The following is a 144,179-nucleotide window of genomic DNA, read 5'->3' as shown; positions in this document are numbered from 1 at the left end:
CCAAGACAGGTTCTGTCATAACAGATGAGCAGAAAGGGATATTGCTACAACAGCAGCTCTTGTTTTCCTAAGTAACCCTAACTGCATACATGGAAAAATCCAAATATTTCTAAGCAAAGAATAGGAAGTAATACAAGTTCAAGTTCTTTCTTCAATACTTTAAATGTAGCTCATCTGTGCCCTAATGAGTTGTCTAGACTCCCGATTCATGTCATTATACAGGAGCAATGTGGAGTAGGATACAATTTAGCTAGTAGCCCCAGGTCCAAAAATGACTGAATTCAAAGCATATGTTTTTGGACTCCCCAGGCATCCCTCAAATTAAACATTATAGCATGCAAAAATGTATCTTTTCTGTATAGAATAGCATTAACTGGAAGAGGAATATGGCCACAGGTGTCACAGTCATTAATCCCACAGCTATAATTGCCACCTGCTTACTGCAGTCAATGGTTGTATTCAGGACAGATGGTGTCCATGATGAATCTATTGCTTGTTTTGGAGATGTGGTACCCTGTAGTGTAGCCCATGACAACTTTAACATCAAACTAGTGTAATGTCTCTAAGGGTGTACAGAACACTGCAATCCCTCTTTCCAGTTTTCATTCAGTCCTTCAGAGATAAGTCTTACAGTGAAATCTCCTTCTAACATCAGCACCATTTTCAATTAACGAGCCTATAAATATTGTCTTCCAGAATCTGAGAATTATTTGAAGGCAATTTAAGCCTGAAAATGTGTTTATTTTCTCTTTAGTGTCTTTTGCAGATGCCTCCAGGATAATCCAGGAACAAAACTGCTGATTTATAGAGCAATACTGCATGTCACTGGTCTGATTTATTGGGTAGCCACTGTTTTGTTAGTTCAGCGAAACAAGAATGGTATTTTAGGGACCAGAAGTGCCAAAAAATATTGTTAATCATTAAAAATCTAACTTTAGGAGCAAGTTGAATTACTGAGCTGCCAGAGAAGCAGAGTTATGTCATGTCCTTTTTTGTTATGGGCAGCTGTTAGATTAGAGAACCACAGAGCTCCAAGGTTAGAGTTGGATCACATGTGCCTGTCTCTATGCCTGTCTCAAGCAGGCTTGAAGGTCCAGCTGTAGGTTTGCCATTGTTGTGACATGTTCTGGCATTCTGTCACACTCCATTTTATGCATCCTCTGTTCCAGCTATGAATAAGTTGCAAAATGTGATACTCTTCATAAGCAAATCCCTTTTCTATGGATTATATCTGAGAGAGTAGATGTGATTATGTATGAATTCTCTATTTGCTAAAGAGGTTTGATTTGATTCAATTTTTTTCCAGACTATTTTATTTTTCTGAATCTCAGCCTTTAAATAACAATCCTCTTTCATGTCTTTATTGGTCATGATATCTAACATTCTCTAAATGTACAAACCAGAAGCTTAACTTTTTTAATGATTAGCATTATAGCTGTCAATCTTGCACTTGAATTTGGTACAAGTATCACAGTAGTATAATTTCTCAGAGAGATATAAAAACCCCACCCACAGTTATTATGTTAAACTTTTTAACTCATTCTATAAGCTTTCTTCATACAGCTCTAGAAATATTTTCACACTTATCTTAATTTCCCTGTCTCACATTTTTAGTACTTTCAGTTTTCTAAGAACACTGATTTCTTAACAATTATACACATTTATTTTAAACAGTAACCACTTGGGGAGGTAGCTTATTTAAGTGCATATATATCTCTCCATACCCATAAAGTGATATATCTGGTCATCAATATCTCTCTATATAATAACTGTATGTATATATCTCTCTCTGTAATGTCTGTTGAGGGTTTTCATCTCTATGTAATTGATTCAGTATTTTCTCCCATTTGCTTATTTACTACTGTTTCTAACATTACTCTGTGTAAGCCAGTTTATCGGCAATTTTGCTTTTTCCTGCTTGAGTAAGAACAGTAGGTGACTGCAAGACTGATTTCATTGTCAGTCAAAACAACAGTAGCTATAATTATTTTCTAAGCATATATTTACTGTTTGTTTCCATGAGTCTCATTCTTGAGCATGTAAACATGTGTTATTGAATTTCATGGGTAGATTAATTCATGTCTTTACTTCCCTGTGTATTGTGGTGTGATCAGAAATTACAAAACTCCACGCATGTTTAATTTTTGAAAGATACCCTAAAGCAATTTGGAGGAGTTCAGTCTTTTTATCCCCATTTGACACTTAGTGGTACAATATGTTTCTGTCATGAAGAGAATAGAAATTATACAAAAGAAATTTTTCTACATAGCATTTTCTGTATTTTGATGGGATTTTTTTCACTGTATTGTTTTAGTTGGTCAAATCTCCACCATATGCAGAATAATTATTACCTGCATGAGTTATTTCTGAGACTCTCAACTTGAGATTTGGAGATATGTTTTGGTGCATAGGGTTAGTTGTCTCTGAGGGACTCTAATCAGTAATTCCTAGAAGGATGTATGGTTTCTTGACGGGGTGTTTTCGGCATTAAGATACCTGTCACCTTCTTACACATTGCTCCTTTTTCTGGTGGTATCTAAAAACAGTTCAGATATTCTTGGGGGTGACATAGGACCAGCAATGAAGTGATTTGCTCAAGTGCATCACCAAGTCAAGTCCATAAGAGAGGTAAACAGTTGCCAGGATACCTGTGCATAGAGTCCCAATGAAGGGATTGCACAGCCTGCTTTAAATTTGCATGGGTTACTATAAATATTTTAAACCCTGAAACTAACCAATTCTTTTTTCAAGAATAATTGCCATGGATGTACATTTTCAGGTAGGTGCAGTAGATCCAGCATTATGCATTTATATTTAATTTCTTCCCATTTAAAGGATTGTTCTGTAAAATTAACAACCCTCACACTCAAGATGCCAAAGCAGTTTTTCCTGCATAATTGAAGTGGTTGCCAGAGAAATGGCAAAAGAGACTTATAATTTTGTATAGCACACTAAAATGCAGGCTCACAGCTGTCTATACTAAATGTCTGATGCTGTCTCACCCTAAGTGTCCTAGGAGAGAAAGTGAATAATCACCTCATACACACATGAGCCCTGTTTCAGGGTTTCACTCTGGTACCAAGCATCAGCAACCATGGTGCCTATGCCTCATTGCACTAGGCTGACAATGCCCTGCTGCAGAGTGAAGAGCTCATTTTTCAGACACTGCTTGCCCAGTGTTGCCATCCATGTGTGTGAGCTACCTGCACTGCTCTGAGCTGCTCATTGCCAGTGTTGGGCACACCTGGGGCACATTTTCCTCTGTGGTCTCTGGACAGTAGTACTTCTTAAATGGCAAGTCCTGATGCTCTGAGGCTCCTGGAGGGACTGACAGATAATTCTGAAGTTTAAAAAGGTTACAAAAAGACAGATATGTAATTTTAAGAAATTGTGGTCAGTGTTTAGGGGTCTCACAAGGGCAGAGGATCAATAAAAATTTTAATTATTATCTGAAAAAGCTAGAATAACTCGGCAGAGCATTGTTTCCTCTTGTCCTTTTTCACCCCGCATTTTGGGGAGCTTTGCACTCTGCTCTAAGCCACATCCTTTATGCAATACTGACACTAAAACAATTGCCATTTTGAACACAGGCACAAGATGCACTGAGATGGCATTTCAGCAGTTATGTGCCTTCAGCAGCCAGCAATCCCCCCTGATCAGGCTTTACCACCCAAACCATGGTCATGCATGATACAGCCAAGGGACACACAGGGCAGCTCAGTCTTGATCCAGAGGCAGTGGTGGCCAAGGGGTGCAAATGCTGACCAGGAGGGTGGGACTGCAGGCTTTGGCAAGTGAGGCTGCCCTGCATGAAATTGGTTTCACCTCAGGAGATGCAATGGAAAGAGGAGACCACCTCACAGGGCAGACCACCTCTTGACTTAAGATTGATTGTTGCACTACAATAACATCATATCTGCACCTAAATGTTCAAGTATTTCAGATGTTCTTCCAGTTGATTGCAGCATCTGCACAGTCAAGGTCTGTGAAAGTCATCCTGCCAATTAGTCTTCCAGAGCTACTCAGGTGGCTCAGCTACCTGCCTATGGCATGGCAAAATAATGCAGGAGGATGTAGGAGAGGGCTGAGCTGCTTGTGATTCTTTTCTGTTCTTCTGCCACTCTATTGACATTTAGCAATAAACCAGCTTTCTGTGCCTTGTAGCAGCATGTGTGAGTTCTCCACAAAGATTATGTGTGTGGTTTTTGAAACATGCTCTTTCTGTGTCATATTGAGGCCACAGCATATGATCATTCCCTTTCTGCTAAAGGGAAGGTAAGTAAACAACCACAGAAATACGAGAAGTGAAATGCTGAGAAATCCACCCATGGCACACAAGGATAATAAAAGCAGAAATATTGTCCCAAGAGTGATTATTATTCAGACAATTTACAAGAAATCTGCTATAAAGTTAAGTGTGTAAGTTATTTTCATTTACAGGAATAGCAGGCTGAGCCTTTAGAAAATAGCTCTGAATTAGGCTGCATCATTGTCTGTAGTAAAACCAGCTGGTGGATCTCAAATTTGGTATTTTTGTTTCCCACAGCTTCAACATTTATGACTCTTCCTGATACTAATATATGCAATTCAGGTTTCATTTCTGTGCTGAAAATAGATATTAAAATGACATCCAGGAGGCATTGGTTCATTGCCTTGAGACTTGCAAGAAAATAGTTTAAAAAGCAGTCTAACAAGGGATCTAGCTTTCACTAGCTTTCCCTCCCATTATCTGAACAAAATTCCCCTTAGTTAATGAAATATTTGAATTAAACACAATATTGACAAGGCTCATTGTAATTCATAAATTTTGGCTGTCAAACAGGATCCACAAGAGGAGGAATATTAGGCCAAAAATTTTGGTGTTTTTTTCAGAATAAAATTGCACTACAACCACTACAACAATATCTTATCATTGAGTTTTCTAGCCAAATCCACCCACAGTCCTATGAAAAGACAGGGATTAGATTTCAAAGGCTATAGAGGCACCCTGACTAGTCTGGACTTGAAAACAGGATGTAAGTCATGTAAAAGGAAAGACGCACATTGTACTAATAAATTCTACTATTCTGAAGTGATTTAGGTCAGACAGAGATTATCTTTCACTGTTCAGTAGCATGTTAATCTCACTATTTGTGTTTTGTGAATTCATAGGTATAACTGTGAACTAGAATACTGTCCTTGAATAAATTGAAATCCTGGACAATTTTACAGCATTTTTGCTGAGTGTTGCAGTGTAACAAGTCCGCTGAGTGTTGTAGATTCCAGAAGAGTTGGGGCATTATAGAAAAAGAATTAGGCTAACAGCCATGCCCAAGAAAAAAGGACAAATTTATCCTGGATAACTCTGAAAAATCAGTTCATGTAAGCATTTAACCTTATGTGAAATGATTTTCACATAAAAATTTTGATCATTCACAAAAATTTTGATCATTACTGCCTTGTAAATGGTGCTGTTTTAAGAAATGGCTAATCAAGAGCTGTCCAGAAGGCAGAACTAGAATGGGTTCCAGATGGGCTGAGGGTAGGTCCCAGTTTGGAGGAACTGGTCTTGTTTGTCAACTGCATTAAATACTGAAAATGTTTATTTATTGGTAAAGAATGATGTAGAAAGATTTGATTTGATGGCATTTCTCCAAGCAAGTTTTACAGAAATGAAGAACATTTATTTTAATTCTTGTCAAAGCTCAGAATGAAATGGACCCATTTAGCTTTCTGTTTTCCATTAAGGTTAAAATGGCACCTCTGCTAAGTTATTGAATTATTTCTATACAAAATCTCCATTTCATCAAAGTTCAAATGTGCCAACAAGGGAAGGAATTCAGTATTTATCAAATGAAAAACTAAACTGACACATTCATGAAGGACTTAACCTATAAAACATGAAGGTTTTATAGGTGTTACTCTAACTTCTACCTTGACTTTGCCCTCTTTTGATAGAAGAAATTGATATTTAGGTATAGATATTAGCCAGAAATGCCCATCCAAGTTTTTAACTTGCCATCTTTATTAAAGCTGGTAATTATTTGGCAACAAAGGAGATGGCTGCTGTTTCCAGCTGGCATTTTAATAAAGCATTATTAGAGTAACTGAAGGACAGCTATTGCATCTGAAAATCTTTGCTGCTATTTTAGCAGGCTCCAGAACAGCTGTTAATGCATCACATCCTGCTGCTGCCAGGACAAGGCCATTTCCTGCCAGAAGTAACAAAGAAGTAGCTCAGGCATGATATAAATCTTATAAATGTTAGAATAATCTAATATCAGCCTCTACAATTTACATTTTATAATCACTATAAACATCATTCAGTGTCTTAAAAGTTGTGTTGCTTTGTCAGGAACTCTTACCAATATGAAGTATCTGCAAGTCTCTGGGCAAAGGAACAACCTCCCTTCAGTGTGACATCTGTGGCCTCCACAGACCTACTGATCTCTGCTACAGCTGCCACTTGAGTTGTGATGCTTAACTGGATCTTCTGGACCACCTCCCCAAATGCTGTGTTCTGTTTCTGCTTCGTTTGGCATTACTTTTAGATTTGTTTTGCACTGTTTCAATCATCTGTAATTAACTGCAAATTTTGCCTCATGCTTGAGCCATGTTTGGTGGAGTTGGGGAGTAAACAAATGACTTGTTATACTGACTTCTCATTCCAGTTTCCTCTTAGAGGAAGTAACTGAAATCACTGTTTTACTTCCCACACCTCAATCAGTGACTTAAATTGAGGTAACTTTCCGCAGCTGTGTCCTGACTGCAAATGTACATTAATTTGACATTTTGTCCTCATCAAGAAGGTTTTCAGTACTCAATCTTTATTTAATAGCAATCCTAAATTCTTTTTCAAGTGCACTGCAGCTTCAGTTTAATCACTTGGACAGAACTATGGCTAAGGTTTGGTTCCCTTCCAAATAAAATAGATTCCTCAGGCTCTATTCTTGCACTGGTCTGACACGTTGAATGCAACTGGTTGTTATTTACAGCTGGCTGACAGCTGCAATACATTTGTAGCCTTCACTATTGCAGTGTATTGCTGGCAGGAAACTTTTAGCAAGGAGCACAGCTGGAGCCATAACAAAATGGTTCAGTGATTCTGTTAACACTCAGTGCACTGCATCTCACCTCTCAGTGTTCAGCCCTGCCCTGGGAGCTGATGGAGTAGGGCTGGGCAGCATCACCAGAGCAGCAGGAAAACCAGGAAAATAGGAGAAGACAGACAACAAAAAGTATGGGTTCAGACTGCCACTGTCCTCCAAACTGCCTGGAGTGGAAGGAGGACACAGGTAGAGGTGCAGGCATGGAGCATCCTCCTGGCCCACTACCACTCTGCACCATTTCTCCTGCTGTTTTTCAAATTATAATATTTGTGTAATTTTATTTATGCTATTCAAAATACAAGGTAAAACCCAGGGGGATTTGGCTGTGTATTGACTGGATATAACCTTCATCCTTTCAAATATTTTTCCTATGATTAGCATGCAGTTTATAAAGTATTACTGTATTCTTCTTATGAACTACTGGAACTTTGGTGCTGTTTCTTCAATATAAAGCATTTGATGGATTTTGTCCTATTTAACTGTCTCTTTTCAAGAAGTCATTTCTCTCATCTACACAAAAAAGGCTAAACATGATAAGAGCACCTGAACAATAATGTTTCTTAGATTTTGTTTCTGTTCTGAAGTAGTTCATTCAACATTAAGAAATGTGAGACAACTGTCATTTCAATTTAACACAGTTCTTTTCTCTTTTCTTTTGTCCATTATCTTTCTTTTATATACCCCTGTTTGAGGCATATGCTCTGTTTTTTAGGTTATATGCTTAGTTCAGTTTTTAGTTCCAGCTCAAATAAGATGCAATGGGAAGTTTTATCTTGGTTATATACCATATATCTTGATATATTTTTGTATGCCTTTAGTGTAACTTGAGCTGTAAGAACTGTTCCTTAATTAGAACAAGTTTTTTGCCTTCATTCCAATTTCCTATTTTGCTTTTTGTTGTGTTTTAACATTGTGAGCTTAGAGAGTAGTATAATTCCATTAGATGTCTGAATTCCATTTCCAATGCTGTTACTAAGTAGCTGTATTATTTAATTCTTATATGCACTTCTTTTAAACAGGTGACAGGAAAAGTATTAAAATCATGACTGCCTAGTGCAATTAACTTGGTAATGACTGTAATAATGATTACTGGATAGAAAGCATGAGAGGAATTCCTAATGCTTTCTAACAATTAATGAAAAAAGTGTGCCAAGCTGTATGAAGAAGTGACAATTGCTTAAAATACCCTGGGGACTGCTGGGTGTCAGGCACAGTCCTCAGTGTGTTACATCTTTCTTGACTCATATGATTCTAGATCTCAAACTGATTTGAGCAGCTTTTGTGGAAAAACATATTACCAGCTGAATATCCCAAAACAACTTGCTGGGACAAAATGTCCTCATTGAAAATTTCACTTTCCTACTTTTAAGGGCAAAAGTTGTGTAATATTATCCAAAGGCTGATATCCTGTTTCACTTAATTTAGATTAACATAAGTGGTGTGGAAAGTATTTCTTTACAACTTCACAAACACCTAGGACAGCTACACAGTTATGAGTAGTCTTATAAATGACATCAGTGAAAAAAATAAATTGTTCTTTTATATTTTCATACCAAAAAAGTAAAAACAAAAAAACCCCATGAAGTCTCTAAGCTGGCCCACACAATCAGGAACCCCTCTCTTCATCTGGTTTTATGTCAGAGGTTACATTTATGAGAAAAAAAATATTTATTGGTCCCTTTCTGGAAGTTCTCCATCTCTGACATCCTTGGAGATTGGTGTGACACTTCTCCCCTAAACTAAGGACTTTCTCACCCTTTTCAACAGAGCCCATTTATTCAGATACATCCTGCACTTTATTGTTCTATTATGTTGGTTATTAATAAAAAGTAAACATTCCTCAGCCTGTACCTGGTGAGCTATGAAATTTGTGTATTTGACAGGCATCCTTAATACAAAGATGCAAATGAGATTCACACAGGCAGGGCATCACTGGCCTGAGAACAAACAATGTAGGAGGCCCCTACTTTGAGGTGATATTTGCATTGTGATGACTGAACTCCAGATCCTATCTTTCAAAGGTGAGGCAATAACAATATAATTTCAAATGCAGCAAGCTCCAAGGTGTAAATCAGGCAGAGTGCCTGATGAAGAAGGTAACTAGAGAAATTATGATGGCAGCTGCAAAGGAGGGATGAATTTCTGTGACTTTAGCTACTAAAGCTCTTGAGCTGCGTCATGGTTCAAAAAGTGAACGTTTTGCTCTAATGTCAGAATAGCCATACAGGAGGAAATAAGATTTACTTTACTCCATCTGGAAGACTTTTCCTGAAACATATGAAGCCTTTTAGTGGACAAAATCTAGTCCACTTAGCAATGGGATGTCCTATTCCATCTATGAAGGGATAAAGAGACAGTTCTGCAGGTCAGCAGTCATTGCTAAGTAATGTACATTAAATAGGCAGAATTCAGTTATCTACTCTGGAAATAACTTTTTGTGTGTGTTCAAGTGTAATTTTTTAAACACTATGGAAAAACTAGTGACATTAATTGAGCCATTGGTTCTTAGTTTCTCTCATATAACAGGTATCTTCACAGTTCACTTTGCCATCTCATAATTTTAATATCACTTTTAAACTGTTAAACATTTCCAAGGTATGCACATCATCACAACTCTTGCACCCAATTTCACATAGGTTTGATAATAAATCACTGGGGTAATAAATCACACTGTCCTGTGGGAAAGTAGAAGCAGAAAACAGAGATTTTCAAACTGCTCTTCAATGTACTAATTTACTTAACCTGAGGATTTGATAAAGGAAAAATCTTTACATTGAACTGCTGGATCATGGGAGCAAAAGGAAGGGGGGGGTGGCAAATCAGAAAGTGTTCCTTCATTACAGAAGGTGAGGGAGATGGTAGCAATGATGGAGCAGTGACATTGCTCAGACTTTACTCCTCTTTAACTGGAAGAAAGGGTGCTGGAGCAATTTCTGCTCTTCCTTTGTCCCCCAGTAGGGACTGTGTCTGTTATCTACACTTGCCTGTTATCTTGTGTTTTCACTATGTACAGGATGGTTTACATACATAAATGACATCTCTGCTCTCTTTGCAATTCCCTGCTCCCCCAGCCAGCCCTGCCTAGCTCCTCAAACCAGCTCTTCCCAGCTCCCAAGGCTGCATTCCTGCACCCATGAGTCATTGACCTTCTGTGGTTTGTGTTTCCAGCCAAGCTGGAGCCTCTGCTCTTGGCCCCTCTGGCACTCTCAGGGGCTTTGTGATGTTACTGGGAAATCCAACAGCTTCTGGCACGCAGTGACAGATCTTCAAAGGGCAAGGGTGTCCCAAAGCTCAATATTAGCATAGCAAGCCCAGTGCCCCAGCTCCCTGCACAGTCAGTGCAGAGAGATAAGCACTCCAGAGAGAAATTCAAAGTGGTGAAATTAGAAATTCATCCTGAACCTCTTTCTAGAGGACCCCAGCTCTGACTGTTAATATTAGAAGAAGCCCAAGATGTTGAGTCTCAGTAGGTTATATCAGCCTTTGAATATATACAGCCCACATCCATCATGCCCCAGCTACTGCCCCCACAGCCCTGCAAAGGCAGTGTAATTGTCCTATCACTGCAGGATTGCTGAGCAGCACTGACAGGCTCTATGAGCAGTAAATTCCTAAACTAGTTCAGCTAAGAAACTGAATGCAATTATTGAAGATACAGAGAAACACTAATACTTGAAGGACACACTTTAATCCCAGTAAAAGCAAAGGAGTGAGTTTTCTGGGCTGGTCATGTTGCAGTATCACTAGTCTTGGTAGGGGTTCTTGAAGCACCTTTAAAGGACAGAGAGGTTTGGATTAACTGTTTTCAGTCATTGGTCATTCTGCTGCTACTTCTGAAAGATTTTTTTGGACAGACCTCACTGAGCTTTTCTCACTTTATTCATAGCTTACTTTCCTAGAGTACTTACAGTGCTGCTCATTTCTGTGCTTAGTTAATGAACTTGTCTCCAAGCTTCTACCTTGTCGAACCTTAAAAGTGTCCCAAGCTTTTGATCAGTTCTCATGGATTATAAATTGGTATTAAAAGGGATAATATAAAAAAAGATATGCTAAATATTCATATTATGTTACATTTATAAAGTAGTTATGCTGTTTTCTGAAATCTGAGCCAAGTATCAATGGGTAACTTAAATTCCCATATGCTAAAGCACCACAAATGCCTTTGGATTTCTAAGTTGCAATCTTGTTATATCACTTTTTAATATTCCTTCTGCTTGTGTGGCAACAAATCTGCCTTTATGTAGGAAATGCTTATTGCTGTTTTTGATGGTAAAATCATGATCATTAACTTATTATTTAATTCTAGTTTACAGATCCCTAGCAACAGCTCTCTGATGCTCCTGTCCTTTTCGACAGGTGGAAGATAATTTGCATTGTGTATCAATCTAATGCACAATACAAATAAAATTTATTAAGAAAGAAGAACAAAACTACAGCAACTTAAGAGTATAATAATGACATATTAAGCCAATGGTCCTTCTAACCCACCAATCTGTAGCAAACAACAGCAGATGTTTGGTGCACAATACAAAACCCAGTGGTCATGTAGTGGTATTTCAGAGAGTGATGCCCTTAACTTAGTTACCTGTGGATATTTCTTGTTGCATTTGCCCAACCACTTATTGAATCCCAATACACTTTTGCATTGAACAACCCTATCTTGAGAGTTTTTATATCTTATTTGCTCATTGTGTGGAAGGTCACCTCCTGTTATTTCTTCTGCACCTGCTGCCTGCTTGCTTTATTTGAGAGTAATACTGCTGTCTCTTGAACTGTAAAACACAATTGGTCTCCCTTTATTCTCTGTGTTGCTAATGGCTGCAGAGGCCTCCTCTGTATTCCCTTCTCAACAGTTCCTTTCTCATGCTGGCACTTACTCCTCACAGAGCTGGTCCAGACTTTTATCATCCCTGCTGTCCTTCTCTGAACCCATTCTAGCTCCCAGATTACATCTCAGAATAGCCAAGGTGCAGGCACATGGGGTTCATATAGTGAAAAGAAAAGTTTCCTGTTGTGTCCTCTATTCCCTTCTTTGTCATTTCTAGCATTTGATTTGTTTTTCTGACCTGAGCACTTGACCACCTAGTTGATATTGTAATAAAGTTTTCAATTCCAGTAGCAGTCAGAGAAGCTGTTATTTTACATAGAAGTTTTTCCTATGTGATTTAATATTTTTCTCACTCTTGGTTTTGTTCCCAATACTCATGGCCTTTGTTCCAAATAATTCAGCGATGATTTTGAAAATCTTGTTTTGGTTCAGATAATTTTCAGTTGCTGCCTGCTTTACATGTTGGAAATACATATATATTGATGTAAACAAAGCTTCCAGGCTACTACTCCATTTAAATTCTTCTTCAAAGGCCTAATTTGAATAGGAAAGGTTAATATCCCCTCTTTTTATGCAGAGACATATTTTAATTCAACCAAGTTTTCATCACACAAGACAGTCCTAAGATTTCTACCTTAGACAATATGCAGTTCTTTTTTAAGAATAAAATGTCCTTATACTTTTTTCCTTAAAGAGATTTCCATCAGTATCTTTTTCTTTTTTTTTTTTGTAAATTTAGATCTATCATCATTTATTCTGTTTCCACTTTGCTTTCATCATTGAAAATGCTTCATAACTACTTTTCCTTCAGTAGCATGCATATTCCATGTGGAATCTACTAGGTATGAAATTTCCATATTTTCTAGAGTCTTGTTTTTTACAAAACTTTTGTTGTCATCTGACAACCTGCACTTGGTCATGCTGCAATATTTTTTTTAGATTCAGGAATCTGGGGCAATGCAGGGTTCACAGACCTGTATAACATGCTATATTGACACTAATTCTGCTGTCATTGCCTATCTTCTGCATTAACACCTTAAGCATATGGATGTGCAAAAACTCTTCTGTCAGTGCCACAGAGCTTAAAACTGCAACAAGGCTTTTTCCCTTTTTGCCCTGTCTTCTTCCATGAAGAACAACTTCTGTTCTGACCAAAAATTCACCATTAACTCCTTGGTGATAGAACTAAACATTCATTAAAGAAACTGCTCTGGGGAAAAAGGCTATCAACAATTTTGAAGGCACAACACATGGTATTTCAACAGGGAGAAGAGAAGAAAATGGCAGACATTTCCTGTCCTGAGGTTGTGGATAAGAATCACAGACTGATTCAGATTGTCTGTGCAATTATATGCTAAAGAGGTAGCAAAAAGGCTTTTGAACTGATTTAATTTTTTGATGACCATATATAATTTCTCTACTTGCAGGACTCCAGTGGAGGTGCACAGTACTATTAAACAAGTATATTTTTTCCATTTAACTGTTTTCAGGCTTTCAGGCCACTTAGAATTCTGATTCAGACTATCACAAGAGAATTAGTATTGTTTAATATTGTCAAATATTCTATTTGAGTTTGTTTTTCTTCTTTGTGTTCTTGCAGTAGCATGGAGGAAAATATTGTAATGTTGTGGGTGTTCTGTAGAGGCTTATTCATCTGCTTCAGTGAGTCTGCTCATTTTGCATCCAAGCACTCAGTTGCTAAAATCAGCAGACCCTATCTTGTATATGTCTAGACCCTATCTGGTATAACAGCTGATGACAGCAAATAGAAATTTAAGCAGTTTGTATAGATTCTTAGGAAAATCATTAGAATAAATTACTCTGAATTCTAAACACATTTGGTAACTGACACTGACAAGAATAGTTTCTTCTTTTGTGCTGACAGGTATTTTTGCAATAGAAGAATTTGTGTGTGTGTGTGCTGCCAAGAGGGACAAGAGGCCTTGGGAACTTTTGGTCTTTTCCTCATGAAAGAGAGTGTTAATTGAAGATTATGCTGGGATTGTGAATATGCCACTAAACATACCTTCTTCTATTTGAAAACGTTATAATAACTTTCCTGGAGATGAATGTCAACTAGAACCACATGAGGCTTCTATGATGACCCATAGTACAGAAACAAATTCCTCAGAGGAATTGACTCTCCCAAGTTTTGGGTTACCTTCCTGGACTGAGAGCTGATGTAAATGGCCACTGATTTAGAGACAAGAAAGCTGCACTGGTTTCTCACAGGAGGTCTCTCACCTGAAGTCCCATCATGTTTGTGAACTTGTGAGAATTATGGTTTCTCTTAGAAATGGTGCACAAAGGTAAGAGCTTGACTTTTCATCCTTTGTTATTCCACATTTCAGAACTGGTGTGCCTGCCATGCAATGCCTGTTCCATATTGTCAGCTGTGCTTATCCTGCAGTTTGGGGTCTCCTCCTCTGTGCATGGAGGCTCAGACTCACCCTCTGAACAGATTCATTAACGATGATTGACAGATGTGGCCGCTAGCAGAGTCAACACTGGTGGTGTCTTTTAAAAGTCACCTAGTTTTACACAACCTATGCAATAATCCACCTGACTATGCACTTTTAAGAAAGATATGTACATGTTGGGGTAATAAGAAAAAGTGGAGACAGTTCAATTGCTGCTGATTTCAAACCTAGAAGGATGTCCATGAGAGGAAAGGGCAACACAAAAACATTGGGCTTTTGGGCAGAGGGAAAGAGCTGGAGTCAAGGATTTCCCTGGGTGGTCTGACAGGGCCACATAGTCTCACCCATGGGGTAAAACTCTCTTCAAGCTCCCCACTGCTCTCTACAACATCATGTACATTCAGCCATTATGCCAACATCAAAGGTAATTGAAAACAAAGACAGGGAGCAGAAATTGCCTCATGTTTATTCTGAAATGTTCAGTCTGTAGCAGGTTGTATCAAGAGGAATTAAGATCAGAGAACTAAGGTAATTAAATGGCACTTGCACAGCAGGTTGTTTCAGGTCTGTCTCTTGAAAAATCTGCCTTTTGCTAGTGTGCTCTTTCATCAGTGGCCTATCCCCCACAGTGAGATTAAATGAGGATTTTGACCTGCTTCATCACTTCTGTAAACAAGGAGGTTCTGTGAATTTCAGCTTGTTCATTGACATCTGGGGCTTGACCAAAGCCTTGCAAAAATCAGTGGAAATACCTCGATCAACTGTAGTGGATTTTGAATTCTGCCTTTGAAACTTGGAATAAAGATGACAGTGAGAAACGAATACACCTCTGAGTATAAAAAGAATGGAGCATACATCCATATTTTGTTTTGGCCAGTTGATGACTGACTTTTAAACACAGAATTGAACACAGACCTCATGATATTTCTAATTGTGTTATGAAGTCTCTTGATAAACATTTGTTACAAAAAATTAGGAATATGAATTAAGTAAATTTAATATTGGTAAAATTGCATTACAGTGGAAAAGTGGAACCATTTGCACTTCTTAATTTTAGTTTTGCCAAATATAGTTAAGGACACTAGCAATCCATGCAGATTTCTGTGTTACTAAATAGGTCAGTGGTGTAGGTTGGGCAAGTTTTTAAGTTCTTTTGAAGAGGTAGATGGGGTCTTGGGGCCATTTTCTTAAGCAGGACTCTCAGAAGCTCTCATTAATAACATGAAAACAGAATATTAATTTGCTTCTAGAACAAAATGGCTGTTTAAAGCTACAAGTCTAAACTCAAGATTTTATGCAGAAAAATAGTTAATTTTAAGGACTTCATAAATTCAATAATTTTTAACTCCAGGCCATATTTTAGCAATAATAATGCAAATTAAAATGCACTACAGTAAAGTAACAGCCTAAGGAGTGTCTCCATTGGAATTCTACTGTGCTGGTTCCCTTTACATGGAATAGTTTCCAGAAATGGAGATGAAGACTGTACTCTCTTTAAAAAAATGCCAATCTGCAGTTGCTAAGAAATGTATTCTAGTCTTGAATTCTAGCTGGACTAAATTCCCTCTTGAAAACATCATTATTTTATGAAATTATTTACTGCAACTACAAATATCACTAAGGATGCCTGTTGAGACACAAAATTGACTTCAAAAAGCCAAATAATCTCATTAGGTGTATTCAAAAGATTACCTACATCCATTATCTGTTCAAAGTAAATTAACTGACTTTTATTTAAAAATAGAAATCCTTTCTACAACAGTGCACATTTTTTCAGTGGTGATTACAAGACTGAACATGTGTATATTAAAAAAAATAAATAAATTCAGGATACATGTATATGTAAGTTTTCCCCCACCATAAGCTGTTTGTATCTACTTCCTCCCAATGTGGCCTGTAAAAGCTGCAGAAGAAATGAGATGTATCAGTCCTCAAAGAGAAGCCCCCAGGTGTCTAATATTCAGCCAGCACAGTTCTTCCAACACAGTTCTTCTCCAGAGCTGTTCTCTGAACTGTCCAGACTGATGCCATCAAACCAGGCACAGGCAGCTGAATGGTGAAGCCTGGGACCTCCCCAATTACTTGTGTAAGCTCCCACAGACCACCAGGTATCTCTGGCCTTTTGGGATTGTGTACAGAACTAAAGTGGTGTAAAGATCCCAAGAGAAGAGGCTAGAGGTATGTGGGGTTGAAAGTGGTTATAATAAAGAGGCTTATTTTTAAGCCTCACCTCAAGTTATTTATTACCATCTTTCTCTTCTGAGTACATCTAAAATAGAAATATCTACAGATGTAGTGTATAGGGAGCAAGTGTGACTTTTTATTAGATCTTTTTTCTGATAAACAACAGAGATTATAATCCTGAGTTTATAGTATTCAGTGTGCTGTACCTGATGCTTACAAAGTTGTTTTTCAGATATGTGAGCACCCAAGGTTTTTGAGGGTCTGTTTTGGGGCTGCTTGGTAATGTGATGCAATGTTTCCTCTCACTATGCTTATGACTGTGTCAGAAGATCAAGGAATTTGGTAAGATTTCTTTTGTGATTGTACAAATGTGAAACATTACCTCTTTCTTCCTTAATATTAGATTGGAGAAAGAATGATTGATGTAAAAAAAGCAACGGAACTCTTTGAATGGAAATGAATTGGTAGTTCACCACAAAGAGAGTTCAATAGACACTTGTGACTCATCAAAGGGATATTTAAAATGCATTTATTGCTAAGGCTGCCGTAGCATCAGGAATCTTAAAAACCTGATGTCTTAAGTATGGAAAATTTATGACTCTGCAGCATTTTCAAAAATTTAGGTTCTTTTGCTTCAAATGATAAACTGGGAAATAACTTTCATAGTAATAGGCTTGCTGGAAGACTGTCCAAAAAACTCCATTGTTCTCTTAAATTGCACAGGTACACCATTGGCACCCTTAACTATCAGATGTCAGAAACATTTCACAGTATCTACAGGTGCAAGAAAAAATGTAAACCAGAAGCTAATAAAAACTGTTAATCTTCTCATCTCTTTTTAAGACAAATTGAAGAAAATGAATTAAAAAATTAAAAGATGCCCCTTAAATGTGATTTTGATCCAAAACGAGGCAGTTTTGATACCACATCATGACACAGGGTTGTATTGAAGGCTGATATTTCATAAAGCAGGTCTCATGCTATTCATGGTCTTTGTGCTGGCAGAGCAGCTCCAGTGCTTTGGGATCTTGAGCAGCCAAAAGCAGATACTGTTCTCAGGCTTGACGGAAACATATATTTACTAATTTTAGAACTTTGACAAAGAAAACCATTTCCTTCTACTAATTCTTCACCTTTACTTCTTCAGGAATTAAAATCCATAGATACAAAAGTAAACCACAAGTGATAATGATGTCTTGGATTTCTGAGTTATTGGAGAAAAACAAAACCAAAACTGGCCCCCAAATCATATTTTTCTCTTCCTCATTATTCTAAAGAAAACGTCACTCATTGAGCAGTCTGGATTTGCATCGTTACCGTTTTTTCTTTTTTTAAAATCAAACTAAGATCCTTTTAGAAAAAGTCCCATAATAAAATTCTTTTAAATAAAGGAATGTCCTTGAAGACCTCTATATCTTTAACAGGGTTTAATTATGTAGATATTTAAGAGGGAAAATCTTCTGCCTGTCTCCAATTTTGTCATAGATGGCAAAACAAAATTTCACAGAATGGGTAGTTATCTGAAAATACTCTTATAATAGTTGCAATACCTAGAGGAATCTAAGGCAATGAAATTTGAAATCTGAAAGGTCTGAAAAGAGTATTATGACTTTTTAATGGTATTTGGCTAAGCACTATTTTTCTAATTTCTGTGTAAAATGCAAGACTCAATTTCAGATTTCTCCTGCTGTATTGGTTTACAGGACACATCATACCATGAACACATTTTGAAATGTGAAACAGCTGAAAACTGTTATTCTATCCCTAGGTAGCTTCAAATACTTTTTAAGGAACAAAATAAATGATGAGGGAGAACTGTTGACTTGTAACTGGGTGTGTTTTTAATCTAACTGATTGAATATTAACTTTTGCTTTTGCTCACTCTATATTTCCTCCCCATTCTCTTTTAGGCAGCTGTAAGGAATGGTCACCACTGCCCATTGTCTTCCTTCCTGGGGGCTGCCACTGGAGATGCGCTGGCTGATGGCTGCAGTCCCCAGGCCCTTACCCAAGGGCTTTTCTTAGCTCAGCCACCAGCAGGGAACTTGGTGCCAGGAGGGTCTCTAGCTCACCTTGGGTCTCAAAAGGTGTCCTTCAAAAAAGTGTCCAAGCTACCCCCAAATTAAAGACTGCTCACAGACTCCTGTCTGCTGAAAAGCCACTGCGGAAGTTCCAGTCTCCAGTAGTTCAGAACCTTGTTCCAGTTTCTGCCCTGACCACACTCTGAGCTGGCTCTTCTCTTCTTCAGCTTGACTTTCATCTGCTGAGTTCCCAAAGGATCAAGAATGTCACTGTTACCTACACACGTGATCAGGGTCCAAGAAGAAAAAAGTTTTTTATTCTGCATGTTCTCCAGCTTATATACTCTTAACAAAGCATGATCTTAAGTAATTAACTACATCACAATAATTTATTCTATTCATTGGTGCAAAGCAATTAACGTCAATATAACTGGCAAAAGTTTTACAGAAATTAAATAAGGCACGTATACATATCTACTTATGTGTGTAGTCTAGCTTACAAAAATTTTCATGTATCTTTTCTAATGTATCTATCTATTTCCATGCTGAATCAATCATCAATTGTTATTTCTTCTATTAACTCAGCCTTGCTTGCAGGCCAGCTGTCAAGCCCCTCCTCTAGGCTTATATGATTGCACAGCCCACAGCCTTCACCCCTTAAATCTATTTCCCAAATCAAACAATTTGGTAAACGATCTGAGGTCTACATGAGAGTGTTTCCTGTAAGCCTCTAAAACCAGGCTACTTGCTGGAGCGGCCACTGGCTCAGTCCAAGCAGCCTCCCCGCAGAACTGGCTAGCGATCCATGCCATGCCATGCCATGCCATGCCACGCCACGCCATGCCACACCATTCCATGCCACACCATTCCATGCCACGCCATTCCATGCCGTGCCATGCCATGCCATGCCGTGCCATGCCGTGCCATGCCATGCCATGCCGTGCCATGCCATGCCATGCCATGCCGTGCCACGCTATGCCATGCCATGCTATGCCATCCCAGCGTGTTGTGCCTGGCGAGAGGCAGCAGCGGCGCTGCCACGTAGCTGCAACACGGGGGCGAGGCTGTGCCGGCGTGAGCGCTCGGAGGGGAGAGGAGATCCCGTCTGTGCGGTGGTGAGGTCACCACAAACGGGGACGTAGGTGGAAACAGCAGGGATGTGGCGGCGAAAGAGGACCGAACAGCGCCAGGGACGCGCGTTCCCTGCCCCTCCAAGCGGGATTGATTCCCTCGGGCAGGCCGGGCCCCGGGTGCGGAGCGGGGCGGCGGCCGCTGGAGGGCAGCAGAGCCCCGCGAGCCGAGCCCGCGGACGGCAGCGCCGTGCGGAACCCGAAACGCGAAACCCGAAACCCGAACCCTGCCCCGGAGCCTCCGGCACGGCCCTAACGCCCAGCACAGCGGCAGGAGGGAGAGATCTGCTCACCCTCAGGCAGCGACCTGTGCCTGAAGAAACGTCTAGAATGCATCATGTGTTCTACGCACTTTGAAGAGGGAACGTAGCAAGCAGCACCAAGAACAGCCCCAGAAACGCAAAGCAACAACTCTGCTGATTCCTTCAAAGTCCAAGCCTGCAGTATGCGGGGCTGGGAATTGCAAGAACTGAAACTTCTGCTCTTGCTGTTTGAAATCCTGAGTGCTGTCATTGTGTCTGGGAAAACAAAGATTGTATTTCTCTTTTTTAAGTGCTCTGGATTCTTAGTAGTATATTTTTACCCTGGAAGCCAAAATATTCACTCAACAAAGTTTAGCCGTACAAACTGCATTCCCTGAGTTTAGTAGACTACACTATTTCATTATTGCAGCCTATAGAGTGAAAAAAACCCCATATCCACTTGGCTACAGTTTTATCAGTGTCCTGAAATGGGACAGGAGAAGCTGTTATGCACTGTTATGGTACTACAGTGGCTCAGGCAGAAATTCTGTTTGTCTGAAAAAAATGCCCTTCTTCATTTTCAACTTGAGTTATCACTGCTGGTTTTCCAGCGCATTGTTTTTTTTTACTTTTCTGGGGGGAGTGTTGGAAATTATATAACTTTCCTAAAACTTTTCCAATTGTTTTAACTCATTTTTATAATTAATTGTTTCAATGAATCATAAGAAGTCTAATTTTCCACTCTGTCATATGCCACTGTAGCCAGCATTTAGCAACTGCTGGGAGGAAGGGGTTAAAATTGGAAGATTTGGTGAGGAGGGAATAGTTCTGCTCAGGATGTCAGTGTGGGAAAACTCCATTTATTATGCCTAGTGTTGTTTACCTGTTTTGAGTAAGAAGGAGTGCTGTGTAGGGATAACACACTCTCATACACATACTTGAGCCTCCTGCTGGGAGAGGGAGATCATGGAAGCACAGCCTTGGGATAAACTGAGCATGTGTAAAGCCCTTTGATACACGGGGCAGGCAGTGAGCCCCTGCCCATCCTCATGGCCTGCTAGGCTGAACTGAAGCTGACAGAGCCCCTGTCCCCATGTGCCTCTTTCCTAGGATGAACTGAGGCTGACAGAGTCCCTGTCCTCATGTGCCTCTTTCCTAGGATGAACTGAGGCTGACAGAGCCCCTGTCCCCATGTGCCTCTCTTTCCTAGGATGAACTGAGGCTGACAGAGCCCCTGTCCCCATGTGCCTCTTTCCTAGGATGAACTGAGGCTGACAGAGTCCCTGTCCCCATGTGCCTCTTTCCTAGGATGAACTGAGGCTGACAGAGCCCCTGTCCCCATGTGCCTCTCTTTCCTAGGATGAACTGAGGCTGACAGAGCCTGTGTCCTCATGTACCTCTTTCCTAGGCTGAACTGAGGCTGACAGAGCCCCTGTCCCCATGTGCCTCTTTCCTAGGATGAGCTAAGCTTGGCATAGCCTGTGTCTCTGCCCCCCAGTGTTGTTAGCAAGGTACTGAAATAAATCCACTCTTTGCACTTCAGCTTAGTGATCACTGTGGTTACCTCTATGCATTGATTCACACAACAAGGTTTGCCACTAGCTGCTCTGGTGGGAACATGGTTGGGGAAAATTACTGAAACCTAAAGTTTCACTAAAACAGCTGTAATCAACCTTGATATGGTTCAGTGATCTCAGACCTGGGCAAGAGATACATTGCTGGAACTGGACACTAGGAATGCAGAATTGATGGACCACAAGGACATTTTGCAGAACCCTGAGACAGAGACGAAACTAACAAAGACAATTCAGCAATTGTACTGAAACCTTCTTTACCTGGAAAAAAGATAATAAAAAACCTGAAAATATGGGCGAATTATCATGAGAAGAAACAAATCAATCAGCAACCAATAGAAGACAGAATAATAATGAAGAGAACTATACAAATTACAGCCAATGAACATTAATTTCTTTGTTTGCTAAAATGTATAAATAGTGAAAAGTCTTGATAGTGCTTATGCATGTTCAGGGAAAGAACTGGCATGCATCCAGTGCTGCAATAAAGTAATGCCTTCAATCTAGTATTAATAATATTGTTAGAGAGTTTGATTTATGCCAACATTTTCAGTGAGAGAAGGGCTTGTGAATTTAGTAACACACAAAGCAAAACTGTTCCAAGAGAAGTACCTAGAGCACCTGATTCATCTTGTAGCTCATTTACTCATCCTCTTTATTTTCTTTTTTTAGTGAACCTTCTCTAAACACAGCTGTTTTATAGTTTTGTTGTTGAGCTTCAAAGCTGAAGGAGCTGGGCTTGTTCAGTCTCAAGAAGAGACAACTGAGATCTCACCAATATCTGTAAGTATCTGAAGAGAGGCTTCATGAAGAGGATGGAACCAGGCTCTTCCCAGTGGTGCCAAGCAACAGGACAAGAGGCAATGGAGAGAAATTAATGCACAGGAATATTGAGGAAGAACTTTACTGTGCAGGACTGAGCAGTGGAACAGATTCTGGAACACAGAGGTTGTGAAGCCTCCCTCATTGGAGATCTTCAAGAACCATCTGGACATGACTCTGTGTCGTGCTCTGGGATGGCCCTGCCTGAGCACAGAGATTGGACCAGATGACCCAGTGTGGTTCCTCCCATTCTATGATTATGTGATTCTGTCTACCTGTGGTTCTTATGGATCCACAAGCAACAATCAGCACTTCATATCAGATAATTTTGTTAGGGGATGGAAAGGAATGCAGGATGGCAACAGGACAAGCAGAGTCAACTGAGGAGCTGTGGTGAATTCCTGGTGACAGGACCAATTTCATGGACAGCAATGCTGCAAAGGATGCAGAAAGTTAAGAAGCCTTCTTATTGCTTGGATGCTGCTTCTGTTTGCCAATTAGCAGCACTGCCATCAGCATTTTCTATTTGGGTAACAATTCTTGGCCTTACCAAGTGCTGGCCCTCCCTTTGGAGCCTCAGCAGGATGGCCCAGGAACACCTAACTAGCACTGTGGGTGGCTGAATCACAGGACAAATTGAGGAGGAACAAAAGACCAGGCAAGAGCCGGGAATTCAGAGGTCACCAAAGATGACTTGCACATGGCAAACCAAAGGGTTCAGATAAGGCAGAAACTGCAGGGAATTACTCCCTGCTTGGTGTTCTAAGTCGACTCAGGGCTGGAGCCTAAATGAGAAAGAAGAACTATGATCTGATCTGATCTGATCGGGTCCAACTCGTGTCTGCAAAGAAGAGAGCATTCAGCATAGACAGGAAATTGAGTGGCTTTGAACAATTAGAGGTTAGAAAACACAGGAGAGGGACTGAATTTATGTAGCTGTAAAACACTGAGGAAGATGCAAATTGTCTCTGGAGCATTCTATAACAAGGCTTTTTCTGGATGACATTGTTTGGCCTTATTTAGATACTGAATACTCTATTTGCATTTGTTAGAGGAAATTGTCATTCTAACCTCAGAGCTGGGTAGCTACACATATCTAAGAAAGAGAGGTACAAGTGCTTAATTAATGTTGAGTATCAGATAACTGATTCCATTTTACTGATATGAAGTATATTTATTGCAGTCTGGACTTTCTCAGATACAGACAGACGAGGTGGGAAAACCTGTTGGCTAGCAAACTACTTCTTGAATTATTGTATAAAATATTATAATCTTGTATTTTAGGAATGTTCCTAATTTTTCTGGTTTTGAAAAAACCGATCTGCTATGTGTAGTTAGTTCACTTTTATGAAAATTTGCAACAATTGGTGCTGACCAAGAGAGGCCAGGAAACAAAGTATAGAATTACAAGAGTAAATATTTGTTCATGTGCATGAGGTGTCCCAGCCAAAGTGGGTCACCCTGAACGTGGTTTTACACATGGTTCCTGTACCCTTCAACCACTCCAGTAGAACATGATTTGACTAATGACTAGGACCCACACTACTGATTTCTAATTGTAAAATTTTGCCAGGCAACTGTGTTTTTGCAGCATTCTGGCTGCTTGTCTATTGGTCCAGATGTCCCTGGGGTCAGTTTTGCCAGATGACACTGGAAGGGTTTCAAAGACATATTAGAGTGACTAGAATTCTGGCTTTATCTGGGTTGTCCATGGGTGTCCTTTATCTTTCATGGACAGTTCTATGCTTCCAAGAAGCAAAGTCCTCATTTCCAGGGCTGGGCTGTCCTTTAGTTTGTTTTACTTGAGTATGAACAAGCTCGAAGTCTCCAGTAAAATTCCACTATCTCATTCCATTTCACTGTATTATGTGAACTAATACATGGTAACAAAGTGAATACATGTTCATATTACAAAGACTGATTGATTTAACAGTTAGGGAAGTAAACTTTCATAACAGTGCATAATCACCTTTGCAGAATAGCTGACACCAGTCAATAATTGCAAATTGTCCCTGGTGGCTTTCATGGGATCCACACACATAAATTGCAACTGTAACTCTGTAACTGCTCAAACTTTCAGTGATCACTCATGATTTTTAGCCCTTTGTTTTATCAGTTTTCTTTTTTTTTTTTTTTTTGATAGAAGCTTCCTTAGCTTCCTTTCTTTTGTGAAGTTGAGAGTAAAGTACTTTTGATCATCCTTTTTACCTTTCACTGAATCTTTTCCACTACTATTCTGTCTTTCCTGAGCTGAGGCAACTTAAAAACTCAAAGAGCTTTTAAAATGTGTTTAACTGTGAATTTACACAGCAGCATTAATCTGCTTTGTTCTCTGCTTTCTTTCAAATCTCAGCATAAGGCTTATTTTTATCAACTTGATTAAATACTGAAGTGAGATTTTCACAAAAACCTTTTCTAAGGCCAAGATTTTGCTCCTGTACAGTACTAGTCAGCTTAGAGTTGATTTTTTTATTTGAAGTCAGGATGTTTTTCTTCACTATGCATCACCTTTATCTATCCAAAATCTAATCTGCCATTTGATGTCTAGTTATTCAGCTGCACAATGTCCTTCCCAGATCTTTAGTTGTGTCCTCAGGTCCCTCAATAGCTTGGTATGATCAGAAGGCTGTCACCTGAGTGCCCAGCTCCCTTTTCAAGTCACTTGTATGTTGAGCAGGTCCATTGTATGTTGGATTGATCCAGCAGTGCACCCATCATCTCTATGCTACAGGGACCACACACACTCCACCAGCTATTCATGCCAAGACACTTGGTCTTAGGCCATTAGTTTTCTAGAAATCCCAACAGGCTCTATTAGCCAGAAAACTTTCTTCACAAGTTTAAAGATACTCAGTAAATGACAGTGTTTCAAACCGGCATTGAGAATGCTTTCTTACACGGCTAATCAAAAGATGTAACACTTTTGAAGGCAAGATCTCATTTTGTAACTAAAGCAATTACAATTGAGAGGATTCTTTCTCCCCACACTTCCCGGTATATAGCTTTCCCTTTTCTTTTTTTGTGATCTGAAGAGCCTATCCCAAAATCCAAGATCCCTGAGGATGTATGTCCATGCCTAGACAAGATCAAGCACTCTCAAATCATTCCAGTAGAGAACAGATTGGAAAATGTGTCACAGCAACAGGGTTCAACACTGAAGACATGTTCGAAAAAGCTTCATTCCAAAGACCTCATCTGGCAAGACTGTGTTAGACACGGTTTGTTTTTAAAGTGCAGTGATTTGATAATGCAGTGACATCAAAGGTACTTTATAGGGCAATACGCAGTCAATTAAACCCTCTTTTTCTCCCTTCAAATTTTGCTAAGAACACTTAATTTCAAAAGACACCTGGATTCCATAGGAAGGATATGAAAATACACAACCACGTCATTGCAGTACTTTACTGAGTGATGCCCATGAAATGTGTGCCCACACCGTACCCTAGCGAAACCCAACGGGATCGAAGGGAGGTAGAGAGGTTTTATTGGGAACAACGGCGCATCCTTTGGCCTGTTGTGTCAGCGTGGCCAGCGGGCGCCAACCCGACCGGGCATCCCCTCACGGGCGCAGCGCGGGCTCCCGGGCTGTGCCCTCGGCGGGGCAGCGCCGGTGCCGCAGGGCCGGGCGGCGGGCAGGTGCCGGGCTCGGTAGAGCTCTACGCGCGGCGGGCGGGGCGCGCTGAGGTCAGTTCCGCCGCCGCGCGGGCGGGGGCCGGGCCGGGCCGGCGGCGGGGGGCTCGCTCGCCCTCCCTGCCGGAATGAGCGCCGCAGGGCGGGGCGGCAGCGGCCGCGCAGGACGCGGGGCGGCGCTGCGCTCCTCCTGTGTCCGGAGACAACGGCAGCGGCGGCGGCGGCTGGCGGGGTCAGCGCCCAGGGACGCTGCCCTTCCTCCATCCCCCTCGTCCCGCTCCGAGCCAGGTAAGGCCCCGGGCCCGCGGCTCCCGCCGCCCTCCCTGCGCGGGGCCTCGGGGCCGGAGCGGGCGCGGCGCGCGGTGCTGCCCCCTGCGGGCCGGCGGCGGCAGTGCGCGGCGGCGGCGGCGGGCGGAGGTTGCGCTCGGGCCCGCGCAGCGCCCGCCCCGCTCCGCATCCCCCGCGGCGCCGCGCTCCTCGGGCCGCCTCGGACAGGCAGCGGCCGGGGGAGGCCGCCCTTCCGCGGAGAGCCGGCAGCGCTGGTGCGTGGGTGGGCTGGATGCCCAAGAAAAGGAGGTTTTTGGTGCTTGCTGTCTCGTGGACGCCATCAGGCCGCTTTGGACTCGTCTGGACTAAAGCTGTTGTCCAGGTTTGTCGTCTTGGTCATCCTGAAGAAAAGGAGCTCTCGGGTTAGTAAGTGTATTCATGAGCAAAATAGAACGTCCTGTGTTTTGTGTGCAGATAAGGTTCTTTTGAGTGTTTGGGCATAAGATTGGCTTAATTGAATCCCATGTTGAATTTTGTTGCAAGACAGTCTATCATTGAAAAGTGTTACATTGGACACTTCAAGTAATTTAGGTGTATAAGCCGATTTTCTTCTAAATTAATAATCCAGTGTTATCGTATATGTAGCCAAAATGTCCTGCAATGTACATTTAATTTAAAAAGTCTGCTTTATAGTTAAGAAGACTAGTGGTGTTTTACAGGATTTTTCTAGCAGTCTGTTGTGCATTGTTACTGCAGTAGGTGGTTACAGTCAAGGCTCTTTTCTTGCATGTACAAACAGTATGTGGCTAATTTTATCAGGAATTAAATCTGTGGAAATCAATTTTAACATCTACATGAGTGCTTTGAGATGAGGGTATGGAGGGATATGTGCTTTTAATGGCACTCTTCCCCCTCTTCTCCCATTTTCTTCAGTGCCATACTTCCTTGCTGTATTTCCTACAGGCCTTAGAGCTCAAGAGTAGGGTAATGCTTTATACTAGTCAGTGTGCTCTGGATATGCAGAAAGACTTTGAAAATCATTGTAAATTGTGTGAAATGATGAAATGAACAGCACAGATTTAAAAAAATTGATCATGCATGTAATGATAAACAACTCTATAAACGTCTCTGAGCACTCTAGAATACTGCTTTTGATACAGTAGTTATTTGGTAATGCCTTGTGTAGCTTTTTTCAGGAAGACCACCAAGCAGTTGAATGATATGACAGAAATGTGTCTCTTTCAGATACAAATTAAGCTAGGCCTTGTTCCTAGAGCCGCAGGGAAGCAACCTCCATTTCAGTAGAATGCTGCATGGTACATACATGTACCTGCATCCATACAATGCCAAAAAACGTTAGTAGATTGGACAATTTTTCACTTATGCATTCAAAAAATAGTGATTTCCTTTCAATCGGTGTTTTGCATGACTTTGTAAGTAATAAACATTTTAAGTGTAATTGATTTTTTTCTGTAGAGTGAAAGAACTGTATATTTTTTAATAAAAATAAGCTCTGAAAACTTGGTGCATGGTCCTTGCTCTTCTTAATTGTCTGCATTGTCATTCTTCATTCATTTTGCTTTGAAAAACCTCATGTGAATTTCAGCTGAAAACCAAGAACTATTACGACTGTGTGATGAGCTGTTATTGTGAGACAAAATGGCTTTTTAAGAAGGAATACTTGTAGACGAAATTTCTTTGGTTCATTTGAATTGTTTGTTTTTAATACAAAATTAATTATTTTAATTAATGCAATATGTAATACTTGAGTGAAGCACTTTGGCTCTCTCCCAGTCATTAGGCCTAAAATTAATGACTGGTAATTGGCAGCTGTGTAGTTGGGTCAGTAGAACAGTTAACTCTGCTGAACAGAGGTAGTTATGTTAAACAGTCAGTGTATATATATATATATATGTATATATTTATATAATTGCAAAATACAGGCAAGGTAATTTTAAGCATGCATAGAGATTGACATTTTTCACAGTGGCTCAAATTTTATACACTGCATCCTCCTGATGCAGTGATGCACAGTGTCTTCCAATTCTGTTTAAACTTGCTTTTCTTAGGGATGACTTATATGGGCTTTTCAGTACCAAAGCACACCCTGATTATTGGCTGCAGTCTGTGATCTTTGTGCATGAGAGGTGTGTGCTTTGCTGAAGTAAGGGCTCATTTATTTGTTCACATAGGCTAAATGCATCCTGCTCATCACACCCTTTTCATTGATAGCAGCATGTAGTTTGCACTAAAGGAACCTAAAGCCTTGGAATGTACATATTCTTCTTTGAAATGATGAACAAATTTTTGATGTATTTGAAGTAAATAGAAATTTCCAGTCTGACAGTGGCCACATCAGTGGTTTGTAACCTACTGCAGTGCAAAAACCCTTGTACTGGTTGAATTTGGCATAGTCAGGCTGCAGAGGATGTTTCGTCCTATTTTCCTTTGTTTCAATGCATCTTTGTTTTTTAACCTTTATGTAGCTGGGATATCCAGAGTTTGGAATGCCTTTTAATTTCTGTGCATCTCTTAGTCTCTTGTGTCTTGAGCAGCAAAGTTCAAGATATGATACTGTCGTGTGAAAGGTGGAAATGTTTGTTTCATTGAATGCTGACCTTTTAATGTCACTGAGTTGCAGGTGTTCTGTAGGAGTGAATGGGAAAATTTGGTTTATCTTTCTTGTGATGTCTTTTTTCCATGTGCTTTGTTTTGTTTTCCTCTCCAAACTAGATTCTCTATTTTTTTTTAATGTTTCCTAATTTGGGTACTTTGTTGTATTTCTTAATATATTTTTTTATTTTTCTGAATTCATTCCTGTGAAGACAGTAACTGGAATTGACTTTGACACTCTTAGTGTCTCTCATTTCATTTTTCATCCATCCCATTCCCATGTTTGCTATTGAGACTCTTTGTAGACTTCGAGGTCTCCTTTAATGATATTTTTGGGTTGGTCTATGTGCACTGCATATGATTATAAAATCGATTATCTTTTAATTAAATCTTCTGAAGCATGTTTCTGCCAATCCTTCAAATACCAAAACAAATCTTTAGGGGAATTCCTCCCCCTCCCCATCTTCCCCAGTGGTATGGAGTGAATGTATGTAATGTTTGCCTCCCTGTGTACATTGATGATCTTGGCTTTCTGAATTTTTTTTTTTTAAATACAGGCATGAAATTACAATATAATTTTGGACTTGTTTTATCCAAAATAAGTATAAATTTGAGCTGTTTGTATCAAAACCTTTGTTATTAACTGGTCAGTGTTCAGGGTACATGGTTAAAAAACTAGCTAGGAAGACAGCAGAGATGTTACTTCAACATCAGCTGGTTATTCAGTTCTTTACCTTTTACTGGGTCTAGCTGGGATGGAGTTAAATTTCTTGAAAGCAGCCTGTACAGTGCTGTGGCTAAAACAGTCTTGATAACAGACTGGTGTTTTGGCTGTTGCTGAACAATGTTTGCACAATGTCAAGGTTTTCTTTCCCCTCCCCACTCTATTGAGTAGCCATGGGGTGGGCAAGAGATTGGGAGGGCACAAAGCTGTTCTTTGAATTACCTCTATTAAATTTTTCTGGCATAGTCTTGGATTGAGAAGCCCAGAGCTGTTAAATTGAAGTCTTCTGAAAATGTTGGACCTTGTTTCTTGTACTTTCTTGCCCTTTAAAGGTTGTGGGTTCTTTTTCATGTTCTCCCATAAAGTGAAATCTACTGAGTTTAAAAAATACAAGAAAATTCTCTGGGTTTATACTTTTTTTTTTTTTTTTGTGATCAAGGATGTTGATGGCATAAATTCTCTATACTTTGCTTTTCAGTTAGTTCACATGGAGGGCAGTTTCAGTATTAATGGATAGATGTTAACAGCAGAAAAAGGCAAATACTGATATAGCTTCCCCATTTCCTTTCAAATGCCATGTTACTTCTTCCTTAAAGCTGTATAGAAATGCATAAAGCATCTTTGGTCTGGATCTTGAGCTTATCAAGATCTCTTATCATCTTTCTCCTGAAACAAAACAGTGGATGTCCTGAACATAGGCCTACCACCACACTCGTGTGTCAGCAGGTTAGTCTTAAGTCTAGAAAGTGGTACTAGGCAGGGAAGGATGTTCCATCTGAACTACCACAAACATTTTGCTTTTCAGTCTTCTTTAGAATCAGGGTAATAGAGCACATAATGTTGTCCACACTAGAATTGCTTGAAGAAAATTCTCCAGATCATGATACAGCAATCAGGTATACTTTCCTCCTTCCTGCAAGGCTGCCATTGATTTGGTTTTTTAAATTGTGTGTATTATCACAGCTGTCTGCATTGCAATGAGACGAGATTACTACAGTTCTAGAACTACCCACTAAGGAGTTTTAGTGTACACCCATCCATCTGCTTAAGAGTGAAAAGCTTGTTATGTTGTCCCTAACCAGTTTTCTAACTTACTTTTGCTGATGTTTGTGACTACATCAGAACACTTTGAAGAGCCCTGTATTTAAGGCAGCATTGATACAGCACTTATGAATATTGATGGAGTATAAGGAAGATCATGGAATCACTGAGTGGGTTGTGTTGGAAGAGACCTAGTTCAACCTCCTGCCATGAGAAAGAATGCTTTCCACTAGATCAGATTGCTCAGGGCTCCATCCAGCTTGGCTTTGAGCACTGCCAGGGATGGGGCATCCACAGCTTCTCTGCACAGCCTGTTCCAGTGCCTCACCACCCTCACAGTAATGAATTTCTTCCTAATATCTAACTTAAGTCTACCTTTCTTCAGCTTGAAGCCATTCCCCCTTGTCCTATCACTGAATGCCCTTGTGAAAAGTCCCTCTCCAGCCTTCTTGGAAGCCCCCTTTCAGTACTTGAAGGTGCTATAAGGTCTCTGTGAAGCCACCTCTTTAGGCTGAACAACCCCAACTCTCAGCCTGTCCTTGTGGGAGAAGTGCTTCAGCCCTGTGATAAGCTTTGAATGGGTCCAGAGGAGAGGCACTGAACATCTTCCTTGTGTTGGGGGCCCCAAAGCTGGATGCAGCTGCAGTTCAGGTGAGGTTTCATGAGAGCAGAATGGGAGAATTGCCTCCCTCAGTGTGCTGGCTACGCTGCTTTTGATGCCATAGTATGGTTGCTTTCTGGGTTGTGAGCACATATGATGCAGGAAAACCTTCTGGGATCAGATATTTAGTCCTGTCAAGCCACTGGGGAGATCACAGAATTATTTAGGCTGGAAAAGACCTACAAGATCATCAAGTCCAACCTGTAACCCAGCACTGCCAAGCTAACCACTAAACCATATCCTTGAGTGCCCACTTTACATGTCTTTAATATCCCCAGGGATGTTAACTCCATCCCCAGGAGGCAATTCCACCAGTTCCATAGGGAACCCGTTCCAATTATTGACAACCCTTTCAATGAAAAATTTTTCTTAATATTCAATCTAAATGTGCTCTGGTGCAACTTGAGGCAATTTCCTCTCTTCCTGTCACTTTTTACCTGGGAGAAGAGGCTGACACCCACCCAGCCACAGCCTCCTTTCAGGTAGTTACAGAGAACAGTAAGGTCTCCCCTGAGCCCCCTTTTCAAAACCCCCAGCTCCCTCAGCCACCCCTTGTAAGATTTACTCTCTGGACCTTTCACCAGCTCTGTTGCCCTTCTCTGGAATCGCTCAGGCACCTCAAGGTCTTTCCAGTACTGTAGTTTAATTTCTTGATTACCATATGATTATTGTGAACTCTTGATTACCATATGCTTAAGTGAACTCAGCACTGTGCTTTTGGAGTCCAATCAGGCCCTGATCTCTGCAGGTACACTTGGTGAGGATCTGGACTTCAGGAGCAGAAGCCTTTTGTAGGGTGTATTGGAAAACAACCTCATGCAATTGAGTCTGTTCGTGATTGCAAGTGTGTGCAACAGTATAACTAATGATGTTAAATAAGAAAGGTGTTGATTGGACTTCACGTATGTCTCAAAAGCCTAATTTGATTGTTTATTTTCTAAATAATAGTAGTTTCATAGTCTTGCCAAAAGCTTAAAGGCTGAGATCTTCTTCCTGTTAAATATAGTAGAGAGACAGAGTGCTGGAACCTGGGGGCCAAACATATTGCATGTGTTAATTTGGTGTTTTACAGTGATATTACTGATCTCCCTCTGCCTTATGTTGCATTGTTTATTTTGCTTGATTGACGTTCTGTTTTATTAGGATGAAGTGAATTATTTATATGCTTGTCCACATATATAGAAGTGATTACACTGTAATATTAATAGAAGAAAAAGTAATTAATTTTGCAGCCACAGATTGTTTTGACTTCATTGCTTTGAGAACATGTGAAGCATAAATCACATCTTGTTACAAATGAGTGTTCAAGACTGTTTGTATCTGAAACATTGGCACTGATTAGAAAAGAACTTCCTTCTGTATGTCAGGAATTACCATGCTAGCTTAAAAATTCTTTTATTTAAAAACAGACTAGTAGTTCTGTGTTTCTAGTAATCATCCTAGTCACATTCTGTTTCCCTGCTATTCACATATGAATGGAAGTTACATGTTTCATGATATCTTGTCCTGAGTTGAAGGCTTTATATGAACTGAAATCATACTCTGCTGCTCAGTTCTGTTATCAAGTATCTTGTTTGGCTTATAAATATGTTTCTTAAGTGTAAAATTTTTCATGTCATGGGAGAAATAGCATAAACTCTTCAGGTTTTGCTGCATAGCAGGTAATTACACAAATTTGTGAATGTTTTGAATGAGAGCAAATGTTAAAGGATTATTTGATTTGGTATGTTTTAGAGTTATTGATTGTATATACAGAATACAATCAGTGGTATATTGAGAGTAAACTTGCACTCTGTAATTCAGCTGTAGTCCACTAATAGTTCAATTATTAGTTCATTGTATTTCAGTGATCATTGAATCCTAATTGACTTAATATTCTGCTTTTTATTCTTCAGTGCTGCAAGCTGATCGACTAAGAACATGGAATATAATATGGATGCAGTTGCTTGAACATCATTTCTTCCAAAGCTTGTATTCTGCAGATTGGTAGCCTGAATCATTGATTGATAAGAAATTATACACAGGACTAATACCAAGGAAACATTCTGTCTGTTGATGTTGTGTTTGATGAAAATGATGCAGAGTTCCTTCATCTGAAATGCAGTTGAAAAAAATGAGGGAAATTTTACCAAGATTGTACTCTGGCCAAATTAATGATAAAAATAATTCTTTAACTACATCCCCAAAGCAATCTGATGATAAAATAAATCTATCAAAAGGGACAGATGACCAAAACTGCTGTTACCAAGGAACTGAGGCTGAGAACAATAAGTTGTCACTGATAAGCTGTATAAAGTGCAGAAATGTTCAGAAAATTTCAATGCAAGATATAGAGAAGCATAAGAAGCTCGAGTGGACTGAAGACAGAAATTTCATCTGCAAGAAGTGCAGTCATATTAAACCACCAGCTTTCGATTTTGTTCCTGAAGGTGCCAATGCTGCAGACTATGAAAAACGTGAAAGAAAAACCCCAAGTAAAACCCAGAAAACATTTAAAGTAAAAAATTTTCTGCCAGGCAAATACTACTGTGATAAATGCAGATTTTCAACAAAGGATCCTTTACAGTATAAAAAGCACGTAGGGCAACATGAAGAAATTAAATTTCTTTGTTCCCACTGTAGTTATGTATCCTACACCAAAGGAGAATTCCAGAGACATTTGGTGAAGCACACTGGGACCTTTCCATATCAGTGTGAGTACTGTGAATATGGTGCTGTTAGACATGACTATATAGTTAAACATACAAGAAGAGTACATGAAACACCCAGAAAACGCCTGTCAAATACTCTCATGAACCACAAGCAAAAGAAACAGAGTCAAAGCACTTTATGTAAAAAGCAGAAATACAATAAAATTCCTTTCCAAAATGAACTTTCAAATTTGTCTTCAAATATGGTTTGTGAGATTCCAAGTAAAGCAACTAAAACAGTCTGCTCATCTCAAAATGTAGAATGTAGCATAAACACTTCATCAGTCCAGGATAAGACAATATTGGAGCCATCTGAAATGAGTGTATGTGAGAATCAAAGTGTGGAGGTTGAGGTTTATTCTCCAAAAACAGAGCCTTTACAACCTGGGATGCCTTTAACAGTAATTGCACCATCTGAACTTGTAGTTCCTTCCAACTGTTTAGCTCAGATAGTAGAGCTGAAAATAGTGAATGGAGCACAACAACTGGTTCTTAAACTAATTCCTATGAAAGAAGCAGCTTACAAACCTGTGAACTGTGCAGAAGAGGAACTTGAGAATCAAGGTATAGAACAATCTGAAGAAGTAAAGAAAACGTCTTCTGTCGGTCAAAATGAGTTACTAACTATGGAAGTGAATGTAAACAAATTATCCAGTGTTAGTAACCAGCTTAATTTGGATAGTACATATGGCAAGAATTCTGAATGTTTTTGTTCTTCTGATTCTCAGCTCTCAGGCTATAGCTCTGTATCTGTACAGAGGGAAGATACATCAAAATTATGCTTTCATTTGGTGAAAGGTATTGATGTCCATTCAGGTGTTATAGAACTTTGTTCTCAATCTCTGGTGAAGAACAGTGCTGAAAAAAAAAGTGATCTTAAATCCTCAAGGGGGAAAGTAGATGGAAAAAATAACTTGCATAGTGATCTGTACTGTTATGAAGAAGGCAAAGATACATACCGTCCAAAATATGCTTCCGTTTCCGAAGGTAAAAATTCCAAGAATGTTTCAGTAGAAGCTGCTCAGGAGGGCAAAAGTTTTTCTGCTGTCCATAAAGAAAAGGATACATTGTCTGTGAAGAGGGTTGACAAAGAACATAGGAGTCTACCAGTCAGCTCTACTGAAGCACATATAGCTGGAAAGGGTTTTGATAAAAAATCTATTACATCTTCTGAAGGAGGAAAAAACTTCCACATTACTAAAACTCCAGCTTTTGAGGATATAACATCTGGCTTAAGCAAAGTAAAGAGAACTGAAACCATAAGCCAAAAGAGTAGTCATCTTCTGGAATCACTTGAACTACAGAAGGTGGAAAATAAAGGCAGTCCTTCTGAAGGACCTGTTATTTCATCTGTATTTTCTCTTAGCTCTGGGACTGAAAATGTTCCAGAGGATGTCAGATGGGATGACACAACACGCAGGAAGAAATCAGCAACATTGCTGTGTAGAAAGATTGCTCAACTCATGTCTGCTGCTGAACCTAACATGAAATCTGTGCCCTTGAGATGTCAGGCTTCTAGTAAGAAGTTGCTTTTGCCTCAAGAAAGTTCAGGAAGCTGTGAGGGAGCTGATTGTGCCACTGAAGTAGAAAAACCTGCAACTTTGTCTGAAGCACATGGTGGAAGAAGTGTGATTAGTGAAGAACACAGTGAAGATCAGCTCTTTACATTTGCAAGAACTTCTAAAAACAGGATAACTAAAAATTCCCATGTCGCTACCCCAGTGTTTATCCCTAAAGGGACAATGCTGAGAGTACTGAATGCTACTAGCAGTCAAAGCTCATATGGAATAGAGAACAGGGGTGAAACATCAGCTCCTGTGCATCGCAATGAAATGTTTCTGCCTCGCCCGGTCCCCGTCAGTGTTTCTGAGGCACTCGGCAGTAATTTCCCATGTTTGCCTAAGCAGGGTGAACCAAGTGCTGAGTCCCAAACTATATCACTCAGGCAAAGACCAAAGCGAGAGGCAAGTGCTAAAAATAACAGCAAGCAAACTAGTGCATCATTTCAGAAAAGCAGTGATGTGAGCAAGCAAAGCAAGCCCTATTCAAAAAGTCCCAAAAATAAGGCAAGACAAACAAGCTTCAGAGAACTTCCTAAGAGGAAAACAAGAGCTCAGTCAGAAACCACTTCAAGTTCTGATATGTCATACCTGTTGACAGCAAGGCGTCTTCGACTTCTTCCTCTGAAAACAAATCAGTTGATAAAATGCCCTCGCCGTAATCAGCCAGTTGTGGTATTAAACCATCCTGATGTTGATTCACCAGAGATAATTAATGTCATGAAGACTATCAACAAGTATAAAGGTCAAGTCCTGAAAGTAGTTCTGTCAGAAAGGACAAGTAGTTGTCTTGGTGTCAAACGTTATCGAAAGCGTCTTACTCTTCAGAATGCTGAGACAGGAAACCAAGCAAAAAAGCGGAGTATGCTAAAAATGAAGCTAAAAAAGACCCACAAAAACAACTACCAAGTGGTGGAAACTTCACCAGCTGAAGCACTTAGGTGTCTCTTTAAGTGTTGGTTTTGTGGGAGAGTATATATGGACCAAGAAGAATGGATAAGTCATGGACAGAGGCACTTAATAGAGGCAACCAAGGGATGGGATGTTCTTTCTCTTCAAGCAAAAAAACGTTAAGTGAGAGCCTAGGGGAGGTTTCCCCTCTTGCTTTTAATGAGTGACACTAACTTGCTTGAAATGAAGGATGGAAATAACTGCTTTATTTTGCCAAAAGTCCTCTGCTGTTAGCAAAGTGAAGAAGAGAGTAGAGGTACAGAGAGATAAAGAAGCTGATAGTGAGGATTAAGCACCACTTTGCACTCTTGTGATTGAAATTTGTATTGGAGGTCAGCTTCATCTGTTCCATAGGAAAAATTTGAAGAAGATTTGCTATGCAAACATCTTTCTAGTTACCTTAAGATACTGTGCTGTATGTGGTTTGTGCTAGGTCTGTATGGATTAAAATCTTAGATGATGAGATCTTTGTAAATTTAACAGGATTTAGTTTGCTTTATTACAGCATGGTGTTTCAAAGATCGAGCACATCTGTATGGAAATGCACTTTTGGTCCTCCATGGACAGCAAGTGTAAGTCATAGGTTTTAGTGGCAAATTAAGCACTACACATAAAAAGTAAAATTTAAATGCAAGTGCTGTGTTTCAGTGAAATAAAAACACTTCTGCTGACTTCAGAGGAGGTACAAGGGTGTAAATGAAAAAATCTATGGAATCAGTTACTCCTGCTAGGTCAGATAGCACAAAGAAATTTAATTTTGTTTAGTACTGAGTCTTTACCTAGACTGTATTGTGTAGATGAGAGGGAGCAGAACAATATGAGGATTCTGTGCCATCAAGCCAGAGATACCTGCAGGCTTAGGGCTGATAGTGAAAAGCACTTCTCTAAATGGCCTCAAGGCTGTTCTAAAATAGTATTAGCCAAACATAAACTCTGTGCCACCTTGTGCGTGATAGAAGCATTTACAGACTTGGTATTTGGTTAGAACTCTAGTTGGTGAGCTGAATTACTAGGGAGCTTGTTGAAGACTTTTCAAACTGAAAAGCCACATTGCACAGCTTTTACATGACAGTGTTGAACCAATTTTCAGTGCAATCTTTCATCGTATTTAAGAATTTAGATGTTGTTACAATTTATTTTTTGTAGGCCTCAAATTCATACAAGCATGTGCCTAGTTACAGATTATGTCTGATGCGTACTGACTTCAGTGCAGTGTAAACATTGCTCAGTTGCTTAAACACTTCTCTAAATCAGGGCCAAATGACAGCTTTTTAGTAAAAAAGAGGGATGGATGACACTGAAGTTACTGTTTCTGTATGTGAGCTGTGGATGTTTCTCTTCATCTTGTCAATTTTAAATCATTTTAGAATCATATAGAATGAAGTATATTGAAGCACATACTTACAATTAAAATAATGTGTTACAGTTTTAGAAATATGAAAATCAATACTGACTCTAATGCTGGATGTGTGTTCTATGTTTGAACTGGGACTTCTCTGGTAAACTGGTAGTCCTTAACTCTTTTCACTGATGGTGCATTTTTGTAAACAGTTTAGCTGGGAATATTTTTTTATATACTCCAGCAGATTATACATTCTTTTGATAAAATATTTATCATATCTACATTAGAATGTAAATATTTTAAAACTACATCTGACTGAGGTTTACTTTCAAAACCACTTATTGCTTTCCCATAATTTTGCAATACAGTGTTAAAATCCTTCTGATAGCTGGTGCTTTAAGTCAGATCTTTTCATCGTGTACACATGGAAAATTTTTGTATCATTTGTATCAGACTAAACTATTCCACAGAACAAACTTTGTTTTTCCTGTTTCATCAATAATAAGGAAATGACAGTTCTCATTTTGTATTCAAATGGAATTATATTTTTTTAGATGGGTACACTAGAGGGTTTTTTTTCCCCACTTCATATGCTTTGATGCCAAACCTAACAGTGCTATTTGCATTTTCAATGGTGAAAATAGTTTCCATTTTAAAATTATAGCATAACATATAAAATGAATACTGAAATGGTTAACATGAAAAACCCCATGGTTAGCATTCCTCCTTTGTTTTAATTCCTTCAATACAGGTTACTGGTTGAATTAACTTTGTTTCTGTAGAAGCTACCAAATAAATGGTTTTGAATTTGCTTTGTAAGAGTTGTCACTGGCAAAATCAGAACATTGCTCATGAAAACTGTACTGGGGGAAATGGAGAAAGTGTTGCTGCTCAGCTTGGTGGATTCTGGGTGGTTTAAGTACACTAGTAATGCTTGTCTTCTGTAAGCAAGTTTACTGTTTACTTTAGTAAACATCTGCAAAGCTCTGTATGTCACTGCCATAATCTGTTATCTAAATTGTTAAACCTTGGGGTTTTTATGGTTTTTAATTTAGATTTTTTTTTTTGTTTCAACATGAAAACCTTTTGTAAGTTAAATTGTATTGTGGTTATGAAATTCTTGAAGCAGATTATGTCATCCTTTTTGTTATGAACTCTGCTAAACTCTATTTTAGCGGCTTCTGTTTTGTTACTTTTATTAGATAAAATTATGTCAGAATAATTTCCTTCAAGTTTAACAGTGTCATCAGTTTGAGAGAAATAATTTACAGTGGATGTTTTCTTCCCTTTTGACTCAGCATTGAGAAATAAAAAGGTTGAAAGAAAATAACAATCAACTGCTGATTTTTTTTAGAGCTAGTTTGTACCACTACATAGTACATCATAAATTGGGTTGGAATGTTGTGGTTTTGGGCTTGAGTGGTTTTGTTCTTCTTTTTCATATTCTATAAGGGTAAAGTAACCGAGGTTCTAAAGTAACTAGGTTGTTGTAATATACCTTTTTTGGTATATTACAATAACCTAGTCAAACTTCTAGTGTTGTTAGGAAGGTTATCGATGCTGTGCAGAAAAATCCCTTCATGTACATATGGAACTGTAGTTTGCCTTCATATACATACAGAATTTAGGTAGGCTTCCAAAACTCAAATTGTATGAATAAATATTTCTGTATTTTTTTTCTGGAAAAATAATCACATTCTCATGTTCTTTGCTCATACACACGCGAGCATGTTTTCTTGCTGGGTTTCAAGTACATCTACTCTTTCTACTTAAAATTTTTATCTCTACATTTGCATATGGTATGAATTCAAAGGGACTGTTTCCATAATGGTCCTACCATGTAACTGTTTGAAGGCTCAGGTATGGCATACAAGTTTCTGCTACTTAAGCTGAAGAGTAAGTGCTCGTTGAATATTAGAATTCACATAATTACAGCTAGCTTTAAAATCTCCAGTGCCTGTAAGCATCAACTGACACTAACTTCAGTGGCAGCTGAGCACAGCTTGTTGTTGAGCAAACATATGCACGCCACATGAAATTGTTAGACAGTGAGAACTGTGACACGCAGTGTTTCATGTGTATTTTTAAAAGCAAGAATATTTATTTAATGACTGTGGTATACTTTATTAGGTTTTGCTACTTAGCAGAGTTTAAGTGACATTTAGGTAAGCAAGGGCAAGTTTCATTTTCATTTGAAGTTAGAAGACAGAGTGCAAGATAAGCAAATTGGTCAGTCATTGTCAAGGTATCAGGAGTCGGTCTCAACGCCTTCCTGTGAATTAATATGTTGACATATTCTTTGCTTGTATCCTCAAAGTGAAAATGCAACAATCAAAAAATGGAGTAGATCTGTAGAATGCTTCATTTTATTATGGGGAGCTCCTTGCTCGAGAGGCGAATCTGATTTTTGAGACGTTTCAAGAAGGGTTCTATTTATATCAGTGCGGATGAATCAGCGACAACGAGGCAGCAAAGGTCAGCCTGCCTGGAATGGATGTGTGAGGTAGTTGTCCATATCAGCATGCCTTGAATGGATGTGTGAGGTAGCATTGTTCTCTGTGGTTTCCTGACTGATCCTTTCCGTCAATGAGCGTTATGGGAACGGATCTGTAGAAGTCAATGATCTCTTCCACGGAATTAAATTTCTGGGGGGGGGGGGGGAAAGGTAGTAATCAGTGACTGAAAGTGAAGTTGCTAGATGGTTTAATCTATAACAGTAAAAGACTTGCAAATAACAGTATTAAAAATATTACAAATTAACATTTTGTATGGAATTATGATTAGATGAAAGCAATTCTAAAAAGAAAAGCACCATATTTTGATCCTCCTATTTCTTTTTTGTGTCTCTGTCATGTGCAGGACAAAGCAACTAGCACCTTAGGGAAAGGAAGCATGTCTAAGCCCTGATAATGCAGTATCACCTATAAAAGATTGTGATGCCAGATGTGATGATAGATGTTGAAATGATGAAGCAACTATAAATTGTTACTAGATTTTTTCCTGCCACAAGTTACTTAATTAGCAGTACATGATATTTTACACTGCAAGTTTCAATGTACCTTATTAAATGTACACTTTGTTTTCCCATTCAGTTTATTGAGACAGTTGCTATAGAATCCCTTTGAAGAATGGAACAAGAAGCATCATGCTCTCTCACACTCAAAAAATGACATTCTCCAGGCAACTCCTCAAGTGATAAAGGTCTGGTTCAAGGTTGCTGACCTGATCAAACAGCAAGAGAAAGCTGCACAAGGTGTTTATTCTCATCTGCCCTAGTGGAAGAATCCGATTCCAATGATTAGCAGTCCTTCAGTTTAAGTAGTTCTGACACACTTCTGTTCACACCACAAAGTTCTCATCATATCAGTGTTTTCCTCTTGAGCTAGTCTTTGTACTTACTAGTATTAAACCACCAGAACTGCACACAGTAATGAAAGCTTACTTTGACATTAATACTTATCACCTATTTATATAACATTTGCTGTAAGCATGGCTCTTCATTGTACACTTGGTGGTGTCTCATGATAGTGTCTCTCACCCCCACCTGATTGACACTTAGTTTATAACAAGAAAATCTGATTAAGGATGTCATTTGGGCAAACTGTTCCTGTATTAAGATGAAAATTGTTTGATCTCAAAGCTAGTATGGTAATTTTTTCAAGTTTTGTTTTGATAATTTTTACACGTATGCATTTGTTTTACTTTGCTGTTTTGCCTTGCTTATGTTCAAAGTCACTCTTGCTACTGAAAACAGAGGCAAAACTGTGGCCTGTATTTCATGCCTTATGAAAGTAATCCATACTTTTTTTGTTCTAAATTAACACTTACAGCACCAGTTCTTTTCCTGTTTTTGAATGTTTTCTGCTGGTTGGGAAGTCAAAAAGTCTACAATGATAGTTCATCTGCTTTGGAAATTTAATTAGACTTCACTAGGTTAATGCCACATTGATAATTTTTCTAGCTCTTTAGTAATGGGCAAAAAATGTTTCAGAATTTTTATGTCCCCAGCTCTTCTAAGGGAACTCCACATTTTGTTAGTGTGAAGACACCTAAAGACATAAAGATGAAGAAAATTCAGTATTTGATTTGTTTCTTTTCGCTGTGTGAAGAGACTCAGCCCATCTCTGCTGTTGTAGGAATTTCCTATCTGCAGGTCTCAGACTGTTCTGGGGAGATGGGAGTAGGGTCTCAAGGGTTGCTTGTGAAAGGTGTAGCTCTGAATTGTGCTGGGGAGGTGGTGCAACTCTGGGCTATGTTGCACATCCTGAATAAGACCTTTCATCCCTGAGCTGTCACTTAAGCTGTGGACAAGATGCTTATCTTGTAAACCTCTCTCAGTGGAAGGTGCTGGCTGTTTGTTGTGCCGCCTTTCCTGGCAGTGACTGTTGACATAACACTGTCACTGGGAGGCAATGTGGAAGTGCTCCCTGATCTGCTGGGATGAGCCAGGCCACTTTGGTGGCTGCTGAAGGTGGGTGCAGCTCATCCTTTTGTCTCACATGGAAATGGATGGAGCGAAATGGTGTGATTGCTATGAATTACAGTTTGAAGATGAAAGGTAATCTGCAAATGCAGTGGTGAGGATGGAGAAAGTATCTGTGGCTGGAACAGGGAGATCCAGAGATACACATCAGGCTCTGCTCTAAACTTCTGTGTAAAGCAGGCACCAAGCTGAAGAGAAGCCTACTTCTATCTTTCATTTTTGCATATTTTTCACTGCATTGGGAGTTGAGACTGATACTACAGACATGCTAAAACCATGTATTTTGCATGTGGCAGATCTAGTTTTGAAAAGGAGATAAGAAAAATATGTAAACTCTGTGTCATGATCAGCTTTAAATATGAGCAAGGTTTGTATTTCATCATTTTCAAAAGAACTATGCAGATGAAAAAAGCCAGTGTTACAGGGATCTCTGGATCTTTAATAGTGAAATTGTCTGGAGCAGAGGAAGGCAACAGCCAAGTAAAGGGTGCTGAGTTTTGAATGTAAATTCCTAAATTCCATGTATGTGTCATTTGGGGATCTGATCTTTATAGCTTTATGTAATTTGGCCTTTAGAAAGCTCAATATGGTATATTAAATATGTAGGTGTGAACATCTGTGGCTAAATAGCTAGGAAAAGATGTAGCTCCACTAAGACATTAAATTATTTTCTTTTTTCTATCCTTCAATTTCTTATATTTGAGTTTGATACTAATTTGGCTGCATGGAACTTCAGTTACTTTTACCATAAAAATCTGATGATCAATCCCTTTTTTCCCTCCTTACGACCTTACAGGGCTACATGGGAACTAATGATAAAAGCACTTGTGAGAGTTAAATGAAATACATTTTGAAAAATAACTGTTAAGTTAAAATCTTATTTGGTGATACAATATGTTAACAACTTGTAGGCTGTATAGTAAAAATCAAAAGTTGCAATAAGATATGGAAAACTTTGAATAATTATATTTATATGTGAGGAAAAATGTGTTTTTAATGGATGAAAATAGACTAATTTAAGAGTGAAAACACTGCAAGACCAAACCTCTGAATAAAATCACCAACTGTGGAAAAATGTAATAGGTCTGCACATGTTTGTTGGTGTGTAGTTTTCTTTCTCATTGGCTGGTGAAGAGGGAATATTCAGCTAATCTAGATGGAGCAGCAAGGTCTGGCTGCACTGCAAAATGTGGTGTAACAAAAGGTATCCCTGCAGAGGGGCAAAGCAAAGTGCTCTGGAAAGCTTTTTAATGGGTACTAAAAATTATAGACAGCAATCTTCTGTAATTCACAGCCTTACAAAGTGTTGTCACTTTCTTTGAAAAAAAACCCTTAGATGTGGGAAAATTGAGGTGAGAGTTTCAAGAAAGAGCCCTTTTGAGGAACCCTATGAGACTGCTGGAGATGGAAGGAGCTCTTCTGAGCAATGTTGGTGCCACTGATTGTTCATTATTGCATATATGCTTTGTGCCCTGTTCTATTTTCATGTCTACTGCTGAGAATAATACATAGGAGAGGAAGATTACCATGTTTGTGATTCCCTGGCACAACACTTAGTTGACAAGCAAAGTGCTTCTGATTTTTTCTGTTGTGCTTGATCCAGGGGAAGATTTGAGTTAAAGAGAAAGAATCCTCAAAGAAGAAGGCATGAGGTAGGCAGTCATGATTACAGATTTGGCCTGGTAAATCCAAGTCTTGGATGCACTGTGTGTTGTTGACTAGATGCTTGGAATCCTTATTTTGGAGCTATACTTTGCAATTTGACTAGTCAGTCCAGACCCACTGTTTAAGATATGTACTGTCTGTGCAGAAGTTGGAACAAACAACAAAGTAATATATTTTGGTATTTCCTGAGATGGGAGGGATTGTGTTCTCCTTCCTTTTAGTTCAGTAAAAATTGTTCATGTACTGTTCAAGTAATTTTCCGGTTACTTTAATTGCTAAAGCTGTTAACCTAATGAAAATTTAGTTCTGTGTCTGTATTCTCCAGTGAGAATACACATATACTACATTATGCTGTAGCGTGCCTTATTTCTGTCATTGTGTCTATTCTGAGCCTGTTTGTATTAGAGCCATTACAGGAAGACTAAACAATGTCAGAACGTGGAAAACTAAACTTGCTTTCTCCTAAGTCATACTAAAATTCCAGGAAATTATCTGGGAGTTTCAGCTCAGAAATGGAGCCAGTGCTTTACAGAATACTGATTGTCACTACAGCAGCACCGGGATGATGCAGTACAGGTCTTGATTTGTGCAGCCTTCCAGCTTCCAAACTGTTTCACTGTGCTTGCATAATGAAGGATTTTTTCCCCCTTTATCATTAAGCAAATATCCCTGAAGAACAACTTGCTAGTAAACATTGTTCCTCTTTTGAAAGCTTATGAATCCTATCCCATGTTTTCTAATAAAAATTCTAATATAAACTTTGGACCCATCAAATGCCTTAAATCATCTTGGGTCACTTGTGATTTCAGGCTTTTTAAAGTCTAACTATACAAAAGGCAAGTTCTGAAAAGTGTTGACATGCATGAAAAGGATATAATTAAAGATTCAGCTGCAGAGTTCTTGCTGGTTCACCTGAGTTGGATTTCTGTTAGTGATTTACATAGCTAATGACCCATAGGAGTTTGTTGCTTTGCTTTTTTGTTCTGCAGCTGAGCATTCTTTAAGTTTTACGTTGTGTGTTTGTCTTTTTTTAAATATTTTTTGTTTGGTTCTTTTTTTTTGTTTTGCAAGTATCACATTTTTATAGAGTTGACTTTCAGTTTTAATGATTTTTTTCTTGTGTGAAAGACTTGCAGATACAGTGTTTATCATTTAACCATATATGTAGAATAAGAATTAGACTTTTATCATGACTATAATTGAATTTAATTATGTAAAGAAGCTTTTCTCATCTAAAGGGATTTTCTAATTGAAATTTACCATATCTGAAAGACTGATTGCTAGGGAGACCCACATGATTTTATTGCTTCTGAATATCCATTACAACTGTTATCCTATTGCTTCATAGCACCAGGTCCTGCTGTCAGATTATGTGGAGCTGTATATATTTGAAAATGCCTGCTTAAATTATCACAAGTTTAAAAATATGCTAAAATAATATGTATACCAGAAAAGGTAGAGCTTCTCTTTCCTTTTTACTTTGCAGGTGTTACTTACAGTAGGTAGAAGTATTGTAAGAACTCAGGATATTTTTAAATTCATTAAAATCTGAATTTGAGCATGGTATGCAAAATTTGGTATTAAATTATGTTGAAGCTGCTTAAATTTTGAGACACTTAAAATTAGGGTAAAAGAAACTATTGTAAAAGAAACTATTGTAAAAGAAACTTTAATGAAACAGCAAGTTTGTTATGTGGGAGAGTTTGTAACTAATATTTAGTATTGAGAATTTGTGAAGTCTAACATAAAAGCCATGGGCTGTAACAGGAGATGGGATTTTACTTACACACTCTCCTCTGAGCCCTGTTCCCAAGGCGTATTGTTGGCTTTCTTCCAGGAACCGTACTTTAATGTTGTACACTCTTCTTCCATAATAAACAACCAACACGTATGGTTCAGCCTTTGATTTCTTTGAACAATCTCTAACCAAGAATGTCTCATCCTGAATGATACAGATTTAAATTATAGATTGTATGGTTAGTTCATTGTGGACAGCTTACAGAAATTTTCCCCCAAGAGTTCACATCCCATGTGTTGAGATAAATGGTACTTACAGTGTTTTTCTGTAACAGGATCTTCTCTGCTTTATGGCGATCATATTCTCCAACATACCACTCACATTTGTTTAAATCCTTAATTTTAAGATAGCATAATCAGTGTATAGAAATTAACAACAAGCAGAAGAAAAACCAGATTGTATCTAATCTGCATTTAAAGCACATGCAGCACAGTATATAATGGTGATCCCTCTATATTGAGAAGTCTTGTTAGGAAGTGTTAATCAAATTAGACATTTAAATTCTTATCCATGGTTTCAAGAGCTCATAATGGACTTTCTCAATGGTGCTGAACACCCACAGCTTTCAGAGGGGATCAGGGGTGGTGCCATACAATGTTAATCCTGTTTCCTAAAAACTTGTATTTTTATGTAGCAAAGCTGGTCTTTACCTTTTCAGTGGGTTTGGTAAGAGATTGCATTTCCTGTTCTACAAGCAAATGTTTTGATTTGTTTTTGCATGCTGCGTATGATGTAGGAGGTGGTGGCTTCTTCACTGTCAAATTATCTACACTTAATGTGGAACCTGTAAAAGTAAATTCAGAAGGAAAAAGGTTGCATTCTTAGAAGCTATAATTTAATTTTACACTATGTTTTACTTAGTAATTTTGAGAATAGTACTTTTAATTTAGAATATTGTGATATTAACATTTAAAATTTAGAGCTGTCTGTTAAGAATGGTCTTATGCTAATGCAGCATAAATGATTTCAGATTAATGCCTCCAGAGATTTAACACATAAGATTCCTGATGGTTTTTAATTGACTTCAATCTGACAGGCTATTGTGGACATAGCAAAATAATAAACTGTAAATAAAACAGCAAATGATAAATAAAATACTAAATATGGGGCAATGATAATGGTTCATTCTGTTATACTTTCACCTTTTCAGTCCTTTTATTTGTGTTGGATCCCAGTTGCTGTTACATTGGATCATATTAAAGCCTCTCATTATTCCAGCAAGGACTGTTTCTACCAAGCTGTTGAAACCTCAAATGATTCAGAAGTTCTGCTGTGCTGCTGAATTTCAGTTTTCTCTGTGACTTGTTTGAGTTAACAAATTCAGGACCAAGGGCTGAGGTTGCTCTCGCATTAAGGAGAAGCTGTTGGTCTTTGGCTGCGTGTGCCTGCTCCATGTAGTGCTGCTGGCACAGGAGCCTGGAGTAGCTGAAATCCTTCTCCCACAGCAAATGTGATTTGCTGTCTTTACAAGATAGACCCAGCTACCCAGGTCTCTGTGGAGCTAAGGAAATGCAGGGGTTGGGTCAGGAACACAAGAAGTCATGTAATACAGGAGGCTTGGGCTGACTCTGAGCATGCAGAAACACCCTGAGAAAAGCAAGGGCTTCCTTTCAATGTAAAGATCAAATGTAATTTCCAGATATGTGACATGGGGAAAAATTGTTAATTGAAGATAAAAACCACCATGTTCTGCTGTATAACAGAAAACAGTTTTGTGTTTTTATGCAGTACTGACAGAAGAAATGATCCAGTGTCCATTTTAAAAGTAAATGAGAAAAATGTGTTTATCAGTGGTTTCCATCTTTTCCTTCTGGTTACTGTCACCAGAGACAGTGCTGTTTGTCAGGGTGGTATTTCATTGTGCTTTATCTGTTCATGCTTTATCAGTTTATTATTGTTATGCTGGTGTGTAGCATATAACAATATTAAATTTTACTAGGAAGACTTTCTTTTAAGAGGGGAAGTGGTTTGCTCTGCCTTTCACTGTTCCATTCATATTTGTACCGTGTTCTGATTTATAACTGCATTACTTTTGTTTTTAAAACAAGATCACTGATAGCAGTAGACAAAGAGCCATGATCTGCAGCAGGCAGTCAGTCTGTTCAGTAATGAAACCACTGTTCAAAGGGCCTGGTACCAGACATCAGCCTTTTGTTTCTGCAATCACTTTGACTTGTCAAGATGTGACATATTCTTACTGTTCAGCTTATTGGATCATGATTTTAGCATTTTTGTTCTCATTGCATTTTTAGTGGCTGGCATCCCCAGAATTGTTTTCTAGAGACCCCACTGCTAGGACCAGAGTTGCTTTGTGGACCTGTGCTGTGTATTTTTTGCAATTTTTTTTTCTGATGTGTCTTAAGGTGTGGGACAAGAAAGGAAAAATTAAAATTCTCTTGCAATGCTTATGGACCAAGTCTGGCTGAGATGGAGCTAAAAACACCTTGTCAAGAAATAAGATTTAATAAAATTAATATTTGTTCTTTCAGTATTCTTTAAGCCAAATATAGACTTTAAGGGCAATTATAGGGTAGCAGGGGAAAGGCTACTTGTTTGTTCTCCTCCTGTTGCTTCAGGAGGGCAAGGAATTGACAGAGGAAAAAGGATACTCTGCTGTCCCAGAGAGCCTAAAGGAGCAAAAGCCCTGGTAAGAATGGTAGGAAGTGTCTGCAGTGGCAGCAGCAATCAGAGACCTAGATGAGCTTTATGGATTCTGTAAAGAAGGGTTTTTAGTAGCTGTCCAGAGGAGAGTGTGTGCAATTGCACCCCAGCACAAGAAGGAAGTGGCTCAATGGAGGGAGCACCCCCAGAATGTGGGAGCTGGGGCCTGTGAAGCAAAGCAGGGGGAGGTGGGCTTGGTTAGCCTGGCAGTGACCAAAGTTAATTTGAATCCTACTTGATCTGAACACATAATGCAGTCCATATGTTCTTCCTGGTGGTATTTGCTTTTACCATAAGTTCGTGTTAAGCACTCATAGGTTCTTGGCACAGCTTAGGGGTTTGTATTTTGATAAAAAAGAACATTTGCAGAAGCAGTTACAGGAGAGTAAAAGTATGCTATATAGTCAAGGACAGTAGGAAGTGCATTGAAAATCCTAAGTGCAGACATACAAATATAGCAACCTGAATCTGTTTCTTACTCTTATTTTTCCATGTTTAGTTTGGCTTTCAAAGCAATCTTTGGTTCTTACCTGATCTGCAAATGTTTTTAGAGCTCCGTGTACATTGAGGGCTAGGAAAAAGCAATGAATAAAAGTAATGTCAGAAAAATATTTCTTATAGTGGCAGTATAAGAGTCAAATTAGAGAGCAATGCATAGCTGTGCTTCCCAAGAATACCCCTTTCTCTTACTGATGGCAGCTTTGGGCCTTCCCAGGTTTTGGGTGGTAATTTTGTAATTAGTGTCTTTTGGCAGATTTCCCTTATTTTCATGAGCCACTTTTTCAAATTGCATAGAGTTTTGGGATTTTTTAGTCTTCATAAAAGGATATGTATAAAAAGCATGTATAGTCTTCATAAAAGGATATGTATAAAGCATGTCTTCATAAAAGGATATGTATAAAGCATGTATAGTAAAGCACAGTTGCTTTTGTTCACTGCTAATTTCAGCTGATGTTCCCATGCCTCTGTAGGAAGACCCAGGGAGCAGTTCTTCCCTGCCTGTTCTGATTTTCTAGACTGCTCCTGAGTGGCTGGCCAGTCAGTATTTTGTTGTGTTACACTGGGAGAAATATGGACCAAATAACTTCTCACAACAGAAGCATAAGAAAAAAGAATACTAGGGGTCACAAATGTGGTCATATTTCCTCCATACAATAATTTTATCCCAGAGAAATGCCATTATTGTAAACAACGTTACATGAGAGATTCTGTATTTGTCTAGGAAGGATGTTAAATCATTCATATACTTCCTATGCTGTCTCCTATATTTTTGGGTTTTGTTGCATATTTCAGTAGAAAAGAGATTACGGACATTTAGAAAGGAAAGATTTGTATAGGTTAGATAAACAAAGTAGGTCTAACTATGGAAGATTTCTGTGGAAGAATAATCAGCCTTTGGAAAGCCAGGTGTGTATCCTTTGTAAATAAAAATAGAAAATGAGGGGGAGAGGAAATTCTGAGGCTGGAGATAGCATATCTTCTTTATACAATATATTTAACACCCTATCACAGAAATAGCAGCAGAAATGTAATACAGCAGCATGCTATTAAAGATAAAAATTGGCTGTGCAATTACAAAGGCTTGAAAGCAATTCCCAAAGATGTTCTTGTCATACATCAGGGCAAAACACTTCACTGCATGGCATCAGAAAGTGGTATCATTTTGCTGTTATTGCATAGTGAAGTACAATTTTCTAGGGCAGAATGGTTAGTCCTTGAAGCATCCAGTACAAATTCATGAAATTCTTCTATTCCTACCTGGCTTCAGGAGGATGATATTGTGCTTGAAAAAGTACTTCAGGTTTCTTCCCCAAACTTGTAACTGTTAGTGAAAAGGATAAGAACTCAGTATTTCCTCTTTTGTCTAACTGACAGCATCTAGCAACTACTGTGAAATAAATTAAGTAAATTCATCCATGAGGGTGAGGCAGTTCAACAGAAAACCTTAAAGGGCTGTAATCAGTCTGGCTTGAATGAGTCAGCTAATGATTTCAGTGGGAAACATTTGGACTAGAACTGAATGTTACATGGGGGACATTACAGAGTTTGCTGATGCCAAAAATGGCTTCACATAATAGTAAATAATGTAAAATGTTGAACAAGAAATATGTGGAGAGTTCATAAATCCTTTTTATAAGACAGGATAGGCATTGAATTTATTAATGCAGTCGATACTATTTCTTGCTGAAAATCAGGAAATGGTGCCTTAATCCACAAAAGGAAAAGCCAGTGGAAATGATGAACTTATTAACACAAAGTATAAACAGCATGAAAGCCATGTAATCTGCATTTATCTTCAAAGTATTTTGGAGTAATATTGTTTGTCATGGACCTTTGTGCACGTGGACACAGTGAGTGGTTTGAGCCCTTTTTTCAAAGCTATATGTACATCTAAAGAATTGACATGTTTTTAAAACATTGGAGGTTTCAAATTTTAAAAGAAACAATTTGGCTTTAAAAGCCTAAATCTTTTAAAAAACTTTATTTCAAAATTCTCACCCTCAAATAATGGTAGAGCAGCAAGATTGTCAGAAGGGTGATGTCCTCTGTGCAGATCTCTTTTGGAGGGTTTTTAGGCACCAACACTCTTATTTTCCCCAAAGCCTCAAGACATTTGCTTAGGACAAATGTGTTACCCTGGCTCCCCAAATAGCTGTAGCTAAGGTAAATTTAAGTTTCCTTTTTTCTGCTGCTCATCAGCAACTGTTGAGGTCTCTAACTCTCTCCATTCTTAGCAGATGTGTACCTGGGGGATGTCTCTTGTTTCACTTAGAATTTTGATGATAGAATATTTTAGTTTTGGAATATAAAGGAAAGACAACAAATTATTATCATATTATTGAGACAACAAATAATTATCATATTATTGAATACTGACCTTGCTGTCGTCCAGGTGCCTGTATAAAATGATAACATAGTAAATATTTTTCTTTGGATTTGTAACTTGAATTTACCCCAACAGACCCAACTATCCACCAGTTTTAAGTAATTTATAGACATTTAATCATTAATACCTGATAACTTTGTAAAAAACCTGGGCTGAATACTGATTTCAGTCTGCTAGCAACAATGAGAATTATGCTTTTTAGGGGTGTAAGTGAACATGTGGTTTACTGCAAAGACCACCATTTCATGATGATTACTGTGTATAAATTTAACTTACAATATGGTTTTCCTTCCTTGATCTTGTATTAAATTGAGATTGATTATGGTTGACTGAAGAGACATAGAGATTAAAATCAGTCACTTCTTTTCAGGCTCCTTAACTGACAGTACAATTATTTTAGTGTCATGGCAGATATTTCATTCAAAATCACTGTGTGGAGAGTCTTAATCCAGCACATTTTGTTAAAATTAAGAATGACAGGTTTCTAAAGATTGGAGTTTGGCTCCTAAACTTTCACTGTATTTCTTTATTATTTTGATTCACAGATTAAAATGATGGCAATATCAATAATTTTGTTAATTTGATGCAGCTAAGACTATAATGCATAAATATTAAAGAGAAAAATAAGTTTTTTTGGTAGATATTGCATTTTGAGCCTTCCTTATAAGTTACTTCCCCAATAATGTTTACCTGTTACTTAGAAGTTTCAAGTCTTATTCAGGCTGGACAAGACCTGGGCAGGTCCTAGCCCAAGCATCTGCCTAAAGCACAGAGAACTGTGGGATGAGCCCTGGGGTCTCAGAGCTTTAGCCAGGTCTTGCAAACCTCCCTGAATGCAGATCTCACAGCCTCTCTGGGAAACCTCTTTCAATACCCTCCTAATTAATTTTTCCCTATTTCTGATTGAAACCTTCATCATTTCAAGACTGTTGCCTCTTGTACTCCCACTGTGCACTCTGTGGTGCACCATGCTCTGCCTTTTTGACAAACATCTCTCAGACACTGATTGGCAGCTGTTGGGTTGCCCCAGGGCTGTCCCCTCTCCAGGCAGGGGAGCCCAGTCCCACCCGACTCATTTCACAGGGCAGGTGCTGCATGTCCTGGAGACCCTGTGCTGACCCTCTCTGCTCTGCCAGCTCCAGCCTTGAGCAGTACTGCAGGTGCTGTCTAGTGAGTGATGAGTAAAAGGGAATCGTCCCTTCCCTTGCTCTCTTGGCAATGCTTCTGTTGACACAGCTTGAGATGCTCTTGGCCTTTATGGCTTTCTAGGATCCACCAGTGGCTCATGTTCAGCCTTTGGTCCCCAGGCCCTTCTGAGCTCAGCAGAGGGTTTAGTTCATTCTTAGGTAGCATTTTGCCTTGGTCCTTTCCAATTTCAAGAGGCCCCTCATACCCTTTTCTGCAGCCTGTCTGGGTTGTGGTGAGGGGCAGTCCTTCTCTCAAACCTGCTTTTTGGTGTTTGAAACCCTGACAAGGGCACACTCTGTCTTCTCCAGGTCACACTGAAACTGTCTAGGCCTTTGTATCTATAGGAATGGGAAGTGACCAAAATGAAATTTTATCTTTTCCATGTCATGAGACACACAATATTTCTCCTTAAGATATAACCAAACTAAGAGTCTGTTAAGAGCTGAAATATTTGTGCAGCTGTACAGCATTCAGCCAGAAATATTAATTACAGATGTAAGATACTTATTTTTCTTGGAAGTGTTTTCATATTTGGTTTGTAATGAGGCAGCATCCAGGAGAAGAAAAAGCTTTTTTTTTTTAAATGGTGTCTTTCTTGCCAATATATAATTTTTAAGCAGTAAGTGTTGATTACAATATTGCTATCAAACCATGTTTTTGTCACCATCTTTCAAACTAAAGCTTCTAACCAAGAGGAGTGAGGTTTGGGGCAGCCTCCCAGTCAGAGCTGTGGGAAAGGAAAACTCAATGGGTTTAAGAGTTAGACAAGTCTGCAGATTTGTGCTTCAACCTGCTGTGGAAGGAAACAATTGGGATTAACTACTATAGATTCCTTTCTTCTGTTCCCTTTAATGAGAGAAAAAATAAAACTAATTCAGTAGGAACACATTAGTGCAGGTTTTAAACCATTCAGTATGAAGCACAAAATGCTATAAATGATAACCTCTTTCAAAATTTTACAAACATCCTTCAACACTCTGCATGATTGTAGGGATTGTATCTCTTAATAAGTTTTATGGGAAACCACTTGTCATAATTAAACTCCTTTATTGCTAAAAAACCTCTTCTTTACTTCATTGGTCTGAGTAGAAAGTGAGTGGAGAAAGAGAGGCCAAAGGGAGCTGGGGGATAACAGGCACTGTTAAAACTGGATTTAAAATTTGTCCATTCTTGTTTCATATTGAAATGGGTCATCTTTTATTTCAAGTATTTATATTACATTAATGCTGTTACACTCCTCTATTGACCTTATAATTTCAGTTTTCTGCTTGTAAAAATCTAGGTGGATTCTCTTTTTGTCTGAAGGAGAGTATCTCCCTCTTCACAGGCATCCCCATCAGGCAGTTACAAAGATTCTTTCTGTGGATAGTTGGACAGGGAGCTTTGTACTGTACCTGTGTTTTTATTTCTGCAAACAAATTCAGAAACTGACCCCATTCAGGAAGTAGCAGTATTGAAATTGCAACACACATTAAAGATGGACACTTTATGACACAAAGCTAATATGACTCTTACAGGTTTTTTAACCTAATAGGTTAAAATACTATTACATATACATACATAGCCATGGAATGTGTTTGGCTTTTATGGTCCTAATACATACAAAGATGAATACTTACTGTATTTGATTTCCTAACAGAAGAATGTCTGGAAAAGAAAGAATAATAAACAAAACATTTAATTATGATAAAATAAAAATCACTTTGAGTACATCATCAGTGATGATTACATCTTGACAAGGGAAGGATTTTGCTACTGCTAGAGAAATTCAGAGGCTGGTTATTTTTTATATGAATTATTATCAGGAGAATTATCTTGGACCTCCTTAAAAAAAACAATAGCATCCACTGAATTCATTATGGCAAAAGACAACTTTGTTAAGGATTTATACTGGAAGGAGGGGAAAAGAGGAGTATCAGCTTCAACACTTTTCATCTCATGCCAGAAAGTCTTATTACACATGTTAGAGTCAGCTATAAATGGAAGTTCTGTAAAGACTGAAGAATTTAAAAAATGAAACATTCACAGAGCTGAAATTGAGAGTGTAGAGGAAAGGAGGTGCAAAACAGGGAAAGATGGGTGGAGAATGTTCCTCATGGCCCTGCTTAAATAGGTGTTAAGGTATTTTTCTGCCTTCTCCTGATATGCCTGATCAACAGAAGTATCATCCTTTCCTGGGAAGGAAATATTCTCCTTCCAAAAAAATGGACAAGGTATTGAGTCTGACAAATTTTGTTAGATGTTTTGGTTATGATGAAAGCTTATGGCAGCTTTTAGTAGCTTGTATCTCTTAATAAAAGAGACAGGGTACCAGATTTTACAAGCTATTTAGCAACATAAGGTGTGAATAAACATCTAGTAGTTTTTGGAAGGCTCTGAGATTTAGTCCCTGTTTAGCCTGTCTCCTGGACTGAAAAAAATATGACAGTGAGGTATTTTGCTAAATCAGTCAGAAGGCAAAATTAAGATCTGGTATAGGAAAACCTGGGAGCTATTTTTCAACAGTGACAAGGGCTCTCTTCCTCATGTCTGTGTTGAAAACATCAATCAGCATGGAGGCCTGGGGCAAGAAATTTGGAAATTATCTGTATTATTCAAGAAGGCTAGGAGAAAGGAGAGGAAGTGTTTTGCTTTGGATAGTTGTTTTTGTGTTAGTTTCTTCAATTTGTTAGCTTGGTCTCCAGGGCCATTACTTAGTGTGTGAAAGCTCATATTCAGGATATTCTGGGTGTGTGGTAAAGTTCCATGACATTAAAGATGTGCTTGCAGGGCTGGCCTCCACCTCCAAGGGACATGGCCCTTGCATGGCCTGCTTACCACAGGCATATGGAAGTTTCAATCACATCAGAGCTTCTAATACACATTCCAGGATCTTGCACTTCCCTAATTTTTAATAAAGCTATTTTTTGGAGTGTATAAATAATGATGTGTTAAATTTTATAAGTCTTCCAATTTTTAATGGAAAACAAGACTTGCACTCCTAAATCACATCTATGGTTGGACAGCTTTGCTTTCAGTCTAGAAAAAGGGCTGTAAGCTGGGGTGCCATCTGCTTCCCTCTGCAGCTCATGGGTCTGTTTTCTCCTTACAAAGCTGTAACTGGACTGAGGATGGGTGAGAAATATTTTGAGTGAAGTGCTTGCAGCAAATTTGTCAAGTGCCTTCCCCAGATATTGTGTTGTCTTATTCTGTTCCACTTCTGTTTTACTCATGTAATAAAAACCCCTAGTACAATAGCCATGACATGTATTTATATTACAGAATTTGGCTTTATAATAGGACCTTTTAAATCAAAGTGCTCTGCACACTGATATCTGCTGGCAGCATGGATTATAACATTTATCAAAAAGCTTTCAATCTGTGCTGCCCTATCAAGGGAGGAGATCAGCTGTGGGATTTGGAACTTTGCAGCTCTGTCTGGTCTTGCATCTGAATATGAAGCTACTTCATATTAATAAAATGTCTTAGCAAACAACATATTTTGGAACCTAAGCCATGAAAAAATTTAAGCACCATTCAGGAAAAAAACACAACCTCAATGACCCATAATTAGAGCTCACTCATTAAATACATACTTTAAGCCAAAGATTATTTTCTTGATTTGTAAGCTTATTTTCTACCCAAAGGATTTGAAGTGACCTCTGTAAAATGAAGCAAAATTCCATCCTGATGAGCTGAAATTGAAATAATTTAAGGGAGGATGGACAAGATTGACACAGCTTCTGGTTGCTCTAGGAGTGATTTGAGCATCATAACCCCTGGATTTGTGTCATTCCTGTTCCCAGCATGAGTCTAACACTGTCCCCTGTTATGAATGTGAATTTTGGTCACACAGCAGGCACACATCTGCTTGTGTGGCAGTGAGCAGAGTGTTCATGCTCATCTGACCAGGTATGTGTTGTGTGGAAAAAGCACCCAGACTCCTAACCTGGCACAAGCATGTGCTGGGTCATACAGCTGGGCACGAGTCTTAGTGCTTCAGGTGCTCCTCCTCACTGCCATGTCAGGATGCTGAATGCCCACGGGTGTTGTGTGGCTGAGGAGTGCAAAATGGAAAGGGCAAGAAGTGATTTGTAGCTTGGATTCATTGGTCCCATGGGCTGAAGCCAGACTTCTGCCTACAGATGAGTCATTTCTTTTGCTGCATGTAATGTCTTTGGGATGTGGAGTGAGTTTCTGTATCTCTGGTGCAATCAGTGTGTTTCCCCATCACTTGATTCACTAACTGTGCTGAGTAAATAGCATTTTTTTACTTTAAAGTGGTTGCAAGACCTCTAAATATTATTAAGGAAAAAAATTTTAAACGAAGTGTTCATGAAAGTTTTGTCTGTTTTTCTACTCCTTTACCATTATTTTGTAATTTCTTTTTTTAAAAAAATGCCAGTGTCACATTACACTAAATACCACTTCTCTCAATTATTCACAGCTGTCTAAAGAATAACTTTCTTAAGCAAAAGCAGAGGTGTGACAGAAGTAAAATTTTGTGGTTTGAGCAGGGAGAATGTTTTGATTCTCAGGGACTGAAGCTGAGGAATGCACTGTACCTTGTGACTTCTGCTGATATTGGAAAGGTGGGATCCCGGCTGAGCGTGTTCCTCTTGTGTAAGACCTGGCTGCTTATTCTTGGCTCTGGAGGAAGGGGCTGATACTGCTTTGGCAGCATCTTCAGAGGCCTAGAGAAGTCAAAAGAGACCTTAAAGAGCTATTAGGGAAAAAAGGAGGAGGTGCAGGAACTGTGTTTTAAGCACAAGTTCTAGAAGTAAGAGACTGGAATTTTCTGAGAGTATTTCCATGTATTTGTGCTGAGCCAAGCTCAAATCCAGGAGCTCTTCAGGGCCCTTCAACAGCAACAGCACTGTTGGATAATATTCTACATTTGCAAGACATTACTGCTCTGTGCTGTGTGCCACTAACTAGTGCTCTTGTGTGCCAAGTACAGCTCTGCAGTGTGGATATTTCCAGGTGGGTATGGCTGTGTGTATGCTCCACTGAACACAATCCACTTTCAGACATAGAGGAAAAAATGTTCTTCATCCCAGAAAACTCAAAGGTGCCATGGGCCTGGTGTTTTCTGAGGGATGTGGGCATGCCCTGTCTGTGCTCTGAGAGCAGGCAGGCACAGCCCAGCTCCAGCTGGAAGCTGTGGCACAGAGAGGTGCATCCAAGGTGCCTGGCAGAGCTGCCTGCAGTGCTGGGCTCCTGGGGAGGGAGCCTTGTGTGTCTGCACACTGCATACTCAAATTAAGTCAAGTGAGAGAATTAAGAACCATTCTGGCTACTGTAATACAAACAGAAACAAATTTTTGAAATTTTGTAGAATACTGGGTTGAGAATGCTCTTATTCCTGCACTAATACAGTTTTGAATTTGTGAAGTTTTACTGCCCTTTTATGCTATTTCATATTTTTTAGAGTCAAATCTAAATATGTGATGCTAATCATATTTTAAAATTCTTTTTATCTTTTAGGGCAGTCAGTGTAGGCATGGAGAAATAAACTTGCCACCATTCCTAGATGACCTTTTGAAAGTATTTTTAAATTATAGCAGTTATTATTTGAGTTTGACCAAATCAAGAAGTGATTAATTTTTTATTTGTGGGCATATCATAGAAAAAATATATTTGTGGAATAGGGCTTGGTCTATCTTCTGTGGGAGTAATGGAAATATTCCAGTTGATTTCCATACATGATTTAGATGTGTAGCAAAAAAAAAAAAAAAAGGCAAATTGATTTAAGTGAGAACGAAGTCAATATTATCACAGTGAACAGAGCCTAAGGCACCAATACAATTGGTGGAATATTTTTTTTCCCCAGCAATTTATACCTGGGTTGAACCAGATTCAATATTTCTAGGCTTTTGACTTGTCTGTAGGCACAGCCAAGTTGGTTTTGAAGATGCAGGCCTGAGCTCCTGCTATGAATGCTTAGAGCTCCTGTTTTGTTCTCCCTAATTCCATATCAGAGCCTGTTAAGTCCAAAGAGAGGCAGCAGGGAAAGGATGCTGGCTCACTTTCAGCCACCTCATTACCATGAGCAGCACAGATGGATGTGAGCACTCATTAGCACTGAGTTCCCCGGGGAGCACAGGTAAGAGATCTCTGATGTGATCTTACCGTGGGGGAGGTGTTGGCTCCTGGAAAAGAAAGGAAACAAAAATCTCTGTAAGCTTCTTCCCCCCCTTAGTTTACCTGAGAGAAATGTGGGGAATTTAGATTAAGAGTCAAAGGGTTTATGTGCTCTACAGCACAGAACATCATTCTGTAACATGGTATTTTAAAATCACTGAGGAATAAAAGACATCCTCATGTGAATGCAAGTGAGGTAATGTAGACAGGAGTTCTCTTTTCCTTTGGCTAGTGCTAGCAAAATGGCAGCCTGCTTTTAAAAATCTATTAAATGGCAAAATAACCAGTAAAAAATTGAATTGATGAGAGATTCTGCTTACCTGGTATCCATGTATTTTCATTCTTCCTCCTAAGAATAATTACAAATAATTATTAGTAGAGTGCTACCCAGTAATTCACAAATGAAGTTACAGCTTTATTCTGGTATTGTTGTTGTTATTATTATGGGTAGTCCAGCCCCATTCCTTGCCTTCCCCTGGCTCTACCTCTAGAACTCTGCTCTTGCTTTCAGAATGAAATATTTGAGGGTGATATTTGTTCAGGTATTGTAAATTTAAATATTTTCCAGAGACTTTATATGCATATATATGCTTATTGAGTTGGGGATGCATTTTTTGTCTGTTTTTATTTTTGTATAGAAATTTATAAAAATACTGAAAATACTGAAAAGCAATGAAATCAGTTCTATTTTTTCAAATATACCAAAATATGACTTATTATTTAATTAACATCTTACTACTAAAAAAATTCTTTATTTTTGCTATATTGAAATTATTTTTCTAAGTTCTACATGCTGAAATCCTAAATAATGCAAGGCACATGCAACAGATATCAAACTCTCCTTCAAATAAACCATAACAAATTGCTCTGAATAAAATAATGATACCTTAAATGTTTAACATGTCTAGAAAATACTGCTGAAAAAAAAGTCTTCTGTGCTATTTATGCCATCTTGTGGCAAGGCCACTTAATAGCACTGGGCATGTAAGAAAATGTTCGGATAGATTTAAAAACAGTGTAACTATTATGTAAAAATAATACTATTCTCTATAAGCACTGTTCACTCAAGAAGTACCAAAAATTTGTATCAGTTGCATTCTGAAACACCAAATTTTAATTTACCTTCCTGTACTGGCTTTGGTTCATGTTAACACCAGCACACATCGCATGGAGCCATGTAAATCCAACCTACTAAATCCTGGTGGAATTCAAAGCTTTAGATAAACTGCCAAACTGTCCTTGCCTACTGATTTCTGCAGATTTTGAAGCTTGCTTACTCGAATTTATCTCACTTCAGCTTTTTTCCAGGCTACATGGGGATTTGCTTACAAGAATCAATCTAACCTTTCATTTTCAACCTATATGTGCTTACTTTCTCATCATCTGTAGGAATTACTTCTCTCTACATTTTGCATTACAGTGTGAAATGGGGGGGGGGTGGGAAGCAAATGCTGTTTTACATGGAATTCTTTGAGTTATTTTTCTGGCTGGTCAAATCATAATACTTTCTAAAAATCAGCTGTTACAGCAAACACAAAAGGGTCGCATTTTCTTGGCTTGGCAATTGCAATTTTTTTGACCATATTACCTTGTGTTCAAAGATTTGAAAATGGTAAGATAAAAAAATACAATTTCTTTTCAAAGACAATCATATATTTAATCCTTCAGTAGCTGACTTCATGAGGTACTGCTATAGCCAAAGTAAATGAAATGTAAAAAAGGGTATAGAAACCTACTTTTAAAACAATCCTACAACTGAGTGAAACTGTAAATCAGAGGACTATATTTGGAGACTTCATTAGGCTCTTGAAGAATAAGATTGCCTTTCTCTGATTTCACCACAAGAAACAGAACAAAAATTAAAGGTACATTTTTGACTCAAAATTAAAGGATTTTGAAGCAAATTTAGGGTTAAAGGTAAAGCAGCAGAGAAAAAAAATATTCTAGGTGAGGTACCCCACCATTTGCATATTCTGAGTAGGTCAGAACATTGTCCAAAAGCCTTTGTAAATAGTCACCCTAAGATGTAAGTCCCTAGTTGGAATTGGTAAATTTGGTATTACTAGTTAAAAATGGTTATTAGATTATGTTTTGCAATATATTAATGGAAAAACCCTGAGAAGGATAGGGAGTGAAAAGAATTATGTTATTAGAAGTAAAGCCCAGTGGGGATCTTGCACGCTTTTGGTGAAAAAGTTCAGGAGACATTGGCTCCCTGCCCCTTATATCCTTACAACATAGCAAAAAGGAAAATCTGGTTTTTAAACTGAAGGGCCTTTTTTTTCTCCCCTTGTAGGAGCAGACAACTCCTGAGATAAAATATATCTCTTTCTGTAAATAATTACTTCAGTGTTGGAGAGTTGAAAGAGTATTGCAAAATTTGCAGGATGATTGTTTTGGAAAGCAGCTGCTGTTCTGAAAACCGTGTCTATTCTATCACGTGTAATCTCTGCCTAGGTACAAAAGGTAATTATGGAAGTAGAAATTACTATTTCTGCTTGCAGAAATGGGTGGATTTTTTTTTAATTATACCTCTTACATTTGGCACTGTTCTCCCCTCCGGATCAAATGTGTGAATCTGTTAATAAACCAAAAGAAAGATGTGATGTTAGCCATCATTCTAGAAGCTATGGCCAGTAGAAAGGGTGCTGCTCCTGGCTGGGATGCCTCTAAGTCCCAGCAGAAGCCCAGCAGCCAAGGAGCGAAAGCAAGAGACAAGGGCATCCGTGCAAAGCGAAACAGGAACAGCTCACAGGAACTTGGGCTGCCTGGTGCACATGAATGTGATGTGGCTAAGACTTTAAATAGACTGCACTTTGGGGGATATTACAGAAAAGGGGAAATCTGTTTGTGAATAAGGTTTAGTATCTTACAGCTGAGTGTTGAGGCGGCTGAGATGGGCTCTCACTCGTTGGGGAAGTGGTACCTGAAGGCCTTAAGCACCGTGTATCTGCAAAAGAGGAAGAAAAATCAAGCCTGAGTAATTCGGTAATATAATGTTTGAAAAAGGAGATGTTTCAATGTTCAAAATGTGTTTTTCAGGTTAGGTCTCATCATTTATATAGTTTTTTTTTTTTTTTCAGAACTTAACAACCATTGTAGCAGCTCTATTGAGAACACGAGCGTGATTCTGGTAACAGCTTTATGGTTAATGTCCCCACTGTGGGTATAAATAAAAGCCTTCATAAGCTGGTAAACAGTTAAGGCAGACATTTGACCTTAACTGTGGTTAGATTACCGAATTTGTTTTTCATTTCAACCTTTGCTCTTGGCAATGCTGTCATGTTGTTCTGGTTTTGTGAGGGTTGTAGGGGTTTTATTCTCTAGGTAGTATTTTAATTTTTACTTTAGCTTTTAATAAAAAAACTGCATCCCTGGCCATCAAAAGGAAATGCTAAGGTTGTATGCTAACATGTGTTTTTCAGTCATTAATTTTACATCTCAAGGGCACTTGTATTTATCTAGAAAAGATGGCAAAAATTTTAGCATTGAATTTACCCTTTTGAAAAATATTTTCAGTCCTTTCTTTGCTCCTGTATCTTGCCACATTATAGTTACTGGGCATAATACATAGGCAAAAAGCAGCTTTTTGTTTAATGTGTTTTACCTTAAATCACACAACAAAAACTATGTCTTTTGGCTAGTTCAGGACAATCTTACATAAACAACAAAAGATGCTGACTTCTAAATGAAAGTTTCTACTACTAACCAAGATAAAAACTGTATTTGGAATTCACTTCAGGTTTCCAAATAAAAAGGACAAATTAGTCTTGGAACATAATGTAGAATATCTGGTTGTTCAGACTGATTGTGGTCCTTTCACACACTGATGAATTTACTCACTTTAAAAGCCATCTATTTGTTCAGACATCAAACAAACTCCCACAAAAATGAGTAGAAAATGTGTTTGCTGAGTTTGATGTGAACTGGAGCAAGCTGTCTGGTTTATGGTTTCCAGTCTTTCTCATCTAGGACTCCCCCCATTTTCTAAAACTGTTTAAAACCTCTTGAGTGTTTACACTGGATTGGTGCAATGCACAGCTAGGATGACATTTCACTGCCATAAATGGGATATTAATTGGTTCTGTATGTTTAGGCATTAAATGTGACTTAGAATATCTTTAGTAAACCAAAAGGTGATTAATGCAGCTACCTTACAAAGTTAAGAATGCTTGAGAAATACACTCACAGTAATTGCTTATTACTGCTATTTAAAGCATCAGAGAACTCCTTTAGAAAGGATACTACATTATCATCTGGAGGAAAGTATGGTGTGTTCTTTAATGTTTTCCATCTTAAAGTTTTCTAAGCTTAAATAGCAGTGAGATTTTCTGAAATGGCTGTGGGTTTGATCAGCCATTTTTTTGCACATTCCATGTGAAATGGGATAATAGAATTTATCCCGTGAAGGTAATATTAAAATTAAAGAGCAATGTGTAATTATTAATTTAGCATAATCTAATTAAAATCAAGATAACTGTTGAATATGAAGAAGCAGACAAAGCTCTTCCCATGTTTCTACCTACCAGTGTTATTTTTCAGTTGAACCATTTAATTAAAAAAAAAAAAAAATCTGGACGGGAAACTCCAGGTCTGTACTGCTCCCGTACAACTCTAAGTTTTGCTCGGTTTCCCCAGACAGAAAATGTTACCTGCATATTCAGATTCTTCTAGAGGTTTGGCAGGAAGGATTCTCAAAGAATGAATGGCCTCCAGCACTGAAGAATTTACAGTCTCATACATATTGTCTTCCTCCTCAGATAGCTCAGAGGAAAGCTGGAAGTCACTCTTGCCCTTCATTGTCAAGTATTCACTCTGGATAGAAGAGGAGAAATACAGGTAATACAAATAAATTTAAGTTCAAGACTGATTTCAGTGTGGAAATATATGATTGCCATAACCAGGCATTTTGGTGCATGGGAAATTTTCTGATGGAAACTGAAAGGTTGGAAAGTAGTTGAGGAAGCGTTTTGAGTGCCTAAATTTTTAATTTAGATTCATGAAGTAGCCATTTGGGAGGCAGTTTAAATGTCTGTCTGAATTTTGCCTCTCTGCTCTTGAAAATATAATGAGAATGTTTAATTTATGATCATTGCAGACATTTGAAAGTGTATCTTTTATTATAATATTATCCGTGTGGTATTTGTATTGTACTGACTGTTTACATATGTTACTTGCAAGAATATATTAACTAGCTCATCATAAATGTCACACTTCAAAATAAAAACATACAGTGTTTTGGGGAATTTGTGCTAACAAATGTGCAGTCCAACTGATTGTGATAGTGAGTATGTACTGAACAGTGGAGTCCATGGAAATGTGGTGCTGAGAGTGACTCAGGATGTCTCTGGATGTGTCTTTACACTTGTACAGGTTTGCTCAAGGTTGTGTTCGGGAGTGCTGCTCCACCCTTCATCTTCACTGTTTACTCACTGAAACATAACTGCTGGCTTCCTTCAGTACAGAGCCAATATTGCTGCTGAGCAATCTCAGCTGAGGATACCCCATGCCTCTAGAAGTCATATTTTGTCACCAACAGCGACGCATCCATGCACATGGGTCTTCTTTGATGTCTCTTCTATTCTCAAATTTATTTTATTCTCAAATTTATTCCCTGATGTTTGTTTTATTCTCATTACTAATGGGGAATCAATATTTTCCTGATTTATCTTCTACCCTTCTACCCTTCTAGTTAACTGTCCTTTCAGTTCATGCTTTTTCTCTTGAGTGCTAGAATTGAAGCCAATTTGTTTTACTCTCCAAGGACATGAAATAAATTGATTACTATCCACTTTATTTCAAACTTTACTATACTAATCCCTATAATTATATACTTTTTTATTCTTCTCACTAAATAAATATACTCTAAATCTTTCCTGGATCATCAACCACCTTAAAAGACTTTGAATCTCATGTCCCCAGTGTTACTTTCCTGTGAGCACGCGCCAGGTTGTACACACCTTTGTTACAACACGAGGCAGACCTTCCAGAAGTGTTCTTTACCGTACATTGCAGGGTGAGGTTTGTCTTTATGACAGTACATAAAAATGTCACCACACCTTAGACAGACCCTGCAGGGTACCTGGGTTTTCAGGCTCTTCTCTGCACCACTCTTTCCAGTTCAATAGCGATACTCTCAGCTAGGCTGAGAGTGGCTATTTTTTCAATCAGTTGTGCAAGCACTTTCATTTGATGAAATCATTTTCATCTAGACCAGGCATGTACGTGTGAGAATGTCTTCTGGGAAATATCAGAGGCCTAATAAAAAGCAATATATATCACATTTACTGTTTTCTTTCTCATTATCATAGTCATATTTCTGCTGAAAAGGAAATTACTTTTAATTTGAGGAATTGGTGAGATGTTCTTCATGTGATATTAACAATTCTTTGCATAATCAGACCTATTATTTCCAAAAGATGCTTTCAGATTGACTTTGTTTAATAATCAGTCCAGGTCCAAATAAGTCCTCAGGATTTGCTTTCTTTCTTGGAAGAAATTGTGGTTACCACTGTTCTTTTCCATAATTTTAGAAACTCAGGACTCTGGAGAATTCCCAAAGAGAATAAATTAATATCTCAGAAATTTCTTAAATAATTCTTTAAGTGTCTTATTTAAGTAAATAATTTCCTGACCATTCTTTCCTCATTCTGCTCTGTGCTGTTTCTGCCTTCTATTTGGTATTAATCCCATATAGCATCTGATTGTTATTAATCATTCTGTGAAATCTGAAGCAAAGTTTTGATTGCATCAAACTTCTTTAGTCATCCTTTGTTTGTCCAACTTGCTTATTAAAACATAGACCTGTGTTTTATTTTCATCTTTTTGTGATTTAAAAGGGATTTTCACTCTTATACGCCTGAACTGAAACTCAAACCCAAATTTCAAATACAAGTGGAAAGATACTGAAATGTTCTCTGTTTGCTTTTCAGTTTTCATTTGTATTGCTTACATATTTAATCTTGAGATTTATGACTTACATCCTTGTTCAGCCTGACTCCTGTTATTTTTACCTGATCTTATGACAGAGGTGTATTTTAGATTCAGCCCATTAATGGAGAATTGGCAAGTGAGTCACTTTCCAGTCTAGATCCCGCTAAAAAAAGGTAAAAGTTCTCATCTATAATTCACAATTCTTATGCCTTATTTTGCATTAAAAACCGGTGATGATTGCATTTTTTGTTAGTATTATAGCCAAGATGATATTAACATTCATCAAGAAGTGAAAGAAATGTAAAATTTTAGGAAGAACCATGTGGTACTTACAGAATTATAGGTGTTAGCCGGAATAGTTCTCTTTTCTGTATAAAATGGAGAAAAGCTGTCAGCAGGTCCCATTCTGTTGTAAATTATAACAGTAGCTAGTAACTTATATAAAGGGATATATATCTGCCAACTGCAGCTTTTAGAGTATTTATTTGCAGTATTTTAGAGATATGGAAAAAAGGACATGAAGCAGGTCCACCCAGGAGTTTGTGGACCTGTACAATGCATGAGGAAGTAGCTGTGTGGAAATGGGATTCACAATCATGAGCACGTCTAAGCCCGCCCACCAAAAACACCCAAAAAAGGATGTGCTTGAACTCCTGTCTCTCTTCTGAGTTTTGCTTCTTGGTGCAGAACTTTGAGATCTCTGGGACTCCTGGAAATCCCTCTGTGAATAGAAACATGTTTTGTTCTCTTTGTAGCAGAAGAAAATCCCAAATCTGAGAACACTCCAGCTATCAGGCTATAAACTGTTCTCAGTGGTATTTGTCTGCCCATGAAGCTGTTTCATGGTATAACCAGGAGTGCATGAGCTATAGGGCCAAAGAGCTGGTGAACAGAGACTCCCAACTTCTGCACTTAGCCTGATTTACACATTTAACCCAGTGACTCTTTAATGCAAAACAGCCATGGTATCACCTTGCCCAGCATGTGCTCTCATTCTGGACTGTTCCAATCCTTAGGCTGCCTGTAACCTCACAAATCTTGAATCTCTGGCTACATAATGACCTGATTTCAAAAGCAGAGCATGAAAGTCTCTCTATCAAGATCAACCAAGAACAAATAATTACCACAGGTTGTAATGCTTAGGAAAAAAGGGATAATTGTCCACTGAAACATTTTTATGCTAAGGAGAGAGTTAAAACCAGAACTACTTCTTGTCCAGGGGTTGTACCCCATAGCTGAAGGGTATTAAGGACAGCCAGCATCCCACAACCGTCCCTTACAGCTGTGTTTTGGAAGAAGCAAGTTTCTGCCTAAACACCCTTTTTGCATTTGTCACTCTGGTCCTGTGAGCCTGGTATTGCATATTTTTGTATACCCCAGCAGATGGCATTGAATGCTCATTTATTCAATATATGTAGTACTTTAATCTCTGCTCAGAGGATCATTCCTGGGTGACAGGGAAGGAGACTTATTCATGCAAGCTACTTGTCTGATTTTCAGTTTAGTTATATTGGTGCTAATCAGAAGTAAGCCCAGTTAAAGGTGTTACCAGTATGATAATAAAAAAGGCAGTGTCTTAATTTGTAGCCTTTATACTTCTGTTCATAAAACAAGCTTGGCTGATTTATCCTCAACAATAAAAAAGTGAGTTACAGTGGTAAACATCAATGCTATTGCCCATGCATTTCATGGCTTAATGCTAAAAAGGGACTGTGTGACACAAGCCTGTGGGGTGATGTATTGCTATCCAATATCAGTTTACAATTTGATGTCCAGGTCAGTTTATCATCTCTTCTGTTCTGCATGAATCACTGAAGGTGGGATGAACTCCATCTGCCTTCTTTCTTCTTAGGCCTCCTTTGCACTGGGCCAGGGAAGGGAGCAGCACTGGTGCTGCTTTTCCATGGGTCTGCCCTCTATGTGAGGTAACTGCCTAAATATTTGCTCTGTGCCAGCTGAGGAGTGCAAACCAGTGAGAAACCACTCTTCCTGTTTTTTAAGAATATAATTTTCATAATGAAGATGGTAACTGCAATCAGCTGGACCTTCTGGCATAATTTATTTCACTGCAAGCTAAAGATTTAAAGCTGGCACAGGCTAGAGTCTCCTCAAGCTATAGGGACTCAGCATGTTTTATTCAGTCTGGAAATTTTTCATTGCTTTGCTGCATTGCCTGTGAAATTGATAGATAGAGACTATCACTTATAATAGTAAGATGTTATATTTCTGTGGCATGCATGTGGGTGTGTTTCTGCCAGTTGACAGAGAATGCCTGATGTCAAAGGACAAAATAGAAAAAATTATCTTCTCTTTAATTTGCAATGGAATAAAACGGTGTGTTTTATTGACTTGACTTTTCATGGTGACCTAAAAAAGTTTTATTTAAAAGGGTGACAGGTTAGGAATTTGTACACAAAAATCCAACATCAAAACTATAACACTTTAAGTGGGAAAGCAGAAGGTAAATCTGTTCCCATTGGCTTCTCTGAATCTATGAATGCACGGTGGTTTTTTTTTAGGTCACTGTGGTGTTTCAGCCAGTGGCAGAAAGTGATAAAGAATTGTGGGCTGTGATTTAATAAACTTTGTGATCCTGCAACGGTGTATCCTAACCACTTCAGTAGAAAAAACCCTGAAGCTGGAAATGCTGTGAGGAAGAACTGTGTAGACGTTTTCAGAGTCACTTTTTTACTGTCTTGCCCAAAATTATGATGCAAAGCCTTGTCCTGCTCAGGTATGCAGGCATTTTCCTAAAGCATTTAGAGGGGCTAGACAAACAAACTTCCTGAATAATACAGGTTTAATTAGAGTGCCAAGTAAACAATTAGGCAGGTTTCACTTCAGAGACACGAAAAAGGTATGTGAATAAATACCAGTTATGGTGGGTATTTCAGCTAAGGCCAGCTATCCACAACAATAAAAGATTTGCAGTTAGATGATTGATTGCTGGGGTTTTTTTTCCCAGAACTGCTTTTTTCCAGCCCTAAATTTAAATCTTTTATATTATATGGATATTAAATGCATTTAAGCAAACTTCACATAGCACTATAAACATATGGTACATCAAATAAATTTATCTGGCTAGTTGTGCCATCTAACTTTTTAGATAGGTAATTTTATATGCTTTGCATTAAATGTTTCAGCTCAGCTACAGTTGTGAACCGCAGTGTCATTGACAAAGAATTTAAGTAAATGAAGTGATTTGCTTTTGAAATTAATGTAGTTTAAACACATCCTTGCTACTGACAATAATCTGTCATGGAAACAGATTTAGAGATCCTATATCATTGTCTTGTTGTTTTGGAACAGTAAACAGCAACATGAGGAGAGACCTTCAAAGGCAGCAGCAGAGGAAAAAGAGAAAGGTCCCTCAGCTGCTTTCTAGAAGCCATCAGCCAAGCTAATGTTTTCAGTCTGCATCAAGAGAATAACTTACTCCTGGCTTTTTGCAGTGTATACCATCATGAAGCCAAACATTTTTTGGTGCACAGTGGAAGTAAATATGTTTTAGTTGTCTGCATTAGTGGGTATCCCCTAAGTGTATATCCATTACTTTTCATTTTTCCTACCAATTCATTTTAATTTTTATGATATTAAAATGTTCAGATCTATCACATACTTTTACTGGCTCTGAGTAAGAAACAGGCTACATAGATATACTACAGTACTTCCTTTTTCAGCAGTGAAGGGATTTTACCTTTCCGATGTCTATTTGGATTCATTGCTTCATGGATGTTTGGGCAAGATCTAAATACAGAAAAATAGGAAAAAATCCCTTTAAATATTAGAAATTCCCATTGTTCTATGAAACTTCTCAAAGAGTCCAGTTTAAATTAATGAAAGTTGCAAGGATAATAAGTGCATTTGAGAAATGACTTTGCAGATTTGGAAATTCAACAATCTTGGGTCAAACCTTACATTTTATGTTCACTTACAGCTCCAAGTTTGTTGCAGAGAGCTTTACTCATTTTGCAAACATTCATTTTAGACATAAATATTGTAACAGACTTATTGATGCTTTACATATTCAGTGTATTATTGGAGGGATGAATTTCCTTAGGGAGATAAGAGCCAAAACTCTCTTTCCACATGCAGCTGTGCCACTCCACATGGCTCCCTTCCCATTCTGCCAAATAAGTATAACACTTTCCCTAGACCTGATGTGGTATTCTTCCATCCTGTTATTCCTCTGCCATGGAGAATATATGAGATATACTGGGTGTGGAAGAACCACATAAGCCTTACTCTGGTGTTGGTTCTCTCACCATGACCCTCTTTACCCACTGGACTGTAGCTAGACTGCTCCTAGAATTTACCCAGACTGTAGCTCTATATCAGCCTGCCCAGAAACATTTGTGGATCATTGCAGTAGCAGTACTTAGTATTCAGAAGCAACATCAAAAGCTATTTTGCAATGAAGATTTGGCCAGGGATCACATTAAGACTGCATTAATGCACACTCATTTTAGCTATAGCTAAGCATCCACCCTTGGAATTGCCTAAAGTTTGGGAAATACCACCACAAATCTCAGAGTTTCAACTAGCCCACTCTTACAATTACAAAATAACTTAGATTAGCAGCAGCTTTTGAGCACAGGGTGAAGCTGAATGGTTTCCTATTCAGGGAGCAAACTGTAAACCACACGAGTGTACTAGAGTGTGTGATAACAGCATGGACACATCCATAATAAAACTTTTATTTATATTACTTATCAGTGATTTAAAAAATAATTTATTTACTTACTTATTTTTTGGCAAAGCTGTTTTCCTGCTGTTTGAATCTGCTGGGTGATATTCTACTGTTTTCCTGTTGGGTCTGACAGAATTGAACAAAGTTTGCTGTTAGAGAGCAACAGTAAGTGGGAAAGAAATGCAATGGCAAGCAGAGCTCCAAAACTAATTTTCAAAACTTTTCAATGCACATATGTAAATTATTACCTTCTTTTTTATCTCAAACATTTTCATTCTCTGAATATTTTCCTGATTTTTTTTTCTTTTCAGTGATTTGGAAAAAAGAGCAAAGATTTCCTGCCGAGGGAACGGAAAGCTGGCAACTGAATTCCTGCGTCCACTGTTTTGGTTACATTAGAATAGGGTACTTATTGAATTCAACTGAATGGGAATTAAAACCCAGGGGCACATATCCAAGATCTCTATTGCTGGTAAAATAGTTGCTAAACACCAGTGGTGTAGATACCAAAACAACAGAGCTCAGTTCTCTTGGCCTCTCTACTTCTGATTGTACTTGAACCTCTCTTAGAAACAGAACTCCTTATTTTACGCAGTGAAATAATACTGATTTACAAATCCTTGAAACAAAAACTGAGATGATTTCTACTTTTACCTTTTGACTACTGGACATTTCAGTGTTTTCAGCAAAAAGAGTTAGGTTTATCTCACAAATAATTCCTACAAATGAAAAGGCGGTCATGTCCTTTGGACCTACCCAAACTCATTTAAATTCATAGATCCCACAATCAGTGCTGTCAAGTCAGGTCTCAGTTTTTATTTACAAACATGCTCCAAAACCTATTTGAAACAAACAATCAAACAAACAACCAAACAAAAACCGCCCCCACACACACATTTTAATCAGTATTTAAATGCACACATTGCTAATGAATTTTTTAACTGTCATGTTAGACAGTTTATTATGGAAATACTAAAGGGCTTAAATGCAAAGATGCAAATTTTAGAACAAAGACTAGATATGTTTATTTTCAGCTGTGGATTTAGCAGGAGAGGTGTGCTTTAGCAGTTGCTATAGCTATAGAGAATTTTGGATAAGTGGTTAAATCTATACTGCAGTGATATGTCTCTGGAGCATGTGGAATATGAACAGGTAACTGATTTCTGTCATCTCAGTGCTCTTTATCATTCATGTATAATTTTTTGTCTTTTAAAAGAACAGTTTCATTCCTTGCAAAACTCTTCCTCCAGCTCCCCCAAGGCAGTCTGTATTACAAATGCAAAAGGCTGTTGCGTGAGTATTATACATACAGTGAACAAAATTTTTGTGTGTTTGAATTTACCTCATTCCTCCCTGCCCCTTCCTGTGGCAAATCTCCCAACATGCACCTGCAGAGTGACCTTCTGCAGGTTCTCCTTTACCTGCAGCAGGGAGCTCCTTTGGTCTGTTTGGTAGTTTTTGTCTTTGTGTGAGATGCAGCACTGAGGTTTTACTGATATCTCTGTGAGTCCATCAGAACTACATACACGTTACTGGTGAATAGTAACATAAATGGCTCAGGATTTATCAGAAACTTATCATGGCTGAGGCCATGAGGACATTTATGACTTTCTGCATGTTCTAAATAAAATCCTGACCTTGCTTAAAAAGAAGTATTTTTCACCATTTTTGCTATAAAATATTGGTATGCCATTTTTTAAATCCCCATGTCTAATTATAGGGCCAAAGCATCTTTCCTTTCCAGAATTTTCTTTATTCTCTGGTCAATACTACATCAACATTGTTTCCTCCTGCAAGAATGTGGGATTTTCTTTAATGCAATTTAGGACCATTTTTTTACTTAAAATGTAGAATTTAGTTCACCTGGGTATGTTGTATAAGTTTTTCCACTTATGATACTCATACCAGACTCACCAGATACAAAATCCTTAATGTGTTTTTGATAGTGCAGACTAGAGGCATAGACAGAGCAGCAATACCCATTCCTCTCAAGATTCAAGTTACATTATGTATGGCCAGAAGAAATATTGGAGCAAAAAAGTGAGGATAGACTTCATTTTAGGCCATGATTGACTCATATTTAAATGCTGACCAATTGTGATGGAGCACCTACAGAAATAGAAATTACATTTATATTAAAGTCAACTGAATTCATCTTGATTGTTCTGTTGCAATGTTATGCTTAATTTATGATGAATTGATTGTATAAAAGTGTTTGTTTCAAAGATCTTATAATTTCCAAGAACCATGAAGTTATTAGGCAAATTTTAAGATGCTCCATTTGAAACTTTATTTATTTCACAGCATTTAGGGGGATTGTTACCAGAATAAATTTTACTTGTTAGGAGTAAAAGTTGGCTAAGTACAGATGATTAAAAGAGACAAAAGTCCATTTCCTCTTATTTTGATTGTCTCTCTTTCCTTCTGTTTCAACAGTGAACCAACAAGAAGAAAAGTAGTGATCACATTTACTAGCTCTCCTCTGACTGCAATACTTTTCATGTAACACTGAAATATTGCCTGATGTTTTGTTCAATCAGTTGCTACATTGCAAAGGCTCTACTGTATTCATGTCAAATCCTTCTTCATGACAGACTTTAAATTGCCTAATCTGACCCAAAATATCCAGACTTGCTTAAACATCATTTTCGTTATTTGGTTTTATTGTTACTTATTTTTACAGTCATTTGCATATTTATTTGGTTTTGCAGATATATTTGAGAGCTCCTATCATAGAACAGTCCTCCTGTTACCGATGAGGCACAATTGTAAAATTAGTCTCTGTCCAAAGGATGCATAAACCAAGGGAAAATAGGTGGATGCAACTGAAAAATGGAGATAAAACAACAATCTGAAGGTAAAAGGAGTTTTTCTAGAAGGAATAAAACATGAAGCATGCACCTCTGTGCTCCATGACTGTAGACATCTAAAGGGGGTCAGTCCCCAGTTTGAAAAACAGGCAGCTCTCAGGTCTGTGGAGAGAAAACCACATTTGTATTTCATATTTGCTTTTCAATTTCTACTATTAAAAGAGGTCAAATTATATTTTATGGGCTACTTAAAACAACAAAAGGATCATACTATTTAACACTCTGATTATACCAATCCACGGCTTATAGCTATTTTCTAAATGAATTGTTGCCAGGGTGGCTATTAAGGGATGCTCTCATTCAGAAACCATCCTGTTTCCTGAAACAGCTGCTGAAGGTGGTATGTGCACCACCCATGTCAGTGTGACTGGACTTTGGGGCACTTGGCAATCACAAGGTCCTTCAGTTGGTTTGAAAGTGCTGTTGATTTTTCTTCTGGTTGCATCTATGTCTGTAGATGCTTTTACTTCAAAGCAGGGTTTAGGTTGCTATTAAGGTTTAGGTTTAGCCACCTCTGCTGTGGACCAGATTAAGCAAAACTGCAGTCATGAGGGAAGAAGTAACTTTGAAATAGTTTAAATCTAACAACAGTTAACATGGTCAAGAACTTCTAAGGAAGTGCATAGAAGAAAGTTCATTTTTGAAAATGATACCTGCAAGTAAGAGAGATGATGAACCTGGCTTGATTGGGCTAGGTCACTCTTGAAGATGAGCTTGGATTTCAAAGTTGGCTGAACACAGGTGTGCCTTTCTGTTTTGGGTGCCTGATATATCCTGCCTGGCCTGAGATGCTGCTCAAGAGGGCTGTAGGTCTTTTTCAGATCTTGGATTGAACTTCTTTGGCTGGTGCCTGTCAATTTAAGACACCTCAAAGGGTCTGAAATCTCAAGCTTGCTGAACAGGGAGCTGCCTCAAGCTAGCAAAGAGCAGCTGCCTGAAATGAGTCTTGGTGGCTGCTCAGGCTGCAGAGGAGGTGCAGCCAGTGCTTGCAGCACACAGCTGGGAGCATTGGAAACACACTTTCCTGTGAGGAAAAATGAAGGCTAGCTATCCACCATCTTTTGTATGAAATAGACTAGTAGTCAGAGAAGGTATTTAGCTTTGTACTGTGACTGTTACTGCATCTTGCTTAGATAATCGGCCTCCACTGGAAAGAAAAGAGGAGCAGGAAGCCAGTGTGGCCTCCTGTGCCCCAGCTGGGCACCTGCACCCCTTGGATCTTCCCTTACAGTTTGCTTATGTGCTGATGAAGGAGGAGAGGTTTCCTGCACAGTGCCTGGGCAGGTGATGAAGGCTTCTCACCAAATACCCTGAGGTCCTCATCCTCTGGCTTGGATCTCCCAAAAGGTGAGCCCAAATATTCCTGTTCCTGAATGCTGCAACTACATGCAGAAGGACAGTATGAGAGTTTTGGAGAGGCACAGTTACCTCCCTAGGTATGTCAGAAAATTTTTGCTGTAAAGGCTCTGGCTGGGATGGAGTTAATTGTGCTGAGAGCAGTCTGTTGGGTGCTGTACTGTGGGTCTGTGACCAGAGCAGTGTTTGGCTCTGTTTTGGCTGTAGTTAGCAGTGCTTGCACAGCACCAAGGCTTTCCCTTTTCCCTGTTCTGCCCTCCCAGCGAGCAGGCTGGGGCTGGGCAGAGGCTGGAAGTAGACAAAGCTGGCACAGCTGACCCCAGCTAACCCCAGGGATATCCCACACTGCACACCATGTACTCAGCAAAAAAAAACCACCAAAAAAACAAAAAACAACAAGTGAGGCTTTTTTTTCTTTTTGGAAGACAGCCACTGCTCAGCGATTGCCTTCACGCCACTTGTTTTGTTTCAGGCTTTTTTTTCTTTTTCTTTTTCTTTCCTTCACTTACTTAACCATGTCTGTCTCAACCCACAAGCTTCCTCATTTGCTTTCCATCTTTCCCCAGCCAGGGGCAGCCTGCTGCAGGCACAGCAGTAGGTAGGGCTTACAGGAAAGGAGGGAAGAGCCATTTGACCTTTCAGCTGATCACAGGGGGTTCAGGATCACAGTTTTGACACTGGCATATAAATATCATCCAGGTCCAAGACAAAGGCCTGACCACTTTAATCCACTTTTATATAATCCCAACTACTGCCCTAAAATGGAGCTTTTTCTGTTATTTTGATTTTTAAAGGTGAGGTTTATGAATCAGCAATAAGATCATCCATGGCAACATTGTACTCACTATTGTGACTTACAATAGTGTACTCACTATTGTGACTTACTCTGTAAAACGGATGCTCTTCTGATTACCACACTTAAACTACTATAGTCCTCTAAGTGTGCCATGTTGGAGGACACTTGTTCTGTTCTTTTTACCCAAAGCAAGTGCTAGGAACATAATAATAAATATTAAAGGCTCTATTATGTTAGCAAAATTATGTAACTGACCACTTGCAAAACTAATTAGAATTTATGATTGGCACAATTAATTTCTATTCTCTTTTTCCTAAAAGAGTGCTCTAGGTTTCCCTGGCAACCTTTAAAATGCTATATGTAAATACAGAAACCAATCTGCATGTCCTCAGTTCAGAGAACCCCATAGAAACACAAGCATTTTGAACAGCAATTAATTATTGTAATGGTTAAATTCAGATTTTAGAAATGTCAAATAGAAACAAGACACTGTAGTACCAAACTGCAGTAACAAGCTGCAAAAGTAACAACTCCTTGCAAGAATCATATAATCATAGAATCACTTGGATTGGAAGGGACCTTAAAGATTATCTAGTTCCAGCCAACCTGCTGTGGGCAGGGACAGCTTCCCCTAGCCCAGGACCCCATCCAACCTAACCTTGAACACTTCCAGGATTGGGCATTCACAAATACGTAACGTATTTCAGTGCCTCACTACACTCACACTAAAAATTTTGTTCCTAATATCAAATCTAAACCTGCTCTCTTCAGTTTGAAGCCATTTCCCCTCATCCTGTTCCTACATGCCCATGTAAAGAGTCTCCATTTTCCTTGTAGGCTCCATCAGGTACTGGGTGGCTGCAGTTAGGCCACCCCAAAGCCTTCCCTTCTCCAGGCTGAGCAATCCCAATCTCTCAGCCTTTCCTTGTGGGAGAGGTTCTCCATCCCTCTGCTCATCTTGGTGGCCTCCCCTGGGCTCACTCAGCAGGTCAATGTCCTTCCTGTGCTGGGGGCTCCAGAACTGGGTGCAGCACTCTAGTTCCACATACACAACTGTAGAAGACATTGAAACTACCTTTATCAGGGAATCAAGTGCCTGGTGAATGTTATGAATGCCACTTCTCTACTACTGGTTAGTACAGTATTCAGGCTGACAACTAGGATGCACAGAATAGACTAGTTTGTAACACAGTATCATCTCATGTGGAAGTGTTGCAATGAATCTTAGCCAGGTAACTTTGCACTGCATGAGAGAAAAAGAGAACAAATGGTAAGCCACTGTGGCTGAAGTAAAGGCTGACACTCTACTAAGGTATGCTTCAAGCCAAAAGCTTGCAATCTTCCAGGAGGGGAAAATATTTCACTCAGTCTCAACTGCAAATACTGACAGAGACTTCTCATTTTAGGCCATTGCTGTTCTGAAACTGACATTTTGGTCTTTGTTGTTGTGCATGGCACCACGCCTTGCAAAGAAATGCCAGGAAAAGATTCAGTGTTTGGCATGGTTTTCTTCCCACAACTTTTGTACTGATTAAGATAAAACATATTCACACAGCGGTGGAATAGTATGGGTCATTTCAAGCCAAATGCAATATAATCTGAACCACATGGCAAAGATTTCTTGGGGAGGTGTGTCATGAAAACTTTGCCTCTGAATAAAGGGGTTAGAACAATGAGCCTGCCCCCTCCTTGCTTTACCCTTCCTGTATGTTTCCCTAATGGTATGCATTGATCAAGGCAGTATCTCTGCTTAAATAATAATGTGGGCTTGCTTAGTCACAGCATCTCTCACCTCAAGTCCATACATTTGAGACCAACCTGCTTTTAAAGAATCCACAGCATATTGGAAGGGACTCACAAGAATGATCCAGTTAAACTCCTGGACCACAGGACAACCCAAATTTAGTCAGATTCCTATGGTCTGATGTTGCATACAAATAGAGATATTATACAAGAAAGGTCTTATAAAATTGGGCCTTACTCTGCTAAATTACCAGCTGGCCTGTTACTTCTTCTAAGTGCAGCTAGCTAACTTCCCATGTGAAAAATCTTAAGGATGAAAGCAGGTAATACAACAAGCTATTCTGGTAAGAAAACTGTTTGCACCTGTAATAAACAAGAAATCTATTCCATGGGAATCAGTGTACAAAATACGCAAACTAACCAAATACAGAGAGATTTGACAGACATGTACCCTGGCCATTTACCAACCAATGAACTGAGTGTCATTGTTAGCCAGTTGGGTCTACACAGTGCCTTCTGATATTTCTTATAAATAGGAGCTTTGTGAATAAAGAAAGGGATTTTTCTGCAAGAATAAACTGAGTCCCATCTGCTTTAGTGCAACAGTCTGAACTACTGGTGAATTGTCAGGCAGTGACTGGCTGGCTGAAGTGATGCTGTCAGGCAAGACAGGGGCTGTGGGTACCTGAAAGGTAACCACAGATATTTGGCACTTGGAAGAATGCTGCTGGGAGGCCTGGGTACCTGTAATTACTGATTGTACTACTGTGCTTTCTTATGCCAAGCACTTTCTTATCTAAAATAACAGCTCTGCCATGGCACAGCATAGAGCAGAGAGATTAGGCAAACACTGGATTGAAATAGAAATGCTTATTAAGAATGAATAAAAATTGTCTCTCAGTAAGTTTTGCTAAACTCATAGGAAATCATGTATTCTATGAGAAGATGAGTAAGACTACAAAAGAAGCAAATCTATCATGTGGACAGTGTTTGCACATTTTCCAGTCCAAGCAGTCCAAGCAGGTAAATACAAAACTGAGTGGACATGACTGAGGGAATTCTTTATGCATGTAAAGTGGTTTATAGCAACATAATACAGTAAAAAAAAAAAAGATGCTTTTGAAGAACTGGTGGTTGTGATCATAGTAATGGAAGTCACTGAATTAAAATGCTTTATCTGAATTTGTTCCTGGGATGATATTAACACTTTGTAGAGGTTTAGGGTTGCATCACTATGACTACACTAATTTTTGCATTCCCTGGCTTCTGTGCAAACCCTTGAGGTATTTCACATCTAAATCATAGAGGATTTCTTCTGGAATGAAGAGCAAAGGTGTGAATGGGCAACAAATGCGTTTTAATTTTCATGAAGATCCTTGTAACAAAAGCAGTCTCAGAAGACACAAAAAAAGAAAATTTGAAAACATACCATCTAAAGATAATTCACACCTAAAGTGTGTGTCTTTCTGAATATTCATATATATATTTTAAATTATTTTCTGTTTTGCCCCTCTCATAAGAAGTACAGTTTTCAGACTTTTTCTGTGTTGGTACCTACCAAATTATTCTTACTCTTTAAGTTTGTACAGCAGAATAAATCACTGATCTCTGTCCCTGCATCTTGTAATGAAGGGTGCAAATCCCTTTTCACCTGGGGAAGTCAGAGGGAAAAATATTTAACTTCCTAAATCTCTCACTAGTCCTTGAAATCTTGGAGCTACCACCTGCCAGACATTTTGGGACTGCTTCATGTGAAAATGGAAGTTAAAGCCTTCTAGTTTTCCACTATTTCCACCCACCTAGGGAATACCCAGGAATCCTAGCCTCAGTAGTCAGAGGAGTTTATTATCTCCCTCTTGCATGGATGAGCAGCATCCTGGGAGCAAACAAGAAGCCAGGCAGATGAGACTGTGTCTCAGGGGATGGGTGCCAGGGAACCTCAGGGGTGCTGTCATTACATGTATAGATCTTTCTAGCACATCCCAGAGGCCAGAGTCTGGCAATCTGCCCCACAGCCCCAGGCAAATCTACTCTTTCAGCAGCCATTGACCTAGAGTTAAGTGCCTGGATCAAAACTCCCTCCATATTCCCACTATGTCGATGGCTTGCTGCTTCTCTACCACAGCAAACATAAAACAACCTGAGCCTACCTACTGCATATGACAGGCAAGTAACAAGGCAGAACTTGAAGAAAATGCCATTTCTGTTCTTCCTTGCTACCTGCTGTCAGGAAGGAGCTAACAGGTAAGCAGCTTTTAATTTAATTTCACTCTATCTGAGTCAAGGTGGACTAATCTGCATATAAATGTAATAATGTAAGTCCTTGATCCCCCCCTCACAGACACAGAACACAGCCTAAAATATGACTCTTAGTATCCAGGGAGAATAAAATTACCCTGCCCAAGGTTGGAGAGAAATATGTGCCTAGTGAAAAGAGCAGGGTACACTGAAGCACTGCACAGCTACTGGCCTCTAAACCTATACCCACATCCTTAGTACCTGTGCATCCAACAGTGTCATACTGTATTTACAGGTTGCCAATGAAATCCAGTTTAAGGGAGGATAAAAATGATTGCTCGGAGTGTTATCACAGGAATGGCTTCCATGCTGTATTAGAGGTAAGCATAGTGGTAATTCTTCCAAGTAAAACTGAAAGCAAGAAAGTACCTTCAAAGCTGTTTCTTTTTTTTTGTAAGCATATTGATGGAGTTTTTGAATCATCAGCAAAACACAAACAAAAATAATTAATTTTATTATTTTTCATTTTTTAAATTACTTCATTGGTTTTTTTTTTTTTGTTTTTTTTTTTGGGGAAAGCAGCTGCTGGCATTTCCTAAACACAAATTTCTTTGGGGAGAACAACAAATCATAAGCCAGAGGTTCCTGCAGGGGATTTCTGACTGGAAAACTGTATTTATTAATTATAAATTAATTAATAAGTAAATTTCATAATGTTTTGATGTCTTGATCTAGCAATGTCTAGAACTCACACTGAAAAATCAAATATAAGAAAGGCTTCATTTGGGAGAAAGTGGAGAGAATTATATTTACTCATTTAAACATTCATATCACTCAGACTGGGGGTCTTAAAATATAAATTACATGGCTGAATTAACCTGCTGTTGACTCAGTGTCAGCACTCATGTTTGAGAAGAGTAGCTTTTCTCTAGCTGTAGCTAAGTGCCTCTGAAAATAGAAAACCCACAAAAGTCCTCCTCTTCAGAAAAATTCTCCCTTCCTCCCTCTCAATTACCCATCCTGGTGTAAAAGCTCATGTTCCTGACCTGTCCTGTGTTGCAAGTGGTGTCTGTTCCTGACTAACCCCAGACTAACCCTCTCCTCACTTTTGGCCACATTTGTGACCCAATCTGGAGGTGTAAATGCTGCAGCAGTCACGGCTGGATACCTGCTCATGCTGCTGGCTACCCCAGCTCCTGGCTGCCTGGGACTTCAGTCCATGCAAGGTTAAATGTCAAGAAAGTGTGTGAAAAATATCTGCAAATAAAAACTTAAGCTGGGAAAGTCAGTCAAATGAGAACTGACAGGCTCCACTGCAGGAAAAAAAGATGCTTCACCAGTGTCTTCGATGAAAGCTGAAAAGAGTTATGCTGTGTTTTGAAGTCAAACTTAATCCATTTACAAAAAATGAAAGTTTCATTCAATATACATCCAAAATTACCATTGTTGGTATTTTTTCTCCCATTACAATATGGGACCAAACCTAGGGAAAGACATCTGGGAGAGTCAAAAAGAAGGCACCATTTATCCTCTTCTGCCTTGGCTATTACCACATCAGACTCAGAGGTTCTTCTGTCTGTATAATGTGTCATGCTATGTCCTACTTTCAGTAACCCACTGGCACAGTAAAACTGCAGACTCTGCTGCTTGTCCCTGAGGCTGTTCCAAATGATACCAGCTGATTTACTCTCGAGGCCAAGACCCCTGGTCCTGTACCCAGTTGGCCTTACTGTGATCATGTGCCCAAAGGGGTGGCTTCAGAAAAGTCTTGTGAAAGACTGGATAATTTTCCATCTAGTTGAACAGATTCGCTAAAGCTGACACTTTGGTGTTGGCTTCAAGCATAGTATTAGTAAAATCTAACACTCAATAATGTCAATTACAGCCAAAACCTCTTTGGAAGGGGGATCCACGTTCAGTATTTGCCCATGCTAAATTGACCATGGGCATATACACAAAACCCCATCTATTTTTCTGAAGGAAGAAGATTAGGTAAGCCCGTTGTCCTTGCTTTAGGTCAATCTGCAACTTATTCCTGTTCATGCCCAGAAGTAAAAAACTCAAGAAATCTATCTTCATTTATCTTTTTTTGCCATTGCTGTGCAACTTATCAGGCAGCTAAATTAATTCACAGCTCTTGTCCTAGCCTAAACTGATCTAGAAATAAACTGTGCCTTTTATTACATTTATTTATTCCCTGAGTGGAACTTAGCTTTAACTGTACTTGAGTGAAACCTTTCATAGACCTAACCACCATCCTGCTGTTGTCAGCCCACATCCTAATTCTGGGGGTTTATCTGACACAGTTTAAAGCTATCTCATAAATCTCTGCCTTTAGCCTCAACCCCAATTCTGAAGCCAAAAGGTAGTTCAGAGGCTCTTGTCACTACTCATCATTTGCTGCAGGACCCTGAGCACACTAATAGTCCTTACAGCTCTGACCAGCCCACCCTGGGGCCATTGGCCCAGCCCATCACCCTGGCCCAGGATCCCATTTCAGTCCAAGGGGGCTGTCAGGACCTACACAATGAATTCACAGAAATTCCAGGCTCCAGCTCAGTCAAGGCCATGCCAATGTCTGTCCATGGACCCTGTAGATTGACCTCAACCCACAAAGGATTTCCAGCATGATTTTGATCCTGCCCAGCAGCTACGGTGCTATGTCTGACCCTTCCTACCCCCATCAGACAAGGTCAGAACCCTGACGAGCAAACTGACCTCCCATGTTAGCCTTGCCCCTGCCTCACTGCCACGAATTTGTCTGATCTGGACCCTGGGCTGAATCTGGCTGTCACTGCTTGGCAAAGCCCTTGCTCTGACAGTTCTATCAATTCCCTTGACTCCTGGCTCTGCATCCCTTGGGACAGTTTTTATCCAAGATCTACCAGTCCAATAAAATTTACCATGATATTTAATTCACTTCATGCTCATTTAATTCCTTACCTCTGCCCCAGACACTACTGTGTCTCAACAAACCATATCCATTTGTAGAGTGACATTTGTCGTCCCTATGGGTCTTGCTGTCATTCGTCAACACAACCATCTTCTCACTGCTTACTCTCTGAGAATTTTACACTAACTCTGATTCTAGTAATAATTATAATACAGCCTCAGACCAACACAGGTTCTTTGTCCATAGCAGCAGCGATATTCACTTAAACTCAAACACCTTTCAGAGACCTCTAAGTAGTCAGGTCTGGTTACTTTAGGCTCAAACTCCAGTCCTAGATCTGATTGTGTCCCACTTTTAAGTGCTTGTGTGAATTAAAAGGTAAAATTCTAGGCACACAGTTATTGAAATAGAAATGTTTAGCATGTAAAGGAAAGCAGATGGGAAGGAAATAATGAGTGTGTTCAGATCAAAACCATAAGAGCATCAGATGCTCTACCAGTTGCTGGAATGTTGACCTTAATATGACAACTCTCACAAGCTGAGCTCTGCACCACAGGGCAGGGAGAGTCATAATGGCTTTGAATTGTATGTTTTCCACTTCTCCCTAATGCAGGCTACAGTTATGTCAGATGTACATAAATTGCCCAGAATGAAGAATTAGAATAAAAAAGGATGTTGCATTGGAGAGGAAAAAGAGGATAATAAGAATTACAAGCATGTATTTGCTTTGATAGAGTAAAATAAAAACTAATATTTCGTACAAATGTATTATAATTTTTGCCTAATTCCCCAGTCACAGACCATCTAGAAAATGGTCTGGCATTTTCCAACATCTCACAGAGATGCATTACTTTAAAACCTTCACCATAAACTGGAAAATCCAACAAATTTTGATAATAACAGATGGTTATGAAGTGAATATGGAGCTGTATGTCACTCTTGGGGCTTTATGGCTATTCAGAAGTCACTTGAATTATATGCTCATGGTTAATAACATCAGCAGAGCCACTCCAGTTAATTAGAGCTCTATAGTTACTCAATGCTTCTTTATTATACTTTAAGTTGCAGTAAGAAAAGGGCAACCATATAATCCCTCCAAAGACATTGTACTGCCCTTGTTAAAAAGACTGAAAAAGCTTCATAGCTGCAGACAAAATGTAAACCCCAGTATGGAACAAGAGATGCTCTTTAATGTCTCTTGCACAGAGCAGCTGAATTGACAGTAATTCCAGCCTGGCCAGATAGCAAACATTGTATTGCTTCTCATCGTGGGCTAATAAAGTGGAATGTTCCCTCTTGCCTAGAGAAGGAGGGAGGAAATGGGAGGTGTAATGAGTATGCAGAAAGGATTCTCAGGAAGCTTCGAGCTGCCTCCAGTTTAATTTCACTTTTGTTCCCGATTTCATCTCATTCTCTACATTTTTGTCCCTTTTCATTCCATTTTGAAGGACAGGAAACACATAAACAAAGCCAAATGCACAAGAATGCTTGTGTATGAAATAATTCAGACAAGGCAACATAAAGCTATTTCACCAAGAAAATCTTAAGGATTTTTTTAAGATATCTTTTTGCCAGTAAGGCTGTAAATATTGACTTAGATTTTTCATTAAAAATAAAAGGGCAAACTCTTCAAAGCATGCTTCAATTCAGATGAAATAAACGCCATGACTAAAAATGGAATTGATAGCCTCCAAAAAGCCAGTTCTTAACATACTTTTCCAGTTCTATTGGCTCAATACAGGCTGTAGACAATGGACCAGCAGGAGTTTTCCTATTGTGTTCCTTGCCCACCTCTACATCCTTTCTTTAGGCTCCAAACTCAGGAGATGGAGAACGACAGAACCACATTATCTGTGGGTCAGGGATAAGGGGAGGGGGGGTGTGTCTGTGGATTAATCTAGGAGACACTATTGAAGCATGTATCAGTAGGATTTCTTTTAAGCAATATTCTGAAATCTGTGCTCTAGCCCAGTGTGAGCCAAGCCTCCCCTGGATACAGTGACTCTGTGATGAGGAGCCTGTTCTCACCTGCTTTGCCACTCTTACAGGGTGGCAAAAGCTGCACTCTCACTCTTGGCTCTCCCTTCACATGCCAAGCTGTGTGCTTGAAGTGTTTTAGTTATTTCAGAACAAATTATGAGAAATAATGCCATCTTTCCATATAGTAGCACTGGCCTTTTTTCAGCTTGAACATTGTACTTGGCTAGGATGTGGAATCATTCCTCAGTATATGGCATAAATATTTCAGATGCCTTGACTGATCATAAGAAAGTTCTACCTAGATGTGCTAATAAAGGCAAGTCTTTCTTACTTTCAGCACCTTACCAAACTACAGGAGGTATATGTCTGATCCTTTGAAAAGGATAACTTCTGAAAAATGTAAATAATTCACAAGTTCTAAAATGTCTCCTTCATCTAAATAATATTTTTGAGTGTAGCTGTATTTAAAATTGCAAATTAGTGTTATAGATGTCTGTCTTCCAATTTATTAAAATGTATACATTGATAAAACTGATGATGAAAAACTTTGGATCATAAAATCTAGCATATGTTGAAGCTGGCATCTTAATTCTAGCTCTAGTACCAGCTGTGGAATCTATGCCTTTGAAGCACTCACAGCTGGGGTTGAAGCTTCTCTCTGCAGACAAAGAAATACACTGTCTTAAAACACTGGCTTTAAATTTGCTGTAGCTTAGCTGGAACTTGACTTGAAGAGTTGTTTCTGAATGCAGAGAGACATCTCTGTATCTACTTTAGAGGCAGGTGATGCCACATCTTCAGTCTCAGATGTAGTTAAAACCCACTCCCACAGCAAAAGTAAGCCACCAGCTTTAAAACACAGGTTGAAATTCAGTTTATAGCTATGTTTCACTTAGACACAAAGACTCTGGCTTACATCTGAGCTCCTTTCCCATGCAAAATGTCATTTAATCAATTGCAATATTTCTAATGTACCTATAGGCCTCCTATTTGAATTCATAAGCCTGCAGCTCAGCGGGATTTTTTTCCAGAACAAGCAGAAAATAAGGTCTCTGGGTTCAAGCTCCTTGGTTTAGCACAGCAGGGCATTCTCTGCTGAGCTGCCCCTACCTGTGAGCACTTCAAAGGAGCAGTCACAGCAGGGGCTGTGGCTGACACCAGAAGTGCTGGTTTGATCCAACATGGGAGATTTCACCAGTCTTCAGGCTCGAGGGCAACTTGTTCATTTAAAAAATGTATTTTAAAGTGATGTATTGCATGGCTGTTATTAGACCTTGAAGAGAGTAATCGCAGCTGTGTGTTCTTTCCCTCTGGTCAGCTTTGAGAGAAAATGAAGTGAAAAAAACAGAAAGGAGGATGAGTGCACTGTTCCAGAAACCCTGTGGTAACCCCATTTCTGTACTGCACTGCAAGAGCAAGAGTATGTGGAAGAATGAACAGCAAAGGTTGCTTGTGCTCTTTGATGTTGTTTATGATGTACAAAGAAAGTTCTGTTTGAGATATTATTTTCATTTGTTGTCTTAATTAAAAATATCAGGAATAATGGGTTATGCCTTTGCTTTTTATACCAGAGGACTGACTGCAGCAAGGTTTTGAGAGGTTTTGGGAATATCTTTTTATTTTTCTTATGATAGGAGAGAAAACATGTGCATCACTTATTTTGTATTATTTTACTGACTGTAACTCTGATATGATAAATCCTAAGTGACTTTGTACAGATGGGATTTTTCCACCAATGTTATACTGGGCAGGTCCACAGCCATGTGTTTTGCTGCCAGCTGAAGGATCTACAGTAGTTCATTCAGTGATTAATACATTTCTGTATTTACAGAATGTGTGTCATGGTGTAAATTAGCACATGACCATACTTTTGGATTTTGTTAAGCATTTAAAATTATAGACCCACACTGGGTGAGTCCTGCCACTGATCAGTCATAGAATCATAGAATATCCTATGTTGGAAGGGACCCACAAGGATCACAGTTTAAAAAACAAGGGTAAGCTAGGATAGAGAGCTGTCTAGTTACATATTTGACATCTATAAAATCTATTACAAAATATATATAAACCTGTCAGTACCTCAGAAATGGTTATTAATTTTCTAATTTGTGTTTGCCCCTTCTTGTTTGTAAGTCCAGTGCCCCATGAAACTCTAACTTCCTTAAAAATTAAGTGTATTTTTTGTGATAGCTCAAAAAATTAGTATTAATGAAGCCTCATTTAGCTAAACCCAAGCACTCCCTTTCCCCATCTGAAGAAAAATATCTGCAAGTGCAGCATAGGTATCATTTTTCAGATAGAATTACCTGCTATTGGGTATTGTACACAAACTTTTTTTTTTTTTTTTTTCTGTAAGGTGCTGACCAGTTGATCAGCTGGTAACCCTGTGACCTGCCAGAACACAAATTTGTACTGGGTTTTATGTCAGTGCTCCTACACACACAGAAATTCAACTCATGCATAAAACCTGCATCCATATCTTTAATTTAGTTACCAGAGGGACTTCAGCCAAGGTGAATCTGCTAGAGCTGCTTTTGAACTGAGAGCCTTTCCTGCTCATGGAGGTAAATCCTCCAAGATTGCTTTCATCAAGCAGTGAGCTGCTGTTGGTATGTTACTCTCCATAGTGAGCTGTCTAGTTTAAGCTGAATTAGTGTTTCTTTACAAGCCATGGTAGCTGTAGGAAGTTTCTGCAGTGACATTTTCTTGGTGTCAGGGGTGCCTAAAAATAACCATAAGAGAAAATGAAGCAGATGCTGAGCTTTTTTTACAGAAAATAAGACTTTTTCACAGATCCTTATAATTCCTGTTAGGGTGGTAGGCAGAAGCTGCAGGTCCCCTGTTCTCTGTAGAAATGTTGTGAGGTGATTCTGTGTGATGAATCCAAGTTGGGATGAAAGAGCGCCATACCTTAAAAGATTTCAGTAACCCCACCCTCTCCCCAAGCTATGACCTCTTGCTGCCTCCAAAAATAACAACTTCTGAAGTATAGCTTCTGTTGTAGCCTCTGTGACATGCAAAACCTGAGGGTTTTGCAAACCTTTAAGCAGGAAATTACATGGCCTCCTTTATGTTCCCTGTGAATTTGAGCTCTTCCCTGAAGCCAGCAGATGAAAAAAGTGAAATGTGGTTGTGCCCCTGGAAGAAAACTGCAAATTAGCAAAATTCAATACTTGAAGCAAAATTATTGTTCCCCAAACTGCACAGTCCCTACACCAGTCACAGGCATTGCTCTATCAAGCCCCACTCTGGGAATGTCAGGGACATTAAAGTAAGTACAGGATGTGATAACATCCTTTTTAACATGATAGAAGAATGGGACAAGGATAGGAAAAAAGAGCTACAGCATAATAGTACGTGCATATACATGCATGAATCTATTGAAAACTGCCTGAATATCCAAGCCTGAAGGATTGTGATCAGTGGCACAAATTCCAGCTAGAGGCCAGTCACTAGTGGGGTACACCAGGGGCTGATACTGGGGCCAACACTGTTTAATATCTTCATTACTGACCCATGTGACAGAGTGCAGCCTCAGCAAGCTTTCAGGAGATGGAAAACTGGGAGGAGCTGTTGATACAGCACTCAGTTGTACTGTCATTCAGAGGGACCTTGACAGGATGGAGAAATGGCTGGAGAGGAAACTCACAAAGCTCAAGAAAGGAAATTCAAACTTCTGTGTATGGGAGGAAACAGCTCCATTCACCAATCTATCCTGAGGCTGGAACACAGCTTGGCAGAGAAGAACCCAGGGGTCCTGGTGGACACCATGTTGAAATAACCAGAGGGACTTCATGTTGAGCATGAAGCAGTAAGGAAGGCAAGATGCATCCTCAGTGTTGCCGGCAAGGCTGAGGATGGTGACTCTGCACCAGTGCAGCCTCACCCTGAGTATGGAATCTGGGGCTAACTGGTAACAGATGGACTTGCTGGAGTGGGTCCAGTAAAGAACCATGATGATGATCAAAGGACCAGAGTATCTTTCATGCAAAGACAGCCTGAGAGAGCTGGTACTGTTCCCTCTGGAAAAGAGAAGGCTTGAAACATCTTATCAGTGTTCATAAATACCTGACAGGAAGAAGTAAAGAGGAAGCCAAGCTTTACTCTGTAGTGTGCAGTGACAGAGCAAGAGGCAATGGACACAGACTAAAATACAGGAAATTCTGTTTAAATGTAACAAAAAAGTCCTTGTTCTGAGGGTGGTCAAACACTGGCACAGTTTTCTTATAGTCTCTATCCATGAGGATATTTAGAACTCAACTGGCCACAAGCCCAGACAAGCTGTTCTAGCTGATCCTGCTTGAGCAGGGAGGCTGGATGAGGTAGCCTCCAGAGGTACTTCAGAGGTACTTTCCAACCTCAACCATGCTATGATTTTTGTTCACTTAAATTAAAGCTTTCCAGGTGTCAAAATCACATTCTTGTGTTAGTAATCAGAGGATCTGTTAAAGGAATTAAACTGTGTTTAAAGGAAGGCCTTGTGGGGTGGGCTCCCATCACTTGGGAGCACTGAAGGAAACGTGGAAAAACCCATGGAGAAGAGTCAATGCGGAAAGACAGTCAAGGGGTAGAGCATGAGAAATATAAAGGAGAAAGAAGGTAAAGCTTTTAAGTCTGAGACACAAGGATCTAAAACAAAAGAATGATTTGGGGAGTTATTTCCTTTGTCAATTTTAGTAATTGCTCTCAATTACCTGAGACATGTTTTGAAATAAAACACACATTCCCGGCAGCATATGAATTGCTCTGTTCCTTATAACTGAATTGGTTTGCAGCAAAGGGAATATATTTCAGTGCTGAATATTTCCTTTCTGTGTGTGCTGGTGAATCCTGATGCAACACATACACTCCCAGGCAGCTGGTATGAGTCAGTGTGCTTTAGATGTTTGCTACAGAGGAGAAGAGGGTGGGGATGGCTAAGTGCAGCAAATGGACAGTAATTTTGTGATGCTACCCAGAAGCCAAGCCACCCTAAAATGAAGATAAAGGGATTGCCTCCATGGCACAGTGTTGCAACATCAGTGTAAGTGGTGAAAGTGAGGTAACCTGAGCAGAAGTTCAGGTACTCATTATGGGTAAAAGACAAGATGCCTCATAGTAGAAGAAAGATGGGTCACCTTGTTAGACAGTTATATCTCCTTTGGAGAAAATATCTTAAAATAAACACAGAAGTTGCTTTCAGTCTTTGCCTCTCATTTCTGTCTTAATATTTTTGCAAGAAGCAGACATAAATTTGGAGAAGTATGCAAGAGAAAAAATAAAAACACATGAAGAAATTGAAAAGTTACTGAGTTCATCTCCCAGATGAGTTGTTAATTTTGGATACTTATACACGAGAAGTATTTTTAGGGATAAAGTGATACAGTAATAATTTTAAAGTCCACTTATTACCATGGAAAAAATCCATTGGCTCCAGATCATTAAAAATATATTCTGAAGCTACCTACTAACATATGATTCTGGAACTGCTTTGAAAAACTTTGTGTTCAAAGGCCCCAGTTGAAAAGAAACACCGGGGGAGGCAGTGTTTCACAGTGAAGGACATCCAAGTGGGATTTGGAAAGCTTGCAGCCCTTGCTAGGATGTGCTACTGAGTCTCCATATGAGCTTGGGTCTGGTCATGCATTCAATGTATTTTGACTGGCTTCAAAATCAAGGCTCACCTTTTTGCCCTACTAGAGGTGAGTAGGGCAAAAAGGTGCCCTACAGCTGAGTCTAGAATCCTGCATCTGTTTTTCCCAGGTATTGGAAGATCCTTAGTTGCATATGTGAAATTTGTTTGTGATTTCCCTTCCTCCCACACATCCTCTCAATGGATGACTTGCATGGGGCTTCTTTAAAAACCCTGAAATCCCCTCCTACAAAGACAGGTGAGGTTTATATACTCAGTCTTTAGAGGCTTATACTCAGTTTATATAGAGGCAGGTGTAGTGGAATTAAAGTCACCCTTCAGAAATCATCCTGGAGAGGTGATTTGAGAACCAGGACATGGCAGTTTCAGAAAAGATAAAAGTAGAAGGCAGTAACAGATTAGGAGATGTGATAAGACTGTGACTGATGCCATGTAACCCTTAGCATGAGTGAAGCATAAAATTAACATCAGTAATCAATAGTTGAATGCAATAACAACCAAATATAGCGTGGCAAAGAGAGGTTGGCAAACATTCGGGTACAGTACTTACTTGTTCATGATTCTTGAGTCAGGGAAATGCACATATTCAAAAGAATCTGTGATGAAAAAATAGACAAATTGTTTATTTAGAGACTTAAAAATCTAGATGTATTCGTTTTCAGTACTTTTGCACCTTTTTTTTCAGAAGAATTTTTGCTAAACTAGAAAAGGGCTTATCTTGAATCATCCTCTATCCTAAGGAGAAAATGCTTCAATTTTGGCAGGTGTTAATCTGCAGGTGTTTGAAGATATGATGATGACTGTGATCATGTTTTTAAAAGTGGCCTTAATGATATCTCCATTTGTACATGGAAAAATTTTCATTTATTGCACACATTGTTCTATCATAACTGTCTGTGCAGTCATAATGAAATTTGTATGTACAGATCTGCATTTATTGGAATTTGTAAAGTGAAATTTAAATTTTAAAAACCAAGCATAAATTTGGAAAAGTATCTCTGAAAACCAAATCTAAACACTATGGGTCTGTGAAACTCCTTGGACACAAAAGAGGGAATTACAATACTTGTGTATATACACAAACAAACACACACACAGAGTTTTCAAAAGTTTGCCGTTACCATTTTGTTGAAGAAATCTAGAATTCTAAAAGCTGTTTCAGAGATGTCAGCTCTTGTATTGCCAAGACTTTTAAGCTGATGACTCAATCAATTTTCCAATTGTCTGCTTGTCTCTGCCTGATATTTCCTAATAGATGCCTCAGTAGTCACATAATTTAGACATAAAAATGGAATTTATAACTTTTCCATTTACTCTGTCTCTATCACTGTCCACTGCCATTACTTTCTCTCAGCTTAATAACTGCAGTGAGAGTAAAAAATAGTCTTATTGTCTGCTCTCCTAATGTGCAGCAACTTGTCAAATGCCAGGGACTTGGAACTGTATGTATATCAACTGTTTCTGAGCTTTCTATTATCCTCACCCTATTTTACATTTTCTTTTTAAATTGGCCCTACATTTACAGACAAAAATTCTTAAGCTTTCTATTTACCCATGAGTGTGCACATTCAGTTCATTTTAAAATGCTTTAACCCAGTTTTAGCTGTCGCTGAATCATATTGGTAGTGAACCAAACTGTTTTATTTTTCTACAGTTAATTTTCTCCTGCTGTTGTTCTGTATGGATTGTATTTATTCTGTGTTTTTGGTATTCTTGGTAGATTTCTAGAGCAGGTTGTTCTTTCTCTGGAATCACAATAATGGGTTTGTGATAGTGGAAGTTGCCAATGATGACATGTGAATTACAGTGTTGGTAAAGCAGATGGATATCTGAGAAAAAGAATTCATTAATTCAATTTTAAAATTAAGAAAGGATTAAAACTTTGGAAGATGTGCAAGAAACAGCATTTTTTCTCAAAACAGCTTCTCATAAAAAAGTTCACCAAAGAGTGCTGACTTCTGTTGCCAGATACTACAAGAATAAAAGCTATTTTTCCTGCCTTAAATATTGAACATTATGCTTCAAACATCTGAAAAGTCCTTTGTATACTGAAAAAAAACCTACCTGAAAATTTGCTATTGAATGTGTGATTGCTTTTGAAGCAGTTTGGCCAACATTTTCTTTGTGTCTTTGCACTTGTTGAACCTATTTCAAAGTACTCAAAGATAGCATGAGCCAAACTGTAAACTGCTAATGCTCATAGTATTGCAAGTGAGTGTGTTTCCATGAATTTAATAATTACATAGTTATCCAATAATCCCTTTTTTGGAAAATTTATAGGCATATTGATGGAAACTGGATCTTAAAATACAAGGTCTATGTTAGAGGGGGACCAAAAGAGAAAACTCACATGAAAAAGACCCTTATTTTTCTAAAGCTTGCTTTGAGAGTATTAAAAGACTGAAGTTGTCATTAGGGCGGATGAAAAATGTATTAGGGAGAAAACTGAATACATTGGCAGATTCAACTGAGAACCCTATTTAGCTGAATCACAGAAATAACTCCTTATTTCTTAAAACTTAATCAAGCTGGAAATCAGTCAGAGTGCAGAAGTAACTCTATACTAAGTTTCTCTACACAGGTGTTGTGATAAGTGACTTTTCTGGCAGTTTACACCTACTGAATTTGGATGTCTGCCTTTACTGTGGGTGTGGGGGCCTTTGGAAATAAAATCCTTGAAATAAATATGACTAGTAAAATTGCCAACCACGCCTGTTATTGATTAAGAAAAGGTTTTGCAACTGTTTAAACTAGCAAACTTGGCCCAGGTGTAAATGTAGCTGTTCCATGGGTGAACGGAGAAGTGACAAGAAATTATAATTGTATGTCTGCTTTTCATCAGCAACACAAAGTCTTTTGCAGACAAGAAAAATGCTGGCCCTTCATGATGAGCTTTGCACTGCCATTCTCCCACTGCCCATCAAACACAGGAGCACAAGGACATGCAGCACATTGTGCAGGAATCAAGGAGATTGGCTGTTTCTTTTGGCTAAAACCCTGTGGCACAGAGGCCCCTTGCCAAGCAAACTGAAGCAGGGCACATGCCAGTCATGCCCCTGTCCTTAAAGGACCATCTTAGTCAAAATAACAACAACAAAAAAAATCCAATCTCCCATAAACTAGGCTCAGAAGGAGTGCTTCTATGCAACTTAAAAAGAAGCAAGAAAAAGAAAAGGCCCCAAGCCATCAAGAGTTTGTAAAAAGCGTAACTGAGGGTAATGAGAAAATGAGAATTAGCTTTTATGTGTTGTCTGAAAAATTGACTAGTCAACATATGAAGCACAGTTAAAAATTCAGCAAAGCACTACTTGCCAAACACAATAAAAAATAATCAAAACCTTTCAATTATACTTACTTAAATGAAATTTCAAAATGAAAGTCAGGTAAAAGTGAAGATGTGTAGCTTTGCTTTTGGTTTAGCTCTGTTGCACAAAAGGCAGCAGATTTCCTGGGGCTTTTACTTTCAGAAGAGGGATGTGCAGTGCAAACAAATTTCAGGGCCCTGCAGGAAATTTCATGAGTTATTTGTCCAAACATCAGACTGGAGCAAATCAGAGGAACCTGCATTATCCTTGGGGTGACCAAGTATATTGAAGAGCTGAGCATTTTAAAATGTTTCATTTTATAACTGAGAAGGCCTCTGTCAGTCCATTTGGATAGTTAGTGCAAGTTTGTACTATTAATATCTTGTTAGTGCTTTAAGGATTTTTGCCACTGTTATTCGACTAAGAAAAAAAATATACAGGCTCTTCAGGACATTTACATTTTCTTTAAAAACTCAAACAAACCCAAACCCAACAGGAAATAACCAAAACCAAACCTACATGGAGTTGATGTAGAAAAAACAAGACGTTTTCTTACAATCAAATATGAGTTAACAAACAAGTAACTTTCTTCTGAAACTGAAAACAGGACATAGCCTTCTAAAAACATTTAGACACCTTTGAAAACTGGATTTGAAAATCCTACCGACATCATAGCCAGACTCCTTGTCAAGTACTTCTGAAGGAAGAACTGAAGAATTTGGTTTTCACTTCTGTATATCATTAACTCAACCTATAAATAGCTAAAAATGTCCTCCAGGGCCCAGATCTTCATGCTGAGACTGACACTAGGGAGGCATCGTGTAAACGTTTCACTGGGCATTCTTGCTTATTTGGCCATCTGTATTTTCACATTAATGATTAATGGAAATGGGTAGGAGTTGCCACAGACACTACCATATTTCTGGTTCAGAAAATCAGTTTTGAGACTACAGTTAAGGTGTGGGAATTTTTGGGAAGCTTAATTTTTATGCTGCTCAATCTCATTTTGAAGCGTTTTATAGTGCCAGGCCAATTGTATTTGGTACAACAGGAAACAGTGGTAGAGACTGAAATAGTCATTTCACCAGCAAGTGAAAAGCAGCTGTCAAAAGGCGTTGTCAAAAGGCATTGTCAAAATTTTTTTCAAAGGCTGTCTTTACAGCAACAACAAGCAGTTACATGTAGGAGGAAGTACTTATTTATCTGATTTAAATGAACATAATCTGGCTTCACTAATTCGTTTCTGGCAATAATTAGCATGTTGCTCAATTTATTTTAATAGCACATTCATTTGATTCCTGATCTTGCCAGAAATGCAACCAGAAGCTTCACAGTAACAAAATATATGTCTAATAGAAGCTGCCAAAGCACTCTGTTAAGACAGTTATTAAGGAAACTATTTGCATTGGTTTATTAAGTGTAACTTTGTAATGCAGTTATAATATCTAACTTTCACCCAGAAACAGAAATTACTAATGCAGAAAAAACATGCAGTGTGTGGAATTAGGCAAAAAAAAAAAAATACAGTTGCTTTATAGGGACTCTATAGATTTTCTTAATTGAGAAGAAAACTGTTAAACAAGGCAGGCTCAAGGCAAAAGCCACCACCCAAGGTGTCAGGCTATTCCTAGGACCCTCATCCCATGAAATTCACAGGTTTCAAGATATGATAGACGTTTGCTGGAGCAAAAACAGACTATGGAACACAAGCTTATCCCTTGGATAAAACTTTTCAGCAGAAACCTTTTAAAAGCAGAAGATCATAGGAAGAATCAAAGGCAACTCACAGAGCTGTTCCTTCACGGAGTGTGGGTTTGAAGCTAGCACAATGCCCAGGTGGATTCCCCCGTAAAACAAAATTTTGCAGCTTTGCTAAATGCTCCACAAAGCTGTCTGAAGATCAGAGGCACTGGTAGGTTGAAATGGTGCAAGTGGACAAATATTCTGTGGGGTTTTGGTGAGTTTCCTGTGGATGGCCACAACAGCCCTGGCACCAATCAGCTCTGTGAGATATTCATCCTTTCCTCTCGAAGAATATATCTCAAAGTGAACTAAGACAGACAACATGCTCTCTCATTCTCATCTGCCTTAACCCATATTCAGCAGCTCTGTCTGGGTGGCAATAGCTATTTCAAATGTTAACACACAGAAAAAAAAATTGTTTCAACAGGCAGCTGCTTAATTTTAATGGGGTAAAATATATCTCCTGATTTTAAATTTTCTCAACTTCTAAAGCTTTTCAAAGAGCTTACATGTTATTTCAAGGTATGTTTGACTATTTTGATTATCTATTCCTTAAAACTAAATTAATATTTTGGGAACAATGTCCTTATTCTTACATCATGGTTTCAAGAGATTTCAGTAAACCCTTTTACATATGTATAAGACTATTTTGGAGAACATGAAGAATGTTTTTCCCTTGTATTTTAAAACATAAGACCTATATGTAAATAGGAAATATGTATGAGGTTTCTAAAGATATACTTCATTGAATATTTTTTCATATTAAAAATAACATTTTGTAAAAAATGTCGTTGCTGTGGGAAAAAATGTATATCCTGAAAACATCAGTCTATAGTGTACAGGAATGGTGTCCAAGCACAAGAACATTGGCAGCATTTTAGAGAGCCCAGAAACTAGAATGCATGGGGCACTAACAGTATAGCCCTAAAAAATCTTGCTGATAGAATTTATGATACAAATACGTCTGTTGTAAGCTTACCCCCCTTTCAATAGCTTTTATGCTGGCTTATTGTATTTCTCAGGGAAAAAAAGTGCATTTTATCTGAAAATATGCTTTCCATTCAAGAAATCAGTCAAAAATAGAATAGGTATTTCCAATTCTCAATCAAATCAGCCTAAGACCCACAAACCAATTGATACTTTTTCTGTGTTTGCAAAGTATGCTATATTTTTATTTGGGATTTTTAATGCAAACATTTTAAACCATAACATTGAGTGCTCTGTGCATAAATAAAATATTGTAATTAAAATATTGCATGGAACCATCATTATGATAAATGAACACATTTATAATTATTGTCTGTAAAACTGCAGAGTGCCAGTTTAGCATAAACTGGAGTCAACATGAGTCCTATTATTCTCATTAATTGTTGCTACAGAGAATGAAGATGCACACTATGGCTTCCTTTGTAAAACACCACTGCCAATTCAGTTTCTTCTTCCTTTTATTGCTGTGCTATGGGAAGTCCTTACCATCCTGCTGAGGAGGAGTAGGTACAGGAATTCTTAGGAAGGATTTTGATGGAGTGATGACACCAGGAGTGTCTGTTGCAGGATGGACCTTTGTGGTGTATATTGCAGAAATGCCTCCACATCTGCTTGGTTTGTGTTCAGGTCAGGGTTTTTGTCTGTTTTTTGGCTGAAGCAGTAATAGCGTGACTTTTGGTTTTGTTCCAGAAGTCTGTTCTTGCTCATGTTTTGCAGAACAGAAAGTTCTGGAGCTGTGAGGCAGTTTCTGAGGGACAGTGTTTTTGTGCTGTGCTTATGACTCCATGGCTGTGGTATTCTTTTGCTGAGACTTACTTGCTTTAATTGTTGATAAAAATAATTTCAGTTCATCTACATCTGCTTGCAGACTCTGTTAACACTGGCACCCAGTAATAGTTCAGCTGAAGAAAAAGTGGGGCAAAAAACCCCAGCCATTCTGAAACAGTTTGTTTTGAAATTTTTGAAATCAAAAATTTGTTAGACTAAGTTCAGAAAGTTCACAAAGGTACCATTTATAAAACAATTATTTGGTTACGAGTGAACAAAGATTCCTGAATGACCTTTAATGCAAAATGTTTGTGAGAAATATGTGCCTTTTTATGGCTGAACAATAAGGTAAATGCTACTGCTGTGGAGTGGCCAGTCTCACAATTTCTTTGTGTAACCAGCATTCCAGGAACAGACATTGACAAAAGCTAAAATGTGCAAGAACTGACCTCCTGTTTCAATGAGAGGAATTTGAAAAATCTTACTTCCCTGAAAAATTTCTCAGTGTCTTGAAACGGTTAGATTTTAAAGTCCCTCAAAGTCTCTTTTCTTCAGAAAATGTTGCTTTAGCTTTATAATTAACATCAGTAGTACTTTGCCTAGTAAATGGTACATTACTGCTTTAATACCCAAGCTGTTCACTGTGGGAAAATGTCTCATTTACAGTGGAGGGACTCAATGGCTGTGTCTTTGTGCCTCTGAAAGTGCAGCATCCCAGGACAGATGTAAACACAGCATGGCTCACCTCCTGCCAGCTTTCCATCTGCATGGCTGCCTTGGTGGAGCTGCAGGCTGCCTGGAGACAGGCTCAGTGCACGCTGGGCAGCCTTGGACCTGCAATTTCCCCTGTGCTGGAAAGGAGGCCTCCTGTCCCTGGTAGAGCCACTCTTGCAGCCCTCCCATACTGAAGAGCTGAGGCTTGATATGGCCAATAGAAATGCCCTTTCATGAATTAAAAAGGCAAAGATCATTTTTCTCTATGAGTCAGAGAGAAGAATGGGTTGTACTTTGCCTTTTCTGGTTGGGAGAATATTGACTTTTCAGTGTTACAGGACATTCTCTTATCTGTTTACCCCCTTTTATTCTTGGATGAAGAATTAAATGTCCTACATTCACATCTCCAATTTACTTCATTTAATTTCTGCATCTTCTGTTTTTCTGTTTAGTCAATTACCATGTTAGTCATGACAGCATGGGAATATCCCTCACATTCTTAAATACTACAGGCAGCCACCAGCACAGGATGAAATGCCAGAATCACTGGACTTGTTTTCTAACAATACAACTATAATGGGAAGGCAAACACAAAAAGACGGTGTTTACAACAAAATTTGGATGATGAATACACTTAGCTTTGAGATAAATGGAATGAAAACTTGTTTTTCCAATTTCAGTGAAAGGTTATAAAGAAATTTAAAAGTATGAGTGCTTAACAGGAACCTCCTGTCTTAACCTGGGTTCATACAAACCCTGTGCTGAGGAAAGGAATTAGTGAATGGCAGGGCAAGACCTATTATTTATACACTGTTTATGCTTGGGCCCCTACAGATTACATCCTGTCTGACAGATATTGTCCTTGTGTTTTGGTCAGGGAAAAAAACCCACAACATTTGCCCATCCAATTTTTTTCCAAGCTATGTTTTGATTATGGATAATTTTATGGGTAAATCCATAAAGGACTTTCTAGTATATGTGGAACATGTTTATTCAGCATCTCCTCCCTGAAGCAATAAGAAGGTGCTTGTAGCATTACAGAAGTGTAATTAAACATTTCTAGGAAGGTTATTTTTCAATCACTTATAGACAGTTCTCACCGTACTTTTGCTCATAATACTGCTTTGAAAAGCAAAGTATGCCCCTCTATTTACAAGGCATTTTGCTGACTTCTCAGTTTTGTTTTTATACATTCCTCAGTGTCACTTACAAGGCCAGAACCTCCTGTATGAAATGCTAATACAAATAAGGCTGGTGTATCCAATGGGGAAGCTCTGTGTGCAATGTGCCTCTGCAATTCTTTGAATGGAGATCATGTCCATACTAAAATGTCTATGTGTTACCAAGGTCACAGACTCTACAGTAATAGATCAACTCTGTCAATATAAATGAGGTTAGAGCATATCTTTTTAATCCAAATCTATTCTTCTTCAAAGCTAAATTAAAAGACCATTATTCCAGGGAAGCCTTATGGGAGCCTTTGCTTAATTACTGATCAGGTGAGGTTGCAGTACAGTATTATTTTTCTTGACCAGAATAAATTTTGCTATTTTTACACCAGGACACTATACTTTGATCAAATTTATTAATATTTTTTGTTTCCTTTCCATTGAAGTTATCCCCTTTTCTCCAAGTTGATTAGAAATATGATATTTGCATATAGCAAAAAAATGTCAGTCTGTGAGGTACAAAAATTTACTGAAAAAATGGTAAAGGTTTTGACTGGTAACAAATCAAGTTTTCATTGCTGATTATGCTCATTTGCATGGGCTTTGTTTAATTTTGTTTTGTTTTCCCGGAGACACAAGCTTTGAAATTTGCATACTGTGCTGTCAAGAAGTGTGACTTAAATCAGATGGAAGTTTCAGCACTGTTTAAGAAATAAAAACCTATCAGGCCTGCTAAACAATGAAAGCAATATCTATTAATATTTTATTCCAATTCAGCTTCCTGTAGAATATACTAATTAAAACCAGCACAAATCATTATGAGTTTAGGTACTTTCAACCTAGGTAGCTTTTTGTACTCAGCCTGTGGGTTTAAATTGCAGAGTTATCAAATATGGGTTTGGGTAAAAGCTGCTGACATCAATGCATTTGTGGAGTAAGTATGTTCAGATTAGTTTGTGTAAATTGCAAGAATATCTCTCTAATAAAGTTTGAGGCTGGGGAAAAGTTCAATGGTACATTTCAATTAAACCCAAAGATATCTTTGTGAAATATTTCTAAATTCCCCAACAACATGAGCATGCTTTTGGAGCAGAATGGTGTTAATGTGGGATTGTGAAAAGGATCAGCTAAACACTCCTGATTCCTCTGCCTCAAAAAATACTCAACCCCTACTTTATTTCTGTCTCTTCCAATTCAGCTGATATGGTGAGATAAGATTTAGTGTCTTGTTTCTAATTGGTACATGTTGGGGTTGAGTTGTTGGGGCAGTTGCTTTCCTGTATCTCTTCTTTCTGCTGAGTTTCAAAGTCATGATCACACTGCCCAGGCTTTACATGTTATAGTATGTCTTTTCAGTCTTTTCAATTTTCATAAAATAGACTCAACCTGAACTCCAAATTCCCAAATTCCAGAGATGAGAAGCATGATTTCTTTTTTTTTTTTTTTGCTTCTAGTGCCTGCTCTGAAACGTTTGCATGTGGAGGGGTTTCAAACAGTTTAAATTAGCCCCCCTGTATGTTGTGTGCCTCAGTATCAAGTACTGAAGACATAAACACAACATTTCACCAAGGTAGCACTGATTTTACACTGTCCATCATGGATGCCCAGCTCTCCTCCTGCATTAACCTGTGCAGTGCAGAGGACCACACTGATCCTAGGGTGACTTTCTGCCACCCTGAGGAGCTCTGGGCTTCTGACAGCTGCAAAAAGGGTCCAGTGGGACTTGCTGCCTGTCCCAAAGCCACTGTGTCCATCCTGGCACAACAGACCTTCAGCCAATTTTGGCTCAAGGCTCAGCAGGAAGCACAAGTCAGGAACCAAGCCAAGATACTGTGGGCAGGACCATCACTTTTCCTTGTGAGCTGTAAGGTTTCTTGGGCTGAGCTGTCTGGTTGAGAAGCCATTATCTCTCACTGGATTCCTGCTCACATCCCCTGATATTCAGTGCTTTCTACTGGAATTGGCACTTATCTGATATTCTGCTCAGAAAGAAAAACCAATGGCTGAGAGTGATTTCTGGGCACTGCTTTCCTTTTGCATGACTACCACTTAATTTTAGAATGTTTTCTTAAAAAAATTAACATATCTCACACTTGTGTCTGACCCAAGACTGAGTACATCAAAATTTTACTTTGAATTGAACAAGTTCAACTGTGAGTTTGCCAATTTTAGAAATAGAGAATTAGAAGAAACTCACACTGAGCTGAAAAATTTGAAGACCTCTACATATGCTTATCTTTTTTGTAAGGTACTTTTTTAAAATTTAATCTTTTTGTGGTTGGCCATATTTCCTGGAACAGGTAACTAGAGTTCAGCTTTCTGCTTGTTAAAAAAATAAAAATGAATTAATTGTAGAGCTTAGCAAATAGATTCTCATTTACATAAAAAGTAGAACACATCACTGGATGGTGGTACATGAAGGATATTAAAGATATATGGTAAACTACATCTAACTGTGTGTTTTAATCTCTGAAAGATTGTATAAATATTCAACTTTAGAAGAGTTTTCTGGAAGTTGCTCTGTCTGTACTCATAATTAAAATATGCTGTAATTTTTGTGTGGGCAAATTTATTCGGATTCTTATTTGGTTTCTCTTTTCCCCAATTTAATTTCTTGTTTAGATTAAAAAAACCAAAAAAAACCAAAACAAAACATTAAGATGCCCTGCTAGATACATTCAGTGAGTGGGATTTGCTCAGAAATAGTTCATTCTTTCTTGGCTGTTAACTTTGCCCCTCATCTTTTTGTGTCATGTTGTTGGAAACCTGCTTTGAAGAGTGAGTATTTACTTGACAGATTTCCTATGGCATGATTGCTGTGGTATTTGAGCACTGGATAAACATTATCTAATAAATCCTCACAGCACCCTTGGGAGGTGAAGGCATGCTATCATCCAAATTTGACTGATGAGGGATTCAGGTGAAAACTTCCATTAATTTTGGGAGTCCACTCAGTACAAGTCACATCTCTCTGTTTCTAGACCCTTTGCTGTGGAGCTGAGACTTAGGATGTTGGAGGACCCTGCAGAACTCTGCAAGGAGGGAATTTTTAGAGTCACTGCTGGCAAGATACATCTAGAAATCACTCAGAAATCGTGCAGCTCAGGTCATCTAAACACCTATAGATCTGTGAGACTGCTTAGTTTGCAGAAATCTTCAAAATTCAGCTATTTTTTGCCAGTAGAAAATGTATCTATATATAAACACCATTTTTCTGTCATAGACTTTCTTTAAACTTTGAGTGCTGGAATACTAGATTTCTACATGAAATGGTGAAAATTATTCTCACATGGTAAAAAATGCATTTAAAGGTGTACACGGGTAAGATATTATAATAATTCTTAGTATCCACCTGAGAAATAACTGAGTCATTTGGGCCAAGGCAGGAAATCATAAAAATATTTTTCTTGGTTTTCTCTAAGTGCAGTAGGAATATAAAAACTATAAGAAATAGATTAGTAATAGTACACACAGAAATCTGATCATATTTTAGTAGCACCAGGAAAAGAAAGATTCTGTTAGTGAAATTGCTCTATTTAAGCAATTAATCATATTTGCATATATATGAATGTAGGTATTGTGTATCACCTTTTGTTTACACTGACTGGCCAAATGTTAAATGCAATTTTTAAGATTTTTACATTATTTTTAATTAATTTAATATAATTAATCAGGTCAAGCACCAGTAGTCCATGAGAACTTGTTTGATATTTATATTACAGCTTATCAGGCATAATACATAAGATCAAGGACTTTGGTAATTGGAAAATAAATGCTTACTACATGTAACAATGAATTGATTTTTCTGCAGTGAAAATGACATGGAGAAAGCAGAATTACTCTTCTTAAGTTATAAAATTGTGGAAAATGATTGTTTATGCCATCCTCACTGGAGAGTAAATTTATTTCCCTATATCAACTTACATGATTAATAATTAATTAATTTACAAATATACTAATTGGGAGGCTTAGAGGGTGTTACTTCTCTATGTCTTACCCTTTCCCACAGCTCAGCTCTGCTGCTTTTGGAGGGTGAGAACCTTTGCCCCACTCGGAACCTAGAAATGTGTCATGGCAAAACACCTATTTTCAATACTTTACAAGCATTTTGAAAAATCCAAAAGCATGAAATTTTTAATCCTTATCTTAATGCAGAGCTACAGAGCTTATGGGGGATGTGCTTGCAGGTCCTGGTTTCCCTGGGGCTCAGAAATAAAAGACATGCCTGATAATAATCCAATTCAAGGAGTTCAAACCCAGGAAGATTCTCCAGTCTTATTCTTCCTTTCAAACCATGATCACAAGCCAAAAAATGTCTTCCAAAAGATGAGGCAATTCTGTTCTGGAGAAATGTATCTAATCTTACTTTACAGGTTCAAGGTGTTAGTAAAGCTAAGTTGATGAACTATTTAATCGGTGTAATTTCTCTGAAATGTCATCTTTTGTGAAATTTCAGCTACTTTGAAGTTCAGTTGCCTAATTTCCATTTCTAGTCATTGGATCTCGTTATGTCATTGTCAGCAAGGTTCAAAGGCCTCCCACTATTTCATGTATTCATGATCAAGCACTTATTTTATAAATTGAGCTCTTTAAGACTCATATAATAGGGTTTATTTTTCTTATACTTTCATTCATTATTTTGGCCCTCCTTTGAACTGCCTTTGCATTTTCACATCTTTCATCTGTGGACAACGGAGAAGATACAACATTGCTTGCACTGCTCTACTAACACTGGATGTGGTCCATAGCTGTTCATGGCCAGATCCTCTAATTAGCTGTCGTTAGCAGAGTCTATTGTGAACTGTTGGTACTACAGACAATCATTTCCATGTTAACTTTTCTATAATGTTCCCATAATATGCAAGGAAATACCCCTTGAGGGCTCTAGTTCTCTACAATGTACTCATTATTTTGCAAGCAAATCTACAGGTGAACTTTGTATGTTTATTATTTCTCTGCATTTGCATTATATATTTAATATGCTAACGTGCATCTGTAAATTATTTTAATCTCCAGTATATAATTCTGCCCTGCATACTACAGAAAAGGTCACTTTTCTAACATGGGAGTGCAAATGCTAAAAACACCTACCATCATATTAAATGAGAGCAAAAGTGTTTAGCAAACCAAATGAGAACTAGTTCTTCAGAGTAAACCAGAATAGGAAGTGTGTCAGTGTCTCTTTATGCTGAGGTCTCACATGTGGTTTCAGCTTTTTCTTTTGTTATTCATATTTCTTTTACGCATTTAGTTCTTCATATCACTTCTGGGCAGTTACTAAAGCAGTTTTCATCTTGGCATATGCTTCTTATTGTATACATGGTCCATCCTGCTGGCTGGGTGTAACTCATTAGGACCCTCCACCAAAAGCCAACCCTTCACAAAAACCAGCAATTTCTGAACTTCATGAGGTGACTGAGGAGACAAATACATTGAAAATGTTTTCTAGGACTTTGATGCTTTGAATTGAATGATTGTGTCAAATGTGTTTATGAATGTATGTCAGGAGCACACACCAATGAGCAGTATTTTACTCTCCCAGTACATATATAATTTAAATGCAGATGGCTGCTTCACATAGCACATAGAATGATTCTAAAAAGTAATGAAATAGGGTTAGAAAAGAACATGTTTTTTAAGAGAGATGGTTGCACGAAGATTTCTCTGAAATAGTCTGCAGGGTGAGAACTGACTTAGAGCAATGAACAGTGTTGCTGGAGGAAGGCTGATCACAAGCTACCTTCTAGTAAATACTTTGCTCCACTACTGCTGTGTTTATGCAAAGGACTGATTTGGATAATACCAATTTTTTTCAGTATATTTTTTCCAAACAATGGTTCTGGGCACTCAAATCATCATTTTTATGAGTGGCTGGAATTTTAAAAATAACAGATACATCTGTTTCACATAATGTAATATAGTGTGTTGGGATTCTCAACTGGAATAGTCACCAAAAGCACAGTCACCAAAAAAGAGAGCTCCTTAGCTGTGTGCCATCATAAGACACCATGGTGTTAAGTACTGTAAGAAAAACAACATCTTATAGACAAGAAGACAGTGATTCTCAGTTTCTTAGAAGTTATTGCTTGTGATGATTAATTTCTGGTGTGACTGTGGTTTTTATTATGAGAAGAAGCATAGCAAAGCCTCACAATTCTAATTCATTTTTACATCTTAATTCTTCTGTCTTTAAAAATCTGTTTCTACAACTTCCTAAAAAATCACTAAGGATACATTATATAGGGAAAATAAAATAAGAAGTAATGTTTATCATGTCTTCAAGAGAAATACTTTTGTTGAGATTCAGATAAGCTTTTGTTTTTAAAAAGCGTTATTCATATTTGTCTGGAGCTTTCTTCCTCATTCTGGTTTACAGGGACTATGCCAACTTAGATTTGGCTTGTACACTGCATATAAACAAACTTTTATATAATTGAGACTGGCAGAAATATTTGTCACATTTTATTCTGATTTTATATATTTGATTCCAAACATTCTGTTATGATGATTGAAATGCTATCATTGCACTCACTCCTGCCAGTTCTCATGAGTAAGTCTTGTAACACATTTTATTTGTCTTTAACAGGCCACAGCCCCCCAGATCACATGGTTATGTGAGATTCAGCTTTCCTTTACATGGGAATTATGTTTCTAACCCTCAGAGGAAAAGCTAGAACATATAAAGCCTATACTTAAAAAAAATATTCAAACACTCCTGGAATAAACAATGAGTGTGCTTTTTTTTACACCCCATCCAAAATACTTCTAAGTGCTTTAGCTCTTGAATGGCCTTGTTTAGCAATGTTGCTTTGAATGTCCAGATTTGAAGACCAGTGGGATTGCCTGCAGAGGTTCTAACCCCTCCTGCATCCTCCCTGCTGGGGCTTTGTGGTGGACAAGAAAATGAGGGGTGGCCTGAGGGCTTGAGCATAGAGCTGGAGCTGAGGTTAGAGTGGGTTTACTCTTGGTGTTTTATATATAGAAGGGCAGGGATAAGCAGAAATAAAGGTTTGGAGAGGGAAAACAAGGATGAAGGATGGATCTAGGCAGAGCTGGAAACAGAAAACCTGAAAAGATTAGTTTAAAACTATTCAGTTTTACCCCTACTAAAATTAGCCAGCCTTGACATTTTGTTCCTTTTGCTTTGAATCAGGCTGCATTTACAGGCACCTCTACATTATTCAAATGCAACCTATTTTCCAGTGTTTTCAAACAACTGTTCCTAAGGAGTTGTCAGAAAATAATGAGGATCTTTTTAGCCAGCCTTATAGTTATGCATTCCTGCAGCTGAGGAGCTTCTGTGCTAGAATGAATAATTTCTTGTTGGCAACCTGACTTAAGGGGGACAACTAATTGAAAATTTGATAGAGAACAAATCCAAAGAGCTGGAGATTAAAAAAGGCTAATACTTTAAATAGCATCATATGTCTTCACCCAAAAAAGCTGCCAAATGGCTCAAGTTTATATGAAATTAATGGTAAGGATAGAGGCAACCTTTATTCCCTACTCAGGAGAGAAAGAAGTATCTGGAAAGATTACATAGAAACTTAGTTTTACTTGAGTGGGACTCAGGCTGAGCAAGAATTAGTTGCACATTCAGTCTATTTGAATATCACAGGGAAATTTAACTTTTTAATAAACATTTTTCTAAAATAAATCCAGAGCCTTGGAGTTTGTGGTTGTGGTCTCAGATCAATCTTAAGACAGACACTTCTCTGTGTTTGCATGAAATGTCACCAGGAGTGAAATGCAATGCTGCACCATGACTGAAAAGTTTTAGGCACATTATATTATCTTCCAAACTATGGGCTATAGGATAACAATTTTTTTCCTGATAGCTGCTTATTCAGCAGGAAATTTAAGTTCCCATTTAACTACTACTAATGTGAAGCAGATAACTAGTTGCTTGTTAAACAGGAAGACTGGGCATACAAGAGTCTGTTAGGAAAGGTCCATTTGTCTTCATTGTTTGGAAGAAAAAATCTGGAATGTTTCTTTACAACAGATTACATGGTTATGGCTAGAAGATTAAAGAAATCCTCACCTTGCTGTAGAAAACAGAGTATTATTACTTTATCATTCTGGAAAATCCTCAGTTTCACTGTGAATTGTTATCACAATGTCCCTAAGATTAACTTTTCATAACTTTTCTCCATCATTGACAGTTCTTTGCCAAAATATGGCCCCAGGTGGATGTGGGTGTGTGTGTGTTGCCATTGTTATCTACTTGCTTTTTGAGTGATCAAGTCTGGTTTTCTTCAGAAATTCAAAAGAATTACAATGCTCAACTTCTTCTTTCTCATTAAATTATTTCCCAAAAAAGGTCCTTATGTAAATTTTGTTGCTGGTTAGTGGGAGCAAGAATGTTTTCTAGAATCTTACCTGAAAATAGGAAATTGAAATGCAGAGTGTAAGGAGAAGGTAAACAAAATTTATATTTGATGAAAATAAACAGGAATAGCTTGTATAACAAAGTCTGGGAGGAGATTCTCCACACTAGGAGTGAAAGTAACAGGGAGAGAAGAGTTATTTAAACTAAACAAAATTGTCTCAGGAATAAGTCTCTATAAGAACATGCAGTTGACTAAGTTTGGTCAAGTGTTAAAGTTAGAAGGTTATATAAAGTTTAAAGTTAGAAGGTTATATAAATCAATGAAAAGAATTTGTGTAACAGTTTCAAAGGAGAAAGCAGCTGGAGGGAGAATCTGTCATCTTTTAAATTGGGAGAAAAAAATCCTGTTTCACAAGAATCAGTTACCTGCTTCTGACAGGAATAAAAAGGGGAGAAGTGCTATGAAGTGCTTAGGGCTGGGGACACACAGATATTGGAGACCCAATTTTATCCTATAAGGCAGAAGAAGCAAAGCCATATGTTGGACTTAATAGGAGGGAAGCTGCCAATCTTTACCATTTTTTTAGTTTTTAAGCTTGCCTGGACACCTGCTGGAAGCAGAGGAATAAAATAATTTGTCACAGGGAAAAAAGAGGGTGTTTTTGGCACTGCAATAAATATGTCTTCATACCAACAAAAAACTCTGAAGATAACTTAAAAATTATGTGTATCATATTTGCCATAGTATTAACTAATTTTGAAATATACAAGCATTATTTATTTATTTATTTATTTATTTATTTATTTATCTATTTTAGAATCCTAGAATCACAGAATAGTTTGGCTTGGAAGGGACAATAAAGATCATCTAGTATGCTGAGGTAGAAAAGGTGTTTGAAAATCTAATTTCTTTATAGAAAGTTCAAAGTGAGGAAAAGAATAGTCTACTTTAAAAAACAGGAAATAAATGCAATGCTTATTAGTAGAAAGCTAATAAATCTTAAAAAGGCTTAGCTGAGTGAGGATGTGGCCCTGCCCTGAACTTATGATTGCAGAAGTTATGAGATAAAATTTTCCAAGTGGAAAAAAAGGCACAAGTATAATCACTTAAAGGTTGGAACTATTTAGCTGGAATGTTTTTTTATTTTTATTTAGAGAGAGGCAAAGTCAAGCCAGAGCACAGAAGGAAAAATGATGATGCCAACTTGCTGTGACTACAAAAGCACAAGCCTTGAGAGAATTCGTGGTAGAGTATTGACTAAAAGGGCCTGGTAGCTCCAAGACATCATTATTGCTTTATCCCTAATAGGCTTAGTAAAAAACTTGTTTGTACTAAGGATCCTAAATTCTGTTATTTTTGTCAAAATCCAAGGTAGAATCTAAGCCACTTATAAAAGTAAAAGAAGATAATACTGAATTAAGTGATCTAAAATTTGTTATTTATGCAAATTTTAAAATGTATACATATATACATACATATATATATGTGTGTGTGTCTTAATCTATGTCCTTAAAAGTTAGTATATGTTGGTTAAACATTGATTAATTGTTTTTCTTTCAAGAAATCTCTCTGGATACCACTAAAGTGCTGAGTATCTCTTTTTTCCCATTGGTTTCCCCCAGCTCCCCTTGAGAAAGGAGTATCTTTCCCCCTTTTCCAGGCATCCTTGACTCAGAGTGCACATGCTGGGCCAAAGATAATAAAGCAACTTTTGTACTTGTCCAGATATTACTTTGTAAAGGATCAGAACCATGTAAACTTGTAGTAATTGTGAGCAAGCCAATTGAACAATTGCACATTCTATAATCAAAGGGCTGTGAGGTTGGAAAACCTCCTGTCATCCCAAGCCTTGTAGCTGCCTAAATGGAGACATAAAATAATTGAGTGATTTCACTCAGGGTTTGGTCTGGGAGTGTGGAGTATCAATGCTTTGGGAGAAGTGACTTATGCAGGGACATCTGTGTGACATTCAATAATTGTTTTTAAAAAGGTATGAAGAACTCTCCAATAAACAGGTTTTGTCCTTTACTTCCCCCTTGAAACTTGTTATTCATTCTTTTTCTCTCCTTTTGATGTCAAATCAGAATTTAGGCTGGCATTATAATTCTGAAACATCTGGAAATTGTAAATCCAGAAGGAAAACTCTTGATCTGAGTAAATAGGAGATTCTTAAAGGTTGTTTTTTTACTTTGGCTTTCATATCTGGGAAAAAAAGTACTTTTATGCTTCTTACATGCTAGTGACACAATGTTCTCATGAGAACATTCCTTCCTACCACCACTTTTTGTAGAAAACATACCTTATAATAGTGGAAGCTGATTCCAATTTCTCAGAAACTCTATTTGCTGCTTAATCACTGACTTTAGTGGTAGATGACTGTGTTCTCAGAGTGCACATCTCTGACTCCACCTGTGCAGGACTCTTTGATCCTGCTGCTTCATTTTCAGTGATATTTGCCAAAGCTGATGCACTGGACTTGTAGAAGAAGCAAGGCAGACCTAAATGTAAACTTATTCTTACAAAGAAATATTGATATTGGCTATTTTCTATTTTAAAACCTATCTTAAGAAAATTGACAGCTGACAATGCTTTCATGTGCTAAAACCCAGACTGGCAAAAAGATTAAAGCTTAAATTATTTCCATTAGAGAGTAGGTGCTAGTGGAAAACAAACACTGACAGAGTAAACAGCTATTAAAAATACTGGAAATACCAGTTTCAATGATGGATAAAAATAAACTGGTCTGGATCCAGGTGTAGGTATAGGCTAGACCTATGTTAGAGTGATAAGGGGATGCATAGATGAGCCTAAGGTCAGGTTATCATATGGCATTTGATACTGATTTTTTGAGGGGTAGAGATTTAGCTCTCTCCCCATGAAAAACTGATACCTCAAATTCATGGCTGGTAGCTGTAGGAGGATAGAATATAAGTAAATAAAGGTAGTATAGAAAGCAATCTTACCCCTAAAGAGTTGCAGCTGGGTTAATTATGAAAGATTAGGAGCAGACCTGATGTTAACAGGCCACAGCTGTAGCCAATCAGAAGAGTGTTACAAAAGGGTGGATTGGTTGGCTGAGGGGAACCAGAGTCAGTTGGCTGCTGTGAGAAGGAAGAGTCAGTGCCTAGAGGAGCTGTCTACAAGAAACATGAAGGAGGTACAAAACTCCAGCAATGTGGAACCCTTGCAGTATAATGACAATAGGTAGATGTTTCAAAGTACTGAAAGGTTTGTATGTAACATGCTAACTTATACCCCCTTCTAAAATACCTATAAAGGTTCGTCAGGAAGGAATTTTTCCAAGAATACCATGACAGTTTTTTGGACAAGGTCAGTAGCAATCCAGTGATCAATGCTGTGTTCAGCCACAGAGTTCCTAAATTATTCTATCCTATTAATGCTTGATCTGAGAGTAGTTCATATTTGAATTTAAAAATAAAGCAGCGGAAGCTCATTTTCAAAACAAAATTATAGACAGTCTTTAAGTAAGTGACAGCATGTTCCTAACACAGCTTGTGGCAAAACTGCTAAATGGTTGAGTAGGAAACATATTTAGTAAGGTCTGTGTATCAATACTAGACCTGAGTTTACATCAACCTGCTTGTCAAGGCAAACAGAGATGGGAGGTGAGGCATGAAGGAACACTTCTTCCTTCTTGCAGTATATTTGTGGGGGTCTCTGAAATTGAACTGAAAACAATGCATAACTGTTCTTACAGTTTGCTAAAGATAAAGCAATGTTCTCTGGATTTACATAGTAAATCTTTGATTATATTATAGTCATATAGATGTTTTACAATGTCTAAAGGAAGCCTTAATAAAATTTTTTCTGAAGATGTTGCACTAGACCAAACTGGAAAATTAAAAGCTTTTCATTTTCGTAAGAAAGACTGAATTAAAATATCTGATGCTATCACATGAACAGTCCAGTTCTAAGGGCAGTTTTCTGTCAAGAACAGGGCAATAAAAAGTTTGAGCTTTGCCACCTGATAGCTTTGATACTCTGGGTTTAGTTAGTATGTAGCATCTCTAAATCTCTCATTTCATGTTCTTCCTTCCTCCATTACTCATAATATAGCATTGCTGAGGTGTCATGGAGCTACAAATAATTGTAACATGTCATTCATTATTTGCCAAGTGGGGCCTCGCTTATCTGCAGCACTTTGTACTACTTAATGGTGTACAAGAAGCTTCTGGAGCAGCTATGTGGACAGATCCTTGGAAAGCACATTAAAACTTAAAAAAATGCATAATAAATTCATCCTATTTTTAATTGCACCCTAAGTTTAATTGTTAGTCCAATGTGTTGAGTCATTCTTCAGAAAAGAGTATCTGAGATTCAGCTGTTCATGCAGGATTAGAGGGATTTCTATTTATTCATAGATTTCAAAACAGTCAGGATAGATGGGTGTTTCTACTGGGAGAAAGTAATAGCATTTGTAACGCCTCTGGAAATTAATTAAAACTCCTTACAGGTAAATTAATGGAAGCAAGTAATGGACTGTGAAGACCCAGGTATTTAATGCATGTCCAGACCATGGTATTTGGGTTTTTGGATGTTAACTCTGTTGAGTAAGTTTTGTTCCTTTATATTTTCATTAAATTTTTAAAAAATATTTTAAATTGCCTTTTAGCCATGCAGGAGCACTCTATTCTTTATGTCCATTGGTAGGGAGTTTGAGCATTGAGAATCTCAGAATTAGTTCTGAGTCAATTGCTATTGCAGACCCATCAGAATGGAACTACCTTCTTGATGGAATCACCATAAGCTCATCATTTTGTGTTTTGTCTCTGGAATATATCAAAAGGAAAGCCAATTCATTTGATCTAATTTAAGCCATTTCTAGGGACACAGAGCTGATTTACAGCAATGGGAGCCATGCAAAATTTTCAGACATTTTTATATAACGATGAAAGCACAGGTGCATCTACATTTCATCTGCTTTACTTCTATGTTGTAATAGGTTTTCTTTAGACTTATATGCAAAAATGGAATGGGAAATGTAAATAAAAATGCATCCTTTTTAATATCAAAGGGAAGCAGATGCTGCTTGGAATAGACGTTTCCTGGTATCAAACAATTATTGAACTTTTGAGGTCACATATTTCCAAAGTTTCTAATCTTATAACTCTGCAAAACTCTGAAAAGTTTTAAAAAGTGACAAAACTGTCACATGCTACAAAACAAACTAATTGTAATTAGTGCTAATGGAAATCTGTGAAATTTGTGCCAATTTTTGACAAGCAGGATGGAAGGAATAGTTAAAAATCTCTTCCAATCTGAAGCCAGGATTAAACAATTATGCATTCAGCATGTATGTAGCTATCACTGTCAAATTTCCTTGGTGAAAAATACATTCTCTTCTTAGGAGCTATCCATAAAATAATTAGTGTTATAGAATTCATCTTTCTTCTGTTGAGAGGTTGCCAAACTAAAAGGTGAAGCCAGTTATTGCACTCATAATAAATCATAAAGAAATCATAAAACTGTAATACAGTAGAGCAATGTATGCAGACTGGAGTGCTAAGGCCTCTTCAGTCCTAAAATCCATTCTACATGTGAAGTAAAACCAGAATAGAGATTGAGGTAAGATTTTTTTTTTTCATCTGTGACACTCTTTAAGAAGGCTGAAAATTATCACTGCCTTTACAGACCTTGTTGATTTCCCCCCACCCAGTGAAACTGGTTTTATTGCAGAATCACAATTTTAGCTGAAATGTCACTTTATCTTGCCAAAGCATATTTGCTCATGTAGTGCACCTGCTTCATCACTGATGTCAGCTGAGCCCTGGATTGGGTGATTTCTAGATAAATATTCCTGCAGAACCAGCCATAATAGTACAAAACTTATGATCAATTGCTCTCTTTCTATCAGGAAGAACAAAAAGGAAAAGAAACCAGTGGGCTTGAGGTCGTGAGGGTTAGTGCAGCTTTTGCTAGAATAATGGGGTAGATGTTAACCACCCAAACCACCAGTATTAACACATTTTAACTGCTGAAGTGGCCCACAGGAAGTCAGAAACCTTCTCTGTCCTCTCATGCACCTTATATGTATGCACCTGGCTGGGTCTGACCTTGTTTATAGGGTTCAGTTAGAAAAACTAAGTTTAATGTGAAAGGCCTTGCAGCTTTCTGCACACAGCCTGGGTAACTCCCCAGAGGTGGGAGCTGCCTGGTGGGAACATGATGCCCCTTCTGAGAGGTCCTTGCACACAGTAAGCAGCAGGAGCCTTACTCCAAATACCACTTCTTTCTAATATCTTTGACAAAATTTCAACAGTAAAAAGAAAAAAAACCCAATAATTTCAATTCAGTGAAATGTCTTTCAAATATTAACTTGTGAAGTAATGATTCATATTTACAGAAATTCCACTGTTAATCAAATTAATAAGAGATTTATGCTTGAATATATTATAAAACTAATGATAAAGCATTGACTTTTGCTTTCAAGTATCAAAGACTTTCCTATTTTATAGGTCCTTTTCCTTTCCCATTCACACTGCCTCTCGTGTACTTTGTTTGCCCAATTCCCTGCCCATGTAGAAGCATCTCTGAGTGCTGATGAGCACAGTGAACAGCAAGCCAAGGCAGTGACTCCAGCCTGCTCAGCTCTCTGTTGTGGTCTGCCCTCAGGTATCAGCTTAAGAAGACACTTCCAAGCAGCTTAACATGTGAATTAGGCTCCCTTAGGCTTGCATCTAACTACTAACATTTGTCAAGTATGAGTTATTGCACACTGTCCCACTGCATCAGCTCCTGCCAGGAGCTTTGCCTGAGCTTGTGTCCAAGGCCACACCAACACTGTGGCTCCACCTTCTCTGCTGTGCTGTTGAGCAGTGTCCCAGACTGTTTATCACCATTCAGTGACAATGATGTTATTGAATCATAATTTGGGTGAAAAGAGAGACCCCCAGAGGCCATCTTAACCTGCCCCCCACTCAGCTGGACCTGGAGCGATGGGGTTGCTCTGGGCCACGTCCAGTTCATTCCTGCACACTGTGTGTGCTGACCACAAGCAGCAGCTGCATGCCCTGCTCTGCCTGTGGCCACCTTATTTTCATGACAATCAGGAGCAGCCCCAAATTTCCCCCCAACCTCAGGCCACCCTGCAGAGAGAGATTCCACCTCAGCCCCCAGGCAAGCCAGCATCCATGTGGTAAAGCAGGCATGAAAGCAGTCCTGACTAACCCTGGTCCTGACTAAAGTAGCATGGGGTAGGAAGATAATGGAGATAATTAGGCAAACTAATTAATGCTCAGCCTTCATCTGTGCCTTGCAGTTGCCACTCACTCTGCTTGAGAGAACCACAAGTGTGGTTTGTTGACCTTTCCTTTGTGCTCAAAGAGAAGTTTAAACAGGTTATTTTCAAGACATGTGGCAAACTGTTCATAGAAGCATAGAATTTTTAATGCTAGAAAAGACCTCTAATATCATCAAGTACAACCTTTAACCCAAAGCTGTAGTGTTCACCACTGATCTGTGTCCCCAAGCGACACAACTGCATGTTTTGCAAACGCTTCCAGGAATGCTGACTCCATCACTTCTATGGGCAGCCTGCTTTGGTGCTTGAACGCTCTTTTGGTGTAGAAGTTTGTCGCAGACATCTTTTCATTAAAAATCCTTTCCTTAGGATTTTTCTTCCTGAGAAGCTGAGATGCTTCAGGAACAAAATGTAACCAATGGTTATCTGCTGCTGTGGAATGCAACAGGTGCATCTGTGATTGGCCCATCTTGGATGTTTACAATTAATGGCCAATCCCAGCCCAGTTAGCTTGGACTCTCTGTCCGAGACACAAAATTTTATTATTCATTCCTTTCTATTCTTAGCTTAGCTAGCCTTCTGAGATGAAACTTTTCCTTTTATTCTTTTTAGTATAGTTTTAATGTAGTGTATATCATAAAATAATAAATCAAGCCTTCTGAAATATGGAGTCAACATTTTCATATCTTCCCTCTCCTGAAAACCCCTGTGAACACCATCACAGAAGTTTTTCCTAATATCCAATCTACATCTTCCCTGGTGCAGCCTGAGGCCATTTTCTCTTGTTCTGTCACTATTTACCTGGAAGAAGAGATTGACCTCCACCTGGCTACCACCTCCTTTCAGGGAGTTACAGAGAGTGATAACATCTCCCATAAAACTCCTTTTCTTCAGGCTAAACACACACAGCTCCCTCAGCCTCTTCTCATAAGAAGAGCTCCAGCCCCTTCACCAGCTTTGTTGTCCTGCTCTGGACAAGAAGTTCTTTCCATTTTCCTGCTTTTATGCTATTTATTACCCCTACATCATCACCTAGGTAGCAGTGTGGGTCTCCTAAGCAGAAGGATGCTGCTGCTAATTCTGGATTTGCTGAATTGAACATTAATTTTTTTTTTATATCTTTTTCTATCTTTTTTTTTTGAGAAGGATATGTTGCACTAAAAGTCATTAAGAATTTGGAATTTACAAATACTGCCATAAATAAGTAAGTCTGGTGAATATTCCTGAATATTCCTGATTTTTTTAATCTTATTACTACTTGTTCTGTGTTGTCTTCGACAAAAGTGTTGTCCTGAAATACTGTTGATCCAAATTCTGTCCAGCCTCAGGGACTCCAGGGTCTGATAGCTTGTGGTTGGCATCAGTTCAGTAGTGCAGAGTGCTCTGTAAAAGGCACAACCAAAGTCCAACTCATTCTTCTTTATGTTTGCTCTGGAGAGGGGAAGAAAGATAATTAAGCAGAAAGAATGTGGAATCATTGCCATCCATATGTCTTTGAATGCAAATTATCGTCTGTAAGCTGGAGATTTTTACATCATTTTATGTAAAAGAAAGAAACACAAGCCCGGTAGGATATATACTAAACTAAACCTAAAAGTTATTCCAGCATAAAAAAGCAAATCTAAATCTGCTAAAGCCTTTCTGTTGAATTAAAATAATATTTTTTTACTAATTAACGCTAGCTCTAAAATATGATAGCTCCAGTAGATTTGTCTTTAAATAACCATTAAGAGTAAAAAGATAAAATGGAAAAGTGACAGAGAATTAAAGAACAGAATTTAAGATCCCATAGACCACTGTTCAGACTATTAAAATAAACTGAAATAATGCATAATTTATGATGTGGGGTTAAAATAATAAATTTCAAAAATTAAACAGAGTTGAAGGGTTAGTAGGAATGTATTAGAGTTGAGGAGCATATGGCATTTTGGAAGAGATTTATTTTGCTTTGTAAGGAATGTTACTGAATTAAATTTAAGGAATGTTACTGAATTAAATTTAATGAGCAGGGAAAATGTACTCATCTGTATGGTTCACAGTGATTGTAGGTAACCTGAGATGAAAGAAAAATAAATGGGCTTCTAGAAATTCTAGTAGTTTTTGCCTAGATTCATCTTACTTTATTTCAGCCATCAAAAAAGATACAGCTCTAATCCAAAGGAGTCATCCAGGCTCACTCTGTAGTCAGTGGAGAGAAAGAGCAGTCTCCAGAGACCTATTCATTCTTTCTTAACACATGAGATGAATTATCTTTTATTTCATTGTCCATCTCTCATCACCGAACACAGAGGAGTGTAAATGGTTAATTTAGACTAAGAAGGCAATTTATTTCTCCAGTCCTTTGTTCTCTGAAGTATAGATGTTTAGAGTGAGGATTGGGCTACAACACTGTGACTGCGGTCACAAGGGTTTTCAGGGTGAAGAAGAGACAAGAATGTTGACTCCATGATCAGAAGGCTTGATTTATTCTTTTATGATATATGTTACATTAGACTATACTAAAAAGCAATAGAAAGGAAAAGTTTCTTCAGCAGCTAGCTAAGCTAAGAATAGAAAAAGAATGAATAACAAAGATCTGTGTCTCAGACAGAGCAAGAGCCAGCTCTGCCATGAGTGGTCAAGAAATCCAAACACCCACAGGAGACCAATCACCTGTTGCATTCCACAGCAGCAGATAACCATTGTTTACTTTGGTTGCTGAAAACTGCAGCTTCTCACAAGGAAAAATCCTAAGAAAGGATTTTTCATGAAAGATGTCTGCGACATGTCACCTTTTTTTATTTAATTAAATTAAAAGGAAAAAGCGTTTGTAATTTTCTCTGCTGTACTCATGCTGAAGAAAAAGACAAACACTTGACAGGTTATCTGTTGCCAATCAAACTCCACTCAAGTGCTCCTGTGGAATGCACTGGGAATTTCTTCACCTGTAGAACATAAAATTCTATCATATTACTAAAACAATTCTATAATATAGGAAAATGCAAAAACAATGCAAAGAAAATTCAAGTCCAAGCAGCTGAGTTTCAGGAAAAGTCCATGGCTTGAAGATGTTCCTCTTTGCCATATCTGAAAGTTTCTTTTGGTCCTGAAACAGGCTTGCTACAGAAAAGTCCATCAATAGTTATCAAATGTCCATTGACAGTCTTCAAAGAATTTCGAGAAAATTTCTGAAATGTCTTGCAACAGCCCTTTATTGAACAACTTGGGCTGAAGCCAATCCCTGGCTCCTCAATGCCTCTGCTCAATGCCTCTGAGCTGCTGCCAGCTCTTTCACCCTTTTTTATTCAATTAATTTTTTTTTTTTTTTTTTTTTTTTTTTTTTTTTTTTTTTTTTTTTTTTTTTTTTTTTTTTTTTTTTTTTTTTTGTCAGAAAGAGCAGCAGCAGCAGAGGAGCCAGAGAGAGGCCCTTGGGGGCCCTGGCCCATGTGGAAGGATCAGGAACCCCACACCTGGCCCACAGAAAGGTGGCCCAGGACCAGAAGGGGGAAGCAAAGCCCCCAAACCCAACAGGAGGCCGGGAGGTGGCCCTGGCCCAAGCAACCAAGGCAGACAGCCCAGGCCCAGCCCCCGAGGCAGGCTCTGCATTGGCACAGACCCGCACCCTGCTGCCAGTACAATGGCAGAAGGGGTGACCAAACGCTTCCTTTCCCCAAAATCACCGAGGCATGCCGGCAATGGGAAGACAGAAGCTGTCCCGAGAAACTTCGTCTCGGGTCTGGGGATGTCCTTTCCCCACAGCAGACAAGCGATGCTCGCTTCCTGCTGTGCCCTCTGCCTCTGCGATGCAAATGCACCAGGTGTTCCTCCCATCTGCCTCACGGCCCCACCGCCACCCCCTCTGGGCTGGGGACCAGGGGCAGAACTTTCGGGACCCACCTCCCCCTCGCCGCTGGGGCGCGCGAGGGGCGGCAGAGAGATTCGCATCCCCCAGGGGGAAACCCCGGACCAAACACCCCCCAACCCGCCAAAAATGCTGATCTTGAAAACAGGCAGCCGGGCTGCGCCCACAGCCAGCTGTCGGGCCATGCCTCCTCCACGGAAGGACAGGCTGACGCCCTCTTCCTCTGTCCCAGCTCCCGCTGTAGGGGCAGCCCCGGGACAACCCGAAAAACTCGGGGAGGAAGTCACGCTGGATGCAGGAGGCGCCGCTGCAGCTGCCGCCGCCGGCTCCAGGGCAGCCTCTGATGCAGACACGGAGGACGGAGTCCCCACAGGCGGCAGAACTGCTGGGGAGGGCAGCGGGGCCGCCTGGGGGGGCGGCGGGGGCGGCACAGGGTCGGCATCATCTTCTGCGCTGGGCTCCGACATCGGCCGCGGAACCGCAGTCGCAGAAGGCGGCGGGACGGCCGGGGGGAGCGGTGGATCGCTGTTGCCCAGCAACATCGGCGCTGCCGCGGGAAGCGGTGTCTCTGAGATCTCAGATGCAGGCAGGGAAGCCGGCGGAACCGCGGCCGGAGCGCACACAGGCTCCCCCGCAGGGGCGGCCACGGGAGGGGCCGCGCGGGGAACCGCCCGCACCCGCGGGGCGGGTTGGGGCGGCGCTCGCGGTGCTGGCCGGGGCGGTGCCCGTGGCGCTGGCCGGGGCGGTGCCCGTGGCGCTGGCCGGGGCAGCGCCGCCCACTCCCATCCCCCCTGAGAGCAACGGGAGGGGGGAAAAACCGGCTCCGTCTGAGCATGCTCCGAAGACGCAGTAAAAAAACCTTTGGTTGCGGGCGAAACTTCGCCCCCCCACTGCGGGTCAGGGGGGCTGGAAAGCAGCAGAGCGTCCCCCTCCAAAGGGTCTTCCCCCGGAATCGGGGGGAACGGGGCTTTGCCCTTGCAGTTAGCAATCCAGGGAAAAACAGCTGCTCTCCGTTTCAAGACTAGAAAGAGCTTCAAAAAGGTTGGATAAATCGAGGGGCATCCGAACCCCCGGTATAAAAAGAAATGGAAAATGGAGCCCATACACTCCCAGACAAACACATCGAGGGCATATAGCACATCCGTAAAAAAACCAAAGAGCTTCGCCCATCGAAAAAACTCATACAAATCTGTCTCCAACAGGAGAATTCTGTCCTCTGCACCCCATTTTTGCCAGAGGGCAATAAGTTTCTCCTCTGAAGGGGAGAATGGAACCTCATCCTCTAGGGGAGAAGTCCTCCAGATGAGCAGCCACAAACTGCGAATGGCCTCATCTTCAGGAGGGCAAAAACCAACAGTACCTTGTGACAGTGTCCAGGACTCTCTGGCTATCTGCACGGTGCTGCTGAGCTTTCTGAACATCTTCCTGGAGGCTTTTCAGAAGGTTCTCTTTGTGGTCAGCCTTGCTGAGAACTCTGTCCAAATTCGGATCTTCAGTTCTTCAGCTCCTGGCTAGAATCCACTTCTGTGGTCACTTGCGAAGCAACCATCAACGCCACACATTCAGGGTTTACCCAGTGCAGCAATGCTCCTCTGGTGGTCTCACCAAGTGATGATTGTCCTCCTCAGTCGAGGGTCACCAATTGTGACTGGTGTCACAAGGGTTTTCAGGGTGAAGAAGAGACGAGAACGTTGACTCCATGATCAGAAGGCTTGATTTATTATTTTATGATATATGTTACATTAGACTATACTAAAAAGCAATAGAAAGGAAAGGTTTCTTCAGCAGCTAGCTAAGCTAAGAATAGACAGGAATGAATAACAAAGATCTGTGTCTCAGACAGAGCAAGAGCCAGCTCTGCCATGAGTGGTCAAGAAATCCAAACACCCACAGGAGACCAATCACCTGTTGCATTCCACAGCAGCAGATAACCATTGTTTACTTTGGTTGCTGAAAACTGCAGCTTCTCACAAGGAAAAATCCTAAGAAAGGATTTTTCATGAAAGATGTCTGCGACACAACACTTCAAGGCTTTTAAAATTTTTTGACTCTAGGAGGCAACCCAGTGAGGATTTAATGGTTTGTGTCTCTGGAGCATCACTACAGCATCCATCAGCAGGGCTTACCTGGTAACTGTGGAACTTCTTTGTGGCTGCTATTCCAACAGATAAAAACACAGTCAAATGCCTTCCACTACAGACACTGACTGGCTTCTTGTGATTACAAATCCAAATGTTCATCTGGACTGTTGTACAGCCTGTCCCTGCAATGCATTCTGATTTGGGCTATGGAACAGGTGACAGAAAGCACATAGTGGAAAGCAAAGAAAGTGAAAAGTCCATTTGGCTCCTCCATCTGCTGCCTCGTGTTTCCTCCCTCCCAGGTGCAGTTATTTTCATACAGGCTGTCGATGCAAACCTCCTTCCATATTTTTTGTATGTACCATGAAAACAAAGATTACAAATGCTAATTACTAACATTTATCAGTTATTTATTTTTTTTATAGCGGGTTTCACTTGTGGTGAGAAATCAGCACTTTATCTGTTGGTGCTAATTAGCTTGAGTCATGATCTCCACAGCAACACCACTTCTGAAGGACGTTTTTTAGCTAGTTGAGTGAAATGCCAGATGTCAAAAGTTCAGATTAAGACCAGCAATCCAAAACCTGCGATTTAGCCACCCTCTGATACCTCAACATTTCTGCTTAAGCATCTGACGATAGTTAAGAAACTCAAACCTTCACCTTTAATTAAACTGAAATTTCTAAATATCAGTGCTTTAATAGTCTTTAAATAAAAATGACAGTGAAGCAGAAATGGACTTTATTAAATCTGGCATATTGTGCTGATAGGGCAAACAGAGACTGAAATAAATCAAAAGATTTTCTGAGTTAAATGATTAAATTCTTCCCCTTCCCATCCTTTTTCATGTACATAAGACTCAAATTCAGTATCACACATCAATATACTGGCAATTTTTTTAAGGGAAGGATTATATTGGTAGGCAGAAGGAATACCAATCTCTGTGAAAGAGTATTACAACACCTATTTTGTAAAGATGTCCAACATTATGCTTCAGAGCTTAAGTTGTTCTGTTAGTATTGGCAACTGGGGGATTGACAGAGACAGCACATATCTTTTTTTGATCCATCATGGAACTTCTTACTTTGACTGCTTGGACTGCTGATTGTGCAAGTTGAAAATTGAAGTAGAGAGAATTGATGTTGTGGGGAGGAAGAGGGGAGAAAAGGAAAAGAAATAACATACAAATTGAGTTTGGAGTGTGACAGTTGTGTAACAAATGAAAAAGGAAGCATAACAGGGTTGTCAGGAAGATGCTAGATGATTCTTCACAGAGATGCATCTATGAGAGAAAAACTATCCTTTCCGTTATCCCTTCCCCTATCTTCTCCTACAAAACCCACTTATAGTTTGGTTTCAACTAGTATCACAACTCTTCAGTTTTGATATGTCCATGAGGAATGTTGCCTCAGCAGGTGATGTTAGGCCCAAGACTCATATTTTCTGCATCTCATTTATATTTAATGATTTCAAAATTATATAGCAACGGACTTGGAAAGCTACTTTGTGCTGTTGTCCTCTGGGACTTCAACAAAGACTTTCTTTGCATTGCATTCTTCCAGAAAATCATCTCTATGTCTTCCTCTTCTATTAGTACCTGTGCTGAATGATGAACCATATATTCAATATGACACTCAAACAGAGAACTAATGCATCTGAAACCACTAACCAAAATTTTCATTGTCAAAGCTATATTTCTGAGCTTCAAATGGAAGTTTTTTCTTGTCTAAGTGAGTTTAACTACTAATTAGTATTGAGTTCATGCCAAGTTATTGTGGTTCACTAAGTGTCTTTAAAAGATATCTTTTATAGAGCAGAAATCTTCTGCCAGTGAAGCTGTCTTTCTCTTTATTAATCTAGACAGGGATAGAAGGGTCCTTTATTATGGAGCTGCTATAAGAACCTGAGCTAAATAACACATATACACAAAGCAGCTTTGAGGATGTGCTTTACGCTTCCTGCCAATCTAAAGAGCTCTTCTTTCTCCACAGCAGCAGTTTTGAACATATCCACAGGTGACCTTATTTCCAGTCTCTTGACCTTATTTCTGAGATCTGTCATCAAGCATTAATTCATTTTATAGTCCTTAAATAAGCTTTAATAAATAAAGGCAAAAGCTTAGCAAAGCGTAAATGAAAGTCACAGGTAATACAAATCCAGTTTGACTTTAGTTGTATGAATGGGAAATAAGATGACTGAAAACTGTTGTAAAGAAGGCGAATCAGAAATAAAAAATGATTAAGGGCTTTTCAGAGGCAAACTTTGAAAGGCATTTTTATTCAAAATAGACCAATAGGTTTCTTTTAAAATGTGAAATAATTGAAGATAATTAAAACTTAAAATATGTGTATTTATCTATGCGGTAGAAAATCATATTATAATATTCACTTAACTCATTCAGAGTAAGAAAATGATTCTGCATTGCAGACACCAGTATAAAGAGATACTGTGCTTTAAAATGTTGTTTACCTTGCACTAAATCTATGTTCAGGAACAGGTGCTAATTTCCATTGAGTTCAGTCCCCTGAGTCTTTGAAACTGTGTCTCTAAGCTGAAGTTAGCTGCCTTTCCAGTGAAATGGTGACTCATTAGTGATATTCAGGTTAATATTTGAAGTTTTGAGTACAAACATTTCTTTTTTTTTGTTTATTATCTAGGCACTCTGATTTTAAACGGCTGATAAAAAAAATCTGTCTGCTTTTATCTGCAGGGTCCTATTCTTTATTGATCACTGTATTTGAGATTAGGATTTTAAGTGCAGCTCTTGGTTAGCCTGAGAACCAGGCTTCTTTGGCAGCTGTTGCTTCCCAGGTTGGATTGCAAGAGCCACTTTTGCAACAGAACTTCCATCAAGTTCATTACTTTACTGGTGCTTTGTATGACCTCAAGTGGCTTTATATTTCTTCTTTGGGAGCTCTTGGTTTAGAACCTGAGAGCTAGTTTTAAAGCTGGTTTTATTCCTTTTTTTTTCATTCTATAAATAAGTTTTATTTTATGTTCATTTATGTGATTTTATTAATTCCATTTACCCATTTTATTTGTTGTTTATTTTTTCTCTTCCTTCAAAGCTCTTGATCTGCATTACACCTGCTAAATAATTTAAACATTATTTTTTAGGGAGTACTGTGAAATAAATCTGTTTTATGCTGTTTTCAGCATAAAATTCTGCCTTTAATTGGGAGATAATATTTGTCAAAGGGCACCATTTCTTCAGATATTCTTGGAGGGGACAATGCACCCTTATCACAAAATGCTGAAACAGAACCAGAAAAATCTTCAATGTGTGCAATACCTATTTGGTAGCATTTACGTTTCATGACCTCCAGTAAAATGAAGATGGAAAATGCATCCAGTAATCACAGGTTCAGATACTGAGCCACTAGAAATGGCATGATTCCATATGTACTGAAACAAAGCCGGTATGGCTCACTCATTAGAATAAATGATGTCATGAAAGGCATCCATAAGAGAGAGAGAAATGGATATAGAAGAAAAAGGAGTATCAATGTAAATTTCAAGGAAAACCTTATTTTTTAAGCTGTGATAGATCTACCAATGAGTTTGGTTAAGTGCTACAAGTCTCAGGCTAATAGGAGTTGAATGGCTCTTCAGCTCCAGTACTGGACATCAGTATTTGGATTATAGGAATTTGATTCTTATCACTAATGGCATCTGTTCTTGACCGCCTTGGATCTTTGAACAAATGCAGCACAAGAAAGGTAAAATCCAGGAAGAGACCTGATGTTTACTGAAGTCAGAAACCTGTTGGTTAAGAATGCTATTGGGTTAAGGTGATGGCATATTCTATTCATTTATTTCCTTCATTTAAATTTAAACCTTTAGGGAAATGGTAATGCTGTGGATTCTCCAATTCACTCAATTAATTTTAAAAGGTCACTATTTATATTACTGAGCACTGTACATTCCATACAATTTACGTGATGACTCTTCATAATTTCAGTTGTCAATTAAGTGAAAGTATCTCAGATTTAACTGGCCTTTGATGGCTGTCAAATCTTCCATGTTGCAGGACTGCACTCAGACCATGTTCTCCTCAAAAATATTCAGAAGTCGGGTTATAAAAACTTATTAAGATGCTGAGCTGAAGATATTTGCAGCCTTTTACTTGTCATATTATTCTGTAAGAATTTGATATAGTCCTCCACAGTTACATGAATGGACTGGTTTGCATTTGGAAATAGAGTTTTGTGGTGTGTAGGCTGCTTTCCTGAAATCTCTGGAGCTGTCAGGTGTTGTGCATCCTATGTCTGTGCTACTCAGCAAAGGAGGACCAAGAAGGGGCCATTAGCACTCAGTATAAAGGCAAATGACTGGATCATGTCTGAATACCTTAGGATTTGTCTCCTGTGTTGAAGAGCTGTCTTGAAAAGACCTGGCTGGAGTGAGCTGAAGCAAAGGCAATGCTGTCTAACAGTGACATGATGCAGATGATTGGGGATCCACTCCCTCTTCCATTGGTGTGGTTTTTTTCTTACATTGCTTGCTCAACTTTCTAATGAAATCAAAGTTATTTATATGTATAATTTATTATTGAGTTTTTACTACTACATCTATTACAAAAAGAACAAAAATATGGTTAAATCAAAGATGTAATTAACTTACTAGATCAATGATTCCCATTAGTCACATCAGCAAATAGATTTAGTGGATAACCATTTTTGTTTTGATTATATAGCTATAGCTGAAAGATACTCCATCATTTTAATTCCCTCTTGGTGAAATTTAAGGAAGGACTCCCAGATACACTGTTTTAAATCATGAGGGTGCTGATCTGGTGAAAGCTTCTGTAGGCAATAAATTTACACTAGATTTTTATTCTTAGACCATGAACTAAGGGATTAAAGCCTGCTGAATCCTCCAGAATAGAAAGGTTGTAAAGGAACTGTGAATCCTCCTTGATCTCTCAAAGAAGTTGCCTTGTAGAGTGCCACTTATTAAAAGACATATAAGGCTCAATACCTGTAATCTTAGAAGAAAAACATTGTAAAGATGGACACTTTTGAAGGAAAAAGTGCAGGGTTTCGAGGACACAGAGTTGTAGAAGGGAAATGATAATTTTTAGAGTCAAAGCCTTGAGGGTCCAGGAGCCATTAAAAAAAGTTGGCTTTATTTCTATTTATGATAAAAATCTGTGGTCATAGAGAGCTATGCAAATGGCATCATTTTAGTTCTGTCACTGGTGTTCCTTTATTTCTGGTAAAAATCCAATAGTTTCAGAAGATCTGTCTGGAGTAGAGATGAATTATTTTATCCACAGTTTTTCTGAACTATGTAACCAATGCTTTCTGAGGAAAAATCAGGTGAGAAAGCAGGCTATGGAACTTGGACAGGTGTCACTGTTACATTTTTGGAGGCTGGATTTAATGTCCAAGTCAGTGCCCAAATAATCTGTATTCTTCCACTGTGTAGTTTGGGTGTTTGTCTGAAAGCAGAATCTTCTCACATTGAAAAATCACAGATTGAGAGTGAAGGGGTAATAAATTGAGAGAGTGTAGAGTAGTTATCATTTGTGACAAGTGAAAAGAAGCCAATGGGATAAAATAACTGAGCCTTTTCTTTCTTTGATAAATACACATTTATGGTAAAAAGGATGATCTTAAAGCTATTTCCAGTTACATGGATTGTTTTGTTTACGTTCAGCTATAATCTTTGCAGTTTTATAAAAATACCTTATGTTGTGTCCCCTATTGTAAATCATCAATGCCATGAATGCTATGAGATAAGTAAGATTAGGATTACATTATCCAATTGGTATCACATTTACCTTTGCTTTGCATTATTCATTTAATACATTTTCATTTGGGGCAGATTTTTTAGAAAGCTATTTCTTTAGTTATAGTAAGTGTGGATATGAGATGTGTTCATTTGAGCTTTTCTAGATGTTAGTAGACAGAATGAATATGTAGGAAAGAACAGTAGCACTAACTGCACCAGTTTTAGTATAAAAATTGCAAGCAGGTCAAATAATTGCAGCGATTACTTTGGTTACTTAAAAGTTGGGAGATGGAAAATTGCTTAGAAATATTTACCAGTTTAGAATGGGATGTGAGAGAAAACATCCAATCCAGTTTGAGGATAACAAGGAGAATGAGAAGGTAGAATACAGGAATAACCTGTCAAGAATCAGGCTTGTATACCAATGATAAACTACTGAAGATAGTAAAGTATCATGGTAATGTCAGGGACTGTGAATGATCAGCAGCTCAGTTTTATTTCTAAACTGCAGGTGGCTGTGACACACTTGTTTTTATTTGTGGTAAATTCTCTGTGTGTGTCTAAGCTTGACCAGGCAAACCTGCTGTGATGTATTCCACAGGAGGTTTGTGACAAGCTCTGGAAGGCTTGTGAGTGGCAAAGATGACACAGCAGTTAAGCACCATCATCTTTTACGGCCTCAGAACTGCTGGTCCAGTGCCTCCTAACAGTGGATTGTTGCCTCAGCAGTGGTTTGAGCTGCTGTAAACATTCAGCTTGCCTGTGCAGAAGGAAGAAAGGACTGCTTTTCTCAACAGGAAATCAGATTATCGCCCCAAATCTGCAATGCTTTTTAAAGACAAGGATGCAGCATATTCCTTGGTTAAGCCTGGTTTAGCATGGCTAAGTCTGGGCTCCCTAGTTTTCTGTCTAAAGGAAGCCATAATGAGGAATTTAGAAAGCCAAGCAATAACTACTAAAGGGCAACTCGATATTTTGATGAAGACTATGAAAATGTGAGTGTGGGCTCAGGCTGTGTAGGCATTGAGTACAGGATCTAAAGAGAGAAAGTTGACTGCAGAGTTTTATAAGCTGAAGAAGGACCCCCATCCATGGTCAGAGTTTGAGACCATGGCTCTGGAAAATCAGGCTGGAAATGCTGACTGGGTTGTGCTTATCCTCATTTAAATGGCAACACTTGGTGTTCTGCCTGTAGGTTTTTCCATGCCTAATACTGCAAAGATCAGGATTGGTCATAGCATCCAATATAGAATATGGGGTTTTGTTTTGTTTATTTTCTTCTGTTAAAGGAAATCTTTGGGTTTAATAACATAATATGGAGAACATTTTTGATCTTGAGACAAACATTTCTAATGTGCTTTATTTTCAATTCACACTTTTGCATCTGAAATGAGAAGGGATGTGGAGTCTTGTTTGGATCTTTAATCTATAGAAGTTAAATCTGAGGAGGTTAACAATGTTGAGAAGATTTACCCATCTTTTTAATTTGCAAGCACACCAGAGACAAAAGTGAAATCCACTCACATCAGGAAGGGAACTTTTTCTAAGTTACACCTTTTGTTGCACAGAAAGTGCAGTTGCAATTGGCATCCCACCCTCAAAGATCCATTAAAATGGATGTAACAGAAGCTTACAGACACGGGCATACAGTTGATTCTGTGGGCCTTGGTGCATTAATGCATTTGATTCAAACACAGTAGGAAAAGGTTCCAGTTTGGAGAGAAAAAGAATTAAACTCATTTGGCTTTTTAGAGACCTGAATGTGCTGTCTTGGCACAAAATGTTAGTTTAATTTTTTTTCTCACTGTAATTTAGATATTTGTAGTAGAAATACAAAAATATATTAACATTTACAGAAAACATGTTGAGAAAGAAAATACTACACAGGGAAGTATTTTGCTTGCAATCTTATTTTCCCAAAGTTAATCAAGACTTGAAGAACAAAGAAAAGAAAAATTATGTTAAACCACTGATCATGCTAACATTAATTGTTCTCAGTTGTTGTTATGAAGGATTTCTATTCTTACTGTATAGGGCTTCATGTCAGTCAGGGATGCTAAAAGTTCACCAATAAAAATAAATTTTCTAAACAAATTTTTAATATATGCTGCTTAAAATGTAGGATTTCTGAATTGTATAACTGTATCTCTAGTATTGTACACTGGATTAGAATGTACCCCCAAATGTATTTCTATTTTCCTTATGAAATATGAGTTCCCTACAGGCAACATTTGAATATCTCCCATATGGCCCAGCTTATGAATCTATGGAACAATTAGTAATTTTCATTATTAAATGAGTTTATCTGCATTCTCTATAAGAATAGTACTTTATGGAGATAAAAAGCCTACAAAACATAATGTGATAAAGCAACATTACATATGAGATACAATTTAACACTGAAAATTCATTTATTTATTTTTATTTCATTAGGCTGCTAAATCTTAATGACAATATATTCAGATCAAACCAAAGTATGCAGCTTTTTACTAATACTATCTAATGACAGGAATAATAATTTAAAGAGCCAGTGAATATGTCAAATGGAAAATCAAATAAATATTTTTAAAAATTAATTAATGAATCCTTATTGCCTCATTTTATCTTTGTTCTATTATAGATGCTTGTTTTACTTTGCTTATTTCCTTGAACTCTAAGATATTCAATCTGGAAGACAACTTTTCCCATTTCTAATCTAATGACTGCATCTATCACTTCTGCTGCAGCTTCCTATATTACACTCTTCATTCTAATACTTGAGTTGTACATTATGTAGAGATGAAAAAAGCAATCATTGAATATGAGAAGGTTTTTTTCAACCCTTATTTAACAATTTGTTTCATCTGGTGAGTCTCTAACATCTGACAGAGGAAATTTGACGATCAACTCAGCAAGATACCTCAAATTTGACCTAGTACTCAAGGCATAACTCCTTTCATCCTTCTTGAAGCTGATGCATGTATTGTATTTTTCATGTCAAATTCTGGCTGACTGTTTCCCTCCTGGTATCCCTCCTTTGTTACTGTGAGGGCTCCAGGAGAGACCCCTAGGAAAAAAGCAGTCACAAAATTTCTCCTATATCTATCTTTTTTTAATTTTCCCAGACTCCTGCTACTATAGAAGATAATGGTTAAATACAAGAAAAAAGTCATTCTGTTTGCTCCCCTGATAAACATAAACAAACCCAATATCAATTTGTTTTCTGCTGTAACACTGTCAAGATAAACATACAGTTACATGCCACATGGTTGTTACAACAATGACCACTTTTTATATTTCAGCACTGGACTTGTAAGGCAATTAGCAACGCTCAATGTTACAGAGAAAATGTTTCTCTTCATCAGAAAATGCATGCATTGCTGCTAAATACCTAATTTACACCTTATTCCTGAAACTGCACTGACCAAAGGAACCAGACTGAATAGGTGAATATCAGTGAGGGGCCTGTTTATTTTTGGGGGCATGGGGAGAAGGATACCCTGGTATCTGTAGGAGTGTCCTAGTGTGACTGCTTTGGCACTAGGAAGAATCTGATGCTGACTCCTGTGATGTAGCACACATATTTTTAATCTTTCTGTCTCAATTCATGCAAGATATTGAAGGGATGACGCCAAGACCAGAAAAAATTTTCTAGATTTTATATTTAGTAAGACTTTCATAGCAAGACTAAAAAAATCTTGTGACACCAGGAACTTTGAGGTGATAAATTTGAAATGGGTCATTCCACCATTTGCCCCCCTGAGGCAGTGCAGCTCAGAGGGATGCTGTTAGAGCTCTACCTTTCACTGAAATTTGGTTGTGTTAAATTCTGCATGGAGCTTATCCAATCCCTTGATAGTTTATCAGAAGTAGTTTATAGCTATTCCATTTTTCAGAAAAGAAAAATCTGAGCATGCTGAAAATAATCAAATATATTAAAACAAATGCTCAATTTTAACAGAAGAAGGACTTCAATTATCTGTTGTAAGTTATTGCTTATCAGTGGCATTGCTGATAATTGCTATACCTCCAGGTGACAAGTAATAATTTAATCTTGAAAAATGAATGTTGGAAACCACTGTGTATTGTTTAGCAAATGCACAGCAGAACAGTCTTCTAAAGCTGAATTTTCAAACAGTTCTAAGGTTATTGCACTGCCTTTTAAGTTTTATTGATGGGTGAACAATGGAATGATTATCATCTTATTGTGATAATTCCTGTCTTCTCTATTTTGTTTCTATCATTAAATTTCAAAGCAATTTGCAGTGGAAGTCAGTATTATTATTACTGTTCCCCAGGAAATACAGAAGTGATGTGGCTTGTCCAGCATATAGGAGCTGAAACAGAAATGGACAGGTAAATGCTTCAAATTAAATTAGGTTTGGTTGTCTTGTGGGACAAGAGGTCTCCTGTGCACAAAAGAGTGCAGAGGGGAAAATCCTATTTGTTTCATCTTAATTATGCCATAGGGTAGATCATTGCTTAAGAAAAAAGAAGGCATGGTCTGATTCAACAGCAAATATATAGATACAGAATCTTGCTTCAAATGTAGATATAGAGTGACTACAAGCTTGGCATGATTAAGCACTTAGTTATGGTGGTTTTATGCACCTATGCTGTACATCTGCCACAATCTACCAGTATTTTAGCTGGGATATTTTAGAAAGAACCAAAATACCTTTTTAATTTTCTTATGTTCTGATTGGATGTTTACACTTTAGTTAAAACAATATCCCAAATAATTATGAAGTTTATGTTTTTACTATAGTAGACGTGAGTAAATGAGACACTTCTGAAAATGTAGTTTTCTGAGTTAATTAAGTGAAAGAAAATTTATCCTTGCTTCTGCTCATTGCTGATTTTCCTCTTGGTAAAAAATTCAACAGCTCTCTATGAGAGCCACTCAAAGAACACTGTGCCCCTTTGGCACAGACTAGTAAACAAGTCCCACAGAGCTTAGAAGATTATCAGCTGCTGAGGAAGCAGACGTTTGACTGTGAGCCTGTAGACATACTCAGCAGGGTGCATAAAATAGGGTAAAAATAATTGTGCCAATGTGTCTGGTTGAGACGTTCAAAATTCCAGCAAGTGAGAAAATAAACAAACATGAGATGGAAAATTGCAGTAGCATCAAAGAGGTGCTTTGTGGATGAGCTGCTTGAGAGTACATTTTTGCTGTTTGCAAAATTTTGCAGAGGAGTAAAAGAATGTGTTGTGGATATATGACAGAAAAGAAAGAAAAGTATGGGAAGACTTGTAAATGAAAGTTGTAACTGAAAGTATTTAAAATATTGCAGATGGCAGAGAGAAAGCAAAATATTGACATTGCTCTTCAATAGGTATGACTCAACACAAAAATCAGTGAACTGATTTATGTAATTTATAGCAGTACTTGTATTTATCCTCCCTAAACTCTAACTCCAGTATGAATTATATCAATTATATCAATATCAATTGATGAATGAATTATATCAATTATATCAATTATAAATTATAAGAGGAAAATAAATTAATGAACTAAAAATACTGAAGAAGTCATTTTAGGTGTCTTGAGAAGATATGTTCTGTAGCTTTTACCTCATATACTTCAAAAGGTGTGAGACTTCCCATGGCAGTGCCTTTGAACTTCTAAACACTGCACTGGAGTAGAGGAGAAGTGTGGAGAACGTGTTGTGCTGAGAGCTCAGCAGTTAAAAGCAGGCATTTGTGAGGCTGAGGTTCCCAGGACTTGGGTGGTGCCAAGGACCACCTAAAAGTTGAGGAGGGAGAAATGTTGGGACAGTGCTGTGCTCCCCTTGGCACCACTGCCTCACAAGTGGCTGCTTTAATGCTCTGCTTAGGGTTGGGGTTGAAAAAGCCACAAAGCCCAGAATTCCAGGGACACTGCAATTACAAAAGGCATCCCAAGGGGTGCACAGGAACATTATTCCTTCCACAGTTTTCTCCTTGGCATCACTCATGTCCATGATCTTCAGCCTCACAAATATCTGCTTTTAATGCTTCACCTAGTGTTAGGGTTATACTTAGGGTTGAGAAAACCAGAGTGCCTTCAGCTCCAGGGACACTGCAATTATGAAAGGCATGACAATGGGATTATGGCACTGCCATGACATTGTTCCCTCCACATTTCTCCTTGGCACAACCATAGGAGCTGGCAATCTCAGCCTGACAAATGAATTCTTTTACTTCTCTGCTTAGTATTAGGGTTCTGCCTAGATTTAGGGTTGGGAAAACCACAAAGCCTGGATCTCCACGGACACTGCAAGCAGTATGCAGCAGAAGAGACTGAATTTTGAGATCTTCATGCTATTTCAGTACTACTCACAAAATCTAATCCGTGGAATGTCAGGGCCAATGGTAGGTTGTCTCCAGCAAATGGTGGCCCAAGGACAATATTTGTGTAAAGCCTCTGTGTGGATCTGTCAGCACACTGTGATGGCCTATGAAGGCCAAAATAAAGAACAGGTACTCTGAGGATCCAGAGGGTGGCTTGCAGGCACATCTGGAATCATGCTGAGAAACTGAAGCAAGCAGATCTGGGCTTGCAGGCATCTCAAGTCCCTGTTTTAGCAGAACAGCATCCAACACAGTCATAGAAAAGCGCCAGAGCACATATGGTGAGCCTCAATATGTATGTCTGCTCATTTCAGTCGTGGAAGAAACCCAGAGCAGAAAGATGAGAAAATAAATATTATGTGAGGAAACTGTAAAACGAGAAGTCAGGTAATGTTTGAACAGCTTTGTTGCCTATTTTTACCTTGTGCATACTCACTCCAGATTATCCATTCAACATACTTTGATGAATATTCCCACAGATTGTCCACAGATTGTTGTTGCTGTGAGTTGCTTGATTTCCTCTTTCTCACAAGGTGCCTTGACTGTGCTGACAGCTACTGCTCCTGTAGCACTGCTTTACTGCATTCTTTAGTATCAGTGTACTTACAATTGTATTTTTTACTCTTATTTTTATGAAAAAAAAAGAGAAAGAAAAGCAGCGGTAATTTGTTAGTTGTTATATATGTTGGAATTGTTCACTCGTTCTTGTTATCATGACACAGAAACAAGACTCATTCTATGGGTCAGGATCCAGAATGAAAAAGCATGAAGGAATTTGTTCCTTTATCTGATCATACAAGTGGGACAAGCTAAGCAGAGTATGACCAAACTGAATGGCAGTGATAACCACTGGTGGGGATGAGAAGAACATGAGGTTTAAATACTATATGAAACAATAAAAAGTAAAAGAAACATATAACTTTGGAAAAAATTGAGCAAGAAGTCAAGTTGTAACTTAATTTGGAATAAAAGATAAGAGGTTTAGGGTCTTTGTGCCTGTTGATTTATCTGAAATAGGTCTCCACTTGCTTGGAACCATACAGAAGTCAGTCATCTAAATGTGCACTGTGGTGCAGTAGAACAGATGATCTGTTTCAGTGTCCTAAGGCTCATGGGACTCAGCATGTGGGACTCACAGCTTCCTGAATTAAGATAACCAGTCATCAGCTAGGGAAGAGCTTTTCAGTACAGTCAGGCTTTCTGATGTGACCTGGGAAGATATATTCCAACTGAGATACTGATCTACTTTTATACTTGGGTGCCTAAAACTGAGTAAGAGTAGACTTAATCTAAATGAAAATATCCTGTATTTCAGGAATATCTAAAGGATCTGTATTTGGAAAAGGAGACTTTGATCTTCACTTTAATGTAAGTTTGTATTAATAGTATGTCACAAAATACAGTTTCTATAAAAATGTGCAAGTATATAGGTTTAATAATTTGAAATCGGAAACTGTTGAGGTTGTCTTTCTTTCTTTTCTTTCTTCCTTCTTGCTTTCTCTTTGTCAGTAGTCCATCAATAAAAATAAAATAACAAAACTTTCATGATACAGTTTCATACTGGGTTCAGTTACACAGGACTCAATGCCAAGACCCTCCAGTATGACTTGTACCTGAACATTGAATTAGGTACTGAAATTGCCAGCGGGTTTCCTTCTGTAGTAAGGTTGTCCTCCTGTCCTTTACAGTAACTCTGCTAATATTCATTCTTTCCTTGTTTTTCTTCCTGTCTTTCCCTTTTATTGTTGTCCTGAATGCTAATGCTATGAGAATGAAGTGTCTAAAACTTTGATTACTCAAAAGGGTTTATCAAAATTAAGCAGCACTGCAGTATGTGCTCATAGCATTATTGTAAATGGCCACTCAGTTATAAATTTACTAAAGAAGAGAGTAAATAGTGCTTTCAGACAGTATTTTCACAATTTTTTTTAAGCTGCTATATAAATGTCTTTATTTTTCATTTTTGCTTTCTGCCACAATGAAAGAGAGATTAAATCTGAATCATATTTTTAAAAAGAGATTGAATCATCAGTAGTCTAGGTGCTTGCGTTTTTTTTTATGACACTGTTTGTTTTAGACTCTTCATTTGACACTGAATCTCTATATCTATTGAACTCTGAACATTTAGAATTCTACATAGAGACCCTGTGTTCCTCTAAATGTGTCATTTCTGTTTGCAGATACTTTCCCCCCCCAGCCTTGAATTGTCCTGCCCTTGTATTTTATTGTTAAAGGAAGGCAGGGGAAGTGACAATGCAAATAGAGCACCGTGCTTTGCAGATGAGCACTGTGCAGGACATGCCATCAGCTCCAGGGCCCTCAGCTGCTCGTTCTTCTGCTGTTTTAACTTACTGTTATTCCTTGACTCCACTGTCTTTCTTCATGGAGCCGTGAGAGAAGGGGATGGAAGGATGAATCTGGTTTTTCTTTAAAGTTTTCCATCCATCAAAGGCATTGTGAAGATACCGCATTGCAAAAATATTTTTTCCTGCTGGTACTTCTTTAGTCTTTCTCTGTATTTGTTAATGTGTTCTTATAAAAAATCGTTCTGGTAATTTTTTCATATTTCCGAGCACAATTTCCAAATACAACGTCTATAGAAACAGGAATCAGCACTCTAAGGTCTCTCTCTGTTACTTTGGCAGCATATGGATTGGCAGCAATGTCTTGAATTCCAAATTCACTTCCAAATTGAACAGTAAGCTCTTCTGATCAGAGAACTAGTGTCTACATCAGGAGTTAATTGTCCTAGTCACTCTTTATAGTCAATGTAATCAATATCCTGTCTTTTCAGATGAAAGTAAATCTGAATAATGGAACATGAGCTGTGTATCCAGCAATGTCTCTTCTTATTGGGGTGAAGCAAGGTTAGCAAGATAGCTTACATGAAGGAAGTTAGAAGTAAGTGAGGTGAATCCTACCAAATCTGTCAGCTGGTTATTTTCTGTGGTGTTGTACATTGGCCTTGCAAATTGCACTGCTGGTTCTGACAGAGGCTCCTACAGGTGATTTAATAAAATACTTGTCCCTTTTGTGCAAAGAAAATAAAATGAAGGGAGCAGAAGGAATAGAAATGACTATGACTTGTGTCCTGAGAAAAATTCAGTAAATAATATTCAGCTGTCATTTAGGTAATTAAATGAAATAATTTCCTGTCTAGAGAAATTATTAATCAATTAGATTTTTGATGTCTTAATTTGATCTGAGACTGGTAGGAAAAATCAAAGTGCATGGAATTTGCACAATGTTGGCAAAACTCTGAGGCTTTGTTCACAGTATTCTACAAACATGAGCTGTATCAAGGTGGAAGCATTGCCTGCAGTGTTCTTGGAAGATCCAAGCTGCAGTGGCAGAATTTTTAAATATGGATATAACTTATGATTAAAACAAAAAGCTTTAATGGAGAGGCAATCTTACCAATAATGACAAAAGTCCCCCTGAATTAAAGACTGCCCAATTGCAATCAAGCATCATATCAGAAGGATAAGTCTTGAGGCATATGGATATGGATAGAGAAATACCAAATGCATCCATACTGTGATGTAGAACTGAAGAGAGGTGCTAAATATGTTTACATTTGACACTGTTAACTGTCCTTAAGCAATATTTGCAAAAGCTTTTATAAAGTGCTTGCATCAGGAGGGAAAATATGATGCCATCTGTTTACCTCACACAAGCATGTTGGTTTGTGCAAACTAGTTATTATGGACATTATAACTGACTTGACAAGCCAACACCTGTTTGTTTCTACAAATACCAGTACTGAAGTTTGCACACACTCCCACAGACACAGAGGGGGCTCTCTGAAAAGTAAACTCATGCTGAACAAGAGCAAATAAGACAGCATCAATACTGGTCACTGTGTAATCTTCATCTTTCCTTAAAGATATAAAAGTGAGTCTGTACTCCATCTTCTTAATTTAGAATAATTTCTGTATGATTACAATGGCTGTCAACTTTTTAGTTATCTTGTATGTTATGCTTATTTCTCACCACCACAGATGTTGCTAAGATGCCCAAGAGCAGAAATATCATGGTGTAGAAGCTGGAGGATGAACAAGCTAAGAAAAGTGATGCTTTGGCTGTGTGATGCTCTGAGGCCTCTGCCAGCAGGATGTCTAGATGTGGAGCTCCATAGGCAGATGCAAAATTCATGTGTGTGAAAGATAACTCACAAAGGAAGTGGCTACCTATCTGTCTGGAATTTGTGAGCTATATATATGTTTTTATACATTTTATCCACTCTAAAATTGCAGCCAGAAAGATGTCCCAAGCCATCAGTAATTTGAGGGATGAGACCAAGGTAAAGCAAAGCATCTTGGAGAAAACTGATTCCATAGCAAATGCTCAAAGAAATGAGGAAAAGGTAACTGCAATACAGTACCTTTAGTCACACATTTTAAATGCATGGGGATATCTGAAGATGTGCATGAGCTCACAACAGATTAAAAATCAGAGAACTGAGCTGGGTCCAGCTGGTATAGATCTGGCAGATCTTGTTTGTACTCCCTGTTGTGTTCTACCGGTTGGGCATCACTGTGGTACAGAACAGAAATAGAAGAAATCGGTTGTGCATAGGAAGGAGAAAAGTTTTAAATTATAGACACTTCTGCCTCTTCCCCCTCTATCCCCTTGCTATTTGGTCATGGCTGGCAAGGGTATGAAACCCTCATAAAACACGGAGTAGTTAGGGAGAAGTTGAGGAGAAATGAAATGAACGGGAAATGAATCTTTTACCTCCCAGAGAGATTAGATTTCATTATGCTGAGAAGTTTCTCCCATAAGGACTACATTTGTCATCCTGTACAATGAAAACCAGATTTTGACAGTTCCATCTGTAAGTAACGCTCCACCATGCAAATGCTGAGCTGGGACTCATTGTGCCACAGGAAACAGGTCTGCATTTCTAGAACGACTTTCCACTTTGTCTTACTTGCTCACAGGTTTTTTTCTATTTCTTTTATTAAGGAAGCTTCTATCCACCATTGTTCAGCAAATAGGATCTCGTCAAGTGCATCATCTTCAACTTGATAGAATTGATTCAGGTGCTGCATTATATACCAAGTAATTGGAATGACCTAACAGAGAATGTGCCTGCATTTATAAATAGGATTTGAACTCAAATAACATGTAGGAAAGTAATAAACTAATCTCCAGATTTCCTGGTAAAGTCTCATTATCATCATCCAACATCACCTTGATTAGGTTGCTCTCTGGGCATAAAATCCAATTTATTACTTTTCCTTTTAAATAACAAATTATTCTATTTGACTTAGACAGGGGTTTGCAACTGAAAGATTTTGGGACCTGTTTAATAGAGAATGGGATTGTTTTACTAATCTATTACTTTTTGTGTTGTAGCATGGCATTGTGACTTGGGAAAATCAGTAATTTTTTAAAGGTTAGCTTTCCAAGTTTCTATTGTCAGACTCTATACAGAAACTTTTCTCCTGAAGCTCCCCATACAAAGATGTATTCTTGGTTTTTCACAATACATTTTGAGTATTATCCGTTTGAAATTTTCCTTAGATATTTTCTCAAGTCTATTTTCAAAGTTCAAAAGTTTTTCTTCATTATTGCTTTATTACTATAATACAATATATGAGATATGAGAATAGTTATTCAAAGATGTAGAAAGTGATTTTAGGTTGGATGAGAGCTTAAGGGCTAAGAAATGACCATACCTCTATATTTTGTTTGTATTTAGAACTTTGTTCTCATTGTCTTAGGGAGACCTTTTGCTGCAAAACAGACTGAGATGTATCACCTTAGCACATGCAAAATAAATGATTAGGGAATTTATGACATGCTTTGGTGCGGAGAACTGTAGAACCTACACATTGTCAAGATACAGTCAGATTTCTTTTTTTCTCCTGATTTTTTTGGCTGTGCTATAGTTAGATGAAATGCCAGAACAATGGACCAGAGCTCTGAGGGTTCTGAAGAGATGCTTGCACTTGTTTGACTTCCATAATTTTCTCACCTCTTTAAGTCTGAACAAGTTCTTGAAATGCTGTCAGGAAAAAAAATTGTCCTTGTCTCTAAGTAACATAATCATCTGGCCATGTCACCCCAATCTGTTCTCTGCCAGCCATGGCTGTGAGTGATAATTGCTTTTTTCTAATCTCCGGCTGCTAAAAATTAAGTGGAGTAAGTTTTGTACAGAAGGGGGATCGTTGACAGCCATGAGTCCCTAGAGCTCTGGACTATCAGCAGAACTGCAGTCTGAAACTACAGATAGTGGCCAAACTTAAAATGTTTATATGTATGGTCTAGACAGTCTCAAGGTTGATTTTGAGTTTTATTAATATCTCAATTTAAAAGTGTATGTGAATACTCTTTTTTGAATGGAAGTTACAAAAATATGCAGGTCAGCTTTCATAATTATGTGGCTGATTCAATGGGATTTAAATTTTAATATATAAAAGTTTATATATATTATTTATACCAGCAATTCTTTTTTATACATTCAGGAAGGCTTTTCAAAAAACTTGAACTTCTGAGTGACAATGGGGAAAATAAGTCCTGAGTCACTTTCAAACACTGCAACTTGCATTGACATAACAGAAATCAACCTGCACTCCTCCTGGAGGAGCAGAAAGCTTGTATATGTGATGGAACAGCTATGTAGTAACCAGAAATGTGAATTCATGGAATACCTATAGAGGGATTTATTTCCTGTGCCTTGCTGTTTCTTCTAACACTCTGGTAGTTTTCCCATGCAAACATTTTTAAGATTCCACAATATCATTTGTGTTGAAATTTAACCTGATTCATCTTAATTTTTTTCTCTAAGAAGACAGTTACCCAATTTTTTGTCTCAAAATATGAAACTAGTTTCTTTCAGTGCTTCAGCAAGCAAAAACATTCTGAAGAGTAACCTACTAAGACACAGAAATATTTGAATACTGTGCTGCTGTACAGGACCTGTCAAAACCCTTAAATCAGTGATTCTTCCCAGCACCACTCCTGCAGAGGGGCACCTGGAGTCAATTAGTTCAGATTAAGAGGAAAGAATAGATAGAGGCTCTGCCCTTCCATGGTGGATGAGATGAGGAGGGTTTATTTGGCTATTTTTCCTTATAGCTGAAAAGGATAGTGCTTTTTTACATGTGTGACTAGGAACTGTCAAACCATGGTAATTATTTTATTTATCTGGGCTTATAGGTTTCTATTGAGTTTAAGGGTCCTTTGGATGTGGCTGTAGAGAGCAGTGGAGAGGAGGGTTCTGCACTCACACTTTGCCACTCAGATTTGATTTTCCCAAATGAGAGAGGCATGCAGTTTAAGACAGATGGCAGTTCTTGACACATGAGGAATAAAACTAACACTGAAGGGCTTTTGGGGGCTCTGTGTGTGGTCTGTTGAAGTTTATGATGTACAGTATGTTAAGCTTGTTGCTGTTTGAAGTCTGTATCTCTAGCTCTTATAAACTGATGAAAATCTGTATCTCTGCTAATTTTTTGTCTAGCTAGTAATTACTGAAATTTTCTAATTGAAGAAATTTAACTTTTCTTTGTTAGTATGACATTTGTCTTTTGACAGATTTTGGGTTTTTTCTCCTTTTCACACAGAATAGTTCAGTTCCTCTGTCAGTTCTGCAAATAGTGTAGGGAGAGCCAATGTTAAATAATACTCCTACTTACAGTACAAATAATCTTAGTATAAAAATTCTACCTGAGATAATGATAATAATTTAACATTCCTAATTAGTGCTGTGAATGCTCTTAGGATAAGTAGAATTGTCTTTACTCTGCATAGTTGTGGACATAAAGTGAAATATATTTCCTTTTCAATCTATATTACCAGATGTTGCACTATTTTGTTTACAAGGTGTTTAAAACTATGTCTAACAGAAAATGGAATGTTCCAAAGAAGCTGAAAGAAATTATAAAAGACCTTAAATGCTAGGTTGTGCATAAAATGTTGCTTTTACCAAATGTGTAAATTTTTTAATGTGTAATAAAAAATTGATTTCTTGATAAATTGTGACTTAATGTGGCTGCTTGTGAGATTGTAAAAATGTATTTGTACATTTCTTTAAGATTTTTTTCTTATTTCTATTGGAACAACTAGGATTTATAAATTATTCTTTAAAAAATTATAATCCTAAATTATAGTCAAATCGTGCTATCTATTTTGAGTTAAAAATGCTCTAGTTTAGTTCAACCCATATTAACAATAATATAAGATAAGATAATGGTTGAATAAGCTAGTTTTCCCCACTTTATATGTTCAGTTCAGGGATACTTTTATTGTTATAATAACTGAAGTAATGTGAGGAATAGATGGAAAAAATCTTAGTGTAGATTTAGATACTAGGATATGCAAAACCCATTAATTTCTATATTTTTAAATATAGCATTTGATTAAGATTTTTTTTCTGGAGTTCATGGTTTCTTTACATTTTAAAAGTAAATCTGACTTCCCAGGTTTAAAGTAACTTGACTATGAGAAAATGATTATTTTAATTTTGTTTCTCATATTCTATCAGCTTTAATTCCATGCAAATATAATACTATTTTTTGGGAATTTTACTTCCTAAAAAATAGCGGACTTCATAAATAAACACTAATTCCGAATTAAATCCCAAGAAAATACTGAATTATTTTTAGTAAAAAATATCCTTAAATCTTTCTCAAAAGCAAACAAACAACCTTTTTTATTTTAGGATTAAATATATCTTCCAAAGCCCTTCTTTTGTTCCTAGTGCTGTTGTTTGTTTGAATTGCATCAGCTATAGAAGCATAATTACCAGCTCTGGACAACAGTTTTCATGGTAACATGCAGCCAAAGCCTGGAATGGCAAATGGGAGAATCCAAGGATTGATAAGAACTCCTGACACCTGTCAGTCTCTGCCTTATTACTGAATTATCACACCAAAAACTTGCTGGTGCAAATCATGAGTAGAAGAAAGATGAGTGCCTTGGTGTCCTTTCAAAAATGATTGTGAGACTATTCATAGTGTTATAGTAAGTATTATATATAAGCAAATAGTTGCTAACATCTTAGTTAAACCTGACCATAAGGTTTTCAGTAAGAGTTAAATCTGTGATTATTAATAATATCACTGGAAGGAATGATGAAACTGAGAGAGGGCTTTTTTTTCCAAATTAGTTAAAAGGTACAGCTATTAATTAACTTCACCAACTCTTTCTGGTCCTGAAAATGAGAGCTGAATATTTTTTGGACATAGACTAACAAAAGAGCAGTGATCTCTACACTGCTTTGAGTAGAGAACATATCTCAGTCATACCAAATGTCACAGTTACTCATGTAAGTCTTTTCCATGTAGAAACATCGATATATGCATAATATTCCTGGGTTAAAAAAAAAAGAAACAGGAAAAATGATACTAAAATTGAAGATGCCATTGTTTAACCCCAGTGTTGGGCCACTAACCAAACACCACTTTACGCCTGGTGGGATGGAGAAGAGAATTGGAGGGGTAAAAGGGAGAAAACTCATGGGCTGAGTTAAAGACAGTTTAATGGGTAAAGCAAAAGGGACCTGTGCAAGCAGAGCAAGGATTTGCTCTAGACTTCCCAAGGGTAGGCAGGTGTTCAGCCATCCCCAGGAAAGCAGGGCTCTATCATGCCTAACAGCTACTTGGAAGACAAATACCATCACTCTAAATTTCCTCTCCTTCCTGCTTCAATTCAGGAAGGACATGGAGGTGTTGGAGTACATCCAGAGAAAGGCAATGAAGCTGGTGAATGGTCTGAAGCACCAGTTTTGTGAGGGGCAGCTGAGGGCCTGGTTAGGGTTAGGGTTAGGGTCTCTACTGGAGAGGAGGAGGCTCAGGGCAGACCTTAGCACACTCTTCAAATAAAAGGAGATTGCAGCCATGAGGAGCTGGGGGTCTTCTCCTCAGGCAGCCAGCCAGAGAGTAAATGGCCTCAAGGTGTGCCAGGGGAGGGTCAGGTTGAACATCAGGAGAACATTCCTCATAGAAAGGGTGTTTAGACATTGGAATGGACTGCCTAGAGAGGTAGTGGGACCACTGTCATTGGACGTTTTTAGGAAAGAATGGATGTGGAACTTAGTGACATAATCTAATTGGCACGGTTGTGTTTGTTCATAGGTTGGAATGAATGATCTCAGAGGTCTTTTCCAACAGAATTTATTCTGTGATTCTTCTCCTGCTTTTCTTGCTAAGCATGATGCCATATGATTTTAAATATCCCTGCAGTCAGGTGGGTTTAACTGTCCCCTCCCAGCTCCCTGTGCCTTCCCAGACTCCTGACAATGACATTGGTGGGTATCAGGTCATTTCCCTCAATAGGGCTTTCCATAGCCTCGGTCCTGACCTCTCATCCAGGATTCTTGTCCCATTTTTTCACCTCTGCCATGCCATGTTTCTTTACAGATAAAGGAGGTACCTGTCTGGCTTTGGATTTAAGGCACTGGCATGGCAAATACCTGCCATCAAATTCTGCACACAGCAAAGTCTAGAAACACGAGAAAATGAAAATCCATAGAAATTCTTTGACAGGTGCAGCCACAATTTGCACACAACTAAGCTACCCAAATCCAGCAGGATCCCAATGATATTCATGTTTTGTGTGTGGGTTTGTTTCTTCCTTTTCATTCTTTCCCTCACCTTGGTAACAGCTACAGCAAGTAGATAGAACTTCTGACTCTATTTGCAATAGTCTTCAATGCCAGGTTGGATGGCGCTTTGAGCAACCTGGTCTAATGAAAGGTGTCTCTGTCCATGGCAGGTGGGTCAGAACAAAATCACCATAAAGGTCCCTTCCTCCCCAAACCATTCTATGATATGTTGTGAAGTGATAATTTGTGGTTAAGAAAGATTCAATTAAATCTTTTCCACTGCTCTGAGAGTGAGGGGAAAATATATGTGCAAATTTACCTTAGTAACAAAGCACAGCTTTTGGTCAGTTTTCCAAGCTCTTTGATATCAATTGGTCTGAAGCTTTCCTTGCACATGCACACACAGATCACTTGGCAGAGGCATTTGGAGCACAGAACATTTAAGCCTAAATGACTTCAAAGTTCATGATGGCACGAGCAAGTAAAAATTGGTTTTTACTAGGGAAATTTGGACACATTTTTGGTAAACACTGTCATCAGCTCTGTACTTTAGAAAAATGACAGATATCTGCATTGTTAAGATCGCTTTCTTATGCTAATACAGTTATCTGAAATATGTTACAGAAGAAAAACAAAGAATGTCCATGAAGTCAAAAGCTCAGTGTTATACAACAGTACACTTCAAATTATCCCTTTTATCTGATTCTATGGGAATAAGAGATGAAACTTCCTCCAATTCAATAACATATTCCTTTACAACTAAGCTCTGCTATTGGATAGATGTGATGTTTTCATTGTTTCACAGGGAATGGTTTTCACTAGGCTTAAAATTATATCTTTGTTGAAAGCATTTGAAATTAACATAATGGATGTAGCAAAAAATGCAGATGGATGGGTGGGGTGAACCTTGATTTTGAATAAATGACATTGGTAGGCTTCATGATCTCAGATACCTTTTAGTTATGCTGAATTTCTATGCAAAATTTAAGAGTTTTTAAGATCCCATCCAGCTGGCTAAAGTGCAAATTCTACTATTAGCCAAAAAATCCCCAACATGGAAATGGCCCAAGAAATGTGTCTGTTGCCTACTGCTTCTATTTCAAGGGGTTGTGAATGTTGGCTGGCAACCAGGGCTGTTGCAGAGTTCCAGTGGTAAAACCTGTACCAGAATAGACCCTGCCCACACACAGAAATGTCAGAACTATTTGGCTTGTCAGTCCTAATTTCTCTCCTTGTTTGAAATCATCTCCTGTAACGCATCCGTTGATGAAGCATATCATACTTCAGCAAATATGCTCATTCCAACAGAATATTCTTTCTCATTGCACTTGCAAAATGATTTAAGATGAGGACCCTAATGTGTTACACCTCCCTGAAACCTTAACTCTTGTTTCTACCACTTGAGAACTGGAGCTTATATCAAAAAAGATACAACTTGCTTATGTCCAAGTTGTGCATCTGTCATGATTTAACCCCAGCTGGCAGCCAAGTACCACACAGCTGCTCACTTACTTCCCTTCTGCCCCCATGGTGGGATGGGGGGACAGTCAGGAAAGAAAAGAAAATAAAACTCAAGTTTAATAATTATGGCAAATTGAAGTATAATAACGATACTACAAGAACTAATAATTTTAATAAAATGGAGAGG

At 38.4% G+C, this 144,179-nt stretch overlaps 2 protein-coding genes and 1 long non-coding RNA gene across 6 annotated transcripts; 2 read left to right on the top strand and 1 right to left on the bottom strand.

Moving 5' to 3' along the window:
• The first annotated feature begins 26,038 nt into the window (after positions 1-26,038).
• ZNF518B (zinc finger protein 518B) lies at positions 26,039-39,120 on the top strand. Of its 2 annotated transcripts, none has more exons than XM_054633225.2 (2): positions 26,039-26,227; positions 33,141-39,120. In XM_054633225.2, exon 2 carries the CDS (start codon positions 33,344-33,346, stop codon positions 36,566-36,568), a length of 3,225 nt encoding a protein of 1,074 aa, XP_054489200.2. In that variant the 5' UTR covers positions 26,039-26,227; positions 33,141-33,343; the 3' UTR covers positions 36,569-39,120. The 2 variants fall into 2 exon arrangements, with proteins under 2 accessions (XP_054489200.2, XP_077033815.1); XM_077177700.1 differs by lacking the exon at positions 26,039-26,227 and adding an exon at positions 26,346-26,628.
• Positions 39,121-39,857: 737 nt separating this feature from the next.
• CLNK (cytokine dependent hematopoietic cell linker) lies at positions 39,858-66,149 on the bottom strand. The gene is made up of 15 exons (XM_054633575.2): positions 65,859-66,149; positions 63,245-63,407; positions 61,466-61,542; positions 61,125-61,170; positions 58,913-58,941; positions 58,581-58,600; positions 57,014-57,142; positions 54,089-54,116; positions 51,273-51,291; positions 50,153-50,216; positions 48,925-48,965; positions 46,384-46,517; positions 45,990-46,067; positions 45,722-45,877; positions 39,858-40,432 (listed from the first exon to the last, which is right to left on the bottom strand). Exons 1-15 carry the CDS (start codon positions 65,928-65,930, stop codon positions 40,304-40,306), a joined length of 1,185 nt encoding a protein of 394 aa, XP_054489550.2. The 5' UTR covers positions 65,931-66,149; the 3' UTR covers positions 39,858-40,303.
• On the top strand, positions 58,294-85,623 carry LOC143693986 (uncharacterized). 3 transcript variants are annotated; one of them, XR_013182159.1, is made up of 5 exons: positions 58,294-58,554; positions 70,527-73,072; positions 74,317-74,432; positions 79,514-79,598; positions 85,410-85,623. It is a non-coding gene; the product is annotated as an uncharacterized LOC143693986 (long non-coding RNA). The 3 variants fall into 3 exon arrangements; XR_013182158.1 differs by lacking the exon at positions 58,294-58,554 and adding an exon at positions 63,368-63,431; XR_013182157.1 differs by lacking the exon at positions 58,294-58,554 and having other exon boundaries at positions 69,254-73,072.
• Positions 85,624-144,179: the final 58,556 nt, after the last annotated feature.

The sequence above is a fragment of the Agelaius phoeniceus genome, chromosome 4 (assembly GCF_051311805.1).
Source record: "Agelaius phoeniceus isolate bAgePho1 chromosome 4, bAgePho1.hap1, whole genome shotgun sequence".
Taxonomy (NCBI): Eukaryota; Metazoa; Chordata; class Aves; order Passeriformes; family Icteridae; genus Agelaius; species Agelaius phoeniceus.
Note: the sequence above shows the minus strand (reverse complement) of the source record. Positions and strands in the feature narration are given on the sequence as shown.

Excerpts from the sequence above, each read along its gene's own strand:
- ZNF518B (XM_054633225.2), top strand. The coding sequence starts at position 33,344 with ATGCAGTTGAAAAAAATGAGGGAAATTTTACCAAGATTGTACTCTGGC.
- CLNK (XM_054633575.2), bottom strand. The coding sequence starts at position 65,930 with ATGGGACCTGCTGACAGCTTTTCTCCATTTTATACAGAAAAGAGAACT. Across the intron at positions 63,408-65,858 it reads CGGCTAACACCTATAATTCT|AGTGAATACTTGACAATGAA; the intron begins GTAAGTACCACA and ends TCTTCTATCCAG. Across the intron at positions 48,966-50,152 it reads TATCATCCTCCTGAAGCCAG|CCCTCAATGTACACGGAGCT; the intron begins GTAGGAATAGAA and ends GCTTTTTCCTAG.